Consider the following 132,907-nt stretch of genomic DNA (forward strand, 5'->3'; position numbering starts at 1 on the left):
GTGCTCGATTTTAAACACCTGTCAGCAATGGGTGTGGCTGAAATAGCTGTGTGTATAATATGATGCAATGTAATATAATGTGTTCTAAGCTAACTATCTGTGTTAAGTAAAGTTGTAATGGGAATATTTAAGATGTAGGCTATAAAGTTAATATTCAGTTAAGATTAATTAACACAATGCTTAGCATATGTTTTCCCTTTCTGTAATACACATGATTTTCCATCCGTCACAATCATTTGTTAGCCGAGTTGCCAACAACCAGATGTTCCGGTTGTCAGGGATACAGATATTTTCAACCCAGCTTCCTTTTCCTCGTAAAACCGGATGTGGGAACTCCACTCAGGCGTTTCTCTTAAGCCTGCTACATCAAATCAAATCAAATCAAATCTTATTTGCCACATGCGCCGAATACAACAGGTGTAGACATTACCGTGAAATGCTTACTTACAGCCCTTAACCAACAATGTATTTATTTTTTAATAAAAAAGTTAAATAAAACAACAACAACAAAAAAGGGTTGAGAAAAAAAGAGCAGAAGTAAAATAAAATAACAGTAGGGAGGCTATATACAGGGGGGTACCGGTGCAGAGTCAATGTGCGGGGGCAAATGAGTACATTAGGTTACTCATTTGTGCACGACTTGATGGTCACTAGACTTGGTACTGAATGTTATGGATTGTTCTCATATCGTTTGATAGTGGTTGACGCCAGAGCTGCTGAAGGTACCAAGACACCGATGATTATTGTATTGATGACAATATGAACACTGTGATTCTGTAGCAGCTGGCAAAGTCAATGTCTTTTGTTTTGACTTTGTACAAGCTTCTCAGGCTGATGTTTAGAGAACATTTAGCGCTGTCTGTTTAGAATATACTGTAAAGGGCCTGTCTCCAAGAGGCCTGTTAAACATTTTCTCTGCTTCTGTTCTGGAGGTGTCTCCCTGAATTATTGGATTAAACAGGATTGATTTGAATTAACTTTATCAACGACTGCGCTCCTTTTTGTTCACCTGGAAATTCCCGTTACAAAAGTGTTACTGCAAAAACACTAAAGCAATTTTTTATTTATTTAACTAGGCAAGTCAGTGAAGAACAAATTCTTATTTACAATGACGGCCAACACCGGCCAAACCCAGACAACACTGGGCTAATTGTGCTTCGCCCTATGGGACTCCAAATCACGGCCGGTTGTGATACAGCCTGGAATCGAACCAGGGGGTCTGTAGTGACGCCTCAAGCACTGAGATACAGTGCCTTAGACCACTGCGCCACTCGGGAGCCCGATAACTTAATAAGGTTCAAGTTTATCCCCCAGGCCCCCTACAATCAGCTGTAGACCTCAAAGGTGAAGTTATATGAATGAAAACCATGGAACTACATCACTGCAACATGTATTTCATCATCTTTGGCTAAGAAATGTTGGGTTGTGTCTCAAACGGCACCCTATTCCCTATATAGTGCACTACATTTGACCAGGGCCCATAGGGCTAGGGTTCTATTTGGGACGCAACCTCACTTTCCTGTCAGCGGACCTTTCTACCTCATAATAAGCAGTGAGAGACTGTTAGATAGGGCACTCTCACTGTCTATCTACCACAGGAGGTTGGTGGCACCTTAATTGGGGAGAACGGATCGTGGTAATGACTGGAGCGGAAGCAGTGGAATGGTTTCCAGGTGTTTGATGCCATTCCATTTGCTCCATTCCGACCATTATTATGAGCCGTTTTTATGAGTCCCCTCAGCAGCCTCTACTGCTATCCACTGACAACATGGCTGGAAAAGTAGTGACGCTGTTGGGTGTGATGTACGCCTGTTTTCTGTGTGATATCTTAGGGATTAATAAAGTTTCTTGAATTGAATTGAATCCTCAGAGAAAGCATTGATTGAACCATGGAGTATTTCAGTAACTGTGTGAAAGGCTTGATTCAGCCATCTGCTGGAGGCGAGGGACTATGAAACTATATTGAAACTATTATTTCTAGGTGGCAGATGATATACCAGTTTTAAAGTACAGTACATGAGATGATGGTTTAATGTGTATAATGTTATCTAAACCTTCATGGATTGACATTGTGATAACATTCCAGGTAAAAAGGGTTTTACCTGGAACTAAAAAGGGTTCTTCAAAGGGTTCTCCTATGGGGACCGTCGAAGAACCCTTTTAGGTTCTAGATAGCACCTTTTTTGAGAAGGATCCAGTTGCAGATTATGCGCGCTGACCCCGCCTGGTCTGCGAATCGCAAAGCGCATGGTATTTTAATGTCTTAGTTGGTGCACAACCTGAACTCTCGGCGTGTTCCAGGGCGTCAGTGTACTACGCACATACCAGTTGGCGCACTAACTCTGGGCCAGGGCATTATGTTAGTGTGTTAGTATCGTAGTGGTCGAAGTTGGGAGAGTTAGCTAGCTAACTATATGTTCAGGATGAATTTACACTGAACAAAAATATAAACGCAACCATTTTATAGATTTTACTGAGCAACAGTTAAGTTAAGTTAATCAGGCAATTTAAATAAATTAATTAGGCCCTAATCTATGGATTTCACATGACTGGGAATACAGATATGCATCTGTTGGTCACAGATACCTTTAAAAAAAAGGTAAGGGCAAGGATCAGTCAGTATTTGGTGTGACCACCATTTGCCTCTCCTTCGCATAGAGTTGATCAGGCTGTTGATTGTGGCCTGTGGAATGTTGTCCCACTCCTCTTCAATGGCTGTGCGACGTTTCTGGATACTGGATATTGGCGGGAACAGGAACACGCTGTCATACACGTCGATCCAGAGCATCCCAAACATGCTCAACGGGTGACATGTCTGGTGAGTATGCAGACCATGGAAGAACTGGGACATTTTCAGCTTCCAGGAATTGTGTACAGTTCCTTGCGACATTGGGCCTTGCATTATTATGCTGAAACATGAGGTGATGGCGGCTGATGAATGGCACGACAATGGGCCTCAGGATCTCATCACGGTATCTCTGTGCATTCAAATTGCCATCGATAAAATGCAATTGTGTTCGTTGTCCGTAGCTTACGCCTGCCCATACCATAACCCCACCGCCACCATGAGGCACTCTGTTCACAACGTTGACATCAGCAAACCGCTCGCCCACGCGACTTCATCTGCCATCTGCCGTTACGGTTGAAACCGGGATTCATCCATGAAGAGTACACTTCTCCAGCGTGCCAGTGGCCATCAAAGGTTAGCATTTGCCCACTGAAGTCGGTCATGACGCCAAACTGCAGTCAGGTCAAAACCCTGACAGTTTGTGCAGAAATTATTTGGTTGTGCAAACCCACAGTTTCATCAGCTGTCTGGGTGGCTGGTCTCGCAGGTGAAGAAGCTGGATGTGGAGGTCCTGGGCTGGCGTCGTTACACGTGGTCTGCGGTTGTGAGACCGGTTGGACGTACTGCCAAATTCTCTAAAACAACGTTGGAGGTGGCTGATGGTAGAGAAATTAATATTACATTCTCTGGCAACATCTCTGGTGGACATTCCTGCAGTCAGAATGCCAATTGCACGCTCCCTCAAAACTTGAGACATCAGTGGCATTGTGTTGTGTGACAAAACTGCACATTTTAGAGTGGCCTTGTAATGCTTCTTGATATGCCACACTTGTCAGGTGGATGGATTATCTTGGCAAAGGAGAAATGCTCACTGACAAGGATGTAAACAAATTTGGGCACAACATTTGAGAGAAATAAGCTTTTTGCATATGGAAAATTTCTGGGAAGTTTTATTTCAGCTCATGAAACATGGGACCAACACTTTACTGTTGTGTTTATATTTTAGTTCAGTATAGTTTTGATAATTTTTGGATACAATGTTAATGCCAAAAATCATTACAACCAAGCAACCACTGTTGCTTGTACTTTAGCTGTTACCTAGTAGCCTAGCTAGTAGCCCAACTAGCTAATGGCTAAAAAGTAGCGCTAGCTAGCTAGCAGCTAGCTTGTAAGTAGCGCTAGTTAGCTAGCGGCTAGCTAGTAAGTAGTGCTAGCTTGCGGCTAGCTAGTAGCGCTAGCTAGCTAGTACTCCTAGCAAAGATACTGATAACTAACTCCTTTTGTCTGTGCTACTAGCTACTCGAATTAAAAATGTAATACAGAGAAATAGTAATGGCGTCTTTTTGTAGGCACTAACTCTGCCATGGTTCGTTGGACAAAGCCTATGGGGAAAATGAATGGCTTTTTTAGAGTGTTTTTTGATAAATGCCGAAAATAAGGTCTGTGGTAAACACAAGCTTAGGAGATCTTATTCGTTTTGTTGTATGAGATAATCTTCATCAGCTAACGTCACTTTTTGTGAATTTTGAAGAATTTATGAAATTTTCAAAAAGCATATAAATTCTTCATAATTCATAAAAGGTTTTGAAAATCACAGTTTTTCTTACTTTTCATCCTACCTTGTGATGTCACAGGGAAGCATTTTTTCTGACTTTTCTTCGTATCTTTTAACCACAGAGCATAGAAATGCACTGTTTTCTAATATGTAGACCCTGGTATGGTGCTGGAGATAATGAACATGAGGTTGAAAAGTGCCGGAATTGCCCTTTAATCATTAGTGGGGAAAATCACAAAACCCAATATCAGCGTCTAGGGGCAACAGGCAACTTCACCATATTCTGTGAATTCAGTGTGATGAAATATTCAGAATGTGGCAGCAGATAGAAATGTAATCAATAGAGCCTGACACAATCAGTCCCTATTCTATATGACATGCAATAATATCATACCTGTTCTACACAATGCATTTCTAACTGAGTGTTATTTAACATTACACCTCTCCTGACTGCCCATGTCCCTGGTCTTCTAAACCTTAAATGTCATATTGCTTTGCAGCCATCTTGTGGCGATATGGTGGAAATCATAGCTTGCCCTATGATCTTGGCTCCTGTGTGTGGCACCGATGGCAACACCTACCCCAATGAGTGTGCGCTCTGTGTCCAGAGACAGTGAGTACACAGCTGCTCCTTTCTCGTGGCCCTGTCCAGGGCTGTATTCATCACTACCCACTGGGCGCAGATGTCATTTCAACGTCTAGTTTTAATTTACATTTGGTTTTCAACTAATGTGAATTCAACATGAAATTTTAAAAAAAATTCACCATGTCATTGGATTTAGGTTAAAAGTTGGCTGAAAAAAAGACAAAATGCCTTTACGTTTATGACTTTTTGCAAATCCAATTAGTTTTCCACGTTGAGTCAATGTCATCACATAGATGTTTTGGGTTGAACTGACCAGTGGGTAGGCACCAAACAGAAGAAAATGGACTGAAAGAGGGAGGGACTACCTGAACTTTATCCAAAACGCTTGTTTTCTTTTTCCGTTGCAAAACATTTTGCTATGGTGTGTGCTTAACAATACAACCTTGTCCTGCCACTTGTTGTCACAATACGGCTGAGGGAGTGTCACAGTTTACAGAAACAACGCTTCACGCCTCCAGTAAAACACTGAAATACATTTAAGGGGCTAAATTTTATCAAACATGCATTGCAGGAAAATCACATACTGTGTTTCAATGACACACAGATACTATATACAGTATACAAACATTAAGAACACCTGCTCTTTCCATGACATAGACTGACCAGGTGAATCCAGGTGAAAGCTATGATCCCTTATTGATGTCACTTGTTAAATCCACTTCAATCAGTGTAGATGAAGGGTAGGAGACAGGTTAAATAAGGATTTTCAAGCCTTGAGACAATTGAGACATGGATTGTGCATGTGTGCCATTCAGAAGGTGAATGGGAAAAAAATGTAAGTGCCTTTGAACAGGGTATGGTAGTAGGTGCCAGGCGCATCGTTTTGTGTCAAGAACTGCAACACTGCTAGGTTTTTCACGCTCAACAGTTTCCTGTGTGTATCAAGAATGGTCCACCACCCAAAGGACATCCAGCCAACTTGACAAAACAGTGGGAAGCATTGGAGTCAACATGGGCCAGCATCCCTGTGGAACGCTTTCAACACCTTGTAGAGTCCATGCCTCGACGAATTGAGGCTTTTCTGAGGGCAAGGGCGGGGCCTCAATATTAAGAAGGTGTTCCTAATGTTTGGTAAACTCAGTGTATACTGTAGTTCCCTCCTATGAGAGTAGGTTTCATTGAATTCCAGCTGTATGTACAATAAAACCATATTGAACATAATTCTCATATATAATGCAGTCACTGTAGCACTTAGAGATTTTTTTCAAAGAAAAGCGCGCTATTAAATTCAATGAATTATGTTTTATTCATACCCCAAGACATAATAAATAAATCAGTGTAAACATGAACATTTGTCTTTTTACAGGGAAACTGGAATGGACATTTTGATCAGGCATGGGGGGACGTGCTTGCCTGGCTACCAATCCACAAGGCGCCGGCCAAACGCCACGGCCACTATCGTTTCTTCTCCACGTTGAGACTGGCTATGCTTCTTCCCCGACGACTTCTGGAATGCGAACACATTCAAACCGTTCTGATTGGTCCCAGAAACCAATGGGTTCGTCCAGAGCTGGCCTACACAAATCATGAATCACGTCATTTTGACGTAAGCGCAAACAACTTCTAGGATACCAGGTTCAGACTGATCGATAGAGCAGCGAAATTAAATTCATGTTGAGTTGTCAGGCAACATCACCACACAAATGACATCATCATGACCAGATGATAAATACATTGGCAAATAAAGGAAGAGGTCTCTGTTTTTTATATTTTTATATTGAACAACAGTTGAACAACATTCTGTTTTTGTCTATGGGAGATTCCTATGGCTCACACATTACAAAAACACCACACTATAATACAAAATGTATAGCCCAATAGACATTCAACAACAACAAAAAATACATAAAATTCAAGTTCACAAAATATGACACATCTCTAGGTCTGAAACCTTTACATTCCATAGCCCTTGTTTGATGTAGAACAATAATACAGTATTGGTCAACCAAAAGTAATGCTGTCTTCCAATGATCCTTGAAAAGGTGAAAGGTCAGAGATGAAACATCACAACTCGTAAACTTGGGTATCAAAATCATCTCAGACTTTTCCACTTGTAATTCCAACATGGAGGATCGTTTAAGTTGTTATTTCAGAGTTGAAACCTCGTATTTCCGAATTTCTGATGGAAGTTGAAGGCAGCACTACACAAAGCTCTGCCGGTTGAGCAGCTTGAGGGACAAACGTGCCAATTAGTAGGTGGACATCATGACACCTCCTCAAAGATTCATACTAAGTCAGTTAGTAGATGTTAAGGTTATACGGTATTGCAATATAACTGCTGCAGCCTCTGCAATAGGTTATTGCTTAAAGCAATAGTTGTGCGCTGCCCTCTATCCAGCACCTCTCCTATGTACAGATGAAAATACCACAACAGAGATTTACATCCATAGCCGCGGGAAGTCGGGGTGTTGAGGGTGCTGCAGCACCCCCTGATAAATCAGAATGAAAACAAATTCCAATCCATCACATTCATCATGGTATATTATTGAGGGGGTCAAATTGGCCTGTCTCTAGTATTGAGGGGTCATGTACCCTTCCCCCGCAGGTTGTGCGCCTGGGTACCTGTCTGTGGTACAGGTAAAGTGTTACTACAACTCACTGAAGCAATAATAAAAAGGTTCAGGATATCTCCCAGGATCCCCATAATCAGCTCCAACACTCAAAGGTGAAGTCATAGGAATGTAAAACTACAGCACTTCAACATGTATTTCATCATCTGTTAGCTGAGTGAAGTCCATTTGTGTCTCAAATGGCACCCTACTCCCTATATAGTGCACTACTTTTGACCAGGCTCTGACCAGGGTCCATAGGACTTTGGTGAAAAGTAGTGCACTATATTATAGGGGATAGGGTGCCATTTGGGACACAGCCTGACTCCTGTCAGCTGTGAAAGTTCTCACACCTGCTGCTTCATAATAACCACAGAGAGACTGTTAGATAGGGCACTCTCACTGTCTACTCACTGACAACATGGCTGGAAAAGTAGTGATGCTGCTGTGTGTGATGCTCCTTGCTGCCTTTACAGGTCAAGTACTCCTGTTTTCTGTGTGATATCTTGGGGATTAATAAAGTTTATTGAATTGAATTAAATATTCAGAGAAAGCATTGATTGAACCATGGAGTATTTCAGTATCTGTGAGGAAAGCTTGCTCCAGCCATCTGCTGGAGTCAAGGGACTATGAAACTATGTTGAGACTATTATGGCTAGGTGGCCAGATGATATACCAGTTTTAATGTACAGTACATGAGATGATGGTTAAATGTGTATCATGTTATCTAAACCTCCATGGGCTGACATTGTAATAACATTCTTGAGGTGATTTGAAAAAACATTGTAACATACTATTTGTTTTCTTCAGGCGCAGAAGAAGAGAACTCTAGACTTTACAGAAAGGTATGGCTGATCTTATGTTGAATATTTAATGTGAATGCTGCTTCTTAAACCAAACATGGTGTGAATTCAGTTTGGGGTGAAGTTACAGATCAGGTACAGATCAGGGATCAGGTTCCCCTCCTCAATCATAACCTTAACCATTAGCAGGGAAAATGCAAAAAACAAGATCAGCATCTAGGGACAATTTCACCCTATTCTTTGAATTCAGTGTGATGAAATATTCAGAATGTGGCAGCAGATAGAAATGAAATCAATAGAGCCTGACACAATCGATCCCTATTCTATATGACATGCAATAATATCATACCTGTTCTACACAATGCATTTCTAGCTGAGCGTTATGCAATGTTACTCCTCTCCTGATTGCCCATGCCCTTGGTCTTAAGAGTAAATGTGAGATTGTTTTGCAGCCATCTTGTGGCGAGATGGTGGAGATCTTGGCTTGCCCTATGAACTTGGCTCCTGTGTGTGGCACTGATGGCAACACCTACCCCAATGAGTGTGCACTCTGTGTCCAGAGACAGTAAGTACTGTACATACCTTGGTTAAAGTACTATTTGAAATCATTTCAGATACTGGGCTTGATTGAGCTTGCCTGGTACAATGGAACCAATAGACTAGTTCCAAAATGGCTAACCCTGCCCATCAGGCACTCGAGACAAGTTAAAACACCCTAAAAGTATTTGAACAATTTCCCTGGGACACAGCTGCTCCTTTCTCACAGCCCTGTCCTGCCCTGTCTAACCTTGTCACTATAAGGCTGAGAGTCAGTTTGCAGAAACAACACTTAACACCTCCAGTAAAATACTGAAGTACAAGGGACTGAATTCAATCAAACCAGTATTTCAGGAAAATCCACATACTGTAGGCTCCTACAATGTAAAATTGTGCCCAGTAAAGTGCTTCTGTAACCACGTTTCCATCCACAGTTTATGTGAGTAAAGTCATACCGTATTTTTAGAAAATCACGACAGCTGTGATGGAAACAGGTAGTTTAGGTAACATTTTATAAATGCCGACAGATGGGCCTAATTTGTTCGACATGGTGGGATCTTTTTGTGTCGGTAAAATGAATTATGCGAGAAATGGTGGCGCAAATTTAAGCGCAAATATTGATATAATAACCATCATATCAAAGTAAACTTGAAGTCACGCGATGATATGCTGTGTGGTCCTCCCACAACAACTCGGGAAAACATGCAGTTTATTAGGCTACAGATGAAATAAGTTATGATGAACATCACAGGGTGGTGAATGTGCAAGGTGACCTTGATGCTCCTTTCCAATACATATCGAGGGTCTTATTCTGGTGACATGACATGATGATCAATGCTTGACTGCCATTTGACAAATACAAATATTCTCGCTCTTATCCATAACAATCTCATGTTGATGACTAGACTACCCGCACAGCCCTCCTGCACTGTATCTGCGATCTGTTGGCTAGAGCGCACGTGCCAAGACCATTTGCTATTTAACGCAACAGTTTTTGTGACAAAACTATCGGTAGAGTTGAAAATGCGATGGAAACACATTGAACTTTAGATTTTTATTCGGTACATGAAAACTTAAGCGGAAAAGTACATTTTGTGTGCACTATGTCATCGCGCACTGAATTTGATCTGAAACAAGTCCGTTTGGTGGAAACACACCACTGGTGGGAAAATGTGCATATTTTCTTTATTAATTTAAAATCTGTCGCCAATTGGATGGAAACCTAGATCATGACACACAGATACTACAGATGTAGGATCTTAATTTGAGCCAGTTTGCTACAGCAGGAAAATAATCCTGCAGCAACAGGAAATGTGAATTCTTATGTGGATTGTAATTAATGGACATTTTTGTAGGGGTAGGTCAGTTTTTCGTTAGGGCAAATCAAGTCTGAAATTTCAAACCTTAGAAGCCTTTTAAAAACTCAAATACACTACAAGTTTGCATTTCCTGATGTGCAGGAAAATTCTCAGCAACAAAAGTGTGATCAAATTAGGATCCTACATCTATATATATTTCCCCCCTATGAGAGCAGGTTTCATTGAATTCAGTCTGTATGTACAAAACAACAATATTGAATATAATTCATACCAAACAACATAATAAATAAATCATGGCATGAACATTCCTCTCTCTACAGGGAGACCAGAACGGACATCTTGGTCATGAAGGAGGAGAGCTGCTAGCTGGGTCTGACATCACCAAACAAATAACATCATCATGACCAGATATTAAACCAATTAGAAAATAAAGGAAGAGGTCTCTGTCATTTCATTTTGAACAGTTGAACATTTTGTTTTTGTTTATTGGAGGTTTCCATGGCTCACACAGTAGCCACACTATAAAAGCCCAATAACAACTATAAATACAAAATTAAAGTTAAGATTTTCACACAAAAAATAACTAAAAGGAGGAAAGGCAACAATATCAAAAAGTAAAATCAACACAGTTTTACCAACGAAATATGACATACCTCTGAAGCCTTTACATTCCATAGCCCTAGTGTAGAGCAAAAATACAGTATTTGTAAACCGAAAGTAAAGCTGCCTTCAAATGCTCCTTGAAAAGGTGAAAGGTCAGAGATGAAACGTCACAACTCGTAAACTTGGGTTTCAAAATCATCTCAGACTTTCCCACTTGTAATTCGAACTTGGAAGGTCTTTTAAGTGGTTATTTCAGAGTTGGGTCCTTGTATTTCTGAGTTACGGCGAAAGCAGTTGAAGGCAGTACTACACAAAGCTCTGCCAATTGGGCAGCTTGAGGGACAAACGTGCCAATTAGTAGGTGGACATCATGACACCTCCTCAAAGATTCATACTAAGTCAGTTAGTAGATGTTAAGGTTTTATAGTGTTACAATATAATGCTGCAGCCTCTGCTATAGGTTATTGGTTAATGCAATAGATTGTGCACTGCCCTCTCTATCCAGCACCTCTCGTACTGTATGCACAGGTGACAACAGACATTTGCATACACTTTTAACACAGGCATCCCCTTGACCGCACTTGCTTGACTTATTTCTTTCAGCTCCTAGTGGAGCAAAGGGCCTCAACGATGCATCTCCAGTTAACTCTGTTCTGGGCAGTTTCCTTGAACTCATTCAAGGTGGTTCCTGCCTTCTTCACAGGGCTGGATTTACGAACGGGCACACAGGGCATGTGCCCCGGGGCCACCAAGCCCCCTGGAGGTCAGGGTCCCCCCAGACAGCATATTAACGCGTCATAAGCCATGGAAAAATGTGTAGAATTGCAGGAAATTAGCTTTAAATCTGCAACATTTTCTCTCAGCGTCATGGCAAAATGTGTAGAATTGCAGGAAATGAGCTTTGAATCTGCTAAGTTTTCTCTCAGCCTCATGAGAAAATGTGTAGAATAGCATGATAAAACTGCACATTGTTCTCTGTGTGAATTGTGTTTCATTTAAGGAAATTCGCTGTCCCCCCCCCAAAAAAAAAATAATAATACATATTTTGTTTTTGTGTGTGGGACCCCGAATCTGGCCCTGCTTGTTCATCTCTCCATCATTCATCTTTGTCCATGTCTTCTTCTTTGGGTGGCGTCCCCACATCTACTGTAATCTTTGTGAACAGGTCGTGCTTTTCAACTGTGACAACTTTGTACTCGAGAGAGTTGAGGCCATCGGTATCCATCGTCATTAACGTGTGAGCTATTCTCTTGAACCTGCAGGGCAAAATAATCAACTGTCAACAACATTTGGAGGATAGTTGGGGAACAGGTGGCAGTAAGAAATGTGAGGGGGAATCTAGTGAACGTGGTTGTTCTGAAGCTTTACCTCTGAGGATTGGCGTTGTTATTTTGGTCTCTTTCGTGACGGATCATCCGGCATTGTCCGACTACGCCGTCCGGACGAGAGATGGACATTCCTCTGTTATTCAACCTACGGAAATCAAACCAATGATAGGAATTTGATTAAATTGATTTTAAAGGAAAAAAATCACCCTTTTCCAGAACAAAATGCATAATCTCCAGCACCACCGCAATGTCAACATAATGTGACAACGGCAGGTTTCTATGTTTTGTAGTCGAAAAGATAAGTGATAAGTGTTAAGTGAAAGATGTGTTTCCGATGACGTCATCCGGAGATACTGATCATGTGATTTTATGAGCAGGCAAAAGTTAGTAAGATTAAGAGTTATGCTATACTACATGTTTATGGGGTTAGACATTTTCTTACCTGTTGAAAATGTCGTCATCTTCACCACCCCAGCCCCAGTAGTTGTTGGGAAAGCCGTTGACTTTCAGGAACTGCTCCTTACTCAATGATGAGACACCGCCAAAGTACTGATTATAGGGCAAACTATGAATGAGACAAAGACAAACAAAAAAAATCTATATGCTCAATCAGATATACATATATACTATTAGCTGTGATGGCCGAGTGGTTGTGGCATTGGACTTGATGGGCTCTCTCTTGATTGTCCTCTGTAGCTCAGTAAGTAGAGCATTGAGCTTGTAATGTCAGGATAGTGGATTTGATTCCTGGGGACAAATGTATGCACGCATGACTAAGTCACGTTTGGATAAAAGTGTCTGCTAAATGACATATATTATGATATATTATAGTTTCCTGTTCTGTTGTGCTGTGCCTCCGAAGGTGTGAATGGAAGAAGTGTGAGGGATCTATTCAATCCGTACCGCTTAAGTTCCGTGTTGTAACCTGAATTACATTTAGAAGCAATGTTCCTGTGTTAGTGGAGACTGCATTTACGGTAAACGCTGCATATGTCGGTTCAATCGGAAAATACCTTTACATTTAAATCGCGCAATCTGTAACGCTTCAGCGATACAGATTGAACCCAGCCCTTAGCGTCCTTTCCCCCTGGGTAATACTGTAGGTATGAGGAAACATTAACAACAACTCTGGCATTTACCGTAATCATAACAATGAGTCAGCGTTTATCATAACAATGAGTCAGCGTTTAATCATTTAAAGTGATAGTTCACTCCAAAAGAAAGGTTATCGGTTGAGGTCTGCACCGTACTGTAGCACTGCAATAGGACATCACACGTACTTGAAACCAAACTTGTCCATGGAGACAGACAGGTGTCTGGGCTGGCTGAAGCATTTGTAGGTGTTGCGGTCATCCATGGGGATGATGTCCACGTCACTGAACACAAAGCAGTCGTAGTCATACTCTTTCAGGGCCTCAGCATAGCCAATGTTCATCAGCTTGGCCCTGTTGAACGTGTTCTCTCCATCCTAATAAAGTTAAAAGGCGTCCTCAAGATGAAGATGAAACATCTTACTGTAGACTACATAATTTAAGGAACAGTTTTCTGGAAACACATTAGTCCTAATCTTGGACTTAATAGCATGCTGAATGGAGAATATCCATTGTAATAGCTATTTAGTCCAGAATTAGGCTTAATCTGTTTCCCGGAAACAGGCGTTACATGTTTGATTCAAGTGTTTAAATGTAAGTGTTAAATGTAAGTTTTACATTTCCAAATGTGTGTTGTACTGTACCTGATTGATGACGTAGACACCATAGTCCAGCTGTTGGCGCTGAAGGATGGGATGGAGGTAGTAGAGCCAGAACTTGAGGTGATTGTCGCGATTGCGGAAGGGGATGATGAGAGCAACCTTCTGGAGGGCGACGCAGTCATGTGGTTTGTAGCGACCTCCTTCCTGCAGACCTGGGTTCTCCTTCCTCACTGTGTCCAAGCTGACTGGCGTAGAGAACTCAACCCTGAGAGGCCCCACTGCAGATCAGGAAAAAAGTGAAAATGAACTTATAATAATAATAATAATATGCCATTTAGCAGACGCTTTTATCCAAAGCGACTTACAGTCATGCGTGCATACATTTTTTTTGTGTATGGGTGGTCCCGGGGATCGAACCCACTACCTTGGCGTTACAAGCGCCGTGCTCTACCAGCTGAGCTACAGAGGACCACAACTTAAAATCTATTAATGTGGCGACTTGATGCCTTTAGAAATGGTATTGATAGAGAATTGTGTTTATTGTTTTCCATGTTACCATGTACCAAGAAGTGGAGAGGGATCTGGGCATTTCTTTAATTCTTCGGTCACAAGGGGGGTCTTGTGGGTTTTGGTCTCTGTAGTTTCTGAAAAATAAAATATTCAATTGGTTCAGGTGCTGGACAAAAGAAAATGTGAATGCCTTGCAAAAGTATTATTTAGACCCCTTGGATTTCTTCTAATTTTATTGTGTTACAAAGTGGGATTAAAATGGAATTCATGTAAAAAAAAAAATTCAACAATCTATACAAAATACTCTGTGGAAGACATTTTAAATATATTTAAAGATAAATAAAAAATGTATAACTAAAATATAGTTGTTGCATCAGTATTCAGCCCCTTTGTTTAGCCAAGCCTAAATTAGTTCAGGAGTAAAATTTAGCTTAACAAATCACATAATAAGTTAAATGGACTCACATTCCATTTCTGTCGCTGTCCATTTTGAAAGTGCTGAACGAATAGGCCTACCTCATCACAGCTCGTTTGCTTGCACTTGCTTATACTTAGAGCTAAGTGTTAATGATGTAAGAACAAACATTATGAATTTACTGAACATAAATGTAATAATGTTTGTGTATGGTTCAAAACTCATGTCGGCATTTGTGATTATTGGAGAATGCGGTTCTTATCGATTTACACAAATCCACAAGCAGTCAGTAGAAACTTTATTAATTTAAGCAAGTCAGCCATATCAGCTATGGCTTTTAAAAAGGCAGTAAATGAGGCTGAATGAACTGTTTCGCTGCCAGACGAGGCTCCGCTGATAGCCAGGTGTAGCAGTAGTAAGGGTTCTCTCCATGTTGCTGAAAGGAAAGCCCCGTTGTCGAGACAGCTTTATGTAGGCCCTAAGAGTTTACGGGCACTGTTTGTCACCGTTATTGTGCAATTAATGTATTGTTTAGTGTTGTGTTGTGTAGTGGCTTTGCTGGCATGCATAAAAAACGGATTGGTTGAGTTTGCCCCACCAAGATTTACATGCTAAAATCACCACTGCATATTTGTATACATTTACATTTACATTTTAGTCATTTAGCAGACGCTCTTATCCAGAGCGACTTACAGTTAGTGAGAAACTTGTTTTAATTGTTAAACTATTATTCAAAATGAACTAGTGTCAATGTTGATTAATCAACAATCCTGCAATAAAGAAGGGAAGGGGTTCTGTCTCTAATGTGTCTGTGTTGTATTCTCAAATGAACATTTCCTTTTTGTCTAGTTGTAAGATCTCCAATCTGTTTTATTTGATTGTCACTCTCTCTCAGTATATCAGCTATCTGAATCCATTTAGCAGCTTATCATACGGCATGCATCGCCAGTGCAGCCATAGGCCTTCAGTATGATGGCATTACTGGCCTTATGGGCATCTGTCATCTGAAGCAGAGAATAGCTACAGTGCATTTGGAAAGTATTCAGACCCCTTGACTGTTTCCACATTTTGTTACGTTACAGCCTTACTCTAAAATTGATTTAATTATTTTCCCCTCATCAATCTACACACAATACCCCATAATGACAAAGAAAAAAAACAGGTTTTAAGAAATATTTGCAAAATGTATTTAAAAAAATACTGAAATGCTACATTTACATAAGTATTCAGACCCTTTACTCAGTACTTTGTTGAAGCACCTTTGGCAGCGATTACAGCCTAGAGTCTTCTTGGGTATGACGCTACAAGCTTGGCACACCTGTATATGGGGAGTTTCTCCCATTCTTCTCTGCAGATCCTCTCAAGCTCTGTCAGGTTGGATGGGGAACGTCGCAGCACAGCTATTTTCAGGTCTCTCCAGAGATGTTCGATCGGGTTCAAGTCCGGGCTTTGGCTGGGCCACTCAAGGACATTCAGAGGCTTGTCCCGTGGCCACTCCTGCATTGTCTTGGCTGTATGTTTAGGGTCATTGTCCTGTTGGAAGGTGAACCTTTGACCCAATCTGAGGTCCTGAGCGCTCTGGAGCAGGATTTCATCAAGATGGTGGTCCTCTGTAGCTCAGCTGGTAGAGCACGGCGCTTGTAACGCCGGGGTAGTGGGTTCGATCCCCGGGACCACCCATACACAAAAAAAATGATGCACGCATGACTGTAAGTCGCTTTGGATAAAAGCGTCTGCTAAATGGCATATTATATTATTATTATTATTATTATTATAACATCTCTCTGTACTTTGCTCCGTTCATCTTTCGCTCGATCCTGACTAGTCTCCCAGTCCCTGCCGCTGAAATACATCCCCACAGCATGATGCTGCCACCACCATGCTTCACCGTAGGGATGGTGCCAGGTTTCCTCCAGACGTGGCACTTGGCATTCAGGCCAAATAGTTCAATCTTGGTTTCATCAGACCAGAGAATCTTGTTTCTCATGGTCTGAGAGTCCTTTAGGTGCCTTTTGGCAAACTCCAAGGAGGCTGTCATGTGCCTTTTACTGAGGAGTGGCTTCCATCTGGCCACTCTACCATAAAGGCCTGATTGGTGGAGTGCTGCAGAAATGGTTGTCCTTCTGGAAGGTTCTCCCATCTCCACAGAGGAACTCTGGAGCTCTGTCAGAGTACCTATCAGGTTCTTGGTCACCTCCCTGACCAAGGCCCTTCTCCCCGATTGCTCAGTTTGGCCGGGCGGACAGCTCTAGGAAGAGTCTTGGTGGTTCCAAACTTCTTCCATTTAAGAATGATGGAGGCCACTGTGTTCTTGGGGACCTTCAATGCTCCTGAAACTTTTTGGTACCCATCACCAGATATGTGCCTTGACACAATCCTGTCTCGGCACTCTACGGACAATTCCTTCGACCTCATGGCTTGGTTTTTGCTCTGACATGCATTGTCAAATGTGGGACCTTATATAGACAGGTGTGTGCCTTTCCAAATCATGTCCAATCAATTGAATTTACCACAGGTGGACTCCAATCAAGTTGTAGAAACGTGTTAAGAATGATCCATGGAAACTGGATGCACCTGAGCTCAATTTCGACTGTCATTGCAAAGATTCTGAATACTTACGTAAATACGTTTATTTTATTTTTATAAATGTGCAAGAATTTCTAAAAACCTGGTTTTGCTTTGTCATTATGTGGTATTGTGTGTAGATTGATGAGGGAAAATGTTTGTTTAATCCCATTTTATAATTAGGCTGTAACGTAACAAAATGCGCTGTACATCTTGTTCTTGCCCTCTCAAGGGACGCCATTTTTCCATCGGTGATGCACTGTCACAGTGTTGCCAACTCCTCAGTAAGGAAAGTAGCTATTGGCTGTCCTAAAAGTCGCTAATTTGCATAAATTGCCATTCGTATGTAATTGTGATGGATGCTGTAGGAGAGGAATAACGTCGTGGGAGAGACTACAAGTGAGTAAAAAACACCCTAAATATGTTTAGAACTGCAAATGAACTTCCTTCTGTCGATTCTTTTTTTTTTTATGTCAGTCAGTGCGGGATCGGCCAGCGGCGGCTTCCCGCATGCGCGATTCATTTGCAGTCATACAGAACATATCCTGCTCTGACAGCAGCTGGGAGGGACTGCTGCGAGGACTGGGCCGCCTGTGAGTGCTTTGGGACGGGGGAGGGCCAACGAGCAGCGGCGGCAGAGTAAGAACGATACGTGCATCCACGTCTCCAAAAGTCCCCTATAACACCAGAAAAAGTCGCTAGATTTGTCGCTAGTCGCTTTTTTGAAAATCTGTCGCTAGAGGGGTCTGAATACTCGCTAAATATAGCGACAAAGTCGCTAAGTTGGCAACACTGCACAGCACCGCTTCCACGGGCGTGTGGGGGATGGTTCTTAAAATGTAACATCCAATCAAAATCTTGCAGCGGACCATTCAAATCGTTTTTGCAATACATAATTATCCAGATCTCCAAGGGAGGCGTGACAATGATGTGATTTTGTAGGTATGGTAACGTGAGACTAACACATTGGTAACCTGAGAATCATGATGTTACATCATTCATACCTGTTGGTCATACCAATTTCACTATGTATGTATTTAATGTACTTCTACTGTGTGAGTTAAGAAATATAACGCTATATGAAAGCTATGCTCAAATAATGTCATCAATAATAGCCTTTTAGCGTACTATGCAATACATGTGCAATGAAATGACATCATTAAAATCTTATTTTCAAATGTCTTCAGTCTTTTGTGACCTTATTTTTAAAATATATCATAGTAGTGTCAAAATGTCCATCTATTTGCATATATTTAGAAGCTATACAGCACATTACTTACCATTTTCTTTCATTATTTGTTCTTTCCAGAAGTCTGACTCTAAGCGGATAACTCTGTAATAGACATTCGAGGTGCTCAGTTGATACCAGCAATATACTGAGATAGAAAAGAGACCTAAAAGCAAAAGGCAGCAGAATAGTTTTTTCAGCATCTCACCGTTGTGTGCCGTGAATCAAAGGCTACAAAACAAAAGTTTACTGGTAACCAGCTTCCACACCACATTCACTTAATGGTGTGCTCGACCTGCCTTGCCAGTTTTTCTGCCAACATTGGACGTCAGATTACAAAACAACAATTGACCAACCTTATACATTTTGTGAAGCACTTTAACGTCACATAGAAACCAAGCTGTTGACAAGCCCCTGAACACCACTGACAGTATCGGTATCTTGACATCTAAGTTTCTAGCGGCATTAGCCGCCACTGGGCTATGGTAGATGTAATGGGAAATTATTTGATTAATTATTTTCCTGTATTCGACTTACTGTGGATATGGATTGATATGGAATAAACATGATTGTATGTGCGGGAAGACGCAGACAGATGCATTCATTCCCTTGGGGGAAGGGAAACAGGAGTTAACCAAGTATATAATATAATAATATGCCATTTAGCAGACGCTTTTATCCAAAGCGACTTACAGTCATGCGTGCATACATTTTTTATGTATGTATGTTTAAGTAACACATTTAATTAAGTAGTTGTCACTTGTTAATCTATAATTATCTGTTGTAATAACAGTGCCTTCAGAAAGTATTCACACCACTTGAATTTTTCCACACTTTGTTGTGTTACAGCCTGAATTTAAAATGGATTCAATTTAGATTTTGTGTCACTGGGCTACACACAATACCCCCACAATGTCAAAGTAAAATTGTGTTTTTAGACATTTTTACAAATTAATTAAAAAGGAAAAGCTGAAATGTCTTGAATCAATAAGTATTCAAACCCTTTGTTATGGCAAGCCTAAATAAGTTCAGGAGTAAAACTGTGCTTAACAAGTCACATAATAAGTTGTATGGGCACACCTGTTAATTGAAATGCATTCCAGGTGACTATGTAGTGTCTGAAGGTCTATTGATTTTGCTGATGTTTGCAAATGGTGTAATAGATGAACTTTACTCTGCTTTGCTGAAGCATTTGGAAAAGCATTGCTACATAGGTTTCTTGGAATAGAGGACATTTGGAGCCGGGGATTGGTTTATTAAAATCACGCCATACTATGTCACATAGGATATAAATAGCATGTCTTAAACAAAGAAGGTGAGAGACAACATATTGGATCAACAGATTGGCCGTTTCTCTCCAGATATAACTGCAGATATCTGTAAATTAATACTGTGAACTTTGATACAATAAATCTTTATAATCAAAGAACAGTGTAAGCGGACATCTTATCATCACAGCATAATTAGCAACGTTGACTTGGACACCACATTTAATGGCGACAAGGTTTTTGGGACGTGCTACATCTTTTCTCTGCATTCCATTCATGGGCTACGAAGTGACTCCCGCTCAAGACGCCGGCAGATAAGGTGAGATTTCTCACAGTTCTTTGGGCGCTGGTCGGTTCGTGTGCTTGTGTCTGTGTTTGTTCAGATGTACCGTCAAAGGACTTGTGTGTGCGCTTTGCTGTTATTTGCTGTGGGATGAGAGTCCGTTCTAAATTTCTAACTTTGTTTGCGTTGGAAACAACATAAACAGGGGGGAGAGTCTATAGAAATTATTAACACTGGACACACCGGTATTTGGCTTGAATAAAATTAAAAGGAGTGTCCAGGAAAAACATGAAGGAATAAGGCCAGGAAATAAGGAAAAGTATACTTTTAGGACGTCGCTGATTTAAGGAAGCCCTCAAAACGAGGCGATCATTATGATGGGCCTTGAATCTTGATAGTTATTAGATTAACTCTCAAGTCAGTTCTGGTGAACTGCAGATTGTAGAAGATATATTCAATTGTATGTTACCTCTCAGAATCTATTTGACGAAGTATTTGTCTGAAGTAATCCTCTCATTGGATGTCTACAACCTGAGGTAGCAGAAATTTAGGAAGGAATAGAAAGGAAAATAGAAGCGACGGTAGCATGCTTATTTTATTGTATGAACGGATGCATTCTTGTTTAAACTGTGTATGCGTGTGTGTATGAGAGGAATGGAGCCTGTGTGTGTGTGTGAGACAGAGAGAGCCGCTGCATGTCTGTACATCTGATGTGTTCCAGCTGTGTGTCGACTCATGTTAGGATAAGATCTATGTTAGAGATATATACATATATATATATGTTTTGGTTGAGAACAGGGATTTTTGTTTTCATAAGGAAATATAAGCCCCCTAGAAGGAAGTTAAGGTTAAAAAATCTTATGAGTCTCCGTTTGTGAGAACGTTAATAATTGTTAACTATATATGAGCCCCCTGGAAGGACATTAAGTTTAAAAATCTTATGAGTCTCTATAAAAAGAGAACGTTTACTAACTAATCATGAGCCTACAGGGAGGACTTTTTTAAGAGTGTATAGAGATGTTTTGTAATTGATAACAACATAACTATAAATCTGCAGATTAGGATAAGTGAAGATAAGAAACTTCGAAGCAGGATTTGTGTTCTATATTCTGTGTTCCGTGTTCGTTTGTGAGTTTTGTTAAGTGTTATTGTTTGTTAATGGGAGGAGAGAACGGAGCGACAGCGGGTCTGTCTACTCTGTTGTTTGGCTTGGAGAGAGAGCTGCTTGGGAGAGCTCTGTTCACCCTGAAATCGCATTGGTGACTGAACTACGCATGCGTGGGATTTTATGAGTTTAGAGTTACGTAGACAGAGAGGGAGCAGACAGAGACTTGCACACAAGTGGAATGTTCTGTTTGTTGAATTAACTGTTGCTTGGCTGTGGAACTGTTTGGTTGATATCGGTTGAGTTGATGAATGAGAGATATGTTGATGGATTAAAAAATAATAATAATTAAATAAATAAATAAAATAAAATGTTATTGAGCTATTTATAATATTCCTGAGTTAAGCTGTTTGCTTATTTCTTAGCGTGAATGTGAACATAAGTATGCATAAAATACTAAATTGTTGTCTGTTCCTTTGTTCTTCTGTCATATGAGAGACGAGAAGGAGGAGACAGAGAGAGAGAGAGAAGGTGCTGACCAGTACATCAAGCGACAACAATCAAGTCCAATCAAGGCCAGTACTGTTCTTATCCACAAAACCTACTTTCCCTTACAGGATATAATAGATACAATGTGTATGCATATAATATTTCATGTTGTGACCATTTCACAGGAACTTGTCAACAGACTGATGAATTGATGTAATTGATGATTGCACATTAGAGTTTTTGTGAATGACTTGTTTTGATTAGAGTTGTGTTGGAAATCCAGCACTGACATTATTCTGTAAAATTAAGGTAATTGGGTGATTAATAAGCAATTGGATTGTGAGTGCTATAGTGTTGCTGGATTACAGGTCCTTCCTTTTTACAGGTCCTTATTTTACAGGTCCTTATTTACAGGTCCTTATTTTCCCTCCTTTCCTTTACTTTTCCTGATCAGATGTGGTAAGATTGCCACTAATCAATAATTTGGTAAAATAAAATTCATAAAATAAATTGATATATTGACTCTGGCTGCCAATGCGGGATGGAATGAGAGGGCCCTCATCGACCACTACAGGTGCAGCCTAAGGGAGGACGTTCGTCGGGAGTTGGCCTGCAGGGACACCAACCTAAGCTTCGATCAGCTGGTGGACATGTCGATTCGCCTAGATACTCTGTTGGCTACCCGCGGACGTCCGGAGTCGGGGCCGTCCATTCCATCCCCCAGCACTTCCGAGCCGAGCCCTATGGAGCTTGGGGGTGCTGGTGCTAGGGAGACGAGGAGAGAGACCAGGAGAGAGGCCGTCCCCTGCACCAACTGTGGCCGCAGAGGACACACTGCGGTTCAGTGCTGGGGAGGGTCTCCTAGGAATCGAGGCAGTAGGCAACGCACTGATGAGTCATTCCAGGTGAGTAAGCACCCAACTCACCCAGAGCTCTCTGTTGTACATATGTGTATTAAAGTTGTGTTTCCCGAGGTTTCTTCTCACTCCCAGCATAAGGCGCTAGTAGATTCAGGCGCAGCTGGGAATTTTATCGATCGCTGGTTCACGTATAAGTTAGGGATTCCTATTGTACCAGTTGATGTGCCCATCCCCATTCATGCCCTAGATAGCCGCCCTTTGGGGTCGGGATTGATTATGGAGGTCACAGCGCCACTTAAGATGAAGACGCAGGAGGGCCATGAGGAGATTATACAGTTGTATTTGATTGACTCTCCTGTGTTTCCCGTGGTGTTGGGGCTTCCCTGGTTGACATCTCATGACCACAACATTTCATGGCAACAGAGGGCTCTCAAGGGATGGTCTGATCAGTGTGTCGGGCGGTGTGTAGGTGTTTCCGTAGGGGCAACGACGGTGGAAAGTCCGAACCAAATTCCCACCATGCACATTCCTCCTGAGTATGCCGATTTGGCACTCGCCTTCTGTAAAAAGAAGGCGACTCAATTACCACCTCATCGACAGGGGGATTGTGCGATAGACCTCCAGGTAGGCGCTGTGCTTCCTCATAGTCATGTGTATCCTCTGTCTCAGGAGGAGACGGCAGCTATGGAGACACACGTCACCGAATCTCTGAGACAGGGATAAATACGGCCGTCCACTTCCCCTGCGTCCTCAAGTTTATTTTTTGTGAAGAAGAAGGATGGGGGTTTACGCCTGTGTATTGATTACCGTGGTCTCAATCAGATTACAATCAAATACAGCTATCCTCTCCCTCTGATTGCTAGTATGACGGAGTCATTACACGGTGCGCGATTCTTCACAAAATTGGATCTCAGGAGCGCGTACAACCCTTGTGCGCATTAGGGAGGGAGATGAGTGGAAGACAGCATTCAGTACCACCTCGGGTCACTATGAGTACCTCGTCATGCCATACGGGTTAATGAATGCTCCTTCAGTCTTCCAATCATTTGTGGACAAGATTTTCCGGGATTTGCATGGACAGGGTGTAGTGGTGTATATTGATGACATTCTAATATACTCCGCTACACGAGCCGAGCATGTGTCCCTGGTGCGTCGGATGCTGGGTAGATTGTTGGAGCATGACCTGTATGTGAAGGCGGAGAAATGTCTGTTTTTCCAGGAGTCCATCTCCTTCCTGGGACATCGGTTGTCCGCGTCAGGGGTGGAGATGGAGATTGACCGCGTTTCAGCCGTGCGTAATTGGCAGACTCCCACCACGGTGAAGGAGGTGCAGTGGTTTTTGGGTTTTGCCAATTACTACCGGAGGTTTATCCGGGGCTTTGGACAGGTAGCAGCTCCCATCACCTCCCTGCTAAAGGGGGGCCCGGTGCGTTTGCAGTGGTCGGCTGAGGCGGACAGGGTGTTTAGACATCTGAAGGACCTGTTCACCTCGGCTCTGGTGCTGGTACATCCGGATCCCTCTTTGGCGTTCCAAGTTGAAGTGGATGCGTCCGAGGCGGGGATCGGTGCCAGTCTCAGCGCTCGGGCACGCCTCCAAAACTCCGCCCCTGTGCTTTCTATTCGAAGAAGCTCAGTCCGGCGGAACGCAGTTATGACGTGGGGGACAGGGAGCTGCTAGCGGTGGTCCAAGCCCTGAAGGTGTGGAGGCATTGGCTTGAGGGGGCTAAACACCCTTTTCTCATTCTGACTGACCATCGTAACCTGGAGTACATCCGGGCAGCGAGGAGACTGAACCCTCGTCAGGCTAGGTGGGCCATGTTTCGTACCCGGTTTGTATATAAGCTCACTTATATACCAGGGTCACAGAACGCTAAGGCAGACGCCCTGTCCCGACGATATGACACAGAGGAGAGGTCCATTGAGCCCACTCCCATACTTCCGGAGTCTTGTCTGGTGGCACCGGTGGTGTGTGAGGTCGATGCGGAAATCGAGCGGGCGTTACGTGCCGACCCTACTCCCCCAGAGTGTCCAGAGGGGCGGAGGTACGTGCCGCTCGAGGTCCGTGATCGACTGATATATTGGGCTCACACGTCACCCTCCTCTGGTCATCCTGGTATTGGTCGGACAGTGCAAAGCCTTAGCGGGAAGTACTGGTGGCCCACCTTAGCTAGGGACGTGAGGGTTTACGTTTCTTCCTGCTCGGTGTGCGCCCAGTGTAAGGCGCCTAGACACCTGCCCAGAGGGAAGTTACAACCTCTACCCGTTCCACAACGGCCGTGGTCTCACCTATCGGTGGATTTTGTCACGGACCTTCCCCCCTCCCAGGGGAATACCACGATCTTGGTCGTTGTGGATCGGTTTTCTAAGGCCTGCCGTCTCATTCCTATGCCAGGTCTTCCTACAGCCCTACAAACGGCCAACGCCCTGTTTACTCATGTCTTCCGGCACTATGGGGTGCCTGAGGATATAGTGTCTGATCGGGTCCCCAGTTCACCTCTAGAGTCTGGAGGGCGTTTATGGAACGTTTGGGGGTCTCGATTAGCCTTACCTCGGGTTTTCACCCTGAGAGTAATGGGCAGGTGGAGAGAGTAAACCAGGATGTGGGTAGGTTTCTGAGGTCCTATTGCCAGGACCGGCAGGAGGAGTGGTCGGGGTATATCCCCTGGGCAGAGATAGCCCAAAACTCACTCCGCCACTCCTCCACTAATTTTACGCCTTTTCAGTGTGTCCTGGGTTATCAGCCGGTCCTGACACCCTGGCATCAGAGCCAGATCGAAGCCCCAGTGGTGGATGAGTGGTTTCGGCGATCGGAGGAAACCTGGAACGCTGCGCATGTCCATCTGCAGCGGGCTATCAGACGGCAAAAGGCGAGCGCTGATCGCCACCGCAGTGAGGGTCCGGTTTATGCACCGGGAGATCGGGTCTGGCTCTCGACCCGAAACCTGCCCCTTCGCCTGCCCTGCCGGAAGCTGGGTCGGCGGTTTGTGGGGCCATTTAAAGTCCTGAGGAGATTGAACGAGGTATGTTATAGGTTACAACTGCCCATTAATTACCGCATTAACCCCTCGTTCCATGTGTCTCTCCTCAGGCCGGTGGTAGCTGGTCCACTCCAGGAGAATGAGATACGAGAGGCTCCTCCGCCCCCACTAGACATCGAGGGGGCTCCGGCGTACTCAGTCCATTCCATCGTGGATTTGAGTCGTCGGATGGGGGGTCTGCAGTATCTCGTGGAGTGGGAGGGGTACGGTCCGGAGGAACGGTGCTGGGTCCCTAGGAGGGACATCCTAGATCCCTCCCTGTTGAGGGATTTCCACCGGAGTCATCCGACTCGCTCTGCTCCGCGTCCTCCTGGCCGTCCCCGAGGCCGGGGTCGGCGCACGGCTGGAGCCACGCGTCAAGGGGAGGGGGGGGGGGTACTGTCACGGATTCAGCCGAGGCTGCTCCTCCTCCTTGCTCGGGCAGGCTTCGGCGTTCGTCGTCCCCGGAGTACTAGCTGCTGCCGATCGATGTTTCGGTGTTTGTCTTGTTTGGTCTTTATTGTTTACACCTGTTTCCCATTATGTTGGATTGTATTCCCTATATTAACCCCTGTCTCTCATTGGTATTTTGTGTGTTATTGTTTGTTGTCATTCCGTCAGTTCTGTATGTACGGGTCTTTGTGCTTTCCTCCCTGTTTGGAGGTTTGTTGTTTTGTACGTTGATTTGACTGTGTTCAGTAAAAAACGTTGCCAGCCGCTCTGTGTCCTGCTTTTGACTTCGCTACGGCATACAAGTCGCGTGACAGATCAAGAACATTGGACTTACTCCACAGTACTAACTTAAATGACAGAGTATATCGAAAGCACTCAACCGTCAAAGCATTGTTTCCTCAAAATAAAACATTTTGTTTCTTACTGTTCCTCAAAGCACTGTTGAAAAATATCCCATACAATAATTCCTTTTACAGTGAGGACGAGTGACGAGCTTGGTATTGATAAACTCACAGGAAAATAACTATGCTTTGGAGGGAGAAAACCTAAAGGGAATCGATCCCTTGGTTATCTGTTACTGGGCTCTCTGTTGAGAGTGCTATTGCACGGTAACATATCAGTCAATACGGTAGCACAAGGTGCCACTTGTGAAGGTTGGCTTTTGGGGTCAAAGGTACGTCACATGACTGCAACTAGGAAGCTGTTCTTTGAGAGATATCAGTAGATAGTCCTTAAAAGCAACAACAGAAACGACTATCTTTTATGTTACTTCCTGAAAGTGGTTCCAACATGATAAGAGGCAACATGTGAGTACAATTCTAATTATGGCTAACTACTGGATCAGTTATAAAGTCAAGGTTGATAACTGTTAATCCGTACATTTTACTAATTTGTTCATGGAGGAAATTATTCAGTCTGAAAGTCCACTTTCCTTTTTTAATGATTTATTTATTTTTGTCGTGAAGGGGCTCTCCTAACCAGACCTGTGACAGTGGTGTATCCATGGACCTCTTCCTGCACTATTCTCTTATTCCATCGGTAAGGGGTCTCTGTGTGACCATACGGTACAGTAACATCAAGGTAACACTTTACTTGACACCTGTATTGTGTCACAATACCCCATAACGCCAAGGTGGAATTATGTTTTTGGATTTTATTACAAATTAATTAATAAACATAATATTCAACCCCTTTTTTATGGCAAGCCTAAATAAGTTCAGGAGTAAACATGTACTTAACAAGTCACATAATAAGTTGCATGGACTCACTCTGTGTGCAATAATAGTGTTTAACATGACTTCCTCATCTGTAAAGTCCCTCAGTCGAGCAGTGAATTTCAAACACAGATAATGTTTTCCAATGCCTCGCAAAGAAGGGCACCTATTGGTAGAAAACATGCAGACATTGAATATCGCTTTGAGCATGGTGAAGTTATTAATTACACTTTGGATAGTGTATCAATAAACCCAGCCACTACAAAGATACAGGCGTCCTTCTTAACTCAGTTAGCGGAAAGGAAGGAAACCGCTCAGGGATTTCACCATGAGGCCAATGGTGACTTTAAAATAGTTACAGAGTTTAATGGCTGCAATAGGAGAAAACTAAGGATGGATAAACAACATTGTAGTTAGTCCACAATAATAGGAGAAAACTGAGGATGGATCAGCATCAGCACCATTGTAGTTACTCCACAATACTAACCTAATTTACTGAGTAAAAAGAAGGAAGCCAGTACAGAATAAAACTATTCCAAAACATGCACCCTGTTTGCAACAAGGCACTAAAGTAAAACTGTAAAAATGTGGTAAAGAAATGTACTTTATGTCCTGAATACAAAGTGTTATGTTTGGGACAAACACAACACATCATTGAGTATCACTCTTCATATTTTCAAGCATGATGGTGGCTGCATCATGTTATGGGTATGCTTGTCATCGGGAAGGACTAGGGAGTTTTTGGGGGGATAAAAAAGAAACTGAATAGAGGTAAGCACAGGCAAAATCCTAGAGGAAAACCTGGTTCAGTCTGCTTTCGAACAGACACGGAGACAGATTCGCCTTCAGCAGGACAATAACCTAAAACACAAGGCCAAATATACACTGGAGTCGCTTAGCAAGACCGCATTGAATGTTCCTGAGTGGCCTAGTTACAGTATTGAAAATCTATGGCAAGACTTGAAAATGGCTGTCTTATCAACAACCAACTTGACAGAGCTTGAATAATTTTTTAAAGAATAATTAAAATTAAAATTATAATTATCATTAAAAAAATAAGCAAACACGTTTGGTGTTCGCCAAAAGGCATGTGGGAGACTCCCCAAACATATGGAAGAAGGTACTCTGGTCAGATGAGACTAAAATTGAGATTTTTGGCCATCAAGGAAAACGCTATGTCTGGCGCAAACCCAACACCTCTCATCACCCTTGTAGTCCCGTGTAGCTCAGTTGGTAGAGCATGGCGTTTGCAACACCAGGGTTGTGGGTTCGTTTCCCACGGGGGACCAGTATGAGAAAAAAAAAATGTATGCACTCACTAACTGTAAGTCGCTCTGGATAAGAGCGTCTGCTAAATGACTAAAATGTAAATGTAACACCATCCCCACAGTGCAGCATGGTAGTGGCAGCATCATGCTGGTCAGAATTGAAGGAATGATGGATGGCGCTAAATTCAGGGAAATTCTTGAGGGAAACATGTTTCAGTCTTCCAGAGATTTGAGACTGGGACGGAGGTTCACCTTCCAGCAGGACAATGACCCTAAGCCAGGGGTGTCAAATGTCCGGCCCACGGGCCGGATCAGGCCCGCAAACGGGTTTAATCCGGCCCGCGAGATGATTTTGAAAAAAATATATATATATATATATATATATATTTGTAAAGTATAAAAATGCGCTGCAATTTTTCTATAAAATAAACTGCTGTTCCAATTGCGTCCACTGGATGGCGCAATAGCAATTGTATTAAGCAAGCAAACTGTTTATACCGGGGCAGAGCAAGTAGGTCAAGCACGTGCAGCCAATGAGCTACTTTGTTTTGCCCGCGATATTTATTACGGCTTCTACTTTTAACATTATGTGCTTTGGCACCCTCATTGCCCCAATATGTCTCTGTCAAAAAAGAGAAAAGTGGACACAGAGTGCAGAGTGTTCCAAGAAAAATGGTCATCCTATTTATTCACGGAATTGAATGGGAAAGCTGTATGTTTGGTGTGTTCAGAGCATGTTGCAGTGCTGAAAGAATATAACCTTCGTCGCCACTATGTGAGTCTTCATGTCGACAAATATGACAACTTTCAAGGACAGCGGAGATGAGAGAAGGTGAATGAACTGTTGGCGGGTCTGAAGAAACAGCAGTCTGTGTTTACTCACAGCCGAGACATCAGTGACGCTGCAGTGAAAGCTAGCTACCTCATTGCTAATGAAATCGCAGTGGCTTCAAAACCATTTAGTGAGGGTGAATTTGTAAAAACATGCATGATGAAGGCAGCGGAGATTGTGTGCCCTGAAAAGCGGCAGGCTTTTGCAAATGTCAGCCTGACAAGAAACACAGTTGCAGACAGGATTTCCGATCTTTCAGTGGATTTGGACAGCCAGTTGAAGCAAAAAGTAAAGTCATTTATTGCGTTTTCGGTTGCAATTGATGAAAGCACGGACATTACAGATGTTGCACAACTGGCCATTTTCATCCGCGGAGTTGATGACACATTGACCGTCACCGAGGAGTTCGTGGAGTTGGTGCCGATGACAGATACAACGACAGCAGCTGATATTTTTACCGCACTCGTCGGCGCGCTGGACAGGGTCGGAGTGGACTGGTCCGCGCTGTCAGCCTGGCTACAGATGGTGCGCCCTCAATGATTGGGAAAAAAGCAGGCGTTGTGACAAAGTTCAGAGAGAAAGTGCAATCTGCAAATGGAGGACATGATTTTTGGACTTTTCACTGTATTTTGCACCAGGAGGCTTTGTGTTGCAAGTCATTAAAGATGGATAACGTCATGAAGGTGGTCATCCAAACTGTTAATTTCATCCGATCCAGAAGCCTGAATCACCGTCAGTTTGACAGCCTTCTCAGAGAGAAAGACCACATCTATGGCCTGCCATACCACACTGAGGTAAGATGGTTAAGCCGAGGTGCTGTGCTGAGGCGTTTCTTTGATTTACGAGAAGAAATTGAACAGTTCATGGAAGAAAAGGGCAAACCAGTGTTAGAATTTCATTCCGCAGAATGGATGCAGGACCTTGCATTTATGGTGGATGTTACAGAGCACCTGAATAACTTGAGCAAACAGCTGCAAGGGCGCAATAAAGTTGTCACGCAGTATTATGACAGCATACGTTCTTTCAAGTTGAAGCTGTCATTGTGGGAGACGCAACTTGCCGGTGGTGATGCAGCTCACTTCCCCTGTCGGAAAAATGTGTGCGCGACCCAACATGTGGCAGACATGAAGCGGTTCAAAGATAAAATAACGGGACTGTTACGGGAGTTTGAGCAACGCTTTCAGATTTATGTTTATATGTTTTTATGTTGATGTGCTATTGTTTTTCATTGATTTTATTTTATTTGTATATTTAACCTATTCTTGACTCTGTGGTTCTTGCACTTGTTTGGGGAACAGGATTTCATTATTTGTATCTACATTTCTGCCTGAGAAATGACACCCTGATATAGTTTTGTGATCTGTGAAACAGTTCTGTTAATCACTGAGGCATTGTGTGTTTGTGTGTTCTTTTTCTTTAGAATTTTCAAATAAACTTGACGTGTTTTATGATTAATAGTGATGTTGTGCTTGTATTATTTTGGACACACTGTCCTCAGGCTCCAGATTTATGTTGTATGTAGATCGTATTAAAACAAAGAAAACTATCTGAAGTTGTTGTTTTCAAGTTATATATACCATGATTTTTCCGGTCCGGCCCACTTGGGAATAGATTTTCCTCCATGTGGCCCCTGAGCTAAAATGAGTTTGACACCCCTGCTGTAGCACTTAGAGATTTTTTTCAAAGAAAAGCGCGCTATTAAATTCAATGAATTATGTTTTATTCATACCCCAAGACATAATAAATAAATCAGTGTAAACATGAACATTTGTCTTTTTACAGGGAAACTGGAATGGACATTTTGATCAGGCATGGGGGGACGTGCTTGCCTGGCTACCAATCCACAATGCGCCGGCCAAACGCCACGGCCACTATCGTTTCTTCTCCACGTTGAGACTGGCTATGCTTCTTCCCCGACGACTTCTGGAATGCGAACACATTCAAACCGTTCTGATTGGTCCCAGAAACCAATGGTTCGTCCAGAGCTGGCCTACACGAATCATGAATCACGTCATTTTGACGTAAGCGCAAACAACTTCTAGGATACCAGGTTCAGACTGATCGATAGAGCAGCGAAATTAAATTCATGTTGAGTTGTCAGGCAACATCACCACACAAAGGACATCATCATGACCAGATGATAAATACATTGGCAAATAAAGGAAGAGGTCTCTGTTTTTTATATTTTTATATTGAACAACAGTTGAACAGCATTCTGTTTTTGTCTATGGGAGATTCCTATGGCTCACACATTACAAAAACACCACACTATAATACAAAATGTATAGCCCAATAGACATTCAACAACAACAAAAAATACATAAAATTCAAGTTCACAAAATATGACACATCTCTAGGTCTGAAACCTTTACATTCCATAGCCCTTGTTTGATGTAGAACAATAATACAGTATTGGTCAACCAAAAGTAATGCTGTCTTCCAATGATCCTTGAAAAGGTGAAAGGTCAGAGATGAAACATCACAACTCGTAAACTTGGGTATCAAAATTATCTCAGACTTTTCCACTTGTAATTCCAACATGGAGGATCGTTTAAGTGGTTATTTCAGAGTTGAAACCTCGTATTTCCGAATTTCTGATGGAAGTTGAAGGCAGCACTACACAAAGCTCTGCCGGTTGAGCAGCTTGAGGGACAAACGTGCCAATTAGTAGGTGGACATCATGACACCTCCTCAAAGATTCATACTAAGTCAGTTAGTAGATGTTACGGTTATACGGTATTGCAATATAACTGCTGCAGCCTCTGCAATAGGTTAAGCAATAGTTGTGCGCTGCCCTCTCTATCCAGCACCTCTCCTATGTACAGATGAAAATACCACAACAGAGATTTACATCCATAGCCGCGGGAAGTCGGGGTGTTGAGGGTGCTGCAGCACCCCCTGATAAATCAGAATGAAAACAAATTCCAATCCATCACATTCATCATGGTATATTATTGAGGGGGTCAAATTGGCCTGTCTCTAGTATTGAGGGGTCATGTACCCTTCCCCCGCAGGTTGTGCGCCTGGGTACCTGTCTGTGGTACAGGTAAAGTGTTACTACAACTCACTGAAGCAATAATAAAAAGGTTCAGGATATCTCCCAGGACCCCCATAATCAGCTCCAACACTCAAAGGTGAAGACATAGGAATGTAAAACTACAGCACTTCAACATGTATTTCATCATCTGTTAGCTGAGTGAAGTCCATTTGTGTCTCAAATGGCACCCTACTCCCTATATAATGCACTACTTTTGACCAGGCTCTGACCAGGGTCCATAGGACTTTGGTGAAAAGTAGTGCACTATATTATAGGGGATAGGGTGCCATTTGGGACACATCCTGACTCCTGTCAGCTGTGAAAGTTCTCACACCTGCTGCTTCATAATAACCACAGAGAGACTGTTAGATAGGGCACAATCACTGTCTACTCACTGACAACATGGCTGGAAAAGTAGTGATGCTGCTGTGTGTGATGCTCCTTGCCGCCTTTACAGGTCAAGTACTCCTGTTTTCTGTGTGATATCTTGGGGATTAATAAAGTTTCTTGAATTGAATTAAATATTCAGAGAAAGCATTGATTGAACCATGGAGTATTTCAGTATCTGTGAGGAAAGCTTGCTCCAGCCATCTGCTGGAGTCAAGGGACTATGAAACTATGTTGAGACTATTATGGCTAGGTGGCCAGATGATATACCAGTTTTAATGTACAGTACATGAGATGATGGTTAAATGTGTATCATGTTATCTAAACCTCCATGGGCTGACATTGTAATAACATTCTTGAGGTGATTTGAAAAAACATTGTAACATACTATTTGTTTTCTTCAGGCGCAGAAGAAGAAAACTCTAGACTTTACAGAAAGGTACGGCTGATCTTATGTTGAATATTTAATGTGAATGCTGCTTCTTAAACCAAACCTGGTGTGAATTCAGTTTGGGGTGAAGTTACAGATCAGGGATCAGATTCCCCTCCCCAATCATAATCTTAACCATTAGCAGGGAAAATGCAAAAAACAAGCTCAGCATCTAGGGACAATTTCACCCTATTCTTTGAATTCAGTGTGATGAAATATTCAGAATGTGGCAGCAGATAGAAATGAAGTCAATAGAGCCTGACACAATCGATCCCTATTCTATATGACATGCAATAATATCATACCTGTTCTACACAATGCATTTATATCTGAGCGTTATGCAATGTTACTCCTCTCCTGATTGCCCATGCCCTTGGTCTTAAGAGTAAATGTGAGATTGTTTTGCAGCCATCTTGTGGCGAGATGGTGGAGATCTTGGCTTGCCCTATGAACTTGGCTCCTGTGTGTGGCACTGATGGCAACACCTACCCCAATGAGTGTGCACTCTGTGTCCAGAGACAGTGAGTACTGTACATACCTTGGTTAAAGTACTATTTGAAATCATTTCAGATACTGGGCTTGAATGAGCTTGCCTGGTACAATGGAACCAATAGACTAGTTCCAAAATGGCTAACCCTGCCCATCAGGCACTCGAGACAAGTTAAAACACCCTAAAAGTATTTGAACAATTTCCCTGGGACACAGCTGCTCCTTTCTCACAGCCCTGTCCTGCCCTGTCTAACCTTGTCACTATAAGGCTGAGAGTCAGTTTGCAGAAACAACACTTAACACCTCCAGTAAAATACTGAAGTACAAGGGACTGAATTCAATCAAACCAGTATTTCAGGAAAATCCACATACTGTAGGCTCCTACAATGTAAAATTGTGCCCAGTAAAGTGCTTATGTAACCACGTTTCCATCCACAGTTTATGTGAGTAAAGTCATACCGTATTTTTAGAAAATCACGACAAGCTGTGATGAAAACAGGTAGTTTAGGTAACATTTTATAAATGCCGACAGATGGGCCTAATTTGTTCGACATGGTGGGATCTTTTTGTGTCGGTAAAATGAATTATGCGAGAAATGGTGGCGCAAATTTAAGCGCAAATATTGATATAATAACCATCATATCAAAGTAAACTTGAAGTCACGCGATGATATGCTGTGTAGTCCTCCCACAACAACTCGGGAAAACATGCAGTTTATTAGGCTACAGATGAAATAAGTTATGATGAACATCACAGGGTGGTGAATGTGCAAGGTGACCTTGATGCTCCTTTCCAATACATATCGAGGGTCTTATTCTGGTGACATGACATGATGATCAATGCTTGACTGCCATTTGACAAATACAAATATTCTCGCTCTTATCCATAACAATCTCATGTTGATGACTAGCCTACCCGCATAGCCCTCCCGCACTGTATCTGCGATCTGTTGGCTAGAGCGCACGTGCCAAGACCATTTGCTATTTAACGATACAGTTTTTGTGACAAAACTATCGGTAGAGTTGAAAATGCGATGGAAACACATTGAACTTTAGATTTTTATTCGGTACATGAAAACTTAAGCGGAAAAGTACATTTTGTACTCGCGCACTGAATTTGATCTGAAACAAGTCCGTTTGGTGGAAACACACCACTGGTGGGAAAATGTGCATATTTTCTTTATTAATTTAAAATCTGTCGCCAATTGGATGGAAACCTAGATCATGATGACACACATATACTACAGATGTAGGATCTTAATTTGAGCCAGTTTGCTACAGCAGGAAAATAATCCTGCAGCAACAGGAAATGTGAATTATTATGTGGATTGTAATTAATGGACATTTTTGTAGGGGTAGGTCAGTTTTTCGTTAGGGCAAATCAAGTCTGAAATTTCAAACCTTAGAAGCCTTTTAAAAACTCAAATACACTACAAGTTTGCATTTCCTGATGTGCAGGAAAATTCTCAGCAACAAAAGTGTGATCAAATTAGGATCCTACATCTATATATATTTCCCCCCTATGAGAGCAGGTTTCATTGAATTCAGTCTGTATGTACAAAACAACAATATTGAATATAATTCATACCAAACAACATAATAAATAAATCATGGCATGAACATTCCTCTCTCTACAGGGAGACCAGAATGGACATCTTGGTCATGAAGGAGGAGAGCTGCTAGCTGGGTCTGACATCACCAAACAAATAACATCATCATGACCAGATATTAAACCAATTAGAAAATAAAGGAAGAGGTCTCTGTCATTTCATTTTGAACAGTTGAACATTTTGTTTTTGTTTATTGGAGGTTTCCATGGCTCACACAGTAGCCACACTATAAAAGCCCAATAACAACCATAAATACAAAATTAAAGTTAAGATTTTCACACAAAAAATAACTAAAAAGAGGAAAGGCAACAATATCAAAAAGTAAAATCAACACAGTTTTACCAACAAAATATGACAAACCTCTGAAGCCTTTACATTCCATAGCCCTAGTGTAGAGCAAAAATACAGTATTTGTAAACCGAAAGTAAAGCTGCCTTCAAATGATCCTTGAAAAGGTGAAAGGTCAGAGATGAAACGTCACAACTCGTAAACTTGGGTATCAAAATCATCTCAGACTTTCCCACTTGTAATTCGAACTTGGAAGGTCTTTTTAGTGGCTATTTCAGAGTTGGGTCCTTGTATTTCTGAGTTACGGCGAAAGCAGTTGAAGGCAGTACTACACAAAGCTCTGCCAATTGGGCAGCTTGAGGGACAAACGTGCCAATTAGTAGGTGGACATCATGACACCTCCTCAAAGATTCATACTAAGTCAGTTAGTAGATGTTAAGGTTTTATAGTGTTACAATATAATGCTGCAGCCTCTGCAATAGGTTATTGGTTAATGCAATAGATTGTGCACTGCCCTCTTTACCCAGCACCTCTCGTACTGTATGCACAGGTGACAACAGACATTTACATACACTTTTAACACAGGCATCCTCTTGACCGCACTTGCTTGACTTATTTCTTTCAGCTCCTAGTGGAGCAAAGGGCCTCAACGATGCATCTCCAGTTAACTCTGTTCTGGGCAGTTTCCTTGAACTCATTCAAGGTGGTTCCTGCCTTCTTCACAGGGCTGGATTTACGAACGGGCACACAGGGCATGTGCCCCGGGGCCACCAAGCCCCCTGGAGGTCAGGGTCCCCCCAGACAGCATATTAACGCGTCATAAGCCATGGAAAAATATGTAGAATTGCAGGAAATTAGCTTTAAATCTGCAACATTTTCTCTCAGCGTCATGGCAAAATGTGTAGAATTGCAGGAAATGAGCTTTGAATCTGCTACGTTTTCTCTCAGCCTCATGAGAAAATGTGTAGAATAGCATGATAAAACTGCACATTGTTCTCTGTGTGAATTGTGTTTCATTTAAGGAAATTCGCTGTCCCCCCCCAAAAAAAAATAATAATAATACATATTTTGTTTTTGTGTGTGGGGCCCCGAATCTGGCCCTGCTTGTTCATCTCTCCATCATTCATCTTTGTCCATGTCTTCTTCTTTGGGTGGCGTCCCCACATCTACTGTAATCTTTGTGAACAGGTCGTGCTTTTCAACTGTGACAACTTTGTACTCGAGAGAGTTGAGGCCATCGGTATCCATCGTCATTAACGTGTGAGCTATTCTCTTGAACCTGCAGGGCAAAATAATCAACTGTCAACACCATTTGGAGGATAGTTGGGGAACAGGTGGCAGTAAGAAATGTGAGGGGGAATCTAGTGAACGCGGTTGTTCTGAAGCTTTACCTCTGAGGATTGGCGTTGTTATTTTGGTCTCTTTCGTGACGGATCATCCGGCATTGTCCGACTACGCCGTCCGGACGAGAGATGGACATTCCTCTGTTATTCAACCTACGGAAATCAAACCAATGATAGGAATTTGATTAAATTGATTTTAAAGGAAAAAAATCACCCTTTTCCAGAACAAAATGCATAATCTCCAGCACCACCGCAATGTCAACATAATGTGACAACGGCAGGTTTCTATGTTTTGTAGTCGAAAAGATAAGTGATAAGTGTTAAGTGAAAGATGTGTTTCCGATGACGTCATCCGGAGATACTGATCATGTGATTTTATGAGCAGGCAAAAGTTAGTAAGATTAAGAGTTATGCTATACTACATGTTTATGGGGTTAGACATTTTCTTACCTGTTGAAAATGTCGTCATCTTCACCACCCCAGCCCCAGTAGTTGTTGGGAAAGCCGTTGACTTTCAGGAACTGCTCCTTACTCAATGATGAGACACCGCCAAAGTACTGATTATAGGGCAAACTATGAATGAGACAAAGACAAACAAAAAAATCTATATGCTCAATCAGATATACATATATACTATTAGCTGTGATGGCCGAGTGGTTGTGGCATTGGACTTGATGGGCTCTCTCTTGATTGTCCTCTGTAGCTCAGTAAGTAGAGCATTGAGCTTGCAATGTCAGGATAGTGGATTTGATTCCTGGGGACAAATGTATGCACGCATGACTAAGTCACGTTTGGATAAAAGTGTCTGCTAAATGACATATATTATGATATATTATAGTTTCCTGTTCTGTTGTGCTGTGCCTCCGAAGGTGTGAATGGAAGAAGTGTGAGGGATCTATTCAATCCGTACCGCTTAAGTTCCGTGTTGTAGCCTGAATTACATTTAGAAGCAATGTTCCTGTGTTAGTGGAGACTGCATTTACGGTAAACGCTGCATATGTCGGTTCAATCGGAAAATACCTTTACATTTAAATCGCGCAATCTGTAACGCTTCAGCAAAACAGATTGAACCCAGCCCTTAGTGTCCTTTCCCCCTGGGTAATACTGTAGGTATGAGGAAACATTAACAACAACTCTGGCATTTACCGTAATCATAACAATGAGTCAGCGTTTATCATAACAATGAGTCAGCGTTTAATCATTTAAAGTGATAGTTCACTCCAAAAGAAAGGTTATCGGTTGAGGTCTGCACCGTACTGTAGCACTGCAATAGGACATCACACGTACTTGAAACCAAACTTGTCCATGGAGACAGACAGGTGTCTGGGCTGGCTGAAGCATTTGTAGGTGTTGCGGTCATCCATGGGGATGATGTCCACGTCACTGAACACAAAGCAGTCGTAGTCATACTCTTTCAGGGCCTCAGCATAGCCAATGTTCATCAGCTTGGCCCTGTTGAACGTGTTCTCTCCATCCTAATAAAGTTAAAAGGCGTCCTCAAGATGAAGATGAAACATCTTACTGTAGACTACATAATTTAAGGAACAGTTTTCTGGAAACACATTAGTCCTAATCTTGGACTTAATAGCATGCTGAATGGAGAATATCCATTGTAATAGCTATTTAGTCCAGAATTAGGCTTAATCTGTTTCCCGGAAACAGGCGTTACATGTTTGATTCAAGTGTTTAAATGTAAGTGTTAAATGTAAGTTTTACATTTCCAAATGTGTGTTGTACTGTACCTGATTGATGACGTAGACACCATAGTCCAGCTGTTGGCGCTGAAGGATGGGATGGAGGTAGTAGAGCCAGAACTTGAGGTGATTGTCGCGATTGCGGAAGGGGATGATGAGAGCAACCTTCTGGAGGGCGACGCAGTCATGTGGTTTGTAGCGACCTCCTTCCTGCAGACCTGGGTTCTCCTTCCTCACTGTGTCCAAGCTGACTGGCGTAGAGAACTCAACCCTGAGAGGCCCCACTGCAGATCAGGAAAAAAGTGAAAATGAACTTATAATAATAATAATAATATGCCATTTAGCAGACGCTTTTATCCAAAGCGACTTACAGTCATGCGTGCATACATTTTTTTTGTGTATGGGTGGTCCCGGGGATCGAACCCACTACCTTGGCGTTACAAGCGCCGTGCTCTACCAGCTGAGCTACAGAGGACCACAACTTAAAATCTATTAATGTGGCGACTTGATGCCTTTAGAAATGGTATTGATAGAGAATTGTGTTTATTGTTTTCCATGTTACCATGTACCAAGAAGTGGAGAGGGATCTGGGCATTTCTTTAATTCTTCGGTCACAAGGGGGGTCTTGTGGGTTTTGGTCTCTGTAGTTTCTGAAAAATAAAATATTCAATTGGTTCAGGTGCTGGACAAAAGAAAATGTGAATGCCTTGCAAAAGTATTATTTAGACCCCTTGGATTTCTTCTAATTTTATTGTGTTACAAAGTGGGATTAAAATGGAATTCATGTAAAAAAAAAAATTCAACAATCTATACAAAATACTCTGTGGAAGACATTTTAAATATATTTAAAGATAAATAAAAAATGTATAACTAAAATATAGTTGTTGCATCAGTATTCAGCCCCTTTGTTTAGCCAAGCCTAAATTAGTTCAGGAGTAAAATTTAGCTTAACAAATCACATAATAAGTTAAATGGACTCACATTCCATTTCTGTCGCTGTCCATTTTGAAAGTGCTGAACGAATAGGCCTACCTCATCACAGCTCGTTTGCTTGCACTTGCTTATACTTAGAGCTAAGTGTTAATGATGTAAGAACAAACATTATGAATTTACTGAACATAAATGTAATAATGTTTGTGTATGGTTCAAAACTCATGTCGGCATTTGTGATTATTGGAGAATGCGGTTCTTATCGATTTACACAAATCCACAAGCAGTCAGTAGAAACTTTATTAATTTAAGCAAGTCAGCCATATCAGCTATGGCTTTTAAAAAGGCAGTAAATGAGGCTGAATGAACTGTTTCGCTGCCAGACGAGGCTCCGCTGATAGCCAGGTGTAGCAGTAGTAAGGGTTCTCTCCATGTTGCTGAAAGGAAAGCCCCGTTGTCGAGACAGCTTTATGTAGGCCCTAAGAGTTTACGGGCACTGTTTGTCACCGTTATTGTGCAATTAATGTATTGTTTAGTGTTGTGTTGTGTAGTGGCTTTGCTGGCATGCATAAAAAACGGATTGGTTGAGTTTGCCCCACCAAGATTTACATGCTAAAATCACCACTGCATATTTGTATACATTTACATTTACATTTTAGTCATTTAGCAGACGCTCTTATCCAGAGCGACTTACAGTTAGTGAGAAACTTGTTTTAATTGTTAAACTATTATTCAAAATGAACTAGTGTCAATGTTGATTAATCAACAATCCTGCAATAAAGAAGGGAAGGGGTTCTGTCTCTAATGTGTCTGTGTTGTATTCTCAAATGAACATTTCCTTTTTGTCTAGTTGTAAGATCTCCAATCTGTTTTATTTGATTGTCACTCTCTCTCAGTATATCAGCTATCTGAATCCATTTAGCAGCTTATCATACGGCATGCATCGCCAGTGCAGCCATAGGCCTTCAGTATGATGGCATTACTGGCCTTATGGGCATCTGTCATCTGAAGCAGAGAATAGCTACAGTGCATTTGGAAAGTATTCAGACCCCTTGACTGTTTCCACATTTTGTTACGTTACAGCCTTACTCTAAAATTGATTTAATTATTTTCCCCTCATCAATCTACACACAATACCCCATAATGACAAAGAAAAAAAACAGGTTTTAAGAAATATTTGCAAAATGTATTTAAAAAAATACTGAAATGCTACATTTACATAAGTATTCAGACCCTTTACTCAGTACTTTGTTGAAGCACCTTTGGCAGCGATTACAGCCTAGAGTCTTCTTGGGTATGACGCTACAAGCTTGGCACACCTGTATATGGGGAGTTTCTCCCATTCTTCTCTGCAGATCCTCTCAAGCTCTGTCAGGTTGGATGGGGAACGTCGCAGCACAGCTATTTTCAGGTCTCTCCAGAGATGTTCGATCGGGTTCAAGTCCGGGCTTTGGCTGGGCCACTCAAGGACATTCAGAGGCTTGTCCCGTGGCCACTCCTGCATTGTCTTGGCTGTATGTTTAGGGTCATTGTCCTGTTGGAAGGTGAACCTTTGACCCAATCTGAGGTCCTGAGCGCTCTGGAGCAGGATTTCATCAAGATGGTGGTCCTCTGTAGCTCAGCTGGTAGAGCACGGCGCTTGTAACGCCGGGGTAGTGGGTTCGATCCCCGGGACCACCCATACACAAAAAAAATGATGCACGCATGACTGTAAGTCGCTTTGGATAAAAGCGTCTGCTAAATGGCATATTATATTATTATTATTATTATTATTATAACATCTCTCTGTACTTTGCTCCGTTCATCTTTCGCTCGATCCTGACTAGTCTCCCAGTCCCTGCCGCTGAAATACATCCCCACAGCATGATGCTGCCACCACCATGCTTCACCGTAGGGATGGTGCCAGGTTTCCTCCAGACGTGGCACTTGGCATTCAGGCCAAATAGTTCAATCTTGGTTTCATCAGACCAGAGAATCTTGTTTCTCATGGTCTGAGAGTCCTTTAGGTGCCTTTTGGCAAACTCCAAGGAGGCTGTCATGTGCCTTTTACTGAGGAGTGGCTTCCATCTGGCCACTCTACCATAAAGGCCTGATTGGTGGAGTGCTGCAGAAATGGTTGTCCTTCTGGAAGGTTCTCCCATCTCCACAGAGGAACTCTGGAGCTCTGTCAGAGTACCTATCAGGTTCTTGGTCACCTCCCTGACCAAGGCCCTTCTCCCCGATTGCTCAGTTTGGCCGGGCGGACAGCTCTAGGAAGAGTCTTGGTGGTTCCAAACTTCTTCCATTTAAGAATGATGGAGGCCACTGTGTTCTTGGGGACCTTCAATGCTCCTGAAACTTTTTGGTACCCATCACCAGATATGTGCCTTGACACAATCCTGTCTCGGCACTCTACGGACAATTCCTTCGACCTCATGGCTTGGTTTTTGCTCTGACATGCATTGTCAAATGTGGGACCTTATATAGACAGGTGTGTGCCTTTCCAAATCATGTCCAATCAATTGAATTTACCACAGGTGGACTCCAATCAAGTTGTAGAAACGTGTTAAGAATGATCCATGGAAACTGGATGCACCTGAGCTCAATTTCGACTGTCATTGCAAAGATTCTGAATACTTACGTAAATACGTTTATTTTATTTTTATAAATGTGCAAGAATTTCTAAAAACCTGGTTTTGCTTTGTCATTATGTGGTATTGTGTGTAGATTGATGAGGGAAAATGTTTGTTTAATCCCATTTTATAATTAGGCTGTAACGTAACAAAATGCGCTGTACATCTTGTTCTTGCCCTCTCAAGGGACGCCATTTTTCCATCGGTGATGCACTGTCACAGTGTTGCCAACTCCTCAGTAAGGAAAGTAGCTATTGGCTGTCCTAAAAGTCGCTAATTTGCATAAATTGCCATTCGTATGTAATTGTGATGGATGCTGTAGGAGAGGAATAACGTCGTGGGAGAGACTACAAGTGAGTAAAAAACACCCTAAATATGTTTAGAACTGCAAATGAACTTCCTTCTGTCGATTCTTTTTTTTTTTATGTCAGTCAGTGCGGGATCGGCCAGCGGCGGCTTCCCGCATGCGCGATTCATTTGCAGTCATACAGAACATATCCTGCTCTGACAGCAGCTGGGAGGGACTGCTGCGAGGACTGGGCCGCCTGTGAGTGCTTTGGGACGGGGGAGGGCCAACGAGCAGCGGCGGCAGAGTAAGAACGATACGTGCATCCACGTCTCCAAAAGTCCCCTATAACACCAGAAAAAGTCGCTAGATTTGTCGCTAGTCGCTTTTTTGAAAATCTGTCGCTAGAGGGGTCTGAATACTCGCTAAATATAGCGACAAAGTCGCTAAGTTGGCAACACTGCACAGCACCGCTTCCACGGGCGTGTGGGGGATGGTTCTTAAAATGTAACATCCAATCAAAATCTTGCAGCGGACCATTCAAATCGTTTTTGCAATACATAATTATCCAGATCTCCAAGGGAGGCGTGACAATGATGTGATTTTGTAGGTATGGTAACGTGAGACTAACACATTGGTAACCTGAGAATCATGATGTTACATCATTCATACCTGTTGGTCATACCAATTTCACTATGTATGTATTTAATGTACTTCTACTGTGTGAGTTAAGAAATATAACGCTATATGAAAGCTATGCTCAAATAATGTCATCAATAATAGCCTTTTAGCGTACTATGCAATACATGTGCAATGAAATGACATCATTAAAATCTTATTTTCAAATGTCTTCAGTCTTTTGTGACCTTATTTTTAAAATATATCATAGTAGTGTCAAAATGTCCATCTATTTGCATATATTTAGAAGCTATACAGCACATTACTTACCATTTTCTTTCATTATTTGTTCTTTCCAGAAGTCTGACTCTAAGCGGATAACTCTGTAATAGACATTCGAGGTGCTCAGTTGATACCAGCAATATACTGAGATAGAAAAGAGACCTAAAAGCAAAAGGCAGCAGAATAGTTTTTTCAGCATCTCACCGTTGTGTGCCGTGAATCAAAGGCTACAAAACAAAAGTTTACTGGTAACCAGCTTCCACACCACATTCACTTAATGGTGTGCTCGACCTGCCTTGCCAGTTTTTCTGCCAACATTGGACGTCAGATTACAAAACAACAATTGACCAACCTTATACATTTTGTGAAGCACTTTAACGTCACATAGAAACCAAGCTGTTGACAAGCCCCTGAACACCACTGACAGTATCGGTATCTTGACATCTAAGTTTCTAGCGGCATTAGCCGCCACTGGGCTATGGTAGATGTAATGGGAAATTATTTGATTAATTATTTTCCTGTATTCGACTTACTGTGGATATGGATTGATATGGAATAAACATGATTGTATGTGCGGGAAGACGCAGACAGATGCATTCATTCCCTTGGGGGAAGGGAAACAGGAGTTAACCAAGTATATAATATAATAATATGCCATTTAGCAGACGCTTTTATCCAAAGCGACTTACAGTCATGCGTGCATACATTTTTTATGTATGTATGTTTAAGTAACACATTTAATTAAGTAGTTGTCACTTGTTAATCTATAATTATCTGTTGTAATAACAGTGCCTTCAGAAAGTATTCACACCACTTGAATTTTTCCACACTTTGTTGTGTTACAGCCTGAATTTAAAATGGATTCAATTTAGATTTTGTGTCACTGGGCTACACACAATACCCCCACAATGTCAAAGTAAAATTGTGTTTTTAGACATTTTTACAAATTAATTAAAAAGGAAAAGCTGAAATGTCTTGAATCAATAAGTATTCAAACCCTTTGTTATGGCAAGCCTAAATAAGTTCAGGAGTAAAACTGTGCTTAACAAGTCACATAATAAGTTGTATGGGCACACCTGTTAATTGAAATGCATTCCAGGTGACTATGTAGTGTCTGAAGGTCTATTGATTTTGCTGATGTTTGCAAATGGTGTAATAGATGAACTTTACTCTGCTTTGCTGAAGCATTTGGAAAAGCATTGCTACATAGGTTTCTTGGAATAGAGGACATTTGGAGCCGGGGATTGGTTTATTAAAATCACGCCATACTATGTCACATAGGATATAAATAGCATGTCTTAAACAAAGAAGGTGAGAGACAACATATTGGATCAACAGATTGGCCGTTTCTCTCCAGATATAACTGCAGATATCTGTAAATTAATACTGTGAACTTTGATACAATAAATCTTTATAATCAAAGAACAGTGTAAGCGGACATCTTATCATCACAGCATAATTAGCAACGTTGACTTGGACACCACATTTAATGGCGACAAGGTTTTTGGGACGTGCTACATCTTTTCTCTGCATTCCATTCATGGGCTACGAAGTGACTCCCGCTCAAGACGCCGGCAGATAAGGTGAGATTTCTCACAGTTCTTTGGGCGCTGGTCGGTTCGTGTGCTTGTGTCTGTGTTTGTTCAGATGTACCGTCAAAGGACTTGTGTGTGCGCTTTGCTGTTATTTGCTGTGGGATGAGAGTCCGTTCTAAATTTCTAACTTTGTTTGCGTTGGAAACAACATAAACAGGGGGGAGAGTCTATAGAAATTATTAACACTGGACACACCGGTATTTGGCTTGAATAAAATTAAAAGGAGTGTCCAGGAAAAACATGAAGGAATAAGGCCAGGAAATAAGGAAAAGTATACTTTTAGGACGTCGCTGATTTAAGGAAGCCCTCAAAACGAGGCGATCATTATGATGGGCCTTGAATCTTGATAGTTATTAGATTAACTCTCAAGTCAGTTCTGGTGAACTGCAGATTGTAGAAGATATATTCAATTGTATGTTACCTCTCAGAATCTATTTGACGAAGTATTTGTCTGAAGTAATCCTCTCATTGGATGTCTACAACCTGAGGTAGCAGAAATTTAGGAAGGAATAGAAAGGAAAATAGAAGCGACGGTAGCATGCTTATTTTATTGTATGAACGGATGCATTCTTGTTTAAACTGTGTATGCGTGTGTGTATGAGAGGAATGGAGCCTGTGTGTGTGTGTGAGACAGAGAGAGCCGCTGCATGTCTGTACATCTGATGTGTTCCAGCTGTGTGTCGACTCATGTTAGGATAAGATCTATGTTAGAGATATATACATATATATATATGTTTTGGTTGAGAACAGGGATTTTTGTTTTCATAAGGAAATATAAGCCCCCTAGAAGGAAGTTAAGGTTAAAAAATCTTATGAGTCTCCGTTTGTGAGAACGTTAATAATTGTTAACTATATATGAGCCCCCTGGAAGGACATTAAGTTTAAAAATCTTATGAGTCTCTATAAAAAGAGAACGTTTACTAACTAATCATGAGCCTACAGGGAGGACTTTTTTAAGAGTGTATAGAGATGTTTTGTAATTGATAACAACATAACTATAAATCTGCAGATTAGGATAAGTGAAGATAAGAAACTTCGAAGCAGGATTTGTGTTCTATATTCTGTGTTCCGTGTTCGTTTGTGAGTTTTGTTAAGTGTTATTGTTTGTTAATGGGAGGAGAGAACGGAGCGACAGCGGGTCTGTCTACTCTGTTGTTTGGCTTGGAGAGAGAGCTGCTTGGGAGAGCTCTGTTCACCCTGAAATCGCATTGGTGACTGAACTACGCATGCGTGGGATTTTATGAGTTTAGAGTTACGTAGACAGAGAGGGAGCAGACAGAGACTTGCACACAAGTGGAATGTTCTGTTTGTTGAATTAACTGTTGCTTGGCTGTGGAACTGTTTGGTTGATATCGGTTGAGTTGATGAATGAGAGATATGTTGATGGATTAAAAAATAATAATAATTAAATAAATAAATAAAATAAAATGTTATTGAGCTATTTATAATATTCCTGAGTTAAGCTGTTTGCTTATTTCTTAGCGTGAATGTGAACATAAGTATGCATAAAATACTAAATTGTTGTCTGTTCCTTTGTTCTTCTGTCATATGAGAGACGAGAAGGAGGAGACAGAGAGAGAGAGAGAAGGTGCTGACCAGTACATCAAGCGACAACAATCAAGTCCAATCAAGGCCAGTACTGTTCTTATCCACAAAACCTACTTTCCCTTACAGGATATAATAGATACAATGTGTATGCATATAATATTTCATGTTGTGACCATTTCACAGGAACTTGTCAACAGACTGATGAATTGATGTAATTGATGATTGCACATTAGAGTTTTTGTGAATGACTTGTTTTGATTAGAGTTGTGTTGGAAATCCAGCACTGACATTATTCTGTAAAATTAAGGTAATTGGGTGATTAATAAGCAATTGGATTGTGAGTGCTATAGTGTTGCTGGATTACAGGTCCTTCCTTTTTACAGGTCCTTATTTTACAGGTCCTTATTTACAGGTCCTTATTTTCCCTCCTTTCCTTTACTTTTCCTGATCAGATGTGGTAAGATTGCCACTAATCAATAATTTGGTAAAATAAAATTCATAAAATAAATTGATATATTGACTCTGGCTGCCAATGCGGGATGGAATGAGAGGGCCCTCATCGACCACTACAGGTGCAGCCTAAGGGAGGACGTTCGTCGGGAGTTGGCCTGCAGGGACACCAACCTAAGCTTCGATCAGCTGGTGGACATGTCGATTCGCCTAGATACTCTGTTGGCTACCCGCGGACGTCCGGAGTCGGGGCCGTCCATTCCATCCCCCAGCACTTCCGAGCCGAGCCCTATGGAGCTTGGGGGTGCTGGTGCTAGGGAGACGAGGAGAGAGACCAGGAGAGAGGCCGTCCCCTGCACCAACTGTGGCCGCAGAGGACACACTGCGGTTCAGTGCTGGGGAGGGTCTCCTAGGAATCGAGGCAGTAGGCAACGCACTGATGAGTCATTCCAGGTGAGTAAGCACCCAACTCACCCAGAGCTCTCTGTTGTACATATGTGTATTAAAGTTGTGTTTCCCGAGGTTTCTTCTCACTCCCAGCATAAGGCGCTAGTAGATTCAGGCGCAGCTGGGAATTTTATCGATCGCTGGTTCACGTATAAGTTAGGGATTCCTATTGTACCAGTTGATGTGCCCATCCCCATTCATGCCCTAGATAGCCGCCCTTTGGGGTCGGGATTGATTATGGAGGTCACAGCGCCACTTAAGATGAAGACGCAGGAGGGCCATGAGGAGATTATACAGTTGTATTTGATTGACTCTCCTGTGTTTCCCGTGGTGTTGGGGCTTCCCTGGTTGACATCTCATGACCACAACATTTCATGGCAACAGAGGGCTCTCAAGGGATGGTCTGATCAGTGTGTCGGGCGGTGTGTAGGTGTTTCCGTAGGGGCAACGACGGTGGAAAGTCCGAACCAAATTCCCACCATGCACATTCCTCCTGAGTATGCCGATTTGGCACTCGCCTTCTGTAAAAAGAAGGCGACTCAATTACCACCTCATCGACAGGGGGATTGTGCGATAGACCTCCAGGTAGGCGCTGTGCTTCCTCATAGTCATGTGTATCCTCTGTCTCAGGAGGAGACGGCAGCTATGGAGACACACGTCACCGAATCTCTGAGACAGGGATAAATACGGCCGTCCACTTCCCCTGCGTCCTCAAGTTTATTTTTTGTGAAGAAGAAGGATGGGGGTTTACGCCTGTGTATTGATTACCGTGGTCTCAATCAGATTACAATCAAATACAGCTATCCTCTCCCTCTGATTGCTAGTATGACGGAGTCATTACACGGTGCGCGATTCTTCACAAAATTGGATCTCAGGAGCGCGTACAACCCTTGTGCGCATTAGGGAGGGAGATGAGTGGAAGACAGCATTCAGTACCACCTCGGGTCACTATGAGTACCTCGTCATGCCATACGGGTTAATGAATGCTCCTTCAGTCTTCCAATCATTTGTGGACAAGATTTTCCGGGATTTGCATGGACAGGGTGTAGTGGTGTATATTGATGACATTCTAATATACTCCGCTACACGAGCCGAGCATGTGTCCCTGGTGCGTCGGATGCTGGGTAGATTGTTGGAGCATGACCTGTATGTGAAGGCGGAGAAATGTCTGTTTTTCCAGGAGTCCATCTCCTTCCTGGGACATCGGTTGTCCGCGTCAGGGGTGGAGATGGAGATTGACCGCGTTTCAGCCGTGCGTAATTGGCAGACTCCCACCACGGTGAAGGAGGTGCAGTGGTTTTTGGGTTTTGCCAATTACTACCGGAGGTTTATCCGGGGCTTTGGACAGGTAGCAGCTCCCATCACCTCCCTGCTAAAGGGGGGCCCGGTGCGTTTGCAGTGGTCGGCTGAGGCGGACAGGGTGTTTAGACATCTGAAGGACCTGTTCACCTCGGCTCTGGTGCTGGTACATCCGGATCCCTCTTTGGCGTTCCAAGTTGAAGTGGATGCGTCCGAGGCGGGGATCGGTGCCAGTCTCAGCGCTCGGGCACGCCTCCAAAACTCCGCCCCTGTGCTTTCTATTCGAAGAAGCTCAGTCCGGCGGAACGCAGTTATGACGTGGGGGACAGGGAGCTGCTAGCGGTGGTCCAAGCCCTGAAGGTGTGGAGGCATTGGCTTGAGGGGGCTAAACACCCTTTTCTCATTCTGACTGACCATCGTAACCTGGAGTACATCCGGGCAGCGAGGAGACTGAACCCTCGTCAGGCTAGGTGGGCCATGTTTCGTACCCGGTTTGTATATAAGCTCACTTATATACCAGGGTCACAGAACGCTAAGGCAGACGCCCTGTCCCGACGATATGACACAGAGGAGAGGTCCATTGAGCCCACTCCCATACTTCCGGAGTCTTGTCTGGTGGCACCGGTGGTGTGTGAGGTCGATGCGGAAATCGAGCGGGCGTTACGTGCCGACCCTACTCCCCCAGAGTGTCCAGAGGGGCGGAGGTACGTGCCGCTCGAGGTCCGTGATCGACTGATATATTGGGCTCACACGTCACCCTCCTCTGGTCATCCTGGTATTGGTCGGACAGTGCAAAGCCTTAGCGGGAAGTACTGGTGGCCCACCTTAGCTAGGGACGTGAGGGTTTACGTTTCTTCCTGCTCGGTGTGCGCCCAGTGTAAGGCGCCTAGACACCTGCCCAGAGGGAAGTTACAACCTCTACCCGTTCCACAACGGCCGTGGTCTCACCTATCGGTGGATTTTGTCACGGACCTTCCCCCCTCCCAGGGGAATACCACGATCTTGGTCGTTGTGGATCGGTTTTCTAAGGCCTGCCGTCTCATTCCTATGCCAGGTCTTCCTACAGCCCTACAAACGGCCAACGCCCTGTTTACTCATGTCTTCCGGCACTATGGGGTGCCTGAGGATATAGTGTCTGATCGGGTCCCCAGTTCACCTCTAGAGTCTGGAGGGCGTTTATGGAACGTTTGGGGGTCTCGATTAGCCTTACCTCGGGTTTTCACCCTGAGAGTAATGGGCAGGTGGAGAGAGTAAACCAGGATGTGGGTAGGTTTCTGAGGTCCTATTGCCAGGACCGGCAGGAGGAGTGGTCGGGGTATATCCCCTGGGCAGAGATAGCCCAAAACTCACTCCGCCACTCCTCCACTAATTTTACGCCTTTTCAGTGTGTCCTGGGTTATCAGCCGGTCCTGACACCCTGGCATCAGAGCCAGATCGAAGCCCCAGTGGTGGATGAGTGGTTTCGGCGATCGGAGGAAACCTGGAACGCTGCGCATGTCCATCTGCAGCGGGCTATCAGACGGCAAAAGGCGAGCGCTGATCGCCACCGCAGTGAGGGTCCGGTTTATGCACCGGGAGATCGGGTCTGGCTCTCGACCCGAAACCTGCCCCTTCGCCTGCCCTGCCGGAAGCTGGGTCGGCGGTTTGTGGGGCCATTTAAAGTCCTGAGGAGATTGAACGAGGTATGTTATAGGTTACAACTGCCCATTAATTACCGCATTAACCCCTCGTTCCATGTGTCTCTCCTCAGGCCGGTGGTAGCTGGTCCACTCCAGGAGAATGAGATACGAGAGGCTCCTCCGCCCCCACTAGACATCGAGGGGGCTCCGGCGTACTCAGTCCATTCCATCGTGGATTTGAGTCGTCGGATGGGGGGTCTGCAGTATCTCGTGGAGTGGGAGGGGTACGGTCCGGAGGAACGGTGCTGGGTCCCTAGGAGGGACATCCTAGATCCCTCCCTGTTGAGGGATTTCCACCGGAGTCATCCGACTCGCTCTGCTCCGCGTCCTCCTGGCCGTCCCCGAGGCCGGGGTCGGCGCACGGCTGGAGCCACGCGTCAAGGGGAGGGGGGGGGGGTACTGTCACGGATTCAGCCGAGGCTGCTCCTCCTCCTTGCTCGGGCAGGCTTCGGCGTTCGTCGTCCCCGGAGTACTAGCTGCTGCCGATCGATGTTTCGGTGTTTGTCTTGTTTGGTCTTTATTGTTTACACCTGTTTCCCATTATGTTGGATTGTATTCCCTATATTAACCCCTGTCTCTCATTGGTATTTTGTGTGTTATTGTTTGTTGTCATTCCGTCAGTTCTGTATGTACGGGTCTTTGTGCTTTCCTCCCTGTTTGGAGGTTTGTTGTTTTGTACGTTGATTTGACTGTGTTCAGTAAAAAACGTTGCCAGCCGCTCTGTGTCCTGCTTTTGACTTCGCTACGGCATACAAGTCGCGTGACAGATCAAGAACATTGGACTTACTCCACAGTACTAACTTAAATGACAGAGTATATCGAAAGCACTCAACCGTCAAAGCATTGTTTCCTCAAAATAAAACATTTTGTTTCTTACTGTTCCTCAAAGCACTGTTGAAAAATATCCCATACAATAATTCCTTTTACAGTGAGGACGAGTGACGAGCTTGGTATTGATAAACTCACAGGAAAATAACTATGCTTTGGAGGGAGAAAACCTAAAGGGAATCGATCCCTTGGTTATCTGTTACTGGGCTCTCTGTTGAGAGTGCTATTGCACGGTAACATATCAGTCAATACGGTAGCACAAGGTGCCACTTGTGAAGGTTGGCTTTTGGGGTCAAAGGTACGTCACATGACTGCAACTAGGAAGCTGTTCTTTGAGAGATATCAGTAGATAGTCCTTAAAAGCAACAACAGAAACGACTATCTTTTATGTTACTTCCTGAAAGTGGTTCCAACATGATAAGAGGCAACATGTGAGTACAATTCTAATTATGGCTAACTACTGGATCAGTTATAAAGTCAAGGTTGATAACTGTTAATCCGTACATTTTACTAATTTGTTCATGGAGGAAATTATTCAGTCTGAAAGTCCACTTTCCTTTTTTAATGATTTATTTATTTTTGTCGTGAAGGGGCTCTCCTAACCAGACCTGTGACAGTGGTGTATCCATGGACCTCTTCCTGCACTATTCTCTTATTCCATCGGTAAGGGGTCTCTGTGTGACCATACGGTACAGTAACATCAAGGTAACACTTTACTTGACACCTGTATTGTGTCACAATACCCCATAACGCCAAGGTGGAATTATGTTTTTGGATTTTATTACAAATTAATTAATAAACATAATATTCAACCCCTTTTTTATGGCAAGCCTAAATAAGTTCAGGAGTAAACATGTACTTAACAAGTCACATAATAAGTTGCATGGACTCACTCTGTGTGCAATAATAGTGTTTAACATGACTTCCTCATCTGTAAAGTCCCTCAGTCGAGCAGTGAATTTCAAACACAGATAATGTTTTCCAATGCCTCGCAAAGAAGGGCACCTATTGGTAGAAAACATGCAGACATTGAATATCGCTTTGAGCATGGTGAAGTTATTAATTACACTTTGGATAGTGTATCAATAAACCCAGCCACTACAAAGATACAGGCGTCCTTCTTAACTCAGTTAGCGGAAAGGAAGGAAACCGCTCAGGGATTTCACCATGAGGCCAATGGTGACTTTAAAATAGTTACAGAGTTTAATGGCTGCAATAGGAGAAAACTAAGGATGGATAAACAACATTGTAGTTAGTCCACAATAATAGGAGAAAACTGAGGATGGATCAGCATCAGCACCATTGTAGTTACTCCACAATACTAACCTAATTTACTGAGTAAAAAGAAGGAAGCCAGTACAGAATAAAACTATTCCAAAACATGCACCCTGTTTGCAACAAGGCACTAAAGTAAAACTGTAAAAATGTGGTAAAGAAATGTACTTTATGTCCTGAATACAAAGTGTTATGTTTGGGACAAACACAACACATCATTGAGTATCACTCTTCATATTTTCAAGCATGATGGTGGCTGCATCATGTTATGGGTATGCTTGTCATCGGGAAGGACTAGGGAGTTTTTGGGGGGATAAAAAAGAAACTGAATAGAGGTAAGCACAGGCAAAATCCTAGAGGAAAACCTGGTTCAGTCTGCTTTCGAACAGACACGGAGACAGATTCGCCTTCAGCAGGACAATAACCTAAAACACAAGGCCAAATATACACTGGAGTCGCTTAGCAAGACCGCATTGAATGTTCCTGAGTGGCCTAGTTACAGTATTGAAAATCTATGGCAAGACTTGAAAATGGCTGTCTTATCAACAACCAACTTGACAGAGCTTGAATAATTTTTTAAAGAATAATTAAAATTAAAATTATAATTATCATTAAAAAAATAAGCAAACACGTTTGGTGTTCGCCAAAAGGCATGTGGGAGACTCCCCAAACATATGGAAGAAGGTACTCTGGTCAGATGAGACTAAAATTGAGATTTTTGGCCATCAAGGAAAACGCTATGTCTGGCGCAAACCCAACACCTCTCATCACCCTTGTAGTCCCGTGTAGCTCAGTTGGTAGAGCATGGCGTTTGCAACACCAGGGTTGTGGGTTCGTTTCCCACGGGGGACCAGTATGAGAAAAAAAAAATGTATGCACTCACTAACTGTAAGTCGCTCTGGATAAGAGCGTCTGCTAAATGACTAAAATGTAAATGTAACACCATCCCCACAGTGCAGCATGGTAGTGGCAGCATCATGCTGGTCAGAATTGAAGGAATGATGGATGGCGCTAAATTCAGGGAAATTCTTGAGGGAAACATGTTTCAGTCTTCCAGAGATTTGAGACTGGGACGGAGGTTCACCTTCCAGCAGGACAATGACCCTAAGCCAGGGGTGTCAAATGTCCGGCCCACGGGCCGGATCAGGCCCGCAAACGGGTTTAATCCGGCCCGCGAGATGATTTTGAAAAAAATATATATATATATATATATATATATTTGTAAAGTATAAAAATGCGCTGCAATTTTTCTATAAAATAAACTGCTGTTCCAATTGCGTCCACTGGATGGCGCAATAGCAATTGTATTAAGCAAGCAAACTGTTTATACCGGGGCAGAGCAAGTAGGTCAAGCACGTGCAGCCAATGAGCTACTTTGTTTTGCCCGCGATATTTATTACGGCTTCTACTTTTAACATTATGTGCTTTGGCACCCTCATTGCCCCAATATGTCTCTGTCAAAAAAGAGAAAAGTGGACACAGAGTGCAGAGTGTTCCAAGAAAAATGGTCATCCTATTTATTCACGGAATTGAATGGGAAAGCTGTATGTTTGGTGTGTTCAGAGCATGTTGCAGTGCTGAAAGAATATAACCTTCGTCGCCACTATGTGAGTCTTCATGTCGACAAATATGACAACTTTCAAGGACAGCGGAGATGAGAGAAGGTGAATGAACTGTTGGCGGGTCTGAAGAAACAGCAGTCTGTGTTTACTCACAGCCGAGACATCAGTGACGCTGCAGTGAAAGCTAGCTACCTCATTGCTAATGAAATCGCAGTGGCTTCAAAACCATTTAGTGAGGGTGAATTTGTAAAAACATGCATGATGAAGGCAGCGGAGATTGTGTGCCCTGAAAAGCGGCAGGCTTTTGCAAATGTCAGCCTGACAAGAAACACAGTTGCAGACAGGATTTCCGATCTTTCAGTGGATTTGGACAGCCAGTTGAAGCAAAAAGTAAAGTCATTTATTGCGTTTTCGGTTGCAATTGATGAAAGCACGGACATTACAGATGTTGCACAACTGGCCATTTTCATCCGCGGAGTTGATGACACATTGACCGTCACCGAGGAGTTCGTGGAGTTGGTGCCGATGACAGATACAACGACAGCAGCTGATATTTTTACCGCACTCGTCGGCGCGCTGGACAGGGTCGGAGTGGACTGGTCCGCGCTGTCAGCCTGGCTACAGATGGTGCGCCCTCAATGATTGGGAAAAAAGCAGGCGTTGTGACAAAGTTCAGAGAGAAAGTGCAATCTGCAAATGGAGGACATGATTTTTGGACTTTTCACTGTATTTTGCACCAGGAGGCTTTGTGTTGCAAGTCATTAAAGATGGATAACGTCATGAAGGTGGTCATCCAAACTGTTAATTTCATCCGATCCAGAAGCCTGAATCACCGTCAGTTTGACAGCCTTCTCAGAGAGAAAGACCACATCTATGGCCTGCCATACCACACTGAGGTAAGATGGTTAAGCCGAGGTGCTGTGCTGAGGCGTTTCTTTGATTTACGAGAAGAAATTGAACAGTTCATGGAAGAAAAGGGCAAACCAGTGTTAGAATTTCATTCCGCAGAATGGATGCAGGACCTTGCATTTATGGTGGATGTTACAGAGCACCTGAATAACTTGAGCAAACAGCTGCAAGGGCGCAATAAAGTTGTCACGCAGTATTATGACAGCATACGTTCTTTCAAGTTGAAGCTGTCATTGTGGGAGACGCAACTTGCCGGTGGTGATGCAGCTCACTTCCCCTGTCGGAAAAATGTGTGCGCGACCCAACATGTGGCAGACATGAAGCGGTTCAAAGATAAAATAACGGGACTGTTACGGGAGTTTGAGCAACGCTTTCAGATTTATGTTTATATGTTTTTATGTTGATGTGCTATTGTTTTTCATTGATTTTATTTTATTTGTATATTTAACCTATTCTTGACTCTGTGGTTCTTGCACTTGTTTGGGGAACAGGATTTCATTATTTGTATCTACATTTCTGCCTGAGAAATGACACCCTGATATAGTTTTGTGATCTGTGAAACAGTTCTGTTAATCACTGAGGCATTGTGTGTTTGTGTGTTCTTTTTCTTTAGAATTTTCAAATAAACTTGACGTGTTTTATGATTAATAGTGATGTTGTGCTTGTATTATTTTGGACACACTGTCCTCAGGCTCCAGATTTATGTTGTATGTAGATCGTATTAAAACAAAGAAAACTATCTGAAGTTGTTGTTTTCAAGTTATATATACCATGATTTTTCCGGTCCGGCCCACTTGGGAATAGATTTTCCTCCATGTGGCCCCTGAGCTAAAATGAGTTTGACACCCCTGCTGTAGCACTTAGAGATTTTTTTCAAAGAAAAGCGCGCTATTAAATTCAATGAATTATGTTTTATTCATACCCCAAGACATAATAAATAAATCAGTGTAAACATGAACATTTGTCTTTTTACAGGGAAACTGGAATGGACATTTTGATCAGGCATGGGGGGACGTGCTTGCCTGGCTACCAATCCACAATGCGCCGGCCAAACGCCACGGCCACTATCGTTTCTTCTCCACGTTGAGACTGGCTATGCTTCTTCCCCGACGACTTCTGGAATGCGAACACATTCAAACCGTTCTGATTGGTCCCAGAAACCAATGGTTCGTCCAGAGCTGGCCTACACGAATCATGAATCACGTCATTTTGACATAAGCGCAAACAACTTCTAGGATACCAGGTTCAGACTGATCGATAGAGCAGCGAAATTAAATTCATGTTGAGTTGTCAGGCAACATCACCACACAAAGGACATCATCATGACCAGATGATAAATACATTGGCAAATAAAGGAAGAGGTCTCTGTTTTTTATATTTTTATATTGAACAACAGTTGAACAGCATTCTGTTTTTGTCTATGGGAGATTCCTATGGCTCACACATTACAAAAACACCACACTATAATACAAAATGTATAGCCCAATAGACATTCAACAACAACAAAAAATACATAAAATTCAAGTTCACAAAATATGACACATCTCTAGGTCTGAAACCTTTACATTCCATAGCCCTTGTTTGATGTAGAACAATAATACAGTATTGGTCAACCAAAAGTAATGCTGTCTTCCAATGATCCTTGAAAAGGTGAAAGGTCAGAGATGAAACATCACAACTCGTAAACTTGGGTATCAAAATTATCTCAGACTTTTCCACTTGTAATTCCAACATGGAGGATCGTTTAAGTGGTTATTTCAGAGTTGAAACCTCGTATTTCCGAATTTCTGATGGAAGTTGAAGGCAGCACTACACAAAGCTCTGCCGGTTGAGCAGCTTGAGGGACAAACGTGCCAATTAGTAGGTGGACATCATGACACCTCCTCAAAGATTCATACTAAGTCAGTTAGTAGATGTTACGGTTATACGGTATTGCAATATAACTGCTGCAGCCTCTGCAATAGGTTAAGCAATAGTTGTGCGCTGCCCTCTCTATCCAGCACCTCTCCTATGTACAGATGAAAATACCACAACAGAGATTTACATCCATAGCCGCGGGAAGTCGGGGTGTTGAGGGTGCTGCAGCACCCCCTGATAAATCAGAATGAAAACAAATTCCAATCCATCACATTCATCATGGTATATTATTGAGGGGGTCAAATTGGCCTGTCTCTAGTATTGAGGGGTCATGTACCCTTCCCCCGCAGGTTGTGCGCCTGGGTACCTGTCTGTGGTACAGGTAAAGTGTTACTACAACTCACTGAAGCAATAATAAAAAGGTTCAGGATATCTCCCAGGACCCCCATAATCAGCTCCAACACTCAAAGGTGAAGACATAGGAATGTAAAACTACAGCACTTCAACATGTATTTCATCATCTGTTAGCTGAGTGAAGTCCATTTGTGTCTCAAATGGCACCCTACTCCCTATATAATGCACTACTTTTGACCAGGCTCTGACCAGGGTCCATAGGACTTTGGTGAAAAGTAGTGCACTATATTATAGGGGATAGGGTGCCATTTGGGACACATCCTGACTCCTGTCAGCTGTGAAAGTTCTCACACCTGCTGCTTCATAATAACCACAGAGAGACTGTTAGATAGGGCACAATCACTGTCTACTCACTGACAACATGGCTGGAAAAGTAGTGATGCTGCTGTGTGTGATGCTCCTTGCCGCCTTTACAGGTCAAGTACTCCTGTTTTCTGTGTGATATCTTGGGGATTAATAAAGTTTCTTGAATTGAATTAAATATTCAGAGAAAGCATTGATTGAACCATGGAGTATTTCAGTATCTGTGAGGAAAGCTTGCTCCAGCCATCTGCTGGAGTCAAGGGACTATGAAACTATGTTGAGACTATTATGGCTAGGTGGCCAGATGATATACCAGTTTTAATGTACAGTACATGAGATGATGGTTAAATGTGTATCATGTTATCTAAACCTCCATGGGCTGACATTGTAATAACATTCTTGAGGTGATTTGAAAAAACATTGTAACATACTATTTGTTTTCTTCAGGCGCAGAAGAAGAAAACTCTAGACTTTACAGAAAGGTACGGCTGATCTTATGTTGAATATTTAATGTGAATGCTGCTTCTTAAACCAAACCTGGTGTGAATTCAGTTTGGGGTGAAGTTACAGATCAGGGATCAGATTCCCCTCCCCAATCATAATCTTAACCATTAGCAGGGAAAATGCAAAAAACAAGCTCAGCATCTAGGGACAATTTCACCCTATTCTTTGAATTCAGTGTGATGAAATATTCAGAATGTGGCAGCAGATAGAAATGAAGTCAATAGAGCCTGACACAATCGATCCCTATTCTATATGACATGCAATAATATCATACCTGTTCTACACAATGCATTTATATCTGAGCGTTATGCAATGTTACTCCTCTCCTGATTGCCCATGCCCTTGGTCTTAAGAGTAAATGTGAGATTGTTTTGCAGCCATCTTGTGGCGAGATGGTGGAGATCTTGGCTTGCCCTATGAACTTGGCTCCTGTGTGTGGCACTGATGGCAACACCTACCCCAATGAGTGTGCACTCTGTGTCCAGAGACAGTGAGTACTGTACATACCTTGGTTAAAGTACTATTTGAAATCATTTCAGATACTGGGCTTGAATGAGCTTGCCTGGTACAATGGAACCAATAGACTAGTTCCAAAATGGCTAACCCTGCCCATCAGGCACTCGAGACAAGTTAAAACACCCTAAAAGTATTTGAACAATTTCCCTGGGACACAGCTGCTCCTTTCTCACAGCCCTGTCCTGCCCTGTCTAACCTTGTCACTATAAGGCTGAGAGTCAGTTTGCAGAAACAACACTTAACACCTCCAGTAAAATACTGAAGTACAAGGGACTGAATTCAATCAAACCAGTATTTCAGGAAAATCCACATACTGTAGGCTCCTACAATGTAAAATTGTGCCCAGTAAAGTGCTTATGTAACCACGTTTCCATCCACAGTTTATGTGAGTAAAGTCATACCGTATTTTTAGAAAATCACGACAAGCTGTGATGAAAACAGGTAGTTTAGGTAACATTTTATAAATGCCGACAGATGGGCCTAATTTGTTCGACATGGTGGGATCTTTTTGTGTCGGTAAAATGAATTATGCGAGAAATGGTGGCGCAAATTTAAGCGCAAATATTGATATAATAACCATCATATCAAAGTAAACTTGAAGTCACGCGATGATATGCTGTGTAGTCCTCCCACAACAACTCGGGAAAACATGCAGTTTATTAGGCTACAGATGAAATAAGTTATGATGAACATCACAGGGTGGTGAATGTGCAAGGTGACCTTGATGCTCCTTTCCAATACATATCGAGGGTCTTATTCTGGTGACATGACATGATGATCAATGCTTGACTGCCATTTGACAAATACAAATATTCTCGCTCTTATCCATAACAATCTCATGTTGATGACTAGCCTACCCGCATAGCCCTCCCGCACTGTATCTGCGATCTGTTGGCTAGAGCGCACGTGCCAAGACCATTTGCTATTTAACGATACAGTTTTTGTGACAAAACTATCGGTAGAGTTGAAAATGCGATGGAAACACATTGAACTTTAGATTTTTATTCGGTACATGAAAACTTAAGCGGAAAAGTACATTTTGTACTCGCGCACTGAATTTGATCTGAAACAAGTCCGTTTGGTGGAAACACACCACTGGTGGGAAAATGTGCATATTTTCTTTATTAATTTAAAATCTGTCGCCAATTGGATGGAAACCTAGATCATGATGACACACATATACTACAGATGTAGGATCTTAATTTGAGCCAGTTTGCTACAGCAGGAAAATAATCCTGCAGCAACAGGAAATGTGAATTATTATGTGGATTGTAATTAATGGACATTTTTGTAGGGGTAGGTCAGTTTTTCGTTAGGGCAAATCAAGTCTGAAATTTCAAACCTTAGAAGCCTTTTAAAAACTCAAATACACTACAAGTTTGCATTTCCTGATGTGCAGGAAAATTCTCAGCAACAAAAGTGTGATCAAATTAGGATCCTACATCTATATATATTTCCCCCCTATGAGAGCAGGTTTCATTGAATTCAGTCTGTATGTACAAAACAACAATATTGAATATAATTCATACCAAACAACATAATAAATAAATCATGGCATGAACATTCCTCTCTCTACAGGGAGACCAGAATGGACATCTTGGTCATGAAGGAGGAGAGCTGCTAGCTGGGTCTGACATCACCAAACAAATAACATCATCATGACCAGATATTAAACCAATTAGAAAATAAAGGAAGAGGTCTCTGTCATTTCATTTTGAACAGTTGAACATTTTGTTTTTGTTTATTGGAGGTTTCCATGGCTCACACAGTAGCCACACTATAAAAGCCCAATAACAACCATAAATACAAAATTAAAGTTAAGATTTTCACACAAAAAATAACTAAAAAGAGGAAAGGCAACAATATCAAAAAGTAAAATCAACACAGTTTTACCAACAAAATATGACAAACCTCTGAAGCCTTTACATTCCATAGCCCTAGTGTAGAGCAAAAATACAGTATTTGTAAACCGAAAGTAAAGCTGCCTTCAAATGATCCTTGAAAAGGTGAAAGGTCAGAGATGAAACGTCACAACTCGTAAACTTGGGTATCAAAATCATCTCAGACTTTCCCACTTGTAATTCGAACTTGGAAGGTCTTTTTAGTGGCTATTTCAGAGTTGGGTCCTTGTATTTCTGAGTTACGGCGAAAGCAGTTGAAGGCAGTACTACACAAAGCTCTGCCAATTGGGCAGCTTGAGGGACAAACGTGCCAATTAGTAGGTGGACATCATGACACCTCCTCAAAGATTCATACTAAGTCAGTTAGTAGATGTTAAGGTTTTATAGTGTTACAATATAATGCTGCAGCCTCTGCAATAGGTTATTGGTTAATGCAATAGATTGTGCACTGCCCTCTTTACCCAGCACCTCTCGTACTGTATGCACAGGTGACAACAGACATTTACATACACTTTTAACACAGGCATCCTCTTGACCGCACTTGCTTGACTTATTTCTTTCAGCTCCTAGTGGAGCAAAGGGCCTCAACGATGCATCTCCAGTTAACTCTGTTCTGGGCAGTTTCCTTGAACTCATTCAAGGTGGTTCCTGCCTTCTTCACAGGGCTGGATTTACGAACGGGCACACAGGGCATGTGCCCCGGGGCCACCAAGCCCCCTGGAGGTCAGGGTCCCCCCAGACAGCATATTAACGCGTCATAAGCCATGGAAAAATATGTAGAATTGCAGGAAATTAGCTTTAAATCTGCAACATTTTCTCTCAGCGTCATGGCAAAATGTGTAGAATTGCAGGAAATGAGCTTTGAATCTGCTACGTTTTCTCTCAGCCTCATGAGAAAATGTGTAGAATAGCATGATAAAACTGCACATTGTTCTCTGTGTGAATTGTGTTTCATTTAAGGAAATTCGCTGTCCCCCCCCAAAAAAAAATAATAATAATACATATTTTGTTTTTGTGTGTGGGGCCCCGAATCTGGCCCTGCTTGTTCATCTCTCCATCATTCATCTTTGTCCATGTCTTCTTCTTTGGGTGGCGTCCCCACATCTACTGTAATCTTTGTGAACAGGTCGTGCTTTTCAACTGTGACAACTTTGTACTCGAGAGAGTTGAGGCCATCGGTATCCATCGTCATTAACGTGTGAGCTATTCTCTTGAACCTGCAGGGCAAAATAATCAACTGTCAACACCATTTGGAGGATAGTTGGGGAACAGGTGGCAGTAAGAAATGTGAGGGGGAATCTAGTGAACGCGGTTGTTCTGAAGCTTTACCTCTGAGGATTGGCGTTGTTATTTTGGTCTCTTTCGTGACGGATCATCCGGCATTGTCCGACTACGCCGTCCGGACGAGAGATGGACATTCCTCTGTTATTCAACCTACGGAAATCAAACCAATGATAGGAATTTGATTAAATTGATTTTAAAGGAAAAAAATCACCCTTTTCCAGAACAAAATGCATAATCTCCAGCACCACCGCAATGTCAACATAATGTGACAACGGCAGGTTTCTATGTTTTGTAGTCGAAAAGATAAGTGATAAGTGTTAAGTGAAAGATGTGTTTCCGATGACGTCATCCGGAGATACTGATCATGTGATTTTATGAGCAGGCAAAAGTTAGTAAGATTAAGAGTTATGCTATACTACATGTTTATGGGGTTAGACATTTTCTTACCTGTTGAAAATGTCGTCATCTTCACCACCCCAGCCCCAGTAGTTGTTGGGAAAGCCGTTGACTTTCAGGAACTGCTCCTTACTCAATGATGAGACACCGCCAAAGTACTGATTATAGGGCAAACTATGAATGAGACAAAGACAAACAAAAAAATCTATATGCTCAATCAGATATACATATATACTATTAGCTGTGATGGCCGAGTGGTTGTGGCATTGGACTTGATGGGCTCTCTCTTGATTGTCCTCTGTAGCTCAGTAAGTAGAGCATTGAGCTTGCAATGTCAGGATAGTGGATTTGATTCCTGGGGACAAATGTATGCACGCATGACTAAGTCACGTTTGGATAAAAGTGTCTGCTAAATGACATATATTATGATATATTATAGTTTCCTGTTCTGTTGTGCTGTGCCTCCGAAGGTGTGAATGGAAGAAGTGTGAGGGATCTATTCAATCCGTACCGCTTAAGTTCCGTGTTGTAGCCTGAATTACATTTAGAAGCAATGTTCCTGTGTTAGTGGAGACTGCATTTACGGTAAACGCTGCATATGTCGGTTCAATCGGAAAATACCTTTACATTTAAATCGCGCAATCTGTAACGCTTCAGCAAAACAGATTGAACCCAGCCCTTAGTGTCCTTTCCCCCTGGGTAATACTGTAGGTATGAGGAAACATTAACAACAACTCTGGCATTTACCGTAATCATAACAATGAGTCAGCGTTTATCATAACAATGAGTCAGCGTTTAATCATTTAAAGTGATAGTTCACTCCAAAAGAAAGGTTATCGGTTGAGGTCTGCACCGTACTGTAGCACTGCAATAGGACATCACACGTACTTGAAACCAAACTTGTCCATGGAGACAGACAGGTGTCTGGGCTGGCTGAAGCATTTGTAGGTGTTGCGGTCATCCATGGGGATGATGTCCACGTCACTGAACACAAAGCAGTCGTAGTCATACTCTTTCAGGGCCTCAGCATAGCCAATGTTCATCAGCTTGGCCCTGTTGAACGTGTTCTCTCCATCCTAATAAAGTTAAAAGGCGTCCTCAAGATGAAGATGAAACATCTTACTGTAGACTACATAATTTAAGGAACAGTTTTCTGGAAACACATTAGTCCTAATCTTGGACTTAATAGCATGCTGAATGGAGAATATCCATTGTAATAGCTATTTAGTCCAGAATTAGGCTTAATCTGTTTCCCGGAAACAGGCGTTACATGTTTGATTCAAGTGTTTAAATGTAAGTGTTAAATGTAAGTTTTACATTTCCAAATGTGTGTTGTACTGTACCTGATTGATGACGTAGACACCATAGTCCAGCTGTTGGCGCTGAAGGATGGGATGGAGGTAGTAGAGCCAGAACTTGAGGTGATTGTCGCGATTGCGGAAGGGGATGATGAGAGCAACCTTCTGGAGGGCGACGCAGTCATGTGGTTTGTAGCGACCTCCTTCCTGCAGACCTGGGTTCTCCTTCCTCACTGTGTCCAAGCTGACTGGCGTAGAGAACTCAACCCTGAGAGGCCCCACTGCAGATCAGGAAAAAAGTGAAAATGAACTTATAATAATAATAATAATATGCCATTTAGCAGACGCTTTTATCCAAAGCGACTTACAGTCATGCGTGCATACATTTTTTTTGTGTATGGGTGGTCCCGGGGATCGAACCCACTACCTTGGCGTTACAAGCGCCGTGCTCTACCAGCTGAGCTACAGAGGACCACAACTTAAAATCTATTAATGTGGCGACTTGATGCCTTTAGAAATGGTATTGATAGAGAATTGTGTTTATTGTTTTCCATGTTACCATGTACCAAGAAGTGGAGAGGGATCTGGGCATTTCTTTAATTCTTCGGTCACAAGGGGGGTCTTGTGGGTTTTGGTCTCTGTAGTTTCTGAAAAATAAAATATTCAATTGGTTCAGGTGCTGGACAAAAGAAAATGTGAATGCCTTGCAAAAGTATTATTTAGACCCCTTGGATTTCTTCTAATTTTATTGTGTTACAAAGTGGGATTAAAATGGAATTCATGTAAAAAAAAAAATTCAACAATCTATACAAAATACTCTGTGGAAGACATTTTAAATATATTTAAAGATAAATAAAAAATGTATAACTAAAATATAGTTGTTGCATCAGTATTCAGCCCCTTTGTTTAGCCAAGCCTAAATTAGTTCAGGAGTAAAATTTAGCTTAACAAATCACATAATAAGTTAAATGGACTCACATTCCATTTCTGTCGCTGTCCATTTTGAAAGTGCTGAACGAATAGGCCTACCTCATCACAGCTCGTTTGCTTGCACTTGCTTATACTTAGAGCTAAGTGTTAATGATGTAAGAACAAACATTATGAATTTACTGAACATAAATGTAATAATGTTTGTGTATGGTTCAAAACTCATGTCGGCATTTGTGATTATTGGAGAATGCGGTTCTTATCGATTTACACAAATCCACAAGCAGTCAGTAGAAACTTTATTAATTTAAGCAAGTCAGCCATATCAGCTATGGCTTTTAAAAAGGCAGTAAATGAGGCTGAATGAACTGTTTCGCTGCCAGACGAGGCTCCGCTGATAGCCAGGTGTAGCAGTAGTAAGGGTTCTCTCCATGTTGCTGAAAGGAAAGCGCCGTTGTCGAGACAGCTTTATGTAGGCCCTAACAGTTTACGGGCACTGTTTGTCACCGTTATTGTGCAATTAATGTATTGTTTAGTGTTGTGTTGTGTAGTGGCTTTGCTGGCATGCATAAAGAACTGATTGGTTGAGTTTGCCCCACCAAGATTTACATGCTAAAATCACCACTGCATATTTGTATACATTTACATTTACATTTTAGTCATTTAGCAGACGCTCTTATCCAGAGCGACTTACAGTTAGTGAGAAACTTGTTTTAATTGTTAAACTATTATTCAAAATGAACTAGTGTCAATGTTGATTAATCAACAATCCTGCAATAAAGAAGGGAAGGGGTTCTGTGTCTAATGCGTCTGTGTTTCTGTGTTTTATTCTCAAATGAACATTTCCTTTTTGTCTAGTTGTAAGATCTCCAATCTGTTTTATTTGATTGTCACTCTGTCTCAGTATATCAGCTATCTGAATCCATTTAGCAGCTTATCATACGGCATGCATCGCCAGTGCAGCCATAGGCCTTCAGTATGATGGCATTACTGGCCTTATGGGCATCTGTCATCTGAAGCAGAGAATAGCTACAGTGCATTTGGAAAGTATTCAGACCCCTTGACTGTTTCCACATTTTGTTACGTTACAGCCTTACTCTAAAATTGATTTAATTATTTTCCCCTCATCAATCTACACACAATACCCCATAATGACAAAGAAAAAAAACAGGTTTTAAGAAATGTTTGCAAAATGTATTTAAAAAAATACTGAAATATCACATTTACATAAGTATTCAGACCCTTTACTCAGTACTTTGTTGAAGCATCTTTGGCAGCGATTACAGCCTAGTCTTCTTGGGTATGACGCTACAAGCTTGGCACACCTGTATATGGGGAGTTTCTCCCATTCTTCTCTGCAGATCCTCTCAAGCTCTGTCAGGTTGGATGGGGAACGTCGCAGCACAGCTATTTTCAGGTCTCTCCAGAGATGTTCGATCGGGTTCAAGTCCGGGCTTTGGCTGGGCCACTCAAGGACATTCAGAGACTTGTCCCGTGGCCACTCCTGCATTGTCTTGGCTGTATGTTTAGGGTCATTGTCCTGTTGGAAGGTGAACCTTTGACCCAATCTGAGGTCCTGAGCGCTCTGGAGCAGGTTTTCATCAAGATGGTGGTCCTCTGTAGCTCAGCTGGTAGAGCACGGCGCTTATAACGCCGGGGTAGTGGGTTCGATCCCCGGGACCACCCATACACAAAAAAAATTATGCACGCATGACTGTAAGTCGCTTTGGATAAAAGCGTCTGCTAAATGGCATATTATATTATTATTATTATTATTATAACATCTCTCTGTACTTTGCTCCATTCATCTTTCGCTCGATCCTGACTAGTCTCCCAGTCCCTGCCGCTGAAATACATCCCCACAGCATGATGCTGCCACCACCATGCTTCACCGTAGGGATGGTGCCAGGTTTCCTCCAGACGTGGCACTTGGCATTCAGGCCAAATAGTTCAATCTTGGTTTCATCAGACCAGAGAATCTTGTTTCTCATGGTCTGAGAGTCCTTTAGGTGCCTTTTGGCAAACTCCAAGCAGGCTGTCATGTGCCTTTTACTGAGGAGTGGCTTCCGTCTGGCCACTCTACCATAAAGGCCTGATTGGTGGAGTGCTGCAGAGATGGTTGTCCTTCTGGAAGGTTCTCCCATCTCCACAGAGGAACTCTGGAGCTCTGTCAGAGTACCCATCGGGTTCTTGGTCACCTCCCTGACCAAGGCCCTTCTCCCCGATTGCTCAATTTGGCCGGGCGGCCAGCTCTAGGAAGAGTCTTGGTGGTTCCAAACTTCTTCCATTTAAGAATGATGGAGGCCACTGTGTTCTTGGGGACCTTCAACGCTCCTGAAACTTTTTGGTACCCGTCACCAGATAGGTGCCTTGACACAATCCTGTCTCGGCGCTCTACGGACAATTCCTTCGACCTCATGGCTTGGTTTTTGCTCTGACATGCATTGTCAAATGTGGGACCTTATGTAGACAGGTGTGTGCCTTTCCAAATCATGTCCAATCAATTGAATTTACCACAGGTGGACTCCAATCAAGTTGTAGAAACGTGTTAAGAATGACCCATGGAAACTGGATGCACCTGAGCTCAATTTCGATTGTCATAGCAAAGATTCTGAATACTTACGTAAATACGTATTTTTTTTATTTTTATAAATGTGCAACAATTTCTAAAAACCTGGTTTCGCTTAGTCATTATGTGGTATTGTGTGTAGATTGATGAGGGAAAATGTTTGTTTAATCCCATTTTATAATTAGGCTGTAACGTAACAAAATGCGCTGTACTTTACCATCGGTGATGCACTGTCACAGTGTTGCGAACTCCTCAGTAAGGAAAGTAGCTATTGGCTGTCCTAAAAGCCGCTAATTTGCATAAATTGCCATTCGTATGTAATTGTGATGGATGCTGTAGGAGAGGAATAACGTCGTGGGAGAGACTAAAAGTGAGTAAAAAACACCCTAAATATGTTTAGAACTACAAATGAACTTCCTTCTGTCGATTCTTTTTTTTTTTATGTCAGTCAGTGCGGGATCAGCCAGCGGCGGCTTCCCACATCCGCGATTCATTTGCAGTCATACGGAACATATCCTGCTCTGACAGCAGCTGGGAGGGACTGCTGCGAGGAATGGGCCGCCTGTGAGTGCTTTGGGACGGGGGAGGGCCAACGAGCAGCGGCGGCAGAGTAAGAACGATACGTGCTTCCACGTCTTCAAAAGTCCCCTATAACACCAGAAAAAGTCGCTAGATTTGTCGCTAGTCGCTTTCTTGAAAATCTGTCGCTAGAGGGGTCTGAATACTCGCTAAATATAGCGACAAAGTCGCTAAGTTGGCAACACTGCACAGCACCCCTTCCACGCGTGTGGGGGATGGTTCTTAAAATGTAACATCCAATCAAAATCTTGCAGCGGACCATTCAAATCGTTTTTGCAATACATAATTCTCCAGATCTCCAAGGGAGGCGTGACAATGATGTGATTTTGGAGGTATGGTAACGTGAGACTAACACATTGGTAACCTGAGAATCATGATAAATAAATGTCATTTAGCAGACGCTCTTATCCAGAGCGACATACAGGAGCAATTAGGGTTAAGTGCCTTGCTCAAGGGCACATCGACAGGTTTTTCACCTAGTCGGCTCGGGGATTAGAACCAGCGACCTTTCGGTTACTGGCACAACGCTCTTAACCACTAAGCTACCTGCCGTGATACATCATTCATACCTGTTGGTCATACCAATTTCACTATGTATGTATTTAATGTACTTCTACTGTGTGAGTTAAGAAATATAACGCTATATGAAAGCTATGCTCAAATAATGTCATCAATAATAGCCTTTTAGCGTACTATGCAATACATGTGCAATGAAATTACATCATTAAAATCTTATTTTCAAATGTCTTCAGTCTTTTGTGACCTTATTTTTAAAATATATTATAGTAGTGTCAAAATGTCCATCTATTTGCATATATTTAGAAGCTATACAGCACATTACTTACCATTTTCTTTCATTATTTGTTCTTTCCAGAAGTCTGACTCTAAGCGGAAAACTCTGTAATAGACTCCTGATTTAATTAATCCATCTTCACTTTGGGTATCATTTAAACTGGACAGCAAAGCATTCCTACTCGATTCAGTAACATTCGAGGTGCTCAGTTGATACCAGCAATATACTGAGATAGAAAAGAGACCTAAAAGCAAAAGGCAGCAGAATAGTTTTTTCAGCATCTCACCGTTGTGTGCCGTGAATCAAAGGCTACAAAACAAAAGTTTACTGGTAACAAGCTTCCACACCACATTCACTCAATGGTGTGCTCGACCTGCCTTGCCAGTTTTTCTGCCAACATTTGACGTCAGATTACAAAACAACAATTGACCAACCTTATATATTTTGTGAAGCACTTCAACGTCACATAAAAACCAAGCTGTTGACAAGCCCTTGAACACCACTGACAGTATCGGTATCTTGACATCTGAGTTTCTAGCGGCATTAGCCGCCACTGGGCTATGGTAGATGTAATGGGAAATTATTTGATTAATTATTTTCCTGAATTTGACTTACTGTGGATATGGATTGATATGGAATAAACATGATTGTATGTGAGGGGAGACGCAGACAGATGCATTCATTCCCTTGGGGGAAGGGAAACAGGAGTTAACCAAGTATGTTTAAGTAACACATTTAATTAAGTAGTTGTCACTTGTTAGTCTATAATTATCTGTTGTAATGACAGTGCCTTCAGAAAGTATTCACACCACTTGAATTTTTCCACACTTTGTTGTGTTACAGCCTGCATTTAAAATGGATTCAATTGAGATTTTGTGTCACTGGCCTACACACAATACCCCCACAATGTAAAAGTAAAATTGTGTTTTTAGACATTTTTACAAATTAATTAAAAAGGAATAAGTATTCAAACCCTTTGTTATGGCAAGCCTAAATAAGTTCAGGAGTAAAACTGTGCTTAACAAGTCACATAATAAGTTGTATGGGCACACCTGTTAATTGAAATGCATTCCAGGTGACTACCTCATGAAGCTGTTTGAGAGAATGCCAAGAGTGTGCAAAGCTGTCATCAAGGCAAAGGGTGGCTACTTTGAAGAATTTTAAATATAAAATATATTTAGATTAGTTTAACACTTTTTTGGTTACTACATGATTCCATATGTGTTATTTCATAGTTTTGATGCCTTCACTATTATTCTACAATGTAGAACATAGTAAAAATAAAGAAAAAACCATGGAATGAGTAGGTGTGTCCAAACTTTGGACTGGTACTGTACATATTTATTTTTAAAGCAGACATTGAATATCCCTTTGAGCATGTTGAAGTTATTAATTACCCTTTGGATGGTGTATCCATACACCCAGTCACTACAAAGAAACAGGCGTCCTTCCTAACTCAGTTGCCGGAGAGGGAAACCACTCAGGGGTTTCACCTTGACTCCTATGATGACTTTAAAATAGTTACAGTTTAATTGCTGTGATAGGAGAAAACTGAGGATGGATCATGTCACGGATTCAGCCGAGGCTGCTCCTCCTCCTTGCTCGGGCAGGCTTCGGCGTTCGTCGTCCCCGGAGTACTAGCTGCTGCCGATCGATGTTTCGGTGTTTGGTCTTTATTGTTTACACCTGTTTCCCATTATGTTGGATTGTATTCCCTATATTAACCCCTGTCTCTCATTGGTATTTTGTGTGTTATTGTTTGTTGTCATTCCGGCAGTTCTTGTATGTACGGGTCTTTGTGCTTTCCTCCCTGTTTGGAGGTTTGTTGTTTTGTACGTTGATTTTACTGTGTTCAGTAAAAAACGTTGCCAGCCGCTCTGTGTCCCGCTTTTGACTTCGCTACCGCATACACGTCGCGTGACAGAATAACACACCTAGACATGGAGTCAGCAGGAGCGGCGGTGCCAGCTGGATCACTGGAGGAGCGCGTTATACAACAAGCGGCCATGATCCAGGATCTCGGCACCGCCATGGAAGGGGTGATGAACACCTTGAGGCGATGGGAAAGAGGAGGTTTGCCCACACCTCCTCCAACGATACCACCACCATCAGCTATACCTATCACTTCACCTCCGGAGTCCAGTGGGATTCGGCTCTCGCTCCCGAGGGCTTATGATGGCACCGCGGCCGGGTGTCAGGGTTTCCTGCTCCAAGTGGAACTATCTGGCAACCATCCACCCGGTGCCCTCGGGATACGAGAGCGTGTCCGCCCTCATCTCCTGTCTGTCCGGCAAGGCACTGGAGTGGGCCAACGCCGAGTGGGGGGGGAATAGATGCCGCTACAGTCAACTATGCTGAGTTCACCCGCCGCTTCAGGGCGGTGTTCGATCATCCCCCAGAGGGGAAGGCGGCGGGTGAGCGTCTGTTCCACCTCAGACAGGGGAAGAGGAGCGCGCAGGAGTTCGCACTGGACTTCCGGACTCTGGCTGCCAATGCGGGATGGAATGAGAGGGCCCTCGTCGACCACTACAGGTGCAGCCTAAGGGAGGACGTTCGTCGGGAGTTGGCCTGCAGGGACACCAACCTAAGCTTCGATCAGCTGGTGGACATGTCAATTCGCCTAGATACCCTGTTGGCTACCCGCGGACGTCCGGAGTCGGGGCCGTCCATTCCATCCCCCAGCACTTCCGAGCTGAGCCCTATGGAGCTCGGGGGTGCTGGTGCTAGGGAGACCAGGAGAGAGACCAGGAGAGAGTCCGTCCCCTGCACCAACTGTGGCCGCAGAGGACACACTGCGGTTCGGTGCTGGGGAGGGTCTCCTAGGAATCGAGGCAGTAGGCAACGCACTGATGAGTCATTCCAGGTGAGTAAGCACCCAACTCACCCAGAGCTCTCTGTTGTACATATATGTATTAAAGTTGTGTTTCCCGAGGTTTCTTCTCACTCCCAGCATAAGGCGCTAGTAGATTCAGGCGCAGCTGGGAATTTTATCGATCGCCGGTTCACGTATAAGTTAGGGATTCCTATTGTACCAGTTGATGTGCCCTTCCCCATCCATGCCCTAGATAGCCGCCCTTTGGGGTCGGGATTGATTAGGGAGGTCACAGCGCCACTTAAGATGAAGACGCAGGAGGGCCATGAGGAGATTATACAGTTGTATTTGATTGACTCTCCTGCGTTTCCCGTAGTGTTGGGGCTTCCCTGGTTAACATCTCATGACCACAACATTTCATGGCAACAGAGGGCTCTCAAGGGATGGTCTGATCAGTGTGTCGGGCGGTGTGTAGGTGTTTCCGTAGGGGCAACGACGGTGGAAAGTCCGAACCAAATTCCCACCATGCACATTCCTCCTGAGTATGCCGATTTGGCACTCGCCTTCTGTAAAAAGAAGGCGACTCAATTACCACCTCATCGACAGGGGGATTGTGTGATAGACCTCCAGGTAGGCGCTGCGCTTCCTCATAGTCATGTGTATCCTCTGTCTCAGGAGGAGACGGCAGCTATGGAGACACACGTCACCGAATCTCTGAGACAGGGATACATACGGCCGTCCACTTTCCCTGCGTCCTCGAGTTTCTTTTTTGTGAAGAAGAAGGATGGGGGTTTACGCCTGTGTATTGATTACCGTGGTCTCAATCAGATTACAATCAAATACAGCTATCCTCTCCCTCTGATTGCTAGTATGACGGAGTCATTACACGGGGCGCGATTCTTCACAAAATTGGATCTCAGGAGCGCGTACAACCTGGTGCGCATTAGGGAGGGAGATGAGTGGAAGACAGCATTCAGTACCACCTCGGGTCACTATAAGTACCTCGTCATGCCATATGGTTTAATGAATGCTCCTTCAGTCTTCCAATCATTTGTGGAAGAGATTTTCAGGGATTTGCATGGACAGGGTGTAGTGGTGTATATTGATGACATTCTAATATACTCCGCTACACGAGCCGAACATGTGTCTCTGGTGCGTCGGGTGCTGGGTAGACTGTTGGAGCATGACCTGTATGTGAAGGCGGAGAAATGTCTGTTTTTTCAGGAGTCCATTTCCTTCCTGGGACATCGGTTGTCCGCGTCAGGGGTGGAGATGGAGATTGACCACGTTTCAGCCGTGCGTAATTGGCAGACTCCCACCACGGTGAAGGAGGTGCAGCGGTTTTTGGGTTTTGCCAATTACTACCGGAGGTTTATCCGGGGCTTTGGACAGGTAGCAGCTCCCATCACCTCCCTGCTAAAGGGGGGCCCGGTGCGTTTGCAGTGGTCGGCTGAGACGGACAGGGTGTTTAGACATCTGAAGGACCTGTTCACCTCGGCTCCGGTGCTGGCACATCCGGATCCCTCTTTGGCGTTCCAAGTTGAGGTGGATGCGTCCGAGGCGGGGATCGGTGCCAGTCTCAGCGCACGCCTCCAAAACTCCGCCCCTGTGCTTTCTATTCCAAGAAGCTCAGTCCGGCGGAACGCAATTATGACGTGGGGAACAGGGAGCTGCTAGCGGTGGTCCAAGCCCTGAAGGTGTGGAGGCATTGGCTTGAGGGGGCTAAACACCCTTTTCTCATTCTGACTGACCATCGTAACCTGGAGTACATCCGGGCAGCGAGGAGACTGAACCCTCGTCAGGCTAGGTGGGCCATGTTTCTTACCCGGTTTGTATTTAAGCTCACTTATATACCAGGGTCACAGAACGCTAAGGCAGACGCCCTGTCCCGACGATATGACACAGAGGAGAGGTCCATTGAGCCCACTCCCATACTTCCGGAGTCTTGTCTGGTGGCACCGGTGGTGTGGGAGGTCGATGCGGAAATCGAGCGGGCGTTACGTGCCGACCCTACTCCCCCAGAGTGTCCAGAGGGGCGGAGGTACGTGCCGCTCGAGGTCCGTGATCGACTGATATATTGGGCTCACACGTCACCCTCCTCTGGTCATCCTGGTATTGGTCGGACAGTGCACTGCCTTAGCGGGAAGTACTGGTGGCCCACCTTAGCTAGGGACGTGAGGATTTACGTTTCTTCCTGCTCGGTGTGCGCCCAGTGTAAGGCGCCTAGACACCTGCCCAGAGGGAAGTTACAACCTCTACCCGTTCCACAACGGCCGTGGTCTCACCTATCGGTGGATTTTGTCACGGACCTTCCCCCCTCCCAGGGGAATACCACGATCTTGGTCGTTGTGGATCGGTTTTCTAAGGCCTGCCGTCTCATTCCTATGCCAGATCTTCCTACAGCCCTACAAACGGCCAACGCCCTGTTTACTCACGTCTTCCGGCACTACGGGGTGCCTGAGGATATAGTGTCTGATCGGGGTCCCCAGTTCACCTCTAGAGTCTGGAGGGCGTTTATGGAACGTTTGGGGGTCTCGATTAGCCTTACCTCGGGTTTTCACCCTGAGAGTAATGGGCAGGTGGAGAGAGTAAACCAGGATGTGGGTAGGTTTCTGAGGTCCTATTGCCAGGACCGGCAGGAGGAGTGGTCGGGGTATATCCCCTGGGCAAAGATAGCCCAAAACTCACTCCGCCACTCCTCCACTAATCTTATGCCTTTTCAGTGTGTGCTGGGTTATCAGCCGGTCCTGGCACCCTGGCATCAGAGCCAGATCGAAGCCCCTGCGGTGGATGAGTGGTTTCGGCGCTCGGAGGAAACATGGAACGCTGCGCATGTCCATCTGCAGCGGGCTATCAGACGGCAAAAGGCGAGCACCGATCGCCACCGCAGTGAGGGTCCGGTTTATGCACCGGGAGATCGGGTCTGGCTCTCGACCCGAAACTTGCCCCTTCGCCTGCCCTGCCGGAAGCTGGGTCGGCGGTTTGTGGGGCCATTTAAAGTCCTGAGGAGATTGAACGAGGTATGTTATAGGTTACAACTGCCCATTAATTACCGCATTAACCCCTCGTTCCATGTGTCTCTCCTCAGGCCAGTGGTAGCTGGTCCACTCCAGGAGAATGAGATACGAGAGGCTCCTCCGCCCCCACTAGACATCGAGGGGGCTCCAGCGTACTCAGTCCGTTCCATCGTGGATTCGAGGCGTCGGATGGGGGGTCTGCAGTATCTCGTGTAGTGGGAGGGGTACGGTCCGGAGGAACGGTGCTGGGTCCCTAGGAGGGACATCCTAGATCCCTCCCTGTTGAGGGATTTCCACCGGAGTCATCCGACTCGCCTGCTCCGCGTCCTCCTGGCCGTCCCCGAGGCAGGGGTCGGCGCACGGCTGGAGCCGCGCGTCAAGGGGGGGGTACTGTCACGGATTCAGCCGAGGCTGCTCCTCCTCCTTGCTCGGGCAGGCTTCGGCGTTCGTCGTCCCCGGAGTACTAGCTGCTGCCGATCGATGTTTCGGTGTTTGTCTTGTTTGGTCTTTATTGTTTACACCTGTTTCCCATTATGTTGGATTGTATTCCCTATATTAACCCCTGTCTCTCATTGGTATTTTGTGTGTTATTGTTTGTTGTCATTCCGGCAGTTCTGTATGTACGGGTCTTTGTGCTTTCCTCCCTGTTTACTGTGTTCAGTAAAAAACGTTGCCAGCCGCTCTGTGTCCTGCTTTTGACTTCGCTACCGCATACACGTCGCGTGACAGATCAAGAACATTGGACTTACTCCACAGTACTAACTTAAATGACAGAGTATATCGAAAGCACTCAACCGTCAAAGCATTGTTTCCTCAAAATAAAACCTTTTGTTTCTTACTGTTCCTCAAAGCACTGTTGAAAAATATCCCATACAATAATTCCTTTTACAGTGAGGACGAGTGACGAGCTTGGTAATGATAAACTCACAGGAAAATAACTATGCTTTGGAGGGAGAAAACCTAAAGGGAATCGATCCCTTGGTTATCTGTTACTGGCTCTCTGTTGACAGTGCTATTGCACGGTAACATATCAGTCAATACGGTAGCACAAGGTGCCACTTGTGAAGGTTGGCTTTTGGGGTCAAAGGTACGTCACATGACTGCAACTAGGAAACTGGTCTTTGAGAGATATCAGTAGATAGTCGTTTCTGTTGTTGCTTTTAAGGACTATCTTTTATGTTACTTCCTGAAAGTGGTAACAACATGATAAGAGGCAACATGTGAGTACAATTCTAATTATGGCTAACTACTGGATCAGTTATAAAGGCAAGCTTGATAACTGTAAATCCGTACATCTTACTAATTTGTTCATGGAGGAAATTATTCAGACTGAAATTCCACTTTCCTTTTTTAATTATTTATTTATTTTTGTCGTGAAGGGGCTCTCCTAACCAGACCTGTGACAGTGGTGTATCCATGGACCTCTTCCTGCACTATTCTCTTATTCCATCGGTAAGGGGTCTCTCTGTGACCATACAGTACAGTAACATCAAGGGAACACTTTACTTGACACCTGTATTGTGTCACAATACCCCATAACGCCAAGGTGGAATTCTGTTTTTGGATTTTATTACAAATTAATTAATAAACATAATATTCAACCCCTTTTTTATGGCAAGCCTAAATAAGTTCAGGAGTAAACATGTACTTAACAAGTCACATAATAAGTTGCATGGACTCACTCTGTGTGCAATAATAGTGTTTAACATGACTTCCTCATCTGGAAAGTCCCTCAGTCGAGCAGTGAATTTCAAACACAGATAATGTTTTCCAATGCCTTGCAAAGAAGGGCACCTATTGGTAGAAAAAATGCAGACATTGAATATCGCTTTGAGCATGGTGAAGTTATTAATTACACTTTGGATAGTGTATCAATAAACCCAGCCACTACAAAGATACAGGCGTCCTTCTTAACTCAGTTAGTGGAAAGGAAGGAAACCGTTCAGGGATTTCACTATGAGGCCAATGGTGACTTTAAAATAGTTACAGAGTTTAATGGCTGCAATAGGAGAAAACTAAGGATGGATAAACAACATTGTAGTTACTCCACAATACTAACCTAATTTACTGAGTAAAAAGAAGGGAGCCTGGACAGAATAAACATATTCCAAAACATGCACCCTGTTTGCAACAAGGCACTAAAGTAAAACTGTAAAAATGTGGTAAAGAAATGTACTTTATGTCCTGAATACAAAGTCTTATGTTTGGGACAAACACAACACATCACTGAGTATCACTCTTCATATTTTCAAGCATGATGGTGGCTGCATCATGTTATGGGTATGCTTGTCATCGGGAAGGATTAGGGAGTTTTTGGGGGGATAAAAAAGAAACTGAATAGAGATAAGCACAGGCAAAATCCTAGAGGAAAACCTGGTTCAGTCCGCTTTCGAACAGACACGGAGACAGATTCACCTTCAGCAGGACAATAACCTAAAACACAAGGCCAAATATACACTGGAGTCGCTTAGCAAGACCACATTGAATGTTCCTGAGTGGCCTAGTTACAGTCTTGAAAATCTATGGCAAGACTTGAAAATGGCTGTCTTATCAACAACCAACTTGACAGAGCTTGAAGAATTTTTTTAAGAATAACGTGCAAATATTGTACAATCCAGGTGTTCAAAGGTCTTTGAGACTTACCCAGAAAGACTTACAGCTGTGATCGTTGCCAAATGTGATTCTAACAATTATTGACTCAGGGGTGTGAATACTTACAGTGCCTTGCAAAATAATTCATCCCCCTTCGCACTTTTCCTATTTTGTTGCATTACAACCTGTAATTTAAATTGATTTTTATTTGGATTTCATTTAATGGACATACACAAAATAGTCCACATTTGTGAAGTAAAAAAAACAAAAAAACATTTCCAAAATATTCTAAAAAATAAATAACGGAAAAGTGGTGCGTGCATATGTATTCACCCCCTTTGCTATGAAGCCCCTAAATAAGATCTGGTGCAACCAATTACCTTCAGAAGTCACATAATTAGTTAAATAAAGTCCACCTTTGTGCAATCTAAGTGTCACATGATCTGTCAACTGATCTCAGTATATATACACCTGTTCTGAAAGGCCCCAGAGTCTGCAACACCACTAAGCAAGGGGCACCACCAAGCAAGCGGCACCATGAAGACCAAGGAGCTCTCCAAACAGGTCAGGGACAAAGTTGTGGAGAAGTACAGATCAGGGTTGGGTTATAAAAAAATATCAGAAACTTTGAACATCCCACGGAACACCATTAAATCCATTAAGAAAAAATTAAAAGAATATGGCACCACAACAAACCTGCCAAGAGAGGGCTGCCCACCAAAACTCACGGACCAGGCAAGGAGGGCATTAATCAGAGAGGCAACAAAGAGACCAAAGATAACCCTGAAGGAGCTGCAAAGCTCCACAGCGGAGATTGGCGTATCTGTCCATATGACTACTTTAAGCCGTACACTCCACAGAGCTGGGCTTTATGGAAGAGTGGCCAGAAAAAAGCCATTGCTTAAAGAAAAAAATAAGCAAACACGTTTGGTGTTCGCCAAAAGGCATGTGGGAGACTCCCCAAACATATGGAAGAAGGTACTCTGGTCAGATGAGACTAAAATTGAGCTTTTTGGCCATCAAGGAAAACGCTATGTCTGGCGCAAACCCAACACCTCTCATCACCCTTGTATTCCCGTGTAGCTCAGTTGGTAGAGCATGCCGTTTGCAACGCCAGGGTTGTGGGTTCGTTTCCCACGGGGGACCAGTATGAGAAAAAAAAAATGTATGCACTCACTAACTGTAAGTCGCTCTGGATAAGAGCGTCTGCTAAATGACTAAAATGTAAATGTAACACCATCCCCACAATGAAGCATGGTGGTGGCAGCATCATGCTGTGGGGATGTTTTTCATCGGCAGGGACTGGGAAACTGGTCAGAATTGAAGGAATGATGGATGGCGCTAAATTCAGGGAAATTCTTGAGGGAAACCTGTTTCAGTCTTCCAGAGATTTGAGACTGGGACGGAGGTTCACCTTCTAGCAGGACAATGACCCTAAGCATACTCCTAAAGCAACACTCAAGTGGTTTAAGGGGAAACATTTAAATGTCTTGGAATGGCCTAGTCAAAGCCCAGACCTCAATCCAATTGAGAATCTGTAGTATGACTTAAAGATTGCTGTACACCAGCGGAACCCATCTAACTTGAAGGAGCTGGAGCAGTTTTTCCTTGAAGAATGAGCAAAAATCCCAGTGGCTAGATGTGCCAAGCTTATAGAGACATACCCCAAGACTTGCAGCTGTAATTGCTGCAAAATGTGGCTCTACAAAGTATTGACTTTGGGGGGGGGGGGTGAATAGTTATGCACGCTGAAGTTTTCTGTTTTTTTCGTATTTCTTGTTTGTTTCACCCCAAAAAATATTTTGCATCTTCAAAGTGGTAGGCATGTTGTGTAAATCAAATGATACAAACCCCCAAAAAATCCATTTTAATTCCAGGTTGTATGGCAATAAAATAGGAAAAATCCCAAGGGGGGTGAATACTTTCGCAAGCCACTGTATATAAATGAGATATTTCTGTATATAATTTTCAATAAATGTGCAAACATTTCTAAAAACATGTTTTCACTTTGTCATTCTATGATTTTGTGTGTAGATGGGTGAGAAAAAAAGTATATTTAATCAATTTTTAGTTCAGGCTGTAACACAACAAAATGTGGAATATGTCAAGGGGTATGAATAATTTCTGAAGGCAATGAATAAGGCTAAGCTTAAGGGTTAAAAGGGTTAAACGGCTAAATAGGACTACTACTATTGAATAAACTTTTATTTAATCAGGGGAGCCCAATTGAGACCAGGGTCTCATTTTCAATGGTGCCCTGAGACCACAAAGCAAATATAAATTATATTTAAATAATACATTCCCTGGTTTCCCAGAAATTCTGGTTGGAGAATTCCAGATTTCCTGCTTATTCCCTTCTGATTCTGGGAATCCTCTAACTGGGATTTCAGGAAAACCAGGGAATTTTTTGAAAGTTCACGGAATTTTGCAACCCTAGTCTCTGCTCTCTTTTGTGTATTCTACATAGTTCGTCATCGTGGTTGTGCTGTCGGCCCTGCAGAGGAGATCCAGACACCTGCCCATCGATGAGAAGCTCCCCTTTCTCAACAACCGGTTTGGCATTGTTGTGTGAGTCACACCGTAACCCCTGACCCTTTACCGGTCAACCCTTACTGACCCTTAATGATAGAGACAGACACCGGTTTTATCTCAAATCACACCCTATTCCCAATATACAGATGTAGGATCTTAATTTGAGCCAGTTTGCTACAACAGACAAATAATCCTGCAGCAACAGGAAATGTGAATTATTATGTGGATTATAATCCATGGACATTTTTTGTAGGGGTTGATACATTTTTCTTTAGGGCCAATTAAGTCAGACATTTTTAAAGTGGAAATTACAAACTTTAGAAGCCTTTTTAAACCTTGAATACACTACAAGTTTGTATTTCCTACTGTGCAGGAAAATTCTCAGCAACAAAAGAGTGATCAAATTAGGATCCTACATCTGAAATCCTCTATATATAGTGCAATTTATGTAGGGCAGGGTTCTTCAATTCCGGTCCTGGAAGGCCGAAACACTTCTGTTTTTTATTTCTACCTGGTAGTTAATTGCACTCACCTGGTGTCCCAGGTCTGAATTAGCCCCTGAATAGAAGGAGAGGATGAAAAACAGAGGTGTTTCGGCCCTCCAGGACCGGAATTGAAGAACCCTGGAGTAGGGTATGTGCTCTGATCAAAAGTACTAGACTATATGGGGAGTAGGGTGTGTGGCTCTGGTCCTAAATGTTGCACTACATGAGGAATAGGGTGTGATATAAGATTTGAACACTCTTCATCGATACAAACATACTCCTATTACTACACCCTCTCTCTCAGGCCTCTGGACTTCATGGGGAACCTCAGTAACAGATGGTCCTATGGGTTTGCCTTCGGAGCTGTATCCTCCAATGTCTTGCTTCTGTTCTCAGAGCATTACGTAACCTTTAACGTTCCACCCTGGGCCAAAGGTAATTAAGAATGTTTCGGAGTGAATGGAACACTGAACAGGGGTGTGTCAGAATGTTGTTTAGCGAGTGGAACACCAGTGGATCAGGAGTGTCAGGAAACATTAGAGCCTCAGACGGGTCTCAGTCCCTTCGGGGTTTCTCATCTCCCTAGCATCAAATCAAATCAAATGTATTTATAAAGCTCTTTTTACATCAGCAGATGTCACAAAGTGCTTATACAGAAGCCCAGCCTAAATCCCCAAACAGCAAGCAATGCAGATGTAAGAGCATGGTGGCTAGGAAAAACTCCCTAGAATGGCAGGAACCTAGGAAGAGTACTTGATTGATTCATGAATGCCACTGTTTGCTGTATTGTGGACTGTAGCATTGATAATGGTTAGGGCTGGGAGTTTTTCCTGACCACATAGGATAACCTGACATGGTCCTAGTGACAATGCTATGTGCACCACTCTCAACACAAGCATAACTTTGTCTTTGTCTTTGCAGCGTTTGTGTACCTTGTAGGTGCTCTCGAGGTGGGCCTGGCCTTTTTCCCTTTCTTTGCGTGTCTGTCAACCCCTTGCCGAGAGTTTGGGGCTGTTCTGGGAATCCTCTACTCTTTGACATGGTCAGTGCACGTTTGATGTGATGTCATGACGTAGGGTCAGGAGTTTTTACCGACCCTGAGACCTGACCGGTTGAAGTTAGGGTCCAGAGTTTTTTTCTGGTCAGGTAGGGCACATGGTCAGGACGAATATCTCCTGGCTCTATAGGGACTTACAGTGCTGTGAAAAGTATTTGCCCCCTTTCTGATTTTCTCTGTTAGTGCATATTTTTTATACTGAATATTATCACATCTTCAACCAAAACCTAATTTGAGATAAAGTAAGCCTGAGTTACCACCACCACCATGGTATGAGGTTCTTACTGTGGAATGAAGTATAGAGTTTTTGCCAGACATAATGGGACCCATCTCGACCAAAAAGCACCTGTAAGCACCTGGATGATCATCAAGACTATTGGAAGAATGTTCTATGGACAGATTAGTCAAAATTATAACTTTTTGGATGACATGGGTCCCATTATGCCTGGCGAAAACCATACACTGCATTCCACAGTAAGAACCTTACACCAACGGTCAAGCATGGTGGTGGTACTGTGATGGTTTGGGGATGCTTTGCTGCCTCAGGATCTGTATGACTTGCCTTAAAAGAAGGAACCATCAATTCTGGTCTGTATCAGAGAATTCTACAGGAGAATGTCAGGCCATCCGTCTGTGAGCTGAAGCTGAAGTGCAGCTGGATCATGCAGCAAGACAATGATCCAAAACACACAATCAAGTCCACATGAAAATCGTTAAAAAGCAACAAATTTGACGTTTTGGAATGGCCTATTCAAAGTCCAGACCTAATCTCAATTGAGATGTTGTGGCAGGACTTGAAACGAGAAGTTCATGCTTGAAAACCCACAAATGTCGCTGAAAAAAGCAGTTCTGGAAAAAAAGCAGTTCTGAAGTTGGCCAAAATTCCTCCACAGCGATGTGAGACTGATCAACAACTACAGGAAGCATTTGGTTGCAGTCATTGAAGCTAAAGGTGGTACAACCAGTTACTGAGTGTAAGGGGGAAATTCCTTTTTACACAGGGGAATTGAGTGTTGCATAACTTTGTTAATTAAATAAATAAAATAAGTATATATTTTTTTGTTATTTGGTTCCCTTTATCTAATGTTTTAGTTGAAGATGTGATAACATTGAGTATAGAAAATATGCAATAATAGAGAAAATCAGAAAGGGGGCAAATACTTTTTCACAGCTTGATTTAGTCATTACAGGAATTGCCCAGCTATATGACTGAATATGAGTTGTAGTGATCTTAGGGCTCCCTATAACAGCCTGTTTGGTTTTTATTTGCAGGATAATCATCACACTGTGGGATACAGTGACGTGTCCCACTGGTAAGGTAGGTGAGTATTCAACACGCCAACACATAGTCGTTTACCCCCTCCATACAGAATACTTTAAACAATGCGGTATAACAGGCTGGTATAGCAATGTGGTTTAGCAACATATACTGCCTGCAAGCAAGAGTACTGTAGCAAGGTGAAAATAAATATGGATATCCACTCTTCTGGGAAGGGATGACCAACTACCCGTAAGATGATTGTGTGATAGAATGTGTTGAATCCCTTTTCTGTTACCGGCATCCTGGCATGTTAGCATAGAAGTGAAAATGGGAAAACGCCTGTTTGAATAGCAGACAAAAGATGTCTTATCCTAACGTCATTGGCATTGAATACCTGTTGTTGACTGACGTTCAAATGCTAATATATATCCTTTAGTATATTTGCCAAGTCATTCATCTCACATATAGTTCATAGTACAGTATGTGATGTCATTGCATTCCATAATATATATTTATCACACATGTCAAATGAGTTATTTCTCTCACTTACTACATTCAAATGCTATATCCCTTACCATATTTGCGAAGTCATTCATCACTGTTTACAGTAGGTGTGGCTGTTAGGCCTATGTACTTCTGCATCTATGACTGCCATGTGAACATGAACTTGTACTCTGCAGATACTGGGTAGTCCCCAGAAGCTAGTCTACCAGTGGCCGACCATTTTGTCTCTCATCTTCCTCCTGGGGCGGTTCACATACATGCTGGTCAAGGCTGTTCGGATTCGCCTCCAGCTTGAAACTGAGGTGAGAATTTCAGTTGGAGATTACCACATCCGTTTGAGGATGTGTGTCAGTGAAATGGGGAAATGAATCCCAATAGCGTATATCAGATATGATGAAAGACATACTTGTGTTATTCACGACTCATTTAGAATATCATGAGCTTCAGTTTATGCCACCCTGCAAATGTTTTTGACGTCCCTACAAGGGGAGAGGTCTAGGTTAGCATTACTGGTCTTTAGCATGCCAAAAGGTCTTTGGCATGCCAGACTTTGAGGAGCAATCATCCAATGAATGATGAGTTTGTCTGTTGACAAGAATCTTCTTTCAGGACCAAGAGCAGCTAATCCAGTGTCACCAGGCCAAGCATGTACAGAGGTTGTTGAGGAGGAGCCCTATTGACCGGTAGGACAACAGTAGGAGAAATACTGGCTCCTAATTTGCCCTACATAGGGCATTAGCCCTACATTCATTAACGGTGTCCTATGTAGGGCTAGTCATTTCAGTTATTACCATCTCAAGTTACAGACATATAAATATAATATATATCGTGGTTATTTAAAAGTAAATCATTGGTAACAGCCTGTCATGCCTTTGATACATACACGACCATTGGCCTGGTTTCAAAATTAGGCCTACTATGTTCAACATGTGACATAATCTTTCACATTTCATTGTTGGTCATGCAAACATTCAGTATGAACTGGTTGTGTGTCTTAAATATTTTTCATGGAGTGTTAAGAATGGTTTCGTTAAATTCCGGAATCTTTTTGATAGGACACTGGAGGCCAGTTGGTTCCAGAGGAGGGTCTATGACTGGGACCCCCACTTCAAGTTCCCTAACAGAATGATCGGCACATCCATCATATCCCTGATTGGCCTATACACGGTTAGCCTTGTTATATGGGAGGGATTAGGCTTTTCCTCAGTGAATGTGTTATTTTACACCTCTTTGATGTATTTTATTTGACATATTTTAGTGTGCTTCTAACTGTGTGCTTTGGGTGCGTCTGTCCTTCAACAGATGACTTTGGCTGACTATAGTCTCAGTGACTATGCGTTTGATAGATTGGATGTTCTGAAAGACCAACTGAAGAAGCTGGCTTCTTCCTGCAATGAGACAGAGATGTTTGTAGCCATGATCCCCCAAATAGAGGAATTCGCTGTCGTTGCCAGAAGTAAGGTGGATGGTTTAGACTATTGTGTGTGTGTGTATGCCGCACCCACACTCTTAGAAAAAAAGGTGCTATCTAGAACTTAAAATGGTTCTCCGGCTGTCCCCATAGGAGAACCCTTTGAAGAACCCTTTTTGGTTCCATGTAGAACCCTTTCCACAGAGGGTTCTACATGGAACCCAAAAGCGTTCTACCTGGAACCAAAAAGGGTTCTCCTATGGGGACAGCCGAAGAACCCTTTTGGAACCCTTTTTTCTAAGAGTGCAGAGTTTGCCTGAATATCTGTACCATTATCATTCATCACTCTGCATAGTTTACGTATTAGTTTGTTTGATTGATTGATTTTCCAGAGTCCTGGCTAGCCACAACCATCTTTGCCAGCCTAACGTCTGTGTCATACACATTCCATGTGTTAGCATGTTACCGGTATGTCCTGTTTGATGCAGTTATTCCATATGTCTACACAGTATACATTATGTAAATTGGGTATGGTCTGTTAATATTATTAACAGTATCTGTTAGTATTGCTGTTATAATTCTGGCCCTGTCACAGGAAACATCTGAAGAGACTGTGGGCGGGGAAGAAGGGCTTTCTTCCTGAGAAGTTCCATAATCCCACTTCAGCAGTCAGTGTGGTGAGTAGCAGCGCATTCCAATTCCAGAATGTTCCACAGAATTATTGGGAATGTTAGTTGTAGTGTCAAAATATTTAAGAGTCATATTTTGTAACATTACTTACAGGCTGCCATCACAAGATACTCCGGATGGCAAATAGCATTTACTTTGTGGGGTAAGATAACCTTTCGTCTTCCTTGTGAACTAATTGTTAAATGTACAGTTACTAGTGGTAGGGAGGTAGCTCAGTTGGTAGAGCATGGCGTTTGCAACGCCAGGGTTGTGGGTTCGATTCCCACGGGGGGCCAGTATGAAAAATAAAAAAAGAATAATGTATGCACTAACTGTAAGTCGCTCTGGATAAGAGCGTCTGCTAAATGACGTAAATGTAATGTAAAATGTAGTGCAAGAGCTCTTTCAGCCCATATAATACATATAGGGGATATATAGGATGAGACATATACAGTCACCTCCAAAATGATTGCCACCCTTAATAAAGATGAGCAAAAAAAACTGTAAAATAAGTAATACAAATATTGAGCTATATTGTATGCTCCAAAAATTCTAAATTATACTAATACAAATGCGCAGAGAAATTGTTTGTTTAAGTAATAAAACAAAATCTCAAAAAGATATCTGTGAAAATTATTGACACGCCTGTTTTCAACACTTTGTGCACCTTCCCTTTTCAAGGATAACAGCACTAAGCCTTTTTCCTATTGTGATGAGGTGTGAATGACGGCGTCAGGCGCAGGAGGTAAAACACCGAAATCAAACGTTTATTCAGTGTACAATAATGTAGCGCATATAGCGACAGAACGAAACTAGCACAAGGGAAAATCAACCGTGGCTGTATACAAGTAAAGAGTAGCTCAACCGAGCTACTCACTCTTTATTTTATTTATTTATTTTATTTCACTTTTATTTAACCAGGTAAGCCAGTTGAGAACAAGTTCTCATTTACAACTGCGACCTGGCCAAGATAAAGCAAAGCAGTGCGATTAGAAACAACAACAACACAGAGTTACATATGGAATAAACAAAAACTAAACATACAGTCAACAACACAATAGAAAATCTATATACAGTGTGTGCAAATGTAGTAAGTTATGGAGGTAAGGCAATAAATAGGCCATAGTGCAAAATAATTACAATTTAGTATTAACACTGGAGTGATAGATGTGCAGAAGATGATGTGCAAATAGAGATACTGGGGTGCAAGTGAGCAAAATAAATAACAATGTAAATAACAATATGGTGATGAGGTAGTTGGGTGGGCTAATTACAGATGGGCTGTGTACAGGTGCAGTGATCGGTAAGCTGCTCTGACAACTGATGCTTAAAGTTAGTGAGGGAGATACGTGTCTCCAGCTTCAGAGATTTTTGCAGTTCGTTCCAGTCATTTGCAGCAGAGAACTGGAAGCGATGGCGGCCAAATGAGGTGTTGGCTTTGGGGATGACCAGTGAGATATACCTGCTGGAATGCATACTACGGGTGGGTGTTGCTATGGTGACCAATGATCTAAGACAGGGTTCTTCAATTCCGGTCCTGGAGGGCCGAAACACCTCTGTTTTTCATCCTCTCCTTCTAATCAGGGGCTAATTCAGACCTGGGACACCAGGTGAGTGCAATTAACTACCAGGTAGAAATAAAAAACAGAAGTGTTTCGGCCCTCCAGGACCGGAATTGAAGAACCCTGATCTAAGATAAGGCGGGGATTTGCCTCTCACAACGAGCAATCACTCACAAAGGACAAGGGGGCAGAGGGAACGCTTATACACAGACTAATGAGGGAATGAGTACCAGGTGTGTGTGATTGACAAGACAAGACAAGACAAATGGAGTGATGATAAATGGAGCGGTAGTGGCTAGTAAGGCGGTGACGACGAACGCCGAAACCTGCCCGAGCAAGGAGGGGCAGCCTCGGCTGAATTCGTGACACCTATAATGCTTTATGAGATTGAAGAATAGATTGGGAGGGATTTTAGATAATTTATACATACAGACTCTTTCCAGATCCTTGATATCCTTTGGTCTGCGCTTATGGACTGCCCTCTTCAATTGAAACCACAGGTTTTCAATGGGTTTCAAGTCCAGAGCCTGAGATGGCCATTGCACCTGGTTCCAATCCAAGTGCCAATGCCGTTTAGCAAACTCCAGGCATTTACATTTGTTGTTTGCTCTCAATAAAATAGCCTATTGACATGGAGTTGGCGTAGAGTTGGAAACTGTAGAGTTGGAAACTTGGTGACCCCAAGATGTGACATTTACATTTACATTTTAGTCATTTAGCAGACGCTCTTATCCAGAGCGACTTACAGGAGCAATTAGGGTTAAGTGCCTTGCTTAAGGGCACATCGACAGATTTTTCACCTAGTCGGCTCGGGGATTAGAACCAGCGACCTTTCGGTTACTGGCACAACGCTCTTACCCACTAAGCTACCTGCCGACCCCAGTGACCAAGTTCTGTAATTCTCCAACTATGGCCCTTGGATTTTTTGATGCCTCCCGACCCATCTTCCTCACTGTATGTGGGGACAAGATACACTTTGTTCCTCTACCTGGCAAGTTTACCACTGTTCCTGTGGTTTCAAACGTCTTCATTGTTGCCCTAATAGTGGTAAGTGGTATATTTGTTTTTTCAGTTGTTTTTTTTGGTACCCATTGCCTGATTTTATGAAAGTCAACAACCAGTTGTCTCTTTTCATTTGTGAGTTATTTGCCTTTCCCCATGGTGATGGATGACAAATGGATTTCACATGTGTGTTACCTCATTTTTATACCCAAGTTAAACAGGAAGCCATGGAAGGCCACAATACTGTCCCTTAAACTGAGATTAACTTTTTGAAAGTAGAATGTTAATGCATATTTTCTTTTGTTTGATTTTATTTATAAGCATCTTTAGGGGTGCCAATAATATTGACCGCTATCTTTTTGAGATTTTGTAAAAACTTCTTAAGCAAAATCTCTTTTTCCGAGCTATTTTATTAGTATAAAAGTATACAATTGTCCTTTTTTTTTTTTGGGAAACAGTATAGCTCAGTATTTGTATTATTTATTTTAGTCTTTTTGCTCATCTTTATCAAGGGTGCAAATCATTTTGGAGGTGACTGTAAATTGTTATTTACTGGATAGGTAAAAGATAAATAAATGCATTCTGTTTATATGAAAGTTCTCTAATTTGTTCCAGGTTTTCTAATTGTTCACTTTGTCCAGTTCGTCTTTGCGTTGCTCTTTGCCTACGGAGTGGTCCTCCCCATCCAAAATGGAAGAGTGTTGGAAATGTTGACCAACCTAGGAACCGTTCTGTAAGTGTACTCTATGGGACAGTTTCCCAGACCCAGATTAAGCCTACTCCTGGACTAGTGTTTTTGAGTCCAGGATTAGGCTTAATCTGGATTTGGGAAACTGGCCCTTTAACTGCTTTAAACAGGATATAACTATTCAGAAATAACATATTTTCAAGGAGCCACTCAGTTCATATTCAAACATGTCACTGGTATTTCTTTACTCATTGAGGGTCAACGTAACACATTTCCTGGTATGTATGCATATCCAAGCAGTGTGAGTTTCTTTATCCTGTATACAGTAATGTTCTCTCCATCAGTTTGACCATAGGTATCGTTATAGGATTGGCTATACTACAGGGGGTGCTGGTCCAAGTGTTCTTCCTTCAGGACAAGATCTCACCTTCAGACAGGAAGAAACCTCTGGCACTCAACAACAGGTACAGTATTATGTAATAAAGGCCATACCTCTTGACCTAACGTTCACCTTAGCCTACTGGTCACCTGTCATTCACCCATCACAACTATACCCAGTTACAATCTATGGTTAGTGCACTTCTTTGGAATATTCACACAAAGAAATAAGAAGGCTTAACATTTCCTTAATGAAAGGATTTCAAGGAACCTGCTGTAAGGACATGGTGCATGATAAAACACCCACATTTAGATGTGTACTGTACCACAGGTGGTTGGTGGCACCTTAATTGGGGAGGACTGGCTCGTGGTAATGTCTGGAGCAAAATTATTGGAATGGTATCAAACACATGGTTTCCACATGGTTTCCATGTGTTTGACGTCATTCCATTCGCTCCTTTCCAGCCATTATTATGAGCCATCCTCCCCTCACCAGCCTCCACTGTACTGTCCATATCATACTGCACAGGTCAACATTTTGACAAATATTGGTATTGGATTTTCTGATTTACATAATAAGATCTTTTTACAAGTATTTTTCTTTACCCAGAGCTATTTATTTTAGTTTACCTTAGTTACACAAGCTTTTCTTAACCCAGGGCTAACACTAGGGATTAATAATAGTGGTTCTAACCTGAACGCTAAAGCCCCCAAGCTAATGTGAAGCGTAAAACACAACCAGTATTTACAAGTTAGTCTTACATGTCTCTGGTCACAGACTTGAGGAGATTTTTATGGGTTGACACACAGCATTTCCCCCAAACCAGGGCTAGTTGACCCTCATTATGCATAAATGTGTAGCACAGACAATGTGCAGTCAAGCTGTTCGCACACACATGCAAGAACACAGACACACAGACACACACATATGCCGTGACCCCACTTTGACAATGCATGTTCTGCATACATATCAAGAAATACATACACTGAGTATGAAACATATTAAGAACACCTGCTCCAGGTGAAAGCTATGATCCTTTATTGATGTCACTTGTTAAATCCACTTCAATCAGTGTAGATGAAGGGGAGGAGACCGATTTAAAAAAAAAAAAAAAAAAAAAAAAAAAAAAAAAAAAAAAAAAAAATTAATAATAATTCTAAGCCTTGAGACATGGATTGTGTATGTGTGCCATTCAGAGGGTGAATGGGCAAGACAGAAGATCTAAGTGCCTTTGAATGGGGTATGGTAGTAGGTGCCAGGCACACCGGTTTGTGTCAAGAACTGTAACACTGCTGTGTTATTCACGCTCAACAGTTTCCTGTGTGTATCATGAGTGGTCCACCACCCAAAGGACATCCAGCCAATTTGACAAAACAGTTGCAAGCATTGGAGTCAACATGGGCCAGCATCCCTGTGGAACGCTTTCGACACCTTGTAGAGTCCATGCCCCGACGAATTGAGACTGTTCTGAGGGAAAAATATTGGGAAGGTGTTCCTAATGTTTGGGATACTCAGTGTACATCTATGGTATCTCCCCTCTAGGAAGGCGTTCCTAATGTTTGGTATACTCAGTGTACATTGACATTACACTCTATGGTATCTCCCCTCTAGGAAGGCGTTCCACAACTTCAACTACTTCTTTTTCTTCTACAATGTTGTGATGGGCCTGAGTAACTGCGTCATGCGTCTGCTGACCAGCTGCGTGGTGGGCACCTGGCTGGTGTCACGCATCGACCGTACCATCATGCCGAGGGGATACGAGTCCATGGACCCTGGTCAGTTTAGTGACCTAGTTAGGGCCCAGAGGTTTTCCCTGACCACCTGACCAAGAAAAACTCTGCACCCTAATTAAAGGCGATAACTAAAGCCCATAGTTTTTTGTTGTAAACTCATACAGGTGCAGCTAAACACAAACAGGTGATTCAATCACTGTAATATACTGTAAGTATGTAGCCTTGCACGAGCCTTTGCCTGTGCAAGCAAGAACAGCTCATAGGAGCAGGAGCCTATCTCTCCTTTCTGTAGAGCGGGGGTAGGCAACCCTGTTCCTGGAATGCCGCAAGTTCTGCAGGATTTTGTTCCAACTCGGCACCACACCAGACCAACTGAGCCAATTAATCAGTTCAGTGATTGCCTAAATTCAACACACCTGGTCTTCCAGGTTGGTTAAATCCAAAACATGAAGTGACTGTGGTACTCCAGGACCAGGGTTGCCTACCACTGCTGTAGAGTGAGGCAGCTTGATGTGTACAAGTACACCCCTCGGACAGGAATCTAGTCCAGGGTTTCCCAAACTCATTCCTGGGGCCCACCCTGAGTGAACCTTTTTGTTTTTTGCCCTAGCACTACACAGCTGATTCAAATAATCAAAGCATGATGATGAGTTTAATATTACAGGACCTGTAATATATGATTTATACATAAGGTGGCCGCATTTCACAGGATTTTTATGACCAAGATTGTGTGGCAATTACATAGAATAGAATGTAACTCTTTGACTGTCTATTTTAGGATACAGCACTTGGATCGGGATGATTTTCTCAGACCACTATCACAACAACCCTGTCATGGTGTGTTTCTGCCATCTTCTTCTATCCAACACCCTGGAGAGACAACAGAGGACCACAGAGGCAGCATCGTACTCCACATTCAACAACACATCTTCGCCAGGTCAGTTAACAGCAAGATGTCATGAACACACCTGCAGATCAAAGAATGGGATGTTTAAAAGATCATTTAGGTTGAAGTTTCTCATAATGTGAGTCTATATTAGACTAAATAGTCCTTGAGAAATCAGAAGGTTCTGAGAGCACAAATCAGTCTAAATTGAAATCACACAAATCATACTAACCTCCAGTGGTGTAAAGTACTTAAGTAAAAATAATTTAAAGTACTACGTAAGTAGTTTTTTTGGGGTATCTGTTCCTTACTTTACTATTGATATTTTAGCAATTACATTTACTTTTGATACTTAAGTATATTTAAAACAAAATACTTTTAGACTTTTACTCAAGTAGTATTTTACTGGGTGACTTTCCATTTTACTTGAGTAATTTTCTACTACGGTATCTTTACTTTTACTCAAGTATGACAATGATGTACTTTTTCCACCACTGCAAACCTCAGTAGCCCAAAACAGACTGTTGATCAAAACAGACAAATGAACAGATCCTGGACCCCTCACAACTCAAGTGACATTTGAGACCTGAAATATGAACACTAGGACACGTAATAAATATTTGTAGATAATGTCAGTCTCTCTAACACCACTGTGTTGTAGATTCAGCCTGTGGAAGCCGGGCCAGGCGGCGATGGATGCTCCTCTACACCCTGATGAAGAACCCACGACTGATCCTCCTGAGGAAGAACCGGACCTCCTCCAGTCCCACTGACCACCAGGACACTGTGGTCCAAGCCTGGCTGCTGGTCTCTCAGACCGAACATATGGGACAGGCACCAGAGACCACGGCCACAGCCACTGCAGTTACATCAGATCAGACGATGACCAATGGGCAGGCATTAACTGACTGATTCTGCTTATGGCTTATACATGCACATCCTGAAATAGTGTAGTACAATAATATGGTATGGCATTTAGTAGACCTACACACATTGAGGACACCTTTTGGCTAATGAGTGCTACATTTGCTACTACAGGCCAATTTTTCTATAGGCCAAGCTCTTACAATGTATTGTTTTGTATGTGATGAATAATATGATTAATGTGAATTCGGAAATGCCTACATAATTACTCGTACTGTGAAAGATGATAGGACAAATGGGCCACAGTTATGCTTTTTACCTCATAATGGTCCATTTGTTTTAAGTAGGCCGCATAGCTGTGGGAAGTAGAGGTGCTGAGGGTGCTGCAGCACTCCCTGAAAAATCAGAATTAAAAATCTATATATATATATATATATATATATAAATAAAAATGTATTTAAAAAAAAAATACTCACAAAAGTAGTGCACTGGGCCTTTACTAGTATTAGTGGACCAATATATATGCCTGTAGCTCAAGCAACAACAACAACATTTCAGCATCTCTGCTTTGGCAAAAAAGCTAGTTGTATAATTAAGAACAGTATCTTGCAGGATTCAATAGTTGGAGTTGTAAGAGTTGTTGCCCTGTCCCTTTGTCTGTGATTGTCATTCTAATGGAAATCCAGAAAGAACAAAACCCTGTCCTCACATTAAAGGTGCAAAGTTATGGGCAAAGACACAAAACATCCACATCAAATGAAATATTTGTATTGATCAAATAACATGGAAAACAACCACTTTTTGTGCAATATTAATTTACCATCCCTACAAACCCCTTAAGGTAAATGTACATTACTGTATTGTACATAGGCTGGTCATCTAGGTATGTACCTGTAGACTTTCCATCACCATGAAGAAAAACAATGCACAATATAGTAATTGAGTACATTGAGACATCAAGTGGTTTGTGATGTGATGTGTCTCAGTTGGTAGAGGATGGTGCTGGCAATGCTAGGGTTGTGGGTTTGATTCCCATGGGGGACCTGTATGAAAATGTATGCCCTCACTACCATAAGTTGCTCTGGATAAGAATGTATATGAAAAGGAATGAGTAGACCATTTCAGTTTTCACAAAAGTAGTGCACTGGGCCTTTACTACTCCTGTATTAGCAGACTGATATCTAAGTCTTCAGCACCTAACATTTATTTTTCTGCATTTCCCCCTTCCCCTCCCCCCAAGCCACACATAGTGTATATAGGCCACAGTCAAGTGTATTTCAATATGTTGATATTCTGGTTGCATCAATGATTGTAATTGAGTATCTTTGACTTGAAAATGAATGATTACATTTATGTAAATGTCGTACAATAAAATAAATAATATATTTACTAAAAGCTGCAATGAATGCTGATCATTATTACATTTGACCCCCTGAACTTGAGGGCACGTGGGCGCGCCGCACGCGAATTTTCATTTGAAAACAATTCTGAGGAGCCAGTGACCCAGCAAAGTTTGTTAATTGATTGAAGCTAATAACAGTCCCAGGTAATCTGTATTGCTAACCAACCAATATGAAATACAAAGTATTATACGTCCTTGGACTTTTAACAATAGCCATGTAGCTAACGTTAGTTTGAAGCCTGGATACTTTCGTTACAAGAACTTCCAGTGAACTTGCCGGTTAGGCGCCAGTTAACGTTAGCAGACGTTGGCTAGCTAGCATATTTAGGCAACAACGTTGGCTAATGATTTTTAAGGCTATAGCTTATTCGTAGACAGTAATATAGTGCAAGGACTGACATTGGATACAGTAGCTCAGGACAATGGATGTTTATAGGAAAAGTTACTTTAAACATGTTTGACCGCCCAAAGATCGGCGTCCTCCCATGACAAGTGCCACACACACACTAACGTTAGTTATCCAGTTCAACCCTTCAATCAAAACAAACTTTTACAACCTTTCTAAACATCTCTGCTGCAATCACCACTTTAGTTTAGTTGGCTAACAACAAACACTGGGAAGCTGTAGCCTAAATGGGCAACCGTATAGCTAGCTAGTTATTGAGCTGGTTGTTATAACGTTACATATCTACAGCTATTTAGCTAGCATATTTCTCAGTAGTTGAGGCCTTGGTAAGTGTGTATACTTGTGTGATTGGTGACTAGAACATTACTGACTTATAATTTAAGTTGGCTCCATTTGTTTATTTGTATTTAAGGAACAAAATGGCGCTTTAATACAAAGCAGCTAACGGTACTAATTTTGTGTTTACACTGACAGCTGTCTTCTTCATTGTGTTCTTGACCAGGTGTCAGGATGTCTGACGATCTGATGAAGAAGATGCTCCGGGCTGTCCTCCAGGCCAATAAGAACGGGGTGTCCATTACGCGGCTGCAGGGGGAATACAGGTCGCTGACGGGGGAGCTCATCCCTGACAGAAAGATGGGCTACCCTTCACTGGAGTGCTTCCTCCGCAGTATCCCCTCCGTGGTCAGGTTGGAGAATCGCATGGGGGAGGTAAGGCCTATGTCCCAATAAACGGGCAGCTGGTCTGCCTGTGCCCTTGAGCAAGGGAAAAGGCACTTAACCCTAGTTACTCCTGTAAATCGCTTTGTATAAGAGCGTCTGCTAAAGGACTAAAATGTCATGTGATCTGTCCTTTCTCCTGAAGTGTGCACTCGTACACATCCTCCCCACACATTTGAGAAGTACCAGATTAGAGTAAGCATTTTCCATATAGCAAGCACCATATTCCTTATACCTGCCCGTTCCTTTCTACCAGCCTGTTCCTTTTAAATCCATGAAGGGAAGTGAAGACGTGCACATTTCAGGAGGAAGGACAGATTTGGAGTTTGAGGAGAGTTGAGCTAGTCCGATTTAGACTTTAAGCCTGTGTGTGCCACTTTGTATGGGCTGGTACTTTCCATATTTCTCCTGTAGATAATGTGCTTCGCTGCAGTCTGTCAAGAAACGGCCCACATCGCTCAGCTGGTCGCCCGTCAGAAGTCCAGCAAGAGGGCACCTGGCTGCTCCCGGATGCTGAACTGTCGGATGAGGTCGAAATTGGCTTCCAACTTTGTGTTCTATGGTAGGTCTCGTCTGTCCTTGTCCCAGTCAGTGCCATCTGACAATGGCTCTTTTCTGAATGTGTCTTTCCTCGATGGCCCAGTTCAGTATTCCTTTGAGAACTAGAATTTCAACAAAAATCTAAGAATAAGGGCCTTTCAGACCAAAATTATATTTATCTCTCCCCTGATTCTTTGCACATATGAATAAAATCAGTGAGTGAAAAAGTGATGCAGGATGCTATCATCACTGACATCTACCGCTTCCATCTCTCCCTGTCTTCCTCCAGAGAAGCCTCGGAAGTCCCTGCGTCAGCCCGACCGTGCCCCAGTGCGCTCTGGCTGGAGCCAGCCTTACACCTCCATGGGAGCCCCACGGACGCGGAGCTACAACTCCTATGGAGGCTTCAGCGCTGGGGGAGACATCAGGAAGATGTACAGCCAGCATGACGAGAGGGTCAACCCCCCTGCTCCGGCACCGCAGAGTCAAAACAGGGAGCCCATCACTCAGGTGACGAAGGTGCCCGTACAGTGTGAGAGGTGAGTGGAAGGAACACATGCTTTAGTATGAGAGGTGTGGAGGGTACAAACACACACCATTGTGTAAGGCATAGGTGATTTGAGATGTTATACTACGTTCAATGTCATTTGATGGAATGTCATTGCAAAATGTCTTCTCTGCATTCAAATAGTACCAACAGATGTTGCTATACCTCTAATCTCTTTCTTCAAGCCAGACAATACATGTACCTTTTCTTCTAGACTGGTGAATGAAGTCAGCCATCACATTTCGAATACCACCCAGAGAGCTCCTGGTAAGTCTCAAGTGGGACCCACCTTTCTCCAGTTGGAGATTTGGCTAATTCCATGGCAGCAGATTCATAGTGGAGATCTTGTCTGAAATCCCAAAGACCAAGAGTATTTCACCTAGGAAGTGTATGCTGTGTCACCCCCTAGAGGCCATCTGGTTACAGTGCATGTATGTCCTCTGAACCCTTTAGCGGTGGGTGGTAGTGTTACTGTCCAAAACGTTTGAAAACGTTTTCACCCTACTGAACATGACTGTGGCTGGTATACTATGTATTAATAACGTGTCATCCGTTCATCCTACTATTTCCCAGCTCTCTCCGTTACCATCAGTAACGTCCCCGCTCCCCCGAAGGCCAAAGCCCTTCAGCCGGGAGGCTACAACCCCCAGGTGGTCCAGAGTGGGATCTCTGAGGTGCTGAAGAAGTACTGCAGTGGTCTGTGGCTGTCCAAGCTGCCCTCTGTGTACCGGGAGATGCACAAACAGGACCTACCTGGCCAAGCAGTCATAGACCTGGAGAACTGGACACATATCTGCTCAGTAAGTATCTAGTGGAAAATCATATTATCTTTGTTTCCCTTCTATCAGCAACAAAAAGGAAATGTTTTGAGATGATAGAATAGCTACCACTTTATTTTTCACCCACAGATTTTCAGAACATTAGATAGTCGCGCTGTTTTACTGTGGTGTTTTTGAGAAGTTTTATACACTTTAAATATTCACTTTGATGCATCGAGTGGCACTTTGTGTTTCAGGTTGAGAAGCCTGTTAGTACCAATCGAGCAGACCGGCTGGTCTACCCCCCTCAGCCCAAACCCCCCAGCCCTGCTGTCGCACCGGTCAAACCCCCAACTGCTCCTTATACAGGAAAAGCAGCCACAACCCTCCCAGCCAAACCCATCACTGTCAGTTCGGTCAAATCCATCACTACCGCTCCAGTCAAACCAGCCACCGCCAACCCAGTGAAACTGGCCCCTCTATTCTTCTCACTGAGGAGCCCCTCCCTGAACCAGAGTCAGACCTCGCCCACTCCCCCTTCGTGGAAGCACTCCCCGACCCATACCCCCACCTCTCCAACTGCCCCCTCTACCTTGTGGAAGCCCTCTTCTTCCCCCCTACTCCCTACAGCCACCTGTGCTTTGTGGAGAACCTCCCCTACTTCCACCTCGCCCTCATGGAAGCCCACAACTCCCCCCACCTCCCCTACTCCTCCCTCCCTCACCCCCACCTCCCCCACATGGATGACCTCCCCTACCCCTACCCCCACCACCCCGATCCCCCTTTCCCCTACAGCGGTGAGCATCCCTGCGGAGGCGCGCCTCAGACTGAAGGAGCTGCTGTCTAAGTACAGCCACGGCCTGTGGGCCCACGCCCTCCCCAAGCTCTACCAGGAGACCTTCAAGGTCCCCTTCCCAGAGGACATCCTGGCCAACCTGTCTCTGTTACTGGACATCTGCACCGTGGAGTACCCCATGCCTGACAACAAGAAGAAGGCCATTCTCTACGGCCCCGCCACCGAGTACAAGGCCAAGGTAGGGCTACCTGTTCCCCGCCAGAAATATGATTTCATTTATTCATCGTTTATTCAGGATATCATATCATATATTGGAGTCATTTCTAATTCCTCACTTCCCGGAGTCGGGAATCGATTCCCTCCCAAACCTGAGCCCACTCCAATAGAAGAAACTGGTAGAAAACACATTGGCACAACTGTAGTAAGGTGTGTGTTGTTTGGACATGCAGGTGAGCAGCACCCCGTCCTCTCCGTCGGGTTATAAGCTCAACAGCACCCCCATGGTTCCTCCTCTGCTGCTCCCCAAGGAGGAGTTCCCCTCAGTGCTGGTGGTGGAGGCAAGCAGCACCAACCAGGTCATCCTCAGGTAGCTTATTTCTTTGGTCCTCTGATAATTTCTTTAAGGGAAAAAAAATGTTTACCTTCGACATTGCAATTTCGAGGGCATTTCATGAACTTTTCAGGGCATTTTGCTGCCTAAAGCCTCTAATTTCCTGTTTAGAAGATTCCCTCCCCTGCAATATCAACTGCCGCTTCCGGAATTCCTCCAACCTGGATTTCAGAAAAACCTGAGAACTTTCGTAAAATGTTTGGAATTGTACTCTTCTTACTCAGGTACATAGGCAATGGCTACTCTCAGGCCCTGGAGGTGATGGAGGAATCCATGAAGACGGTCTACAGCCAGCTCAGTGTTCAGCGGCTCCTCCCCTTCCCCTCGGCTGGCAAACTGGCGGCCGTCAAAGTGGAGGGGGGCGAGGAGGTCGTCAGGGCCCAGGTCTGTGAGGTCATGACCGACAAAGTCAAGGTAAGAAAGGACTTGGAGAGGCAAGCTCAATGGAGAACCTCCATTGAAAGGGATGTTTAGTCGAGGACTAGGCTTAATCGGTGTCCGGGAAACCTCCCCTATAGGTTTTTGAAGCGCTGCAGGGAACTGTGAGCCGAAACACGATTAGGTGGTGGAAAGTTGAACAAACATTGGCCTGTTAAAATGCATAAAAAATGCAGTAAAAAGGAAAGTGTTTAGGAAGCTCAATAAAAAGGAAGCTGTGTGGTAATAGTTTAGAATGGCCCTATGAGGATACTTTTTTTCCCTGCAAACCTTTTTAGTTAGATTTTACAGTGTAGTGTGAAAACTAATAATCATGGGAAGCAGGAAATAATGAGGACGCTATATTGGCCCTTCCTAAGCTAGACTTAGTAGCAGGTGTCAAGCCCACATCACCTACATGGCCCTGTTTCTAACCAGACTTGTCTTGATGCCTCTCAGGTGATTTTACGTGGACCACTAGCCCAGTAACTTGGTTAACAGTGTACCACTAGAGGACTTACCTTGTAGGTTTTCAGTTGACACAAAGTTCAAGGCCCTGTTTCTAACCAGACTGTGTTGTTGCCCTACAGGTGTACTACGTGGACCATGGCTTCTCTGAGGTCATCAGTAGAACCAAGCTACTGGAGCTGCAGAAAGACTTCCTCAAGCTGCCCTTCCAGGCGGCTACTTGTAAACTAGCCGGTAACCCAAGTTCAACTCCCATTCCCCCCCCCCCCCCCCCCATCTCTTCTGAGCTTTGCAACTACAGTGTGTCCATGAAAAGGATTCGTTGGAAAGACGAGTTGGGATTTGTAATGTTTATTTACACGTGACGTGTCGCTACAGTCTTGTGTGTTTAATCGGCTGTCTTTATCCTTTAGGGATCCTTTCAGATCTAAGGACCTAGGGGATATAATATGGGGCAAGAGGTTGATTTGAATCGCTCTCTCTTTCTCTCCTATCTTACTCACTCGCTCTTTCTCTTCTCTCTCTCTCTCCCTCACACGCTTCTGTCACCATCTCTCTTTCTCCATCTCTCTCTCTCTTCTGTCCCTCTTTCTGTCTCTTCGCCTCCTCTCTGTCTGTAGGTCTGGAGCAGTTCAGCTCGGAGCTCTCTGTGCTGCAGACGCTGGAGTCCCTGGCCGTAGGGAAGATCCTCCTGGTGGAGCTGCTGCAGCACGACGCGGAGCCGCCCCAGGTGGTGCTCTACGACACGTCGCACGACGATGATGTCAACATCAACGCTGTCTGCCTCAAGGCCCTGCAGGACAAGGCCATGGAGAACCCTTTACAGGTTGTTATAGATTTTATAGAGTAGACATTTTCTTTTCAATGCACATTTGATCAAGTTGCATGGAAAGGACACGCCACGCGCACAGAGACGACATGCTGGGAGCAGCACAGGGTCAGCTTCGGAGTGGAGCCCATTTCAAGGTCAATTGCCTTGCTCTATGGCACAACGGCAGTAGGTAGCACATGCAATATTGTGTTCTGTGCTTCATCCATCAGAAATGAAATACATGCATTCCCATCCTGTTTTCTCTTGCCGTGTTTATCTACCTCGATCTCTCTCTGTTTCTTACTGGAATGAGGGTTTATTCTCAATTAGGTGTTCATTAATATGTTGTCCCATATGTCCGAAGTATTGAGTTTTAATATGTCTGTGGTTTCTCCTCCAGGTCAACAGTACCTATATGAATGTGTCTGTGACCAATGTTTGTTCAGACGGCACCATCTTCTGCCAGCTGCCCTCCCGAGGTCGGGTCAAGCTCAATGAGATCCTGGAGAAGATCGAGGCCTTCTTCATAACCCAGGTACATGAAGACAGTTGGTCACACTATACATTTTTCGGATAAATTGCTGTTCCACATATAGCCTAATACTATTGTTATGGGACTTACAATATGTTATTGATCGTCTCTTTGCCAGGTGACGTCAGAGTCTCTGGTGTCCACTCCGTTCTGTGGGAAGTGCTGCCTGGCCCGGTACAAAGGAAGGTGGTCCAGAGTAGAGGTAAGAGACTGTCTGGAGAATATACTACATGGGGAACACTTGGGAACATGGAAGGAACACATTTCCCAATGGGGTGTTCTTTGACAATACATCTGTTCACCCCAAAATAAATGAATAGAGAAATGTTATGCGTTTCAAACCAATTCTGTGCTCTGTTATTCTGCACTGTGCTTGCTTTTACCAAACAGAATGTCTGTGCACCCCTGTCAGATCACCAACCTCCATGGTAGCAGAGTGCTAGATATCAAGTTTATGGACCTGGGAGTCCCGGCCTCTGTAGAGGTCATAGAGCTGAGAGAGATCCCTCCGCCGTTCCTGCACGAGCTCATGGTCATCCCAACACAGGTCGGACGGAAAAACTCCTGGCTTTATCGATGATTGATCCCTTGTTTTCTCTTCTGTCGTCTGATGTACAGTTTGTGTTGCGATAGGTTATCTGTACGCTATGCGTGCCTGTACTTTGTCGCAAGCAAATGTCCCTATGGGATATTAAAGTATACTACTCTCTTCCTAGGCGATCAAGTGTTGTCTGGCAGACCTGGAGGTGGGGGTCTGGACTCCTGAGGCAGTTCTCTGGCTTAGAGATGCTGTACTCAACTCTATGGACTGTAGCATGAAGGTACGTCAGTCACACACACACAGATCTCATTTAGTCGTTTTCCTATACAGAAGAAATGCCCCAATTAAAGTATATATAGTGCATTCGGAAAGTATTGAGACCCCTTGACTTTTTCCACATTTTGATACGTTACAGCCTTATTCTAAAATTGATTAAATTTTTTAAAAGTCCTCAGCAATCTACACACAATACCCCATAATAACAAAGCAAAAACAGGTTTAAAAAATGTGTGCAAATTTATTAAAAATAAAAAATAAACCTTATTTATTACATATGTTTTCAGACCCTTTGCTATGAGACTTGAAATTGAGCTCAGGTGCATCCTGTTTCCATTGATCCTCCTTGAAATGTTTCTACAACTTGATTGGAGTCCACCTGTGGTAAATTCTATTGATTGGACATGATTTGGAAAGGCACAGACCTGTCTATATAAGATCCCACAGTTGACAATGCATGTCAGAGCAAAAATCAAACCATGAAGTCAAAATAATTGTCTGTAGAGCTCCGAGACAGGATTGTGTCGATGCAGACATCTGGGGAAGGGTACCAAAACATTTCTGTAGCATTGAAGGTCCCCAAGAACATAGTGGCCTCCATCATTCTTAAGTGGAAAAAGTTTGGAACCACCAAGACTCTTCCTAGATCTGGCCGCCCGGCCAAACTGAGCAATCGGTGGAGAAGGGCCTTGGTCAGGGAGGTGACCAAGAACCCGATGGTCACTCTGACAGAGCTCCAGCGTTCATCTGTGGAGATGGGAGAACCTTCCAGAAGGACAACCATCTCTGCAGCACTCCACCAATCAGGCTTTTATGGTAGAGTGGCCAGACGGAAGCCACTCCTCAGTAAAAGGCACATGACAGCCCACTTGGAGTTTGCCAAAAGGCACCTAAAAGACTCTCCAACCAAGAGAAACAAGATTCTCTGGTCTGACGAAACCAAGATTGAACTCTTTGGCCTGAATGCCAAGCGTCATGTCTGGAGGAAACCTGGCACCACTGGGAGACTAGTCAGGACCGAGGGAAAGATGAAAACCTGCTCCAGAGCGCTCAGGACCTCAGACTGGGGAAAGGTTCACCTTCCAACAGGGCAACTACCCAAAGCACACAGCCAAGACCACGCAGGAGTGGCTTTGGGACAAGTCTCTGAATGTCCTTGAGTGGCCCAGCCAGAGCCCGGACTGAAAATAGCTGTGTAGCGACGCTCCCCATCCAACTTGACACAGCTTGAGTGGATCTGCAGAGAAGAATGGGAGAAACTCTCCAAATACAGGTGTGCCAAGCTTGTAGCGTCATACCCAAGAAGTCTCGAGGCTGTAATCGCTGCCAAAGGTGCTTCAGCAAAGTACTGAGTAAAGGGTCTGAATACTTATGTAAATGTAATATTGCAGTTTTTCATTTTTAATACATTTGCAAAAAACTGTTTTTGATTTGTCATTATGGGGTATTGTGTGTAGATTGATGAGGTAAAAAAAAACAATTGAATCCATTTTAGAATAAGGCTGTAATGTAACAAAATGTGGAAAAAGTCAAGGGATCTGAATACTTTCCGAATGCACTGTATCAACCGTTTTTGTACTACAGGTGTGTGGTAACAGCTAGCTGAACAGCTGGTTCAGCATGTCATTTGGGAAGAAATTGCAGTCGGCACACTTTCAATTAGACAAAGAACTATTGAATTTGCTTGCTTCAAGAGCAGCAATATAATCCTTGAAAAAGTGAGGCGTAGACGGACGAGAGTTGATTAGACATTAGAAGCAGGTGTGATCCACAGCTGGCGCAATGGAGGAATTGGGCCACAGTTGTCCTCATTAGTATAGCTTTCATCAGCTTTCAAAAGCCACAAACTGAAAGTAGGCACACTGGATGTCGAACTTGTGAAGCATTATTATTATTTTTAAATGTAAGACGACATGAAAGGCTCTAATTGGACTGATTTTCACCCTCTCTTCCCCTCTATGTTAAAGCACTTTGTAAACATGTTTTTGATTGATTTTCCTTCTGTACGGTTAGATCTTCAAACTTTCTAACCCTCTCCTCCTCTATGCACTGTAGATCTCCAAGCTGTACTTTATAATGAAATGTTATTGATTCTCCTATGTCATGTCGATCTCCAAGCATTTTTAACCCTCTCCTTTTCTATAGATCTCGAAGCTGGACGAGGCCAAGCTGGTGCACATCTACCTGTTTACCTCTAAGGGCTCCCAGGATGTCACCCACAGTGTTAACCACCAGATGGCGACCTCTGACCTATGGAAGCACCCCACCGCCCCCGGACCCCAGAAGGACGGCCTCCCTACCCCCAGTTTCCTCGACACCATGGTCGCCAACATGGTGGATCAGCTCACCCTCAACAGCCCAGCCTGCAGCCCTATCCCTGTCTCCACCAAGACCCCCAGTCCTCTGGATGGTGCCGGGGACACGTCAAACGCGCTCACCCCCACTTTGGTCACCTCCGCTTGGGGAGAGAAGCAGCTGGCGCTGCCCCCTCTCATGGAGCTTCCCCAGGCGGGCCAGAACATTGACATCTACGTGTCTGTGGCCTGTCACCCGGGACACTTTGTGCTGCAGCCATGGCAGGTAACCAGTTCAAGAGAGCTGTCAAGGCCTGCATCCCAAATGGCACCCTATTCCCTACATGGTGCCACAAAAGTAGCGCACTATGTAAGGAAAAGGATGCCATTTGTGACTGCAGAGAAATGGTTAATGGAGTAGATTAGTCTTAAACATTTGAGGGCTTGCTGCTATTTGCTGATCTTGTTTAGTCTTGTTGATCATGTGTATTTGTATATTTTAGTCCGTATTGTTGAACTCCCGTGACAGGGATTTTTCTGCCAATGAAATCCTTGGGCGGGCCGCCTAAGCGTTTTTTCAGGTCGCCGAAGTCCAAACTGTAAAAAAATAATGCTTTCAGTTTGAACTTAAAGGACTAAAACCAGATATAAAGTATGTAGAAAATATAATGGAGCTACATCATCTTTGAGGACTGACAATCACCTAAATAAAAACTAGACAGTCAGGGAGAATTGAAAGATCCAAAAACAATGAATATAGCAGTATATATTTTATTATTATGTTTGTGCAAAAGAACACCAGATTAGCCATGGCAAAATGCATAGAATTGCAGGTAATTAGCTTGACTGTAAGTCGCTTTGGATAAAAGCGTCTGCTAAATGGCATATTATATTATTATAAATGTTCTCTCAGCTCCATGGCAGAATATGTATAATCGCATGAAATTTGCAGTACAACATTTCTCTCAGCTGCATGGTAAAATGTATAGAATTGCAGGAAATTTGCTTTAAAACTGCAAAAATGTCTCAACTCCATGGACAAATGTTAGAAAATGTCAGCCGGGCCGACCACGCCCCCCCTGTCACGCCCACCACCTAAACCCTTTTTTGATCCAGAAAGAAACTTGCATGGCTGAGGCAACTCTATGTAGACTGAACAAAAATATAAACGCAATATGTAAAGTGTTGGTCCCATGTATCATGAGCTGAAATAAGATCACAGAAATGTTCCATACGCACAAAAAGCTTATTTCTCTCAAATGTTGTTTACATACCTGTTAGTGAGCATTTTTTCTTTGCCAAGATAATCCACCTCACAGGTGAGGCATATCAATAATATGCCATTTAGCAGACGCTTTTATCCAAAGCGACTTACAGTCATGCGTGCATAATTTTTTTTTGTGTATGGGTGGTCCCGGGGATCGAACCCACTACCTTGGCGTTACAAGCGCCGTGCTCTACCAGCTGAGCTACAGAGGACCACAAGAAGCTGATTAAACGGCATGATCATTACACAGGTGCACCTTGTGCTGGGGACAATAAAAGGCCACTCTAAAATGTGCAGTTATGTCACAACACGATGTGTCAAGTTTTGAGGGAGTGTGCAATTGGCATGCTGACTGCAGGAATGTCCACCAGAGCTTTTGCCAGAGAATGTCATGTTCATTTCTCTACCATAAGCTGCCTCCAACATCGTTTTAGAGAATTTGGCAGTACGTCCAACCGGCCTCACAACTGCAGACCAAGTGTGGCGTCGTGTGGGCGAGTGGTTTGCTGATGTTAATGTTGAGAACAAAGTGCCCCATGGTGGGGTTATGGTATGGGCAGGCATAAGCCACAGACAACAAACACAATTGTATTTTATCGATGGCAATTTGAATGCACAAAAATACCGTGACGAGGCCCATTTTTTTAAAGGTATCTGTGACCAACCGATGCATATCTGTATTCCCAGTCATGTGAAATCCATTGATTAGGGCCTAATGAATTTATTTCAATTGACTGATTTCCTAATATGAACTGTAACGCAGTAAAATCAATGATATTGTTGCATGTTGCATTTTCAATTTTTGTTCAGTATATTTGAAATGTGTCAATTCAAACTCAGGACCTGTACAAGCTGGTGGTGCTGATGGGAGAGATGATCCTTTACTACAACCAGATGGAGGAGAGGCCGGGGCCCAGAGATGTACAGAAAGGAGAGGTCTACGCCGCCAAGGTGGACAATAAGTGAGTGGACAGTTTAGGGTTTGGAGGCCTCTACAGTTTTGATTTTATACAAATGAAAAAGCCAGTCACACACTTGTCTGTTGACTTCATTGTGTTTTTAGTCCTAGATGATTTATGGGTTTTGTGTTGTTTTCACATGGCTGAGGCAATGTGTCAAATAAATGTGTTCATTCACCCTTTCCCGTCATAGTTGACTGTGTTGGTCAAGGGTGTTCTCTCCAACCGCCTGGTGTCTGTGTATGACCTCTGACCTCTCTCTGTGCCCACAGTTGGCACCGTGTCCTGGTGAATGGGGTTCTGTCCAACGGCCTGGTGTCTGTGTACGAGCTGGACTATGGTAAACACGAGCTGGTTAGCAGCACCTTGCTCCAGCCCCTCATCGAGTCGTTCAGACAGCTGCCCTTCCAGGGAATCACCGCACAACTGGCTGGTGAGTACTGGACAATGTGTAATACTGTGCATATAATGAATGTGTATAGAGTAAATGCAATTCTCTGTTTGAATAGTCTAACTGGTGATTTGTACAGTGGGGGAAAAAAGTATTTAGTCAGCCACCAATTGTGCAAGTTCTCCCACTTAAAAAGATGAGGCCTGTAATTTTCATCATAGGTACACGTCAACTATGACAGACAAATTGAGAAAAAATAATCCAGAAAATCACATTGTAGGATTTTTTATGAATTTATTTGCAAATTATGGTGGAAAATAAGTGTTTAGTCACCTACAAACAAGCAAGATTTCTGGCTCTCACAGACCTGTAACTTCTTCTTTAAGAGGCTCCTCTGTCCTCCACTCGTTACCTGTATTAATGGCACCTGTTTGAACTTGTTATCAGTATAAAAGACACCTGTCCACAACCTCAAACAGTCACACTCCAAACTCCACTATGGCCAAGACCAAAGAGCTGTCAAAGGACACCAGAAACAAAATTGTAGACCTGCACCAGGCTGGGAAGACTGAATCTGCAATAGGTAAGCAGCTTGGTTTGAAGAAATCAACTGTGGGAGAAATTATTAGGAAATGGAAGACATACAAGACCACTGATAATCTCCCTCGATCTGGGGCTCCACGCAAGATCTCACCCCGTGGGGTCAAAATGATCACAAGAACGGTGAGCAAAAATCCCAGAACCACACGGGGGGACCTAGTGAATGACCTGCAGAGAGCTGGGACCAAAGTAACAAAGCCTACCATCAGTAACACACTACGCCGCCAGGGACTCAAATCCTGCAGTGCCAGACGTGTCCCCCTGCTTAAACCAGTACATGTCCAGGCCCGTCTGAAGTTTGCTAGAGTGCATTTGGATGATCCAGAAGAGGATTGGGAGAATGTCATATGGTCAGATGAAACCAAAATAGAACTTTTTGGTAAAAACTCAACTCGTCGTGTTTGGAGGACAAAGAATGCTGAGTTGCATCCAAAGAACACCATACCTACTGTGAAGCATGTGGGTGGAAATATCATGCTTTGGGGCTGTTTTTCTGCAAAGGGACCAGGACGACTGATCCGTGTAAAGGAAAGAATGAATGGGACCATGTATTGTGAGATTTTGAGTGAAAACCTCCTTCCATCAGCAAGGGCATTGAAGATTAAACGTGGCTGGGTCTTTCAGCATGACAATGATCCCAAACACACCGCCCGGGCAATGAAGGAGTGGCTTCGTAAGAAGCATTTCAAGGTCCTGGAGTGGCCTAGCCAGTCTCCAGATCTCAACCCCATAGAAAATCTTTGGAGGGAGTTGAAAGTCCGTGTTGCCCAGCGACAGCCCCAAAACATCACTGCTCTAGAGGAGATCTGCATGGAGGAATGGGCCAAAATACCAGCAACAGTGTGTGAAAACCTTGTGAAGACTTACAGAAAACGTTTGACCTGTGTCATTGCCAACAAAGGGTATATAACAAAGTATTGAGAAACTTTTGTTATTGACCAAATACTTATTTTCCACCATAATTTGCAAATAAATTCATAAAAAATCCTACAATGTGATTTTCTGGATTTTTTTTTTTCTCATTTTGTCTGTCATAGTTGACGTGTACCTATGATGAAAATTACAGGCCTCTCTCATCTTTTTAAGTGGGAGAACTTGCCCAATTGGTGGCTGACTAAATACTTTTTTTCCCCACTGTAGTTTATCAACAGTGTATTTCTATCTGGTTGACCTCTTACCTCTGCTGCTATCTTGAACAAGTCTTGCAAAATTATTTTTTAAAAAGACAATCAGACAAACCTGTATAAATAAAGGTTTAATAAAATGGAATAACCCCTCTTACCTTCCCTCCACTCTACACTCCCTTCCCACTTCCCTCCCCAGGTGTGGAGCAGCGCGTGTGGTCGGAGGCGGCGTCCATTGTGTTCCGGAACCACGTAGAGAAGAGGCCCCTGGTGGCCCTGGTGGAGTGTGTGGTGGAGGCGGAGCTTCCCTGGGACAGGAAGGTGATTGGTTGATTTGAATTTATTTGAGAATTACAAAAATACATATACAGCCGGTAGTTACAAACATTTAAAAAAGGAGAAAACAATAAAGTCCCTGGTTGCGTCTGAAATGGTACCCTATTCCTTACATAGTGCACTACTTTTGACCAGGGCCCATTTCAGACGACCAGAGCCCCGTGGGCCCTGGTCAAAAGTAGTGAACTACATAGGGAATAGGGTGCCATTTCGGATGCAGACACTGACTTATTTCCGTTGTGCTCCTAGGTGATGGTGTACCTGGTCGACACGGCTCAGGAGGAGACAGACATCTGGGTCCACAACGTCATGGCTGACTTCCCAGAGGAGCTGAGTACCGCCGCGTAGAACCGAACTGGACAGACAGACCGCGTAATACTGTTGTGGTATCATTTTCTTATGCCACACAGGTAGAACTCTGCCAGAGTCTACCACATTTGCTGAAATGATGCACAGCACTGCAGCATACAACTGTTGGTATCCCTTTCACTTATTCCACAGGTCACAAAGATCTGCCAGAGTGTCACAGGTCATTGGGGAGCCTGCATTTATGAAGAACCGCGGTCTATCAGTTTAGCACTGTCTGAAGCATAGAACTGTGATTTTTCTTATCGTATGGGGGGATGACTCTATTTGCAGTTGTGTGTGTATATACAGAGAAAGGAATGAAACAGTACCCACCCCATCAATCTCCTTAGCAGGGTATGTCGTTCAAGTGTATATACAAAAAGTGTCCTTTATCGTTCAGTTTCAAACTTCCATCAAATACTTTGCATAGGAAGTTCTTTACTTTAGTTATTATTCAGCACCACTTTTGGTCTTTGCAGTTGATCTGTTTTAAGCCATTTGTCCTTCTAACTTGTGATTTGTTTATTTGTCTTTTACTTAAATACATTTAAACTTTTAAATAATTTAAGTCAACTGTATTTAATTAGTTTTTCAATACCTTGACTTTTGAAATGCTTGAAATTGATTTGACTTTGACACTTTTTTTTTTTTGTGTGTGTGACATCTCACAGTACTAACTTTACTTTTGAAGGAAATGGCTCAAATGGATGAATGTAGACTGAATAAATTGTTCATTAAAAAGCACTACTTTGTTGTTATTAGTAATGAATGATATTACAATGTATAACTACTAAGCTGTTTAGACCGTGAGTGGAATATGAAAGGAGAATGTTGTTATGCATTTCGTAAAATTAAAAACAAATTAAAACAATATACGAAATGGTATTCAAAGACAAAGGTTTTCATTCTTTACGATGAAAACGCACAATTGCTTTTGCTGTTATTCTAATTTACCGGTAATGTCTACTCTACTGGTAATGTAAAGGGCGCGTGTATCATTTCATGGGGCATGTATTGCCGGGAGAACAAGTGTGACATCACATGACTGGCAGCGCCGGGTGAGGAGGAGTAGCGGTCGGAGAGTTTACTTTGCCTTCGTGGGAGTGTTGTACTACAGTACGCAAACCACTGAAAGACAAGTTGAAATCAAAGTTAAGGATTTCAACTCGGCGGTGGTCATTTGAGGATATCCGTGCGGATTCCCAACTTTTTTTTCCTCCATTGGTTGCGCCGGACTTTACTTTCTTTGTATGAAGCGACCCTTTAGTGTGACTCGACTGCCCCGAAAAGAATCCATATCTGGTCAAAGTATTCAGCTGTCACAAAGCGGGACCCGTTCGCTATAAATAGCCCTGGATAAGCTGTGGAGGAGGTACGTGCATATGAAATAAGTGCTTGTTCTAGCGGACTAGTCCTTAACAAATATTAAAACTCACTATTTCGCATATAAATAACTTTTGCCATATCCCATGATTTAACCGAGACCAGACCCTAACTGAAGCTTCAAAGTTACCGGCGTTCACTCGAAGTGTGGAAAAGACTGAAAAGTATTGTTTTACTTTTTGTATTTATAATGCGAAGTTATGCATTCTTTGCATTTTCAACTGTCATCGAATCTGTCTATGAATGACAGACATATGTCTGCCTGTATAAATTCCTGACCTATATCTTGTTGATCTATGGCTTTTAAAGTACAATCGAAGTGTACATTTTTTTAAAATAATACTAAAATATTGCAAGCCTGCTACCCAATAACAACAACAACCTTTCACATGATCTTGCTGCCTGGCCTGCTTTATATCAACTCCAGAAATTGATAGGGACAATTACAAGCATTCTAAACATTAACTTATCTCCCCACTCCACTTTTGTCTTTCCTAATATAGTATAACATTGTTTGCAGTTAACATAACAAATGTTATTATATTGGATCAAATGGAAACGTTGGAGAACATTGTGAAAAGATTGTCGATTTAGGCATTTTCCGACAGATTTTGGTTTTAGGCCTAGATCAGCAACAAGTGTTCAGCTCTTGAATGTCACTTGTATTAGCCTAATGTCTTACAATTTGTGCTGTATGTGTAAGTAAGTACTAAGTAAGTAGTACTTATAGTATGTGGTTGTCTTACCTAGCTACCTTAAGATGAATGCTCTAATTAAGTCGCTTTGGATAAGAACCTCTGCTAAATGACTTAAATGTAATGTAGTACGATAACCTTGAGCTAGGAAACTACGAGACACCGTCATTATGTTCATAATCATGCATTGTTACAACATTGTTACAGCAGAAACCAGGCCTCTCTATAAATATGTTCCTGTTTCCCAGATGACTGGGAGTGACAGGGGAGCTGTTTTTATCAGCTGTCCCCCATCGGGGTTTAGGAGGCAGGCCAGCCTTTACGCTGCAGTTCGACCCACAAACGTTAAACTCCTCTCTGACCAGCAGGATGCTAGTTTAGTTGTGAAGCCAAGCAACAGATATAGTACTGGGGTGTATTCATTACGCCGATTCTGTTGCGAAACGTTTTGCAACAGAAACAGTTTACTCCAAATGGAAATCGTTTTGCAATGAAAACGAGTTTCTATTGGACAAATTCAGGTAGGTCCTTCCCCGTTTTGTTCCGTTTGCTCTGTTTGCTTCTTAAACTGTATACTGTTTCCGTTGCAAGACATAAAGAATACACCCCTGTTGAAAGAAAAGTACTGTAGGCCAATCTCCTTAACGCAGTGGTTCCAAGATGTTTTTGGGTCATGACACATGTCATGATTCCCGCCTAAAGTTAGTTGTTGTTGTTGTTGCAAAGCCAAGTAGACAGTGCTGTCGAAAGTTAAGTACAATGGCAGTTGTTCCCAAATGTTTATTTTGACCCACATGAAGATTGTAGCGTTTTTACGTGACCCATCAAGCCGGTCACAATTTGCTCCCTTCCCCTTGGCCCTAACCCTCTGATGTTTGCAGATCTGAATTGTCTGGGTAGGTATAGGCCTAAGCAATGTAGTGATGAAGCTTCCACTATATAGATTAAACCTTACAGATCTGCAAACATTGAAGGGTAAGGGATGTTTCTAGCCATGCTCTGGGCTTGGGACACAATCCACTAATAGGTCCCGACCCCACCCAGCATTTGGGAAAAAAAGCCTTAAGGTATTTGGCTGAAGTGTTGTTGGACCTGCAAACAGCATTCTTAATGCATTTTTTTCACCAGGCACAAACATCTCTGGACATTCCAGACCGTTAAGCAACACAAGTTAGTTTCTGTGAGTCAAGGACTCACTTTTCGGTGTTTATCCAACACATCACGTTATTGGTGTTTACCAATAGTCTCTAATCTCTAATTTCTTGGATAGATGTGGTGTTTGGATTTTGCTGGTAGGTCTACATCTTATGACTCAGCTAGTAGGTCTAACTGGATGTAAAGTAGGTCTAACGTAGGATCCAGCTGGTTGACCAATCAAACCATATTGACTAAACCTTGTCTCGTTTGATTTTGTCGTCCACATTCTTGCAGACTTCCTTTTGAAAACATTGCTGGGCACTTAGTTGCCTTTTTATTTTCGTTTTTTGGGGAGTTGTTGGGATTCAATCGCGCCGCCATGTACACCTCCTACAAGAAGGAAGTAGTGAACTACAGGGACGTGGATGAAGATGAACTGCTGAAGAAACTCTCAGAGGAAGAGCTACAGAGGCTGGAGGATGAGCTGGAGGAGTTAGATCCTGACGTAAGTCTAAAACTCTGATCGTCTTGGGGGGTGTGTGTGTGTGGTTATGCATACATGGTTATCTGGAGCTAGGAGTTCGATCCTGACGCGAGTCTAAAACGTTTATCTTTTTACAAGCTCAACATAGATGAGAGAAGGTTCGGGAACAGAACAGTGCATTAAATCACGCTATCACGTTAAAAAGTCTAGGACTATAAAAGGATCCTTAAACCAAACATACAAACCTCTATGCAGTAGATCATGGTATAACGCTCAGATATTAAAGTTTACAGGTGTACCAGAGCCCTGGTTAAAAGTAGCACACTATATAGGCATTAGGGTGCCATTTGAGACATGGGGAGAATCTCAATTGCGTCCTCTCTCCTCGCCTCCTTCTCAAAACCCATTGGAGGAAAAGGTCAGAGGGGCGGGACCAATGGCTTTCTCATCCAATGGGTTTTAAGAAGGAGGCGAGGAGCGAGGACGTGAGGAATATGCTATTGAGATTCTCCCACAGACTAAGACTGACAAAGGATACTCAAACCAACGTAGTCATGACTAGATCTTAGCTGGAAGCGTTGTTGGATGATGACGTAGCCTAAGTCTGTCAGATTGATTTCAGATTTCATGTTAATTTTGAAACCTTTGACATTCTTATAGAGCATGAACATATTAACCTATCATATCACGTTCATATCATATATTAGCCTATATATCATATCACTGTATATTAAATTCAAGTAGGTCTAAAGAATACAAGGATCCTCAAACCAACTTCCAAACCAACTTCCGAAACCATCTTCCAAAACCAACTTCCCAGTGAAGGTCGAGAAAAACAGCAATTTCTCAGAGTGTAGACCTCATCTGTTATTTCTAATATAATATATGTTAAGTTATAGGCCTATCATATATTTATGATACTGTATAATGCGGCGGTGCTTGACCTCATCTGTATCCATAAGCAGTTCATCTGTAGAGGTGTTGGCAGAAGCTGTAATAGGGTTATGATGAATGGCCGACAGCTCATATAAAGTCTGGACGCCTACAATACCAGGAGAGCCATCCCAGGCTTAGATGACTGGGGGAGTGTGTGTGTGTGTGTGTGTGTGTGTGTGTGTGTGCATCTAGTGGTGCTACTCCGTCTTTCCTTGACAATATCATCCTGATCTTCCACAGAGCCATGTTAAAGAGTCAAACTGATATGTCAGGTATAAATACTATGTCTTTAAGTGGTCAGTGCACTGTAGGTGCTGAAAGCTAAGATAAGATTTTAGTCTATCGCTATAATATGGACCTGGTTTGGCATGCTGCGGTCTAAGAATAGCTATCTGGGTCTGGGAACTGCCTTTGTTATTTCTGTTAGTGTTATTTTAACACAGTTTGTGTGTGTGTGTGTGTCCTTTCACTGTTGCGTTCAGCTATACGTCACACTAGGAAGTGTGTTACTATCTCAATGTTTAATATTTCGAGAGTGGGTGAAAATGTAGTATAAACAAGTGCAATCCCACCCATTGCTATCATTATTGGCCAATGACAATCCTTCCCTGTGGTTAGAATACCCTCGTACCTAGAATAAGTGCAACCTATTGTTAGCGTTATCGGCCAATGATAAATCCTTCCTGTCTTTAGAATGCCCTGTTGCCGGCCGGGATGAGGCAGAAGGATCAGACCAAGAAGGCTCCGACCGGAACCTTCCAGAGAGAGAACCTGGTAGCCCACCTGGAGAAGCAGGCCAAGGAACACCCTGACAAGGAGGACCTGGTTCCGTTCACTGGAGAGAAGAGAGGTATGACCGCAGGCCCCAGCAGGATAGAATACCACTATAGGCCTGTGCTTCACTGGAGAGAAGAGACGGACCCAGTTAGATCTGATCTGAGCACTGCCATAGCGCTGTGCCGACCCCCAACCAGGGTTGGGGTCAATTCTATTTCAATTCAGTCAAGGAAGTTATCTGAAATGTCATGCTTACTCATTGAGAAGTGTGGTAGGGGCCCAGTTCCATTTTGGTTCATACTCCAGATAGGTGTAACCAATATGGCATAATCTCCATTTGTGGGGTGAAGCCATCCCCCTATTGTTGACATGTAATCCTGTCAGATCTATGAACACAGAAGGGATAGGAGCTAGCTTGGCTAGGGGAAGTGGCTTGAGGCCAACATGGACCGTGGCCAGGGACATACAAGCAGTGATAATAACCTTGTGAGGTGAACCCTACTGTCAGCAGGCCAAGATACTAATATTTTCAGAACATTACAGCCATGTAAATAAAGGCCTAATGTCCTACATCCATCAGGACCAATCAGTGGTCTCAGACAACATCTAGTTCCAGGAAACTGGACCCAGTCGCAACCCAGTTTGTATGCTGGTTCATCTGTTCTTGCATATATCTGGACATATCGAGCTACGAAACTGCCTACCTACCTACCTCAGACAGTCTGGTTCTGGGAAACTGGGCCTGCCACAACTGAGTCCTCTAGTTCGTCCTTCCTTATATCTGGACATATCCAGGTAGAAATCAGGGCCTGGTGCCAGCTGACTCATCCCAGATCCACTCAGGTGTAGATGTAGCCTGCTGGGTATCAGCCTGTCTCTCAGTGTACAGTCTGGGGGGATCCGCTTTAGCGAGGTAAGGTCCGGAAACCCTAATCTTGATCACATAAGAAGTATTATTTGGGATGCAAGATGATTTGTAGATCACTGATTCTGTGCAGTCCGACTGCAATGTAGCCGATCTCAAACACTCAAGCAAGCACTGTGTCTCAGCCAAGCCTGATAGGTGACAAGTACTGACCAACCACAGAGACGAACATCCTGCTACATCCTGGCACCCAGCAGCTAGCTTGAAGGTGAGGTGACTTTCCAGCTGGAAGTTGGAACGGCTCCATTGGTTCCATTGTTTCCACAGACCCCAGAACAGATAATCCAGGCTAGAGTCAAGGCCAGCAGGACGGACGCTGCTGTAGCTGATCCTGGACCTGTGACTGATATGAATAAGACCTCAGACCTCTGGGCATGTATTCATAAAGAGTCTCAGAATAGGAGTGCTGATCTAGGATCAGTTTAGCCTTTTAGATCCAAATGAATATGATTACATGGACAGGGAGGAACCTGATCCTAGATCAGCACTAATCTGAGATTCACGATACATATGGCCCCTGATCTAACGGTAGACTGTGGCTACGTCCCAATTATCTTTTCCCAAAGTCTGCACTTGCATACTTCCCATTATGGATTTACTCCCTCCAGCTAATGATTACTTTTAGATCCACGACAGGGAGTGTGCAAGACAAGTGCACAGTCTGCAGACTTTGGGAGAAGGGCACAGCCTGTCACTGCAGCCTTCCTCCCCCTAGTGTTCATTCACATAAACCTGTTCCGGTGTTTTGAGGCTTGGCCGGGGCAGCATGACGTGTGGCACTACATGCCAGACATTTCTGGGTATAACACAAGAAGGTCTTCGCCCCATCTGTCCCAACAGGCTGCCTGGCTTTTTAGAGCTCACTCTGAGTGACAATATGAGAAGCGCACCATGACATATTGTGATATTGCATATCAGCCTTGTATTTCTCCATTATCAGTCGGTGTAACTTAGATGGAAAACAAAATGGACGTTTTCCTCACAGAATGTATGATCATGTTCACTGTATAATGGTAGTTGGCTACTGGTGATTGGGTAATGATCAGTCTATTTTAGGATCGAGGCATTGATGTTTCTGCTTTCCTGGAGTCAAATTACCAATTTAAAAATGCAGTTAGATACGAGCATGTATAGTAGTGGGATGGTAGTAGTAAGAATAGTAGTATTAATAAGTATATCAAATTCAAACAATCAAATGTATTTTATAAAGCCATTTTTTACATCAGCAGATGTCACAAAGTGCTTTACAGAAACCCAGCCTAAAACCCCAAAGAGCAAGCAATGCAGAGGCAGAAGCATAAAAACTCCCTAGAAAGGCAGGAACTAGGAAGAAACCTAGAGAGGAACCAGGCTCCGAGGGGTGGCCAGTCCTCTTCTGGCTGTGCCAGGTGGAGATGAATATATATAGTGTAATGTACTGTAGTAATGATTGTCCACTATCTTCCAGGTAAAGTCTTTATACCTAAGAAAGTGGTGGACCCCATCATGGAGAATGTGACTCTGGAGCCAGAGCTGGAGGAAGCACTGGCCAACGCCAGCGATGCTGAGATCTGCGACATTGCCGGTAGAAAGACATGCACCTGCATGTACACACATACATTTTAGGGGTGTAACGATCCATCTACTACATCGATGTATCGATTTATATTCCTATGATCCAACTACATCGATCTGTGCTCGGCGAGTTGGCCTTTTGGACAACATATATCAATCTAACATCGTTTTAAAATGTAATAAATCGATTGTATCGATACTAGGAAATAACCCATTGGATTTAAGCACGTCAGACTTTATATGGATGTTTTTTCTTAGCACTTTTAATGATAAAGGCTTTAAACATTACTCGATTCAGTCTGCCTATCCGTGACGTCATCGCCCCGCGCCAGCAGCAGCGCAAAGGCGCAAAGACAACAAAACATAGCATGGCGGACGACAGAGGAGAAGCCGACGAGCGAGAAATTATCAAGCCACCATTGCGGTCCTTACAAGAAACAGGAATCTAGGAAACTTCACCTGCACTGTCCAGTATCCAGGTATTTATTTCAGTCACACTGGTTGAATTTTTGGCTAAAAGGTTACTGAATCGATTTCAAGTCACTGAATCGTTTCAGATCGTATCGTTCTAAATGAACCAATATCGTCCTTGAATCGTATCGACAACCACGAATCGTGATACAAATCGAATCGTTGTTAAAACGAATCGTTACACCCCTAATACATTTACAGACAGATGGAAACAGATCCCTTTTTTGCCATCTTTTCTGCTATCACCGTTCCTCTTTTATTTTCAGTCTATTCACCTTCAGCGAATACGTTTAAATTCATGCTAACTAAACAGTCACTTTAGAACGATCACTGACACTAAATCAACTTCACTTTTTACTCCTCCATCAGTAACTTCCTCCTTTCCTCCATCAGTAACCTCCACCTTTCCTCTCTAACTCTCCTCTGTCTCGTCTAGTGACCCCACCCTTCATCTCCTTCTCCCTGTTCCCCCATATCCTGCCATGGTCATCACCACCATTACTGCTCCTCACTGCTGTTGGACACCCTGGTTGTCCTCTCTCTGGGCCTTATGACAAGCAGCCGCGGTATTTGCCAGCCCACACACTAGCTAGGGCCGGGACAATTCCAGTACTCGTTAGTATCGTGGCAAGGAAACAAAAAACACGAAGTAAATTGAACTTCTTTAGGAAAACAGCCCTAATGTTGGAAACAAACATCATTATGTTGTCATCCAGAGTCACATTTATTTGTTTTCCAAGCTATAGCACACAATATTTTACATACAGCAGGTTTTTAAAGGACCAAAGAGATTGATCTGCTTCATGTTTTCATTTTTGCCATGGTACTACTGGTACCATATACTGGTATCGTCCCGGCCCAAACACTAGCTGCACATTATCTTAACTGCATTTCTCTCCGCTTCACTAAGTGTTAGTGTCAAGTGGTTTGCTTGCCAGCGTTTGGTTTGGTCCTCCCGGACATTTCCAATGGTTTGTAATTAATCCACAGCCTCCTCATGATGAGTTACCAACTAACTCTTAGACGGCTCGTTCTCCGTTGTTTATCTCGAAGAAAACTAACTGTTCTCACACTCTCTGTCATACTGACAGATAAAAAATTATACGCTGGCTCTTTTCTTGTTGCTTTTATGCTGAACTATTATCTTTTCACTCGCTTTTGTTAATTTGTGCTCGAAGTCATCTAGGGTGGTCTCGAAAGCACATTTTATTTGAGTTTTCCCATCAAACTGGACACAAGATAAAACGGAATATAATAATAATAACACATTTGATTTCAAGCGCTTTTCAAAAACCCAAGGGCGCTGTACAGCAAAAAAGAGCGGGAAAAAAAGCAAAGATAAAACAATTAAAAATGTAAAAGAAAGCTAAAACTGGGATCTTTGCGATAATCAAAAAAAACATATTGACTAGTCAAGCATGGTTACTCCAGTGAGGTCAATTTATAGACACCGTTGTAACTGTGGAAGCAGAGGAAACACAAGCCAGAATAATGTCTGCATTGTGTCAAATCTGCAACAGTGACACTTGCTACTTAAACAATGTATTTAATAATGACTTGAAAACGCTGGCATCGACGCAAGTGTTGTTCTTTTGTATGTCTGGCTATGACATGGATGACTATCTATTGCTGTGTGTGAGATGTTTTGCGAGCCGATAGTTTGGCTTGGATGTTTGCGAGTTTGAACAAGGCAGCTCTCAAGGCCCACTTGTGGGTGTCCTGTCTGCTGTCTTAGCCAAGTAAACATCATATGCTGAACTAAGGAGAGCATTGGCACTCACACCCACGTCAACTCTTCTGTGTTTATCCTTCAGTGTTCACGTCATTTGACACAATGTATACTCTCTCTCTCCCTTCTCCCCTCTCTCTCTCTCTCTCTCTCTGTTCCTCATCTCTCTCTCTCTGTTCCTCCTTTCTCTCTCTCTCTCCCCCCCCTCTCTCTCTCTCTCTCTATCCCCCCCCCCCTCTCTCTCTCTCTCTGTCCCCCCTTCTCTCTCTCTGTTCCTCATCTCTCTCTCTCTGTTTCCCCTCTCTCTCCCTCTGCCCCCCTCTATCTCTCTCCTTTTGTCCATCTCTCCATCTCCTCTCTTCCCTCCCTCCAGCCATTCTGGGAATGCACACTCTGATGAGTAACCAGCAGTACTACGAGGCTTTGGCCAGCAGCAATATAGTCAACAAACAAGGCCTTAACAGTAAGTGTCCCGTGTGTGTGTGTGTCTCAATCCCTCCTGTCAGTGCCAAAGCTCTCGGGCATCGTTTTAACAATGATTCATCTGTTTATCCTTTCATGTATTGTACGTATTAGGGTTTTGTTTTTCAAGTGGATTTGAGTTAAGACTGGCACCAAAGCGTACGTGTTTCAGGCAGTTCAGGGAAGTTAATAATAAAACATGAACGGAACCAACGTCAAAGGTCCGAAGAGAACTGGACAAAATGTTCCTGTTTCAACTGAAGACTTTTACAATCCTCCGTTGCAACATTTCTGACGTTAAATAATATAATTTAAAGATTTGCTGTTTTAGCCAAACAAACTTTTAAGTGCAGCAAATATTTATTAACTTTCAACTTTCAACACCAAAAGTGCATTTGTTTTGCAAATATCAAATAAAAAACAAATCACATTTACATAAGTATTCAGACCCTTTACGCAGTACTTTGTTGAAGCACCTTTGGCAGCAATTACAGCATCGAGACTTCTTGGGTATGATGCTACAAGCTTGGCACACCTGTATTTGGGGAGTTTCTTCCATTCTTCTCTGCAGATCCTCTCAAGCTCTGTCAGGTTGGATGGGGAGCGTCGCTGCACAGCTATTTTCAGGTCTCTCCAGAGATGTTCGATCGGGTTAAAGTCTGGGCTCTGGCTGGTCCACTCAAGGACATTCAGAGACTTGTCCCGAAGTCACTCGTGCATTGTCTTGGCTGTGTGCTTAGGGTCGTTGTCCTGTTGGAAGGTGAACCTTCGCCCCAGTCTGAGGTCCTGAGCGCTCTGGAGCAGGTTTTCATCAAGGATCTCTCTGTACTTTGCTCTGTTTATCTTTCCCTCGATCCTGACTAGTCTCCCAGTCCCAGCCACTGAAAAATATCCCCACAACATGATGCTGCCACCACCGTGCTTCACCGTAGGGATTGTGCCAGGTGTTTTCCAGACGCTTGGCATTCAGGCCAAAGAGTTCAATCTTGGTTTCATCAGACCAGATAATCTTGTTTCTCATGGTCTGAGAGTCCTTTAGGTGCCTTTTGGTAAACTCCAAGCAGGCTGTCATGTTCCTTTTACTGAGGAGTGGCTTCCGTCTGGCCACTCTACCATAAAGGCCTGATTGGTGGAGTGCTGCAGAGATGGTTGTCCTTCTGGAAGGTTCTCCCATCTCCACAGAGGAACTCTGGAGCTCTGTCAGAGTGACTATCAGGTTCTTAGTCACCTCCCTGACCAAGGACCTTCTCCCCCGATTGCTCAGTTTTGCCAGGCGGCCAGCTCTAGGAAGAGTCTTGGTGGTTCCAAACTTCTTCCATTTAAGAATAATGGAGGCCACTGTGTTCTTGGGGACCTTCAATGCTCCTGACATTTTTTGGTACCCTTCCCCAGATCTGTGCCTCGACACAATCCTGTCTCTGAGCTCTACGGACAATTCCTTCGACCTCATGGCATGGTTTTTGCTCTGACATGCATTGTCCACTGTGGGACCTTATATAGACAAGTGTACGCCTTTCCAAATCATGTCCAATCAATTGAATTTACCACAGGTGGACTCCAATCAAGTGGTAGAAACATCTCAAGGATGATCAATGGAAACAGGATGCACCTGAGCTCAATTTCGAGTCTCATAGCAAATGGTCTGAATACTTATGTAAATAAGGTATATCTGTTTTTATTTGTAATACATTTGCAAAAATGTCTAAAAACCTTTTTTCGCTTTGTCATTATGGGGTATTGTGTGTAGATTGATGAGGATTTTTATTTAATCAATTTTAGAATAAGGCTGTAACGTAACAAAATGTGGAAAAAGTCAAGGGGTCTGAATACTTTCCAAATGCACTGTATGTATTGCTAATAACATATTTTCTGTTGCCGGTGTTATCCAGTGTACTCAGTAAAAGCCTGTGTTTTCCTATAGGTGTTATCTAGTGTACTCAGTATAAACCTGTGTTTTCCTATAGGTGTTATCCAGTGTACTCAGTATAAGCCTGTGTTTTCCTATAGGTGTTATCCAGTGTACTCAGTATAGGTGTTATCCAGTATAGGTGTTATCCGGTGGACTCGGTATAAGCCTGTGTTTTCCTATAGGTGTTATCCAGTGGACTCAGTATAGGTGTTATCCAGTATAGGTGTTATCCGGTGGACTCGGTATAAGCCTGTGTTTTCCTATAGGTGTTATCCAGTGGACTCTGTATAAGCCTGTGTTTTCCTATAGGTGTTATCCAGTGGACTCAGTATAAGCCTGTGTTTTCTTACAGGTGTTATCCAGTGGACTCGGTATAAGCCTGTGTTTTCCTATAGGTGTTATCCAGTGGACTCTGTATAAGCCTGTGTTTTCCTATAGGTGTTATCCAGTGTACTCGGTATAAGCCTGTGTTTTCCTATAGGTGTTATCCAGTGTACTCGGTATAAGCCTGTGTTTTCCTATAGGTGTTATCCAGTGTACTCGGTATAAGCCTGTGTTTTCCTATAGGTGTTATCCAGTGTACTCGGTATAAGCCTGTGTTTTCCTATAGGTGTTATCCAGTGTACTCGGTATAAGCCTGTGTTTTCCTATAGGTGTTATCCAGTGTACTCGGTATAAGCCTGTGTTTTCCTATAGGTGTTATCCAGTGTACTCGGTATAAGCCTGTGTTTTCCTATAGGTGTTATCTAGTGTACTCGGTATAAGCCTGTGTTTTCCTATAGGTGTTATCCAGTGTACTCGGTATAAGCCTGTGTTTTCCTATAGGTGTTATCCAGTGGACTATGTATAAGCCTGTGTTTTCCTATAGGTGTTATCCAGTGTACTCGGTATAAGCCTGTGTTTTCCTAAAGGTGTTATCCAGTGTACTCGGTATAAGCCTGTGTTTTCCTATAGGTGTTATCCAGTGTACTCGGCATAAGCCTGTGTTTTCCTATAGGTGTTATCCAGTGTACTCGGCATAAGCCTGTGTTTTCCTATAGGTGTTATCCAGTGTACTCGGTATAAGCCTGTGTTTTCCTAAAGGTGTTATCCAGTGTACTCGGTATAAGCCTGTGTTTTCCTATAGGTGTTATCCAGTGTACTCGGCATAAGCCTGTGTTTTCCTATAGGTGTTATCCAGTGTACTCGGCATAAGCCTGTGTTTTCCTATAGGTGTTATCCAGTGTACTCGGCATAAGCCTGTGTTTTCCTATAGGTGTTATCCAGTGTACTCGGTATAAGCCTGTTCCTGATGAGCAGCCCAACTCTACGGACGTGGAGGAGACGCTGCTGAGGATGCAGAGGAACGACCCTGACCTGCTGGAGGTCAACCTCAACAACATCAAGGTGCTACATTACATTGATGTACACGCGCACAGTCAGTATAATTGATTGACATGATGTAATTCTGTCCTCCTACCGAGCCACACGGGAACCCCATAAGAGACACACATTTACCCCACTATTCTCAGTCTGACTTCAAGAGGTCAGGGCAAACCTCTACTCTGGAGTCAACATTTGATTTCGGTTATTCTCCAGTCTTTTCAAATGCATTTGTAGTCAGTCCGATTGAAACAGTAGTGTGTGTGTGTAGCTTTATTGATTGAAGTATTGCCTCTTGTGTTCCAGAACATTCCAGTGAAGACACTGAAGGCTTATGCAGACGCCCTAATAGAGAACACTGTAGTGGAACGCTTCAGCATCGTGGGAACCAGGAGTAATGATCCCGTAGCCTTTGTGAGTATTGCTGTTATGTCTGTAACAAATCACCTACCCACATACTGTAACCGTCACATCAGACAATGTGAATGTACACGTCTCCTAGTCTTAATTCGAAGTCATCTGGAAATTCAATAAACAAATGACCTCCCATGGCCTTGATACCTGAGCCTGGGGCCTGGTCAAAAATATATATAGGGAATATGGAGCCATTTCAGACGCAGACATGGCTCTAATTATACCCCATATAAATATACTGTCCCCATTTGCTGTGTCTCTGTGCCTCAGGCCCTGGCAGAGATGCTGAAGGTGAACACCACACTGAAGAGTCTGAACATAGAATCCAACTTCATCACAGGGACGGGTATCCTGGCTCTCATCGCCTCACTGCAGTCCAACACAACCCTGCAGGAACTCAAGATCGACAACCAGGTACAGTAAACTTCTACTGAGAGACAATGGAAAGGAGGCCTGGGTAAGGCCAAAATATCACAAATATTCCGACTTCTAATAATAATTTCTCAAGGATGCTTTAAGATACAAATGTCAAATACATTTATATGTCAACAATCCTTCCTCCAAAGGATCATTCTATTGATTACATTCCGTGAAAATCCCCCCTGGTTTCGTGAGGATTCACCCTATTTTTGCTGTCACAGTACCCAGTCCAACCAGTCACAATAAGACGTCACAAGGAACACTTGAGTCTACTGTTTCAACAGGGTCAGATTGTAAAAAGCTAATAGCATTAAATGAATTCATTGTGGTATGACATTTGTGCTTAGTGCAAACACATAATAGCCCATATTCCTCCCCAGTGCTCAAAACTGGTTGAAATGAGGTCATTGCAACTACCAGGATTCAACCAGTTTTGGCTGCAATCTGGTTAATCAGGTTGTTGAAATGACCTCATTTCAACCAGTTTTGCCCACACTGGGCTATGTCTTGCCAGTTAAGGATTTTTCCTAACATAATCTGTGCTGAATCTCTTTGATTCCGTAATGTTTTATATTTATACACATGACTAACAACGTCGTCTTCATTTATTCATTGTGGTTAATCATGGATGAAAATTACCCAGAGGACAAGCTGGTTGAAATGACTCCATTTTACAACCAGAAATGGCATTATTGTAAGCAGTTATTTCAAACAGGACATTGGGAAATCACCTAGGTTCACTGGTTTACATTGGTTTACATGACGTAATGTCTGGTTGTAAATTGGTTTGTAATGGCGTCATTTCAACCAGTTTTACCCGCTGGGTGATTCCTTCTATGTCCAGTTTTTTCCCCTAATTTCAAGCTGCCTATCTGACAGTGCAGACAGGCTCAATCAAACACTCAATTTGTAAGGAAAAAAATACTATTTGAACCCAGGTCTGATTCCCCCTCTCCCCTTCCTCTCCCCCTGCATGTCTGCCTCTAGAGCCAGCCGCTAGGTAACAAGGTGGAGATGGAGATAGCCAGCATGCTGGAGAAGAACACCACGTTGTTGAAGTTTGGCTACCACTTTACCCAGCAGGGCCCCAGGCTGAGGGGCTCCAACGCCATGATGAACAACAACGACCTGGGTGAGATGATGGTTCTGCTAACGCTAATGCTAACAACCTGGCTGAGATGGAGGTTCTGCTAGAGCTAAAGCTAACAACCTGGTTGAGATGGAGGTTCTGCTAGCGCTAATGCTAACAACCTGGCTGAGATGGAGGTTCTGCTAGCGCTAATGCTAACAACCTGGCTGAGATGGAGGTTTGGCTAGCGCTAGCGCTAATGCTAACAACCTGGCTGAGATGGAAGTTCTGTTAGCGCTAATACTAACAACCAGACTGAGATTGAGGTTCAAAGACTAACTCACTCCCTCACTCGAGATTAAAATCTCTCTTTTATACTCACTGTTTCTCTCCCATCCATACTCACAATCTTAGAGATGGTCATTAATTCATTCAATCAATCACCGACCCACCCACTCACTCCATTTTCCAAAACAACGTTGAACTAATAAAACCTGTTAGAGAAGGTGCAGGGCATGCATCAGATGGAACTCTAGACCCAGTAGTAGCCTATTGTAAACCATCTTAATTCACCATCACTGTTTTACGTATCTAAATAATGGGAGGAGCTAAGCCAATCACAACACTCGGCTGTTTAGATCCCTTCCTGGAAGATGACATCACTAGAACTAAAGTGGTGTTCCAGTGAAACGCTCCCAGACTTCCCAATGTGATCCCTCACAACAGCTGAGACACCACTAGAGACATGGGCTGCGTCCCAAATGGCACCCTATTCTATTTATAGTTCACTAACCCATACAGTAAGGCTCTGGTAAAAAGTAGTGCACTATATAGGGAATAGGGTGCCATTTGGGATGCACCCTCAAATCGGTCTATTCAGGGACGTGTGGTGTTGCCTGGCTACCCAGACTCCTTGCTCCGGCCAAACGCTACGCCACTCCACGCTCCCGGGCGATCGTATCTTCTCCACAATGAGTCTGTATCTGAGTACCTCCCTGACCCGTCACCGAATGCGAGCACATTCGGGGCCGTCTGATTGGTCCAGAAACCGATGGGTTGGGCCAGAGCCAGAACACACGTGGATAAAGCGGCGGTTTGAAAATGTGTAATTGGCTTTGATAATCTGATTTGCTAGAGATGATCCAATCGATGATCCAATTGATGATGACTTTGTTTAGTACAACGCCCCTCGTGCCCCTTGTCACCACATATGACTTCAATGATGACAGTCTCAGACTGAAGTATGTAGCGAACGACAGAGCAGCGGAATAATTTAGTGTGAGTCATCGGGCTACTTATTTTGGGTCCAAAACACATGATCAAAGACATGTCAGGTCTTGTACAAAGTCTGTAAAAAATAAAAGAAATTATGTTGTGGTAATCTCTTGGAATTAAATAATTGACCTAGTTTGCACACAAACATCAATGTGTCATCGTGTTGTTTTACATAACGATGACATTTCTCTTGAACACAGCATGGTGCCAGTTCTATCTTCTCGGTGACTCTTCCGCAAAATATGTGCATGAGCCACTCTCGTCTTGGTTGACGTCTATTTAATCATAATATTTTTCCTCTTCTAGAGTGAGTGAAAGAGGACGTATGTGAGCTCACTGTGTGTGTGTGCTTCACTCATAGTGCTCATGTGTGTGTGTGTGTATGCCAATGTTTGTTTGTTTATGTGTTTACCACTGTTGTGTTGCAGCTCGGGTAATCCGATCTGATCATCACTCGGACGGTTCCTTTACCCTCACTTTGTCCGTGCCGGAACTGGAGAGGGCATTTGGTAAAAAGTTCAAGCCAAAACTCACCAAGCCCAAGACCAAGAAAGTAAAGACAGCCATTGTATCCTCTTCCTCGTCCAACCTCGTCAACCTTCTCCTGCTTCTTTTCCTTGAGTTAGTCCCACGGCTCCCTGCGTTGTGCCTTCCATTCCTCCTCATCTCTCGTCATCTCTTCTCTTCCCAACAGTGGCAGATCTGGCAATCTTTCTTCAGTAACTCTTGAGTTCTTAAGTGGGTCTTCACTGTAGGGGACTGCTTGCTTAAGGGCTTTTTCCAGTTAGAGCGAGATGGGAGAAGATAGTGTCTTTGACCTATTTTCTTCTAAACTGCCTCTTTCAAACCTTTGGAACAGGGTTTTTTTTCTGCTTTTTCTTAATCTTTTCCCAAATCTTTCAAACTTCCAAACTGTTTTTCTTACTGCTTCCAATTCTTTCTTCATTGCCATTCCTTTGAGTCAAGTATTTGTTGTGTTTGAATAAAACATGATTTGACAGAAGACACAGAAGGTGCTGATATGTTTTAATTGTTAGTCTAATTTCTCTTGTTTTCTTCTCTGTCTGACCATAGTAAGAAAGAGAAGGCTTGAAGGAGGTCCCATCTTCCCCAAGTGTCGGACAAGCGTGTAGCGCCGCCCGTGCCAGGCGGTAGCACTGCACTGCCCCGCACCGCCCCGTATTCAGCCAAACACCCTCCAACAGATATCCCATCAACCCCTGCTTCCCCAACCCTAACCTCGAACCCCTCCGCCATGACAGAAATGGTTCCATTCAGAATATCAGGGGCTTTCTTGTTCCTACTGTGGTATGGAGTTGATCTACTATTGTACATGTGTTTTTTTCCTTCACAGTTTTCTACTGATATTGGTTTAGATATCTTCAGTAATAATAATATCTGGTAATTGTGACATAGAGAAGCAGCCCACCTATACAGAAAATATTTATTTTGTTGTTAGTATGTTTACTGGAGATGAACTTGTTGTGGTTGAAGATGAAATGGTGTTACACCCATAATGTATATTGTACCACAGGCCATGGGCAGCAGGTAGCCTAACGGTGAAGCGCGTTCGGCCAGTAACCAAAAGGTTGCTGGTTCAAATCCCCGAGCCGACTAGGTGAAAATAAATCTGTCTGTGCCCTTTAGCAAGGCACTTCACCCTAATTGCTCTTGTAAGTCGCTCTGGATAAGAGCATCTGCTAAATGACTAAAATGTAAATGACTTAACTTAGTTGTGACGTTAATACCACATTACGTATTTCAGCATTTCGCAACCACTTAACGTAATGTTTTTCAGTGTGAGGTTCATATAAGATAAGTTGTTAGTCTGCAGCTCGCACTGTCTGTAAGCAAAAGGCACATAATGGTACATAGAAGCTATCTTCAGAGGAATTGTTGCAGAATAAAAACATTTTGAGGTGGAAAGTACTGTAGTATTACTGATCTCTAGTCAGTTTAACTCTTCTCAGTCAAACCTTACACAGAGAGAGTTTGCTACTAAGCGTTTGTTCTAGATCAGTTTTGTGACGAAGTCGATATCTACATAGACTGACCGGGTGAATCCAGGTGAAAGCTATGATCCTTTATTGTTAACACTTGTTAAATCCACTTCAAATCAGTGTAGATGAAGGGGAGGAGACAGGTTAAATAAGGATTTTTAAGCCTTGAGACTATTGAGACATGGATTGTGTATGTGAGCCATTCAGAGGGTGAATGGGCAAGACAAAAGATTTAAGTGCCATTGAACGGGGTATGGTAGTAGGTGCCAGGCGCACCAGTTTGAGTGTGTCAAGAACTGCAATGCTGCTGGGGTTTTCACACTCAACAGTTTCCCGTGTGTATCAAGAATGGTCCACCACCCAAAGGACATCAAGCCAACTTGACACAACTGTGGGAAGTATTGGAGTCAACATTGGCCAGCATCCCTGTGGAACGCTTTCGACACCTTGTAGAGTCCAAGCCCAGATGAATTGAGGCTGTTCTGAGGCAAAAGGCAGTGTAACTCAATATTACGAAGGTGTTCCTAATGTTTTGTACACTCAGTGTATACTTGAAGTTTGTTCACCAGTGTGTTGGTCACTGGTGGACAAACTGATCTAGGACAAGCTCTTAGTGGCTGTCTCTATGAGGGTGGATTGACTGAAACTGATTTGGAATCAGTACTTACACCCGGCAGATGTGATGATGTGTCATCATGGCTAGTTATGATCGATTATGTTAAATTATTACTTTAGTTACACAGTAAAGGGAGTTGCAGCATCCCCCCCCCCTTTCAGTTACACTGGTAGAAATGCTGTTAGTTGAATGTGTCTGCAACCCAAAAGTGTGCAAACTAAGAATTCACTGTAATCACTCTGTAGCCTATCAAAGCCCAAGCATAAAGACAAACGACTTTTCCTGCCTGTTGTAAGATCCTATGAGATGATTCCTTAATGAACACTCCTTCAGGTATTGTTGCTATGTGACCAGGTATCAGATGTGTCATGCACCAGTTGTTTTTGAGGGGAGCACTGATGACTAAATTCAATATCCTATCATAAAATCTGTGTAAAATACACTAGGTATATTATATTGGATGAAGGATGGATGAGGGGGATACGTGCCCCCTCCGATTCAATGGGCATGATGCTACTGATTCGGTATATTACTGTATGGTCAAAAAGGACAACTATGGTGTACAACAACCCATCCCAATATGAACTACTGCTGAATATGACTGTGTTCTCCTCGCCCTAGCCTGGCTGTTGTTCTTTCTCTACAGTATTTGCTTGAGTATTGAGTATGTTTTTTGTTTTCTTTTGTTCATGGATAAATCAGGTTTGAAAGTATTGTGTGCTGTGATATTTTTACTGTTTTTACAATTCTTGGCGTATGCACCAAACCACCTATAACACTGCCCTCTTGGGGAAGGTTGAGAGAACTACGTAATTCCAGTCAGCCAGACCCCCAATGAGACTTGTGCCATGATGGGACCAACCGCTGCAGCCAAAGTAAGAAGCGTTGGTCGGTTGGGGTTGGTGGCTGACTGGATATTTCCTGCTAAGACTACCCAAATATTACTAACTTTTTAAGTTGCGTCCTTTGTCAATATTTATTGTACAATAACCTAACCCTCTCAAAATAATGTGTTTAATTTATCTAAAGAACAAGACATACCTCTCACAACATTGGGGGAAAAAACGTTGTGTATTTGAACCAGTTTTATTAATTCTCAAGCAGAACATACATGATGGTCCTTTATTGCTGATAGCATTCCATTCTGATTACCAACTTATCATTCTTACAACCAACCCACAACCAAGTACAACATAATTATCAAGCATTATTACCCTCTTCGTTTTTTAACAGTTCTTAGGAAATTCAGACTTTGACCAACCTTCTGGCAGTCCAGTGGGAAAACAACAGATTTCCCTTTTTATTCGGGTGATGGAAAAGCTAGCCCTCCAGTCAACACAGATTTTGTAATAGCTTTTTAAATCATGATTAAATCATTATTTTTTAAATAGCAAATCCTGATAGCGTTGTTGTTGAATTCCGGTTTAATGTCGAAGCATAACGTTTTAAGTGGTACTGCTACACCATTGTCATCCTCCCCGTCCTAAAACTGTAAATGAAATTCCTGAACGCATACATTTTATAACCATTATTACATCATACCTTATGATAATATAACCACATTCAAAATCAGAGTTATTGCCATATATTTTTGCGTGACTAAGAGAGGAAAAAAAGGATATTGTACATATTCACAACTTGACTTGACAAATGGCATGCAAAGACATAAGGTACACAGAATTGGAATATAAAATTTAGTTTAGACCTACGCCAAGACCGTTTGGCTACACCGGGCTAGACATGACGACACAGTATGTGGACATATATACGTGGGTGCAAACATTTTCACATAAACCTCATAGACAAAACCAAACATTACCCTAACATCATGATATTATTCTTCAAATTTCCTTTAAAGATAAAATATGGCTTATAGTATTATTCTCTGATGTTTTTGTTTTTAGACAGACGCACGTATGATTATTTTTCATTTATCATTTTTTCCAACCAACCTCAGGCTATTTACAAATAAAACAGGTGAAGCGTGGAATGTTTTTTATTTTAATTTCCGGTGCTAACTCTCTGCTGCAAGGGGCCAGAAAATTAATCTAAAACTCTCACCTAGAAGGATACCGTAACAATCTAATGTAACTCCAACAACGTTGTTGCTCGGCTACTTCTTCAGCATGTCTTGGAGTGGACCAGGGAGGTATTTCATAACCGTGTCCATGATGCTCACCTCTTCCTCATCGTCGTCTCCGCAGCCCTTGGGCACGGACGACTTAGGACGGGTCAGACTGCCCTCTGCAGACTGCTCCATAGCAGCCTGGGCCTCAGCCTCAGCCTCCTCCCTTTTCTTAATTCCGTACTGGAAAAACAACATGATAATAGCATTATAATAACGTTACTATTATAACATTGTGTCAGACTGCCCTCTGGAGAAAACGGATAGTAAAGTAACAACTTTATAATAACATTATCTCAGAAAATACACGTCTTATGAACACCACGTGGTTAGGAGGGAGCTGGGGAGTGATACAGGAATTGTCTCCGTCTTTTTTAATGCCATAATAAAGTAAAGAATAACAAAACATTTAAGCATTAGGTCAGGAAATACAGGAAAGACAGTGGGGGTGGAGTTATTTTTTAATTATGTCCTTCATAATGGCATTAACAATAATATGGCAACAAAAACATTGGGCGCGTGCGAGCGAATCACTTTTGTTAAGTCGCCGATCATCGTTGGTCACCGCCTTTCAAAGTGTGTTGCATTGTGGTTATGAAAATTAACTGACTTGCGACTAGCTGTCGACTGCATGAACTTGACAATCATGTGATCAAAGGCAGTGGCGTGTATTCATGGATGCCAAGGGAAGCCAGGCTTCCCCAAATATTTGACCAATAAAAAAAATACAATTATAAAATAATTGTATTTTGTCTCTCTCTGTGCTTTCATAATTTTCGGTCAATTCGCAAGTAGCTGAATCTCACCGGAGAAATCAACCGAGGGAGGGAAACAGCGCCCCTCTGTGACAGTATGTGTAGCCCATGTATCTGATACTGTCTGGACCAAAAGCATTTGATTGATTGATGCCAGCAAGCATTTGGCCAATTATAAAATAATTAGCCAATCAGCATTGAGCTGAGCTCAACTGTGGGTTGTCCTGGTGCAGCAAAACGCCCCGCAATAGAGGCCAGTTTGGATTTGGCTTCAGACCAATCAAATCACTTCCTTTGCAAAACGTCTGCTTGTGTTGATGTCCTGCGGTAGCTAGCTTGCTAAATCGGCCCTTTCCTAAGCAATGGATGGAGATGGGGATATGAACTTGTGGTTTTGACTTAATTCTCTTTACAGGCCAATGATTATGACGTCAATTCTGATCTAACCATAAATTAATATGTTGTGCCACTGGCCTGAGATGACTGAAGTTCAATATGTAGCCTAGATGTAGCATAGTAGGCTCACGTTAACTAGCTAGCTAACTTAGATGGTTCATTGTTGCCCATGCGAGGAAGTCAGCCTAGCAAGCATTTTAGCTAGGTAGCCTATGACAACTTAAAGTGTACTCTATGACAGAGTCATGGACCCTTTTGCCAACATGAAAGAGAGGAGGATGACATAGGCGTTCAACTAGTCTACATTCAACTAGTCTACATTCAACTAGTCTACATTCAACTAGTCTACATTCAACTAGTCTACAAGAAGGGTGAGTGTAAATATTTGCATTGTGGACTTCACCAGACAGATGTTGCTCTCCGGTTCTGTGATGAAACAAACGTACAGTATGTGTAGTTGAATTTATTCCACCACTGTGTGACTTGTATAATATAATGCCATTTAGCAGACGCTTTTAGCCAAAGCGACTTACAGTCATGTGTGCATACATTTTAAAGTATGGGTGGTCCCGGGGATCGAACCCACTAAACCCACTACCCTGGCATTACAAGCGCCATGCTCTACCAATTGAGCTACAGAGGACCACTTGTCTTTTTGTTGTCACAGCCTTATTGTATATAACGATGGTGTATGAATGAATGGGTTATAGAGCAAACAACGCAATTGTCACAACATCGGTTGTAATATGCCTTTTTTACTGGCTTGGCTTCCTCAGTGATTTTACCCACGCACCGCTACTGATCAAAGGTCATGCAGTTTTTTATAAATTTGCCTTCTCACCAACTGCACCATGCAGCCATCACCTGCATTGTGGGAGGCACTATTTGTCAACCAATCATTAGGGTGTTTTGACATGGCAGCTAAACTCAGCAATAAACGTCCTCTCACTGTCAACTGTGTTTATTTTCAGCAAACTTAACATGTGTAAATATTTGTATGAACATAACAAGATTCAACAACTGAGACATAAACTGAACAAGTTCCACAGACATGTGACTAACATAAATGGAATAATGTGTCCCTGAACAAAGGGGGGGTCAAAATCAAAAGTAACAGTCAGTATCTGGTGTGGCCACCAGCTGCATTAAGTACTGCAGTGCATCTCCTCCTCATGGACTGCACCAGATTTGCCAGTTCTTGCTGTGAGATGTTACCCCACTCTTCCACCAAGGCACCTGCAAGTTCCCTGACATTTCTGGGGGGAATGGCCCTAGCCTTCACCCTCCGATCCAACAGGTCCCAGACGTGCTCAATGGGATTGAGATCCGGGCTCTTCACTGGCCATGGCAGAACACTGACATTCCTGTCTTGCAGGAAATCACGCACAGAACGAGCAGTATGGCTGGTGGCATTGTCATGCTGGAGGGTCTTGTCTGGATGAGCCTGCAGGAAGGGTACCACATGAGGGAGGAGGATGTCTTCCCTGTAACGCACAGCATTGAGATTTCCTGCAATGACAACAAGCTCAGTCCGATGATGCTGTGACACACCACCCCAGACCATGACAGACCCTCCACCTCCAAATCGATCCCGCTCCAGAGTACAGGCCTCGGTGTAACGCTCATTCCTTCGATGATAAACGCGAATCCGACCATCACCCCTAGTGAGACAAAACAGTGAGTGAAGTGAGTGAGCACTTTTTGCCAGTCCTGTCTGGTCCAGCGACGGTGGGTTTGTGCCCATAGGCAACGTTGTTGCCAGTGATGTCTGGTGACCTGCCTTACAACAGGCCTACAAGCCCTCAGTCCAGCCTCTCTCAGCCTATTGCGGACAGTCTGAGCACTGATGGAGGGATTGTGTGTTCCTGGTGTAACTCAGGCAGTTGTTGTTGCCATCCTGTACCTGTCCCGCAGGTGTGATGTTCGGATGTACCGATCCTGTGCAGGTGTTGTTACACGTGGTCTGCCACTGTGAGGACGATCAGCTGTCCGTCCTGTCTCCCTGTAGTGCTGTCTTAGGCGTCTCACAGTACGGACATTGCAATTTATTGCCCCGGCCACATCTGCAGTCCTCATGCCTCCTTGCAGCATGCATAAGGCACGTTCACACAGATGAGCAGGGACCCTGGGCATCTTTCTTTTGTTGTTTT

The 132,907-nt window shown here is 43.1% G+C and overlaps 9 protein-coding genes across 11 annotated transcripts; 6 read left to right on the top strand and 3 right to left on the bottom strand.

The window, feature by feature from the left end:
• The first annotated feature begins 7,330 nt into the window (after positions 1-7,330).
• Positions 7,331-10,624, top strand: spink4 (serine peptidase inhibitor, Kazal type 4). The gene is made up of 4 exons (XM_084199248.1): positions 7,331-8,014; positions 8,349-8,383; positions 8,794-8,906; positions 10,518-10,624. Exons 1-4 carry the CDS (start codon positions 7,960-7,962, stop codon positions 10,561-10,563), a joined length of 249 nt encoding a protein of 82 aa, XP_084055374.1. The 5' UTR covers positions 7,331-7,959; the 3' UTR covers positions 10,564-10,624.
• A 1,225-nt stretch (positions 10,625-11,849) lies between these two features.
• Positions 11,850-18,670, bottom strand: LOC311125192 (beta-1,4-galactosyltransferase 1-like). Its single transcript, XM_084199246.1, has 7 exons — positions 18,592-18,670; positions 14,385-14,465; positions 13,864-14,099; positions 13,409-13,596; positions 12,571-12,693; positions 12,169-12,273; positions 11,850-12,056 (listed from the first exon to the last, which is right to left on the bottom strand). Exons 1-7 carry the CDS (start codon positions 18,602-18,604, stop codon positions 11,897-11,899), a joined length of 906 nt encoding a protein of 301 aa, XP_084055372.1. The 5' UTR covers positions 18,605-18,670; the 3' UTR covers positions 11,850-11,896.
• An 8,004-nt stretch (positions 18,671-26,674) lies between these two features.
• On the top strand, positions 26,675-35,415 carry LOC311125189 (putative pancreatic secretory proteinase inhibitor). Its single transcript, XM_084199243.1, has 6 exons — positions 26,675-26,820; positions 26,980-27,052; positions 31,111-32,822; positions 33,157-33,191; positions 33,591-33,703; positions 35,308-35,415. Exons 3-6 carry the CDS (start codon positions 32,768-32,770, stop codon positions 35,351-35,353), a joined length of 249 nt encoding a protein of 82 aa, XP_084055369.1. The 5' UTR covers positions 26,675-26,820; positions 26,980-27,052; positions 31,111-32,767; the 3' UTR covers positions 35,354-35,415.
• A 30-nt stretch (positions 35,416-35,445) lies between these two features.
• On the bottom strand, positions 35,446-43,460 carry LOC311125188 (beta-1,4-galactosyltransferase 1-like). Its single transcript, XM_084199242.1, has 7 exons — positions 43,382-43,460; positions 39,175-39,255; positions 38,654-38,889; positions 38,199-38,386; positions 37,362-37,484; positions 36,960-37,064; positions 35,446-36,847 (listed from the first exon to the last, which is right to left on the bottom strand). The coding sequence occupies exons 1-7, from the start codon at positions 43,392-43,394 to the stop codon at positions 36,688-36,690; spliced, it is 906 nt and encodes a 301-aa protein (XP_084055368.1). The 5' UTR covers positions 43,395-43,460; the 3' UTR covers positions 35,446-36,687.
• An 8,005-nt stretch (positions 43,461-51,465) lies between these two features.
• Positions 51,466-60,205, top strand: LOC311125197 (putative pancreatic secretory proteinase inhibitor). Of its 2 annotated transcripts, XR_014612849.1 has the most exons (5): positions 51,466-51,610; positions 51,770-51,842; positions 55,901-56,091; positions 57,947-57,981; positions 58,381-58,433. XR_014612849.1 is itself a non-coding variant. In XM_084199250.1 (4 exons), exons 1-4 carry the CDS (start codon positions 57,558-57,560, stop codon positions 60,141-60,143), a joined length of 249 nt encoding a protein of 82 aa, XP_084055376.1. In that variant the 5' UTR covers positions 56,157-57,557; the 3' UTR covers positions 60,144-60,205. The 2 variants fall into 2 exon arrangements, 1 of the variants encoding a protein (XP_084055376.1); XM_084199250.1 differs by lacking the exons at positions 51,466-51,610; positions 51,770-51,842; positions 55,901-56,091 and adding exons at positions 56,157-57,612; positions 60,098-60,205 and having other exon boundaries at positions 58,381-58,493.
• A 30-nt stretch (positions 60,206-60,235) lies between these two features.
• On the bottom strand, positions 60,236-68,630 carry LOC311125196 (beta-1,4-galactosyltransferase 1-like). The gene is made up of 7 exons (XM_084199249.1): positions 68,319-68,630; positions 63,965-64,045; positions 63,444-63,679; positions 62,989-63,176; positions 62,152-62,274; positions 61,750-61,854; positions 60,236-61,637 (listed from the first exon to the last, which is right to left on the bottom strand). Exons 1-7 carry the CDS (start codon positions 68,545-68,547, stop codon positions 61,478-61,480), a joined length of 1,122 nt encoding a protein of 373 aa, XP_084055375.1. The 5' UTR covers positions 68,548-68,630; the 3' UTR covers positions 60,236-61,477.
• Positions 68,631-75,186: 6,556 nt separating this feature from the next.
• stra6l (STRA6-like) lies at positions 75,187-92,148 on the top strand. Of its 2 annotated transcripts, XM_084199251.1 has the most exons (18): positions 75,189-75,315; positions 75,475-75,547; positions 79,155-79,255; positions 80,009-80,139; positions 80,626-80,746; positions 82,034-82,079; positions 82,703-82,828; positions 83,136-83,209; positions 83,582-83,693; positions 83,829-83,982; positions 84,330-84,405; positions 84,533-84,614; positions 84,721-84,769; positions 87,786-87,903; positions 88,203-88,322; positions 89,849-90,012; positions 90,749-90,907; positions 91,518-92,148. In XM_084199251.1, the coding sequence occupies exons 1-18, from the start codon at positions 75,272-75,274 to the stop codon at positions 91,766-91,768; spliced, it is 2,001 nt and encodes a 666-aa protein (XP_084055377.1). In that variant the 5' UTR covers positions 75,189-75,271; the 3' UTR covers positions 91,769-92,148. The 2 variants fall into 2 exon arrangements, with proteins under 2 accessions (XP_084055378.1, XP_084055377.1); XM_084199252.1 differs by lacking the exon at positions 89,849-90,012 and having other exon boundaries at positions 75,187-75,315; positions 91,518-91,711.
• Positions 92,149-94,038: 1,890 nt separating this feature from the next.
• On the top strand, positions 94,039-107,863 carry LOC311125190 (tudor domain-containing protein 7B-like; the record flags this gene model as incomplete). Its single annotated transcript, XM_084199244.1, has 19 exons — positions 94,039-94,239; positions 94,663-94,810; positions 95,078-95,320; positions 95,525-95,613; positions 95,902-96,135; positions 96,351-97,127; positions 97,339-97,475; positions 97,724-97,913; positions 98,507-98,618; positions 99,005-99,210; positions 99,596-99,730; positions 99,846-99,929; positions 100,140-100,274; positions 100,444-100,548; positions 102,690-103,124; positions 104,946-105,067; positions 105,337-105,497; positions 107,379-107,500; positions 107,765-107,863. The coding sequence occupies 19 exons, from the start codon at positions 94,039-94,041 to the stop codon at positions 107,861-107,863; spliced, it is 3,735 nt and encodes a 1,244-aa protein (XP_084055370.1).
• A 1,005-nt stretch (positions 107,864-108,868) lies between these two features.
• Positions 108,869-128,193, top strand: tmod1 (tropomodulin 1). The gene is made up of 11 exons (XM_084199253.1): positions 108,869-109,235; positions 111,373-111,583; positions 113,192-113,348; positions 115,648-115,764; positions 118,328-118,417; positions 121,581-121,711; positions 121,994-122,101; positions 122,372-122,515; positions 123,509-123,653; positions 125,294-125,418; positions 125,940-128,193. The coding sequence occupies exons 2-11, from the start codon at positions 111,458-111,460 to the stop codon at positions 125,940-125,942; spliced, it is 1,146 nt and encodes a 381-aa protein (XP_084055379.1). The 5' UTR covers positions 108,869-109,235; positions 111,373-111,457; the 3' UTR covers positions 125,943-128,193.
• The last annotated feature ends 4,714 nt before the right edge of the window (positions 128,194-132,907 follow it).

This window comes from Coregonus lavaretus (assembly GCF_964263955.1).
Source record: "Coregonus lavaretus genome assembly, contig: HAP1_SCAFFOLD_999, whole genome shotgun sequence".
NCBI lineage: Eukaryota > Metazoa > Chordata > Actinopteri > Salmoniformes > Salmonidae > Coregonus > Coregonus lavaretus.

What these genes read in the sequence shown, in the direction of transcription:
- spink4 (XM_084199248.1), top strand. Translation starts at nt 7,960, where the DNA reads ATGGCTGGAAAAGTAGTGATGCTGCTGTGTGTGATGCTCCTTGCTGCC. An exon ending in GCTCCTTGCTGCCTTTACAG is followed by an intron (nt 8,015 to 8,348) that starts GTCAAGTACTCC and finishes TGTTTTCTTCAG; the next exon opens with GCGCAGAAGAAGAGAACTCT. An exon ending in ACTCTAGACTTTACAGAAAG is followed by an intron (nt 8,384 to 8,793) that starts GTATGGCTGATC and finishes ATTGTTTTGCAG; the next exon opens with CCATCTTGTGGCGAGATGGT.
- LOC311125192 (XM_084199246.1), bottom strand. An exon ending in AGATCCCTCTCCACTTCTTG is followed by an intron (nt 14,100 to 14,384) that starts GTACATGGTAAC and finishes CCTGATCTGCAG; the next exon opens with TGGGGCCTCTCAGGGTTGAG. An exon ending in GTGTCTACGTCATCAATCAG is followed by an intron (nt 13,597 to 13,863) that starts GTACAGTACAAC and finishes TAACTTTATTAG; the next exon opens with GATGGAGAGAACACGTTCAA.
- LOC311125189 (XM_084199243.1), top strand. Translation starts at nt 32,768, where the DNA reads ATGGCTGGAAAAGTAGTGATGCTGCTGTGTGTGATGCTCCTTGCCGCC. An exon ending in GCTCCTTGCCGCCTTTACAG is followed by an intron (nt 32,823 to 33,156) that starts GTCAAGTACTCC and finishes TGTTTTCTTCAG; the next exon opens with GCGCAGAAGAAGAAAACTCT. An exon ending in GCACTCTGTGTCCAGAGACA is followed by an intron (nt 33,704 to 35,307) that starts GTGAGTACTGTA and finishes CTCTCTCTACAG; the next exon opens with GGAGACCAGAATGGACATCT.
- LOC311125188 (XM_084199242.1), bottom strand. An exon ending in GTGTCTACGTCATCAATCAG is followed by an intron (nt 38,387 to 38,653) that starts GTACAGTACAAC and finishes TAACTTTATTAG; the next exon opens with GATGGAGAGAACACGTTCAA. An exon ending in GATGACGACATTTTCAACAG is followed by an intron (nt 37,065 to 37,361) that starts GTAAGAAAATGT and finishes TGATTTCCGTAG; the next exon opens with GTTGAATAACAGAGGAATGT.
- LOC311125197 (XM_084199250.1), top strand. Translation starts at nt 57,558, where the DNA reads ATGGCTGGAAAAGTAGTGATGCTGCTGTGTGTGATGCTCCTTGCCGCC. An exon ending in GCTCCTTGCCGCCTTTACAG is followed by an intron (nt 57,613 to 57,946) that starts GTCAAGTACTCC and finishes TGTTTTCTTCAG; the next exon opens with GCGCAGAAGAAGAAAACTCT. An exon ending in GCACTCTGTGTCCAGAGACA is followed by an intron (nt 58,494 to 60,097) that starts GTGAGTACTGTA and finishes CTCTCTCTACAG; the next exon opens with GGAGACCAGAATGGACATCT.
- LOC311125196 (XM_084199249.1), bottom strand. Translation starts at nt 68,547, where the DNA reads ATGCTGAAAAAACTATTCTGCTGCCTTTTGCTTTTAGGTCTCTTTTCT. An exon ending in ACAAATAATGAAAGAAAATG is followed by an intron (nt 64,046 to 68,318) that starts GTAAGTAATGTG and finishes TTTATTTTTCAG; the next exon opens with AAACTACAGAGACCAAAACC. An exon ending in AACAACGCCAATCCTCAGAG is followed by an intron (nt 61,638 to 61,749) that starts GTAAAGCTTCAG and finishes TTTGCCCTGCAG; the next exon opens with GTTCAAGAGAATAGCTCACA.
- stra6l (XM_084199251.1), top strand. Translation starts at nt 75,272, where the DNA reads ATGTTACTTCCTGAAAGTGGTAACAACATGATAAGAGGCAACAT. An exon ending in GCCTCCAGCTTGAAACTGAG is followed by an intron (nt 82,829 to 83,135) that starts GTGAGAATTTCA and finishes ATCTTCTTTCAG; the next exon opens with GACCAAGAGCAGCTAATCCA. An exon ending in ACCAACCTAGGAACCGTTCT is followed by an intron (nt 87,904 to 88,202) that starts GTAAGTGTACTC and finishes TCTCTCCATCAG; the next exon opens with TTTGACCATAGGTATCGTTA.
- tmod1 (XM_084199253.1), top strand. Translation starts at nt 111,458, where the DNA reads ATGTACACCTCCTACAAGAAGGAAGTAGTGAACTACAGGGACGTGGAT. An exon ending in AACTCAAGATCGACAACCAG is followed by an intron (nt 122,516 to 123,508) that starts GTACAGTAAACT and finishes GTCTGCCTCTAG; the next exon opens with AGCCAGCCGCTAGGTAACAA. An exon ending in GATGAACAACAACGACCTGG is followed by an intron (nt 123,654 to 125,293) that starts GTGAGATGATGG and finishes GTTGTGTTGCAG; the next exon opens with CTCGGGTAATCCGATCTGAT.